Source organism: Saccopteryx bilineata, chromosome 3 (assembly GCF_036850765.1).
Source record: "Saccopteryx bilineata isolate mSacBil1 chromosome 3, mSacBil1_pri_phased_curated, whole genome shotgun sequence".
In the NCBI taxonomy this organism is placed as follows: Eukaryota; Metazoa; Chordata; class Mammalia; order Chiroptera; family Emballonuridae; genus Saccopteryx; species Saccopteryx bilineata.
Window position 1 is genome coordinate 187,206,398 of NC_089492.1, and position 144,179 is coordinate 187,350,576.

The window sequence follows — 144,179 nt, forward strand, 5'->3', positions numbered from 1 at the left end:
CCTCCAGGACAGTGGGAACAGATAATACAATGAACTGTATATACAATTGGTAATACTTTTGAAAAGATATAGTATAGGGATGAGAATCTAGAGGTAGAAACAGAACTCTGAAATCCCAACACACGATTAAGTCATAAATATATGGTAGAACTATATATTTATATATATCTTTTTAACATATTTCTGAAAAAAAACTTTTTCCTTTAAAAGAAGTTGTCCAAGTTATTATACTTGAACCTGATTGTTAGAGAAATTCTTCATGAAGAAACAATATAATTAATGACTATATAAATAAATGCTACAATGTGAGTGGGGAATCCACTAAGATCAATAATTACCCAAAGATTAATTTAGTGCTCCATATTAATATGAAATATAGAAAAGAAAGGCCCTTAGCATGAATAACTCTTAGCAGAACTTACTTTCTCTAAAACAAAGAAACCTTTAGCAGAACTTACTTTTTCTAAAGACTCCCTATTCCTGGCCTTGAGGCTGGTCTCCTGGACTGTGGCCTTGGGCTAGCTTTGCAAGGTTGCAGGTGTTCTCAGAATGTTTCTCCCTGAATTAACCTTATAGATAAACATTGTAAGAGAGCTTGTTTCACTGCTTTGTTTTACTGCTATGCTTCCTCTCCTCCCCAATCCTCAATCAGTACATAATTTTGTCTTTAAAAGCTAGCCCCAAACTGTTTTCACTGCCACGATTTGAAAGGTTTCAGTCTCCATGCAGTCACAGCCAGCTTTAATTAAAGACTCCTTAATTTGGCTTCTTGATTGTGTGGCAGGACGTCTGTTTCTCCCTGTTCCAATACAACAAATAGAATTCATGGGGGGAAAATGCTTAACATTTTAACGCTTTTGGGAATTAGCCAACAAGGTACCTATTTTGCAAGAATATTTGTACAATAACTTTATTCTCTGAAAATCAAGCTATATAAGAAACCCATATATTCTGAGCTCAAATTTGCAGGACAAACCCAGCCTCAGTTGATTACAAGAATGAAAGTGATGGTCACCCTGTTTCAGGTTCCAGAGTATGGAGAACGATAGTTTTTATTTTTTTGAGGGGGGGGGGGATAGTTCTACGTGATCCTGAAAGCTCTCCAAGAGTCAGTAAATGTTTTCTCATACAGTATTTCGTTTAGTCCCATTATTGTGGTCTATTATTACAGAAACACATAAATCACATCATCTTACTAAAAATATGACTTAAAAATTCAATTTACAGAACCAGCAAACCTAATGACTCCTGAATCGTTTCCCCTGGTTTTAACAAAAAATTGAAACAAAGTTCAAGTTTCAAGTAAATGTATTAATAATGGTTACATATTAAAATACATTTACGTTCTAAGTGCAGCTCTACCTTTCCAATATTCGCAATATGCCTTTCCACAAACTTTCCCTCTGCTTTCAATGCAGCCCAGAAGCAAAATCATCCTGTTTGCCCTCGCTTGAGAACTCAGCTTTTGAGCCGCGCGGTGAAACCAGTTTTCGGAACCGCACACAGAATATTGATACCCCACTCCTTTAGCATCCCTTCCCAGCAGGTCCAAAGACGTGAATGTTTTGTTCCAACATAACTAGAGCGCAAGTCTAAATATCTTTGCCCTAACCCTCGGCAGGCACCGCCTACTGCACCTCACGTCTCTCCGTCCCGGGAAGTTGCGTCATCACGCTCGTTCGCTCTGTCCCCGGACGCACTTTTATATCCTGATTCTTACAGCGGACTCAGCTCCACGGTACCCTTCGTGGTTAGCACATGCGCGGCCGCACTGCTCCCTCTTCCTCCACTTCCACTAGCCTCCACCGTCCGGGCAGCCGCCGCCGCCGCCGCCGCCGCCACCGAGGAGTCAGGAAGTTCAAGATGGCCGCCGCGGAGGCTCCGTCTCTGCGGGAACAGCCCGAGTAAGTACTCTCTCTGAGTGGTACGAAAGGCCGGAGCCCTGGGGACTGCCGAGTGGCAAACGGTGGAGACTTGCACGGCCGGGCGGGAAAGTTCAGGCCTAAACGGCGAGAGTCAAACTTTATCTTTCCCGGCTCCATACGTTGTGGGGCGGGAGGCGTGGGGCGCGGGCGGGCGGCCTGCGAGCTTCTTATTCTCCCCGAGGCCGCGTCTGTTGGGTCGGAGGCGGCAGCGGCCTGCGGCTCGTCATTGCCCTGGGAGGCATCGGCGCGAGCGGCCTCTACAGGTCCTGTGCGCTAGGCGGCTGTCGCGACAGTGCGGTCGCGCCTTCCTCTTCCTTCCCCTCCCTGATCGAGCGGATCTCGCCGGCCTGGCGCTGCGCAGCATCGGTGTGAGGTATCCAAGGAGCAGTGCGGCACCGGGGCAAGCCCTAAGACTTTTCTTCCTTCCGCGTGCTACCGGTACCCCCGTACTCCTGCCGCTGTTGTCCGCTTTAGAACTGGAGAGCGGAGAGGAGAAGGGGTGCTGGGGTCACCTCTTTGACCATCCCAGAATTGTAGTTTATGCACTTTATCTCCCCACCCTTGTACTCTGTTCTACCATCCGCCCTATGTCCGTCCGCCGTCATCGTCCCCCCCTTCCCCAGCGTATGGGCAGTACAGTGTGTCCGTAAAGTCATGGTGCACTTTTGACGGGACACAGGAAAGCAACAAAAGACGATAGAAATGTGAAATCTGTACCAAATAAAAGGAAAACTCTCCCAGTTTCATACTATTCAGTGCGGTTTGATGTGGGCTCACGCACATATTTTAGGGCTCCTTAGGTAGCTATCCCGTATAGCCTCTACAGACTTGTCACTGACTGATGGCCTACCAGAACGGGTTTCTCCACCAAACTTCCGGTTTCCTTCAACTGCTTATCCCACCAAGTAATGTTATTCCTATGTGGTGGTGCTTCGTTATAAACGCGCCGATATTCATGTTGCACTTTGGTCATGGATTCGAATTTAGCGAGCCACAGAACACACTGAACTTTCCTCTGTACGGTCCACATCTCGACTGGCATGGCCGTGGGCTGCTCTGCTGTATACACGGTGTTACGTCATCATCTGTGCATGCACACATGCTGCCACATCATCCTACAGAAACTGGGAAGGTTTTCCTTTTATTTGGTGCAGATTTCACATTTCTATCATCTTTTGTTACTTTCCTGTGACCGATCAAAAGTGCACCATGACTTTACGGACACACTGTATATTTGCCAACTTGTAAACGTGTGACAAAGTAAGACCAAGTCCTGGATTTTGAGGCCTGGCATTTTTGGCCTGAGTTTATAACGCCCCTTTCAGATTACCAGTGGAAGAAGTAGTGGAAATTGTTAGCTCCTTCCAAACCTGAGGACTTTGTTTATAATTCAGCTAATATAGGAACCGATGCGGCCAGGTGAGAACATACTTGTATTTGTTGCAGAGGCTAACCATTGCTTAACTGAAATCAGTATTTTGCTTTTTGTGTTTATGCTAGGAAAACTCAAACAAGAACATGGATTTTTAGACAGTATTCGTACGTCAACTGTTTTTTGCATCAGCATTATCTGATTTGTTTCCAGACATTTTAGGAAAAAGGTTAGATGTCTCCCAGCAATTTGGGATTGAGCGATAGGGAAACCCTTTGCCAACAGATGGCCCAACACTTCATTGCTCTTCAACCAATTGGACTCCTCAATCATTTGCTTTATTCAGCTAGTGAAGTTTTTCAGTAAGGACTTTTGAAAGCTGCTTTGTTATCTTCATAATTTCACTTATAAGAGAGCAAATGGATTCTAAAATCTTAACTACACTCTGCTTCTATTTGTTTTTCCTCGACTTCACAGTGTAACACCATATTTATGACAGTATAATACAAATCTTAGACTAATCATCTGATTATTCTAGTAATGTTTAAAGTCTTGTAGTATTATGTACATTCATAATTCTGTGTGATTTCAGGGACAGTTTAGATTTATTTTGAGGAGTGTTTTGTGTACATATTCAAATACTAGATTTAATAACAATAAATTATTTAGGTCTCTGTAATATGAGTGACACTGAGATAGGCTTTAACTCTACCTTCCCTCCCCTACAGAACACCCGGTATAAATGGAATATTTGGTCTGTATGTGTTCCATTTTCAATAATTTGAAAATAACAGTTTGTTATGGAAGCAAGCACTATGTATGCTGCTCATAACGAATGCTGGATATACTTTAGTGTCTAAACGGTTCTTTAGTGGACAGTGAATAGTTTATATAGAACTTATTCAAAGTAAAACATTTAGAAAAATAAATATAAAAGGCGAATTTAAGTTTTCTGAAGGCTTTTTAGTGGCTTTTACATTTCATGGTCTCATTAGCTAGCTCAGCCTTTTGAATGATTTTAAACATTTACATTTCTTATACACATTGACTCATTTGTACTCACCAGGTACTACTGCTCAAAGCACTGAAGAGATATTAACTCATTTAATCTTTTATAACAACCCTATGGCAGTAGATACTGTTACTGCCTGTGTTTTAGGGATGATGATACTGAGGCACAGAAAAATTAAGTTAACTTGCTTAAGGTCATACTAAATGACAGACCCAAGATTTAAACCCAGGCAGTCAGTCTGGTTCTAGTACCCAGCTTCTATCTATTGTGTGGTTGGTCTACTGCTATACATTGTGGCTCCTTTTAAAAATAGGCTTTAAGGTTTGAAGTCATTTTTACTTATTACCAGTGTCCCAAAAAGATAAAATTTTTTGATGTGAGAGTTCTAATTCTTTGAAACATAATTCCAAACCTGATTTGGAAAAGTTGTGGGTCAAGGAGTTCTTTTTAAGAGTAGTTGGTCTTTGGCCCTAGTTGTTAGGCTCCATGGTAGAGCATCGGCCAGGCGTGTGGATGTCCCAGGTTCAATTCCCAGTCGGGGAACACAGGAGAAGTGGCCTCTGCTTCTCCACCCTTCTCCCCCTTGCTTCTCTCTGGCTTCTCTCTTTCTTTTCTTCCCTCCTGCAGCCACAGCTCAATTAGAGCGAGTTGGCTGGGGGATGCTGAGGGTGGCTTCATGGCCTCCGCCTCTGGTGCTAAAATGACTCAGGTTGCAATAGAGCAAGGGCGCCAGAAGGGCAGAGCATCGCCCCCTATTTGGCTTGCAGGGTGGATCCCAAGTGGATCTTGGTCAGGGTGCATGCTGGAGTCTCTCTGTCTCCCCTCTTCTCACTAAAATAAAATAAAAAAAAAGAGAGAGTAATTGGTCTTTTGGATTTTTGGATTCATTCTCACTTTTTTAATCTCCATTAGTTCTGTATAAAAGTAGTTTAACTTGTTAGAAAATGGGCTTAATTACTTCCCTCATAAAGAAGCAATAGCATTCACTTTGCTCTCCATTCTATCTCCAAAGCATAAATTGCCCCCCCATGTCAAAAAAGAATATTCTTTACAAAAAAAAATAAGTGAAAGAGGAAGTTAAAGTAACAATCGGGTTGGCATCTGGTCATTTTATTTTAAAATTGTTCTTGGTTATTTTCATTGTGCCAGAAGCTCCAGGACCTGTGTTGTTTGAAAGGTGAAACTACTACATTGCATTTGACAAAAGATATGAATAAATACTGTAAAACACTTCCCATATTGCCTGCACTTTTACCTCAACTTTGTTTCCAAATAATGTGATTTGAGGAATAGTAATCAGTTCTCAATCAGTATTTATTGACAAAGCTGTTGTAGACCAGGTTGGTATAGACATACATCTGCTAAATGTGTAGTCACCCTTTTTTACAGGGAATACATTCCAAGACCCCCAGTGGATTCCTGAAACCGTGAATAGTTCCAAATTCTATATATACAGACGTCCCTTACTTAATTGTACTTCACAGATACTGCATTTTCCAAGTTGAAGGTTTGTAGTAACTGCCTCGAGCAAGTCTATTAGTGCCCCTTTTCCAACAGTATTTGCTCATTTTGTGTCTGTGTCACATTTTGGTAATTTTCACACACTTTCAAACTTTAGTGTTGTTATCTTATGGTGATCTATGATCAGTGATCTTTGATGTTACTATTGTAAAAGTTCATTTGATGGTTAGCATTTTTAGCAATACAGTATGTATTTTTTAATTGAGGAATTTACTTTTTTAGACAGTGCTATTGCACAATTAATAGACTAAAATATAGTGTAAACATAACTTTTATATGCACTGGGAAACCAAAATATTTTTGTGGCTTGCTTTATTGTAATATTCACTTTATTTCAGTCATGTGGAACCAAACCTGCAATATTTCCAAGGTATACCTGTACTGTTTTTTCTTGTATATACATATTTATGATAAAATTGAGATTGACAATTATAACTAATAATAAAGTAGAACAATTACAACAATATACTGTAATAAAAGTGTGGTCTCTATCTCTCAGAATATCTTACTTACTGTACTCTTCCTTCTTGTGATGATTCTATCGTGTTTAACAAGAAACATCTTTAGAGCTTCAGAAGAAAGTTGACAATGTTGAACCTAAATTAGCTGCCTTAGCAAGTTCATTACATGTAATATGTTAGGCCGTTGACTCGCTGAGTTCAAGTTTTCCTGATTTATCTAGTCAGACTTCAGTTGTTTATGAAATTTGCCTTAAAGATCCAACTGAAGAGGGAAGTCTGTTTGTTCTATGCCTGAATCCAGTGTGGCAGACCTTGAGGATTATTGAGGTTAACCTTGCTGACCTTAAGGTGTTTTAGCATTTTTATCAATAACCTAGTCATTTCTTGAGGTAGCATTCCTTAAATTATAGTAGAAACTGGGGTCATTCATGGGAATGACTCTGAAATAACAATTATGATGTAGATCCTGATTCTCAGAAGCTTTAGGAGGTAGATAATCTTTTGGTAAATTCTTAAGAATTTGGAATGAAACTTCTTAGAAGGTTGTAAATTATAGAAAGCCTTAGAAAAGTGTTCTAAGAGCAGCCTTTTCCTTGGGGAGGGAGGTGATTAAATCATTTGTAGTATTACATTCAAGAAATGGGTGTGTGCACTGTGTGGTACACTGGAGATACAGCTGCGCAGAAAAGCAGTTTCCTGTCAAGACGTGAGAGTGTCTAGTTCAGCCAGTATAAACCCTCTGTGCTGTAGTTAATACAGGTTTTATGTTAATCTATATAAATCATTTAATTGTAGAACAAATACTTACTGAGTTCCTACTATAGGTTAGGTCTGTGGTCGGCAAACTCATTAGTCAACAGAGCCAAATATCCACAGGACAATGATTGAAATTTCTTTTGAGAGCCAAATTTTTTAAACTTAAACTATATATATAGGTAAGTACATTGTTATTAACTTAATTAGGGTACTCCTAAACTGGCCTTTGCTAAAAACGTCCTCAATCTAAAGCCGCATGTGGCTCAGGAGCTGTGGTTTGCCAGCCACTGGTTTAGGTAATCTTCTAGGTGTTAGGGATAGAGCAGCGAACTAATTCTGCTCCTAGGGTTCATGTTATAGGGAGCAACAGATGAGAATTATATCAGGTGGTGGCAGTTATTTTGGAGGAAAATTAAGAGATGGAATATGTGTTTATTAGGGTGGGGGTTGCAATTAAAATGAATTGGTTAAGAAAAATTGACCGAGAAGGTATAATTTGCACACAAAGAATTGAGGTTGGCAAAGAAACCAATGATGTATACAAATGGGGAAAGCATTCCAGACAGAGGAAGCAGTAAGTACAAGTACTGAGACCCTGAAGTTTGCCTGTTCAAGGGGAGCAGTGTAGCTGAAGTGGGATGAGTGTGAGAGGAAAGTAGTAGGTTCAGAATGTCAAGATTAGGCATATTGGTAAGAGGCCTTGTAAAGGATTTTGGTTTTCATTAAAGGAGATAGGAAGCAATAATCAAGTGTCATGTGGAGTAGTAATAAGTTCTGTCACTTTAAAAACATCTTGCTCAAATGAAAGAGCTCTTGACCAGTTTGGAATGTAATATTGGCCTTCTCGCTAGCTGGGTTATATGTGTGACCTTAGGCAAGTTCCTTAAACCCTCTTGAATCTTAACTGTCTTGTCTGTCATAGAGACATAGAGAAACAGTATTTCTGGAGCACTTTATGTGAACTCATTGATGGGACAAACCTCTGACTTATCAACACTATTATTAACCCAGTTTTTACAATTGAGGGAACTGAGCCACAGAACTTGCCTCAGGTTGCTTGCCTAAGGTTATGCTAGGTGTGCCATGTTGGAGGCAGCATTTTCATAAGGCAGTTTGACTATCTATAATACATAATCTTTTATAGTATTCCTTAAAATAACATTCTTAGCATCAGCCCTACCAGCTCCACTGTCATGATGAGTAATTATATTTATCCAGTGTCTGAACAATAATAGCAGTTTACTTTTTGGGCACTTGGTTTGTGTTAAGCATTGTTGTAAGCCTTAGTAACATCTATTGCCCTGTGCAAGCCTCACAATGTGCTTTGATGTAGATGCTATTATTTTTATATTTTTTCCACTTTTATACGTGAGGTACCTACAGATCAAAGATATCTTAAACTTGCTTAAGGCCACACAACTAGTAAGTTGAACCCAGGATTTGCACCCAAGTAGTCTGGCTCTGGAGACTGCTTAACCACCCAACTGTTCTTTTTCTTAAGGTTACTTAGAGAGTCTTCCTGACCTGAATTTTTTAGAGGGGGGCAGAGAGAAAGAGAGAGAGAGAGAGGGAGGGAGGGAGGGAGAAATTGGAGAGGAAAAGTGGGAAGCATCAACCCTTAGTTGCTTCTCGTTATGTGCCTTGACTGGGCAAGCCTGCGATTTTGAACCAGTAACCCCAGTGCTCCAGGTGATGCTTTATCCACTGTGCCACCACAGAACAGGCCATTCTCAACCTTTAAAAAGGTTCTCCATACCTACCTCCATTTCTCCCTGTGAGTAAAGATTCATACACTTCATTCACCTTCTGGATTGTAGGACAGGATATTTCTGGGGAAGAGTTTCCTATATAAGGGTGTAGCCTGTCTTCGACTTAAATCTGTGATTTTTCTCTTTTCACAATTGAGCCATGTTGTATTTGTTTGTTTTTTAACACAAAGATATTATACTTTTTTTGTGTGTGTGACAGAGACAGAGAGAGTCAGATAGAGGGATAGATAGGGACAGAGACAGGAAGGGAGAGAGATGAGAAGCGTCAATTCTTCATTGCGGCACCTTAGTTGTTCATTGATTAGCTTTCTCATATGTGCCTTGACTGGGGGTTAGCATACTGAGTGACCCCTTGCTCAAGCCAGCAACCTTAAGCTCAAGCTGGTGAGCCTTGCTCAAACCAGATAAGCCCACGCTCAAGCTGGTGACCTCAGGGTCTTGAATCTGGGTCCTCCACATCCCAGTCCGACACTCTATTCACTGTCACGGCCTGGTCAGGCAATATTATACTTTCTTTTCCCAAGTCTTTTGAGAACATTTGATGGTCCAGAGAACACTACTATATTTATCCTGTCTTTCAACCCTTGAGAAAGAAGAAGGCTTAAATTAAAACCTGACTCACCAGAAGACACAGCTTCCTCAGCAGCTCTCTTTTAATACTTTTTTCTTCCCACAGTCTATAGTACCAGAAATGGAGATTGGCAATTTGACACCTAAAAAAATCAAAGTTCTTGCCATGTGGTAGTTAGGTTCTACATATTCTGTACACCCCTCATTGTCAACTAAAACCTTCTCAAACATACCTTCAGTGTGTCTTTTATTGAACACAGACTGGCTGGAGGGCCAGGCTCTTTTCCAACCCCTGCCATATGGCGGTGTCATTACAAACAACCCATCCAACAACTCTACCTTGCAGTTCCTGGGCTTATGACTCCAGTGGGCCTGTAACTCCTGAACCCCTCATTCCCAAAATCTCATACTATATATATCACCTGGAACTGGCCCACTAAGATCTTAACCTTCATTAGACCCCTTTCTTCCACAAATGTGATGCCCTGGCAACACTGTCTGCTTACAGCTTGCTATATATAACTATAACTTTTGTTGCTGTATTCCTGGTAAAATACCTCTTTTCCATTCTGGTTAATGTTTTACTCATTCTCTAGGACAGTGTTACAGTATTACTTTCACTTCATGTACCTTCCCTATAAACATTTCTTATTTCCACCCAAAGTTTCTGCTTAACAAATAGCTTGGATTTTTCTGTATTCTCTTACAAGATACTTCCCTTGACCATTTTCAAAATAATTTTGGGTGATCCTTCAGTGTTCCCATAATGTCCTTATTCATATCATTATCATTACACTTTCTTTTCCACTGAACTATAATTTTCTTGTGGAAGGCAGGTATTGGTCTTGTACATCTTTGTTTTTAATGTCTACATTTAGTAGGTGATTGTAAAAAATGTTAAGAGAGATTGCATTAATAGAATTATTCTTGCAAGGAACTGTTTTGTAGTATATGGCGTAAATAATAGACTTAATAAAAGGACAGGAGTGTTCGATGGGTTTTGACAAAATAATTCATATTTTCCTCCAAAAATAGTGTGATGGCCAGAATTCAGGTAAATTAAAGTCTGGTTTTAGTCTCATTCTAGGAAGTGAGGATTTAGCGTGAAATAGCTTTTAAGGGTAAAATTAAATATTGGTGTTGTGGCCTATGTTTAATCTAGCAATACTGAATAGCAAGGATTTAGGAGGATAATTTAGAATCATAAACTCTTTAACTCAGCATAGCCCAAACAGTAAAGCACAAAAGCCACCTATTAATATGAATGTATTTTTTTTTTTTTGAAACTGATCTCTCATTTGAAACTTAGACTAAATAGCTCACTGAACAAATACTGGGTTGGACCATGTAAAATGACTGATTTTGGATTATTGTTGACCTGTAAAAGACCCTTTGGTGTGCTTCAACTACAGGATTGCTCAGTAGCTGCTGCAGGCCAAGAGTCCTTTCTTCTGGTTAGTTTACTTTAAAGTTTTAACCCTTGCAAATGTTTTTCTACTATCAGTATCAGCCACCAGTGCACATGATGGAGTGCTTATTTGGGGTGTGGCTCAATATTGGCCCTAGAGAGTTAAAAAAAAAAGTGTGCTTCTGAAGTTCAAGTGGAGAAAGAGGTTAGTCTTCCAGTATATATCCATGTGTTTCAGAGAGAATGGGGAATTCCTTTGGTGTTAAGTCTGTGTGGGGAATGCTGGTTTGAAATTCAAGTTACTGAGTGACTGTTTAAATCAATACTAATAATATTTTACCTGGCTTGGATTTCTTTTTTCTGTTAAGTGTAACTGTTTTAACCTCATCACTATGTATTTCCTCTAATACTTTTGGCATTTAAGTTCAACCAATTGAAACAGTAAAGTTGTCACTATTTCAACTCAATTCTTACCATATACTGTTGAAATAAATGTCTGAAGCTGTTATACAAATATCTTATGTATTACATTGAGATATATTTTATCATTTTTATTTTGTTATGATACTGAATGCTTGATAAATGATATGGTTTTAAAATATATTTGATATATTTATAGGATGGAAGATGCAGATAATTCTGAAAAGAGTGTAAATGAAGAAAATGGAGAAGTATCAGAAGACCAATCTCAAAATAAGCACAGTCGTCACAAAAAAAAGAAACATAAACACAGAAGTAAACATAAGAAACATAAACATTCCTCCGAAGAAGACAAGGATAAAAAACATAAACATAAGCATAAACATAAGAAACACAAAAGAAAAGAGGTTGTTGATGCTTCTGACAAAGAAGGTGTGTCTCCAGCAAAAAGAACTAAACTTGATGATTTAGCTTTGCTGGAAGACTTGGAAAAACAGAGAGCCTTGATTAAAGCTGAACTTGATAATGAGTTAATGGAAGGAAAGGTCCAGTCGGGGATGGGGCTTATATTACAAGGTTATGAATCTGGCTCTGAAGAAGAAGGGGAAATTCATGAAAAGGCAAGAAATGGAAATAGGTCTAGTACTAGATCTGCAACGATAAAGGGGAAACTTGAACTTACGGACAATAAAAATAGTACAAAAAAGCGAAGTAAAAGCAGATCCAAAGAACGGACTAGACATAGGTCTGATAAAAAGAAAAGTAAGGGAGGTGTTGAAATAGTTAAAGAGAAAACAACTAGGAGCAAATCAAAGGAGAGGAAAAAGTCTAAAAGCCCATCCAAAAGAAGCAAGTCTCAAGATCAAGCAAGAAAATCAAAATCGCCTACCCTAAGAAGGCGATCTCAAGAGAAAATTGGGAAGGCCAGATCTCCTACTGATGAAAAGGTTAAAATTGAAGATAAAAGTAAGTCAAAAGATAGGAAAAAATCCCCAATTATAAATGAAAGTAGAAGTCGTGATCGAGGCAAAAAATCCAGATCCCCAGTGGACTTAGGAAAATCCAAAGACAGAAGGTCTCGGTCCAAAGAGAGAAAATCAAAACGGTCTGAAACTGATAAAGAAAAGAAGCCAATTAAATCTCCCTCTAAAGATGCTTCTTCTGGGAAAGAAAATAGGTCACCCAGTAGAAGGCCTGGTCGTAGCCCTAAAAGAAGAAGTTTGTCTCCAAAACAACGTGATAAATCAAGAAGAAGTAGATCTCCACTTTTAAATGAAAGAAGATCTAAGCAGAGCAAATCTCCTTCTCGAACTCTGTCTCCTGGTAGAAGAGCCAAGAGTCGGTCCTTGGAAAGGAAACGGAGAGAACCAGAAAGGAGACGACTCTCTTCACCAAGGTAACTCATTTTCAAAATGTTTGTGCTTTTTACAGTGCACCAGATTCTATTTATTTATTTTAATTTTTTTTACAGGGACAGAGAGAGAGTTAGATAGAGGGATAGATAGAGACAGACAGACAGGAACGGAGAGAGATGAGAAGCATCAATTATCAGTTTTTCGTTGCGACACCGTAGTTGTTCATTGATTGCTTTCTCATATGTGCCATGACCATGGGCCTTCAGCAGACTGAGTAACCCCCTGCTCGAGCCAGTAACCTTGGGTCCATGCTAGTGAGCTTTTTGCTCAAGCCAGATGAGCCCATGCTCAAGCTGGCAACCCTGGGGTCTCGAACCTGGGTCCTTCCGCATCCCAGTTCGACGCTCTATCCACTGCACCACCGCCTGGTCAGGCTACAGTGCACCAGATTTTAAAGGAAAAACTAGAACTAGCAGACATGAGAGATGAGGTGGTAATGAGTTTTATAGTTTTAAGTATATTCCATTCCACTAAGTATATTAATACTTGTAATTTTGTCAATGCATATTTTGATAATGGGTGATTTACACATACTGAGCTTGGTGAAAGAAACAGCTTTGTTTTCATGTTTTAATTCAGTATCTAATTTGCAGACTCATTCCTTTAAATCCAAGTATTTTGCCCTGGCCAGTTGGCTCAGCGGTAGAGCGTCAGCCTGGTGTGTGGGGGACCCGGGTTCGATTTCCGGCCAGGGCACATAGGAGAAGCGCTCATTTGCTTCTCCACCCCCCCCCCCTTCCTCTCTGTCTCTCTCTTCCCCTCCCGCAGCCAAGGCTCCATTGGAGCAAAGATGGCCTGGGTGCTGGGGATGGCTCCTTGGCCTCTGCCCCAGGCGCTAGAGTGGCTCTGGTAGCGGCAGAGCAACGCCCCGGAGGGGCAGAGCATCGCCCCCTGGTGGGCAGAGCCTCGCGTGCCGGGTGGATCCCAGTCGGGCATGCGGGAGTCTGTCTGACTGTCTCTCCCCATTTCCAGCTTCAGAAGAATACAAAAAAAAAAAAAAAAAATCCAAGTATTTTGGCAGCTAGAGCTCTAAATACCCCTTTATGGGGGGGAGGGTTACCACTTCATTGAGAAGTGTAGGCTGAAATTTTTAACTTTAAAGAAGGCATCAATTTTAAGGATTGTGATCTTTTGAATTGACATGATTTTGAATTCTAACAACGTAAATTGGAACTATAATTTCTTTTTGCCCCAAATACAATGAAATTGAAAACAGAAACATTTTTTGTTAGTAATTCATTTACTTATAATCTACTTGTTGCAAAAACCTCTGAAGTTTAGGACAAATATTACAAGAAATGATTTTATTTTTTACCAATAACAAGAAAATTCTTATTTGTATAATATATTTGGTCAGTTCTTTTCTCATAAAGTCTTGTGATTCTCTCATGAGGTAGAGTGACTATCAGGCTTAATTTATAAAAAAAATTAGATTGGTTCTATTTATTAGGATCATGGAAGTAATAAGTAGTTTAAGGCACAAAAGGCATTTTGGTAGAATGGGATGGGAGTTGTTTAGTCTAAACAACTTTAGAAACAGATTTTTAAATATTTTTAGTCAGTAATTAAGCATGTAAAATTTTTGGCCAAATTTCACTTAAAAGAATGTTGGCTTAGACTGTGTAAGGATATGCATTCTTGGCCCATTTATTTTTGCATATTAACATTTACTGTGTATGCTTATAAACTAGAATTTGTTATATTTTTCAAGAAATTTCAAGAATACTTTTTTTTTTTCTTGCGAGGTAGAAAGGGAGAGGATACATAGGGCAGGGTCAGGCAGAGAGGAAGGGAGAGATGAGAAGCATCAACTTGTAGTTGCGGCACCTTTAGTTGTTCATTGATTGCTTTCTCATCTGTGCCTTGACCAGGGGCTCCAGCTGAGCCAGTGACCCCTTACTCAAGTCAGCAACCTTGGGTTTCAAGCCATCAACCATGGGGTCATGTCTGATCCCACGCTCAAACTAGGGACGCTCAAGCTGGTGAGCCTGCACTAAAGCCAGCAACCTTGGAGTTTTGAGCCTGGGTCCTCAGTGTCCCAGGTTGACGCTCTATCCACCTGGTCAGGCAAGACTGCTCTTTTCTTTTCTTTTTTTTTTTTTCCAGATAGAGTCAGAGAGAGGGATAGATAGGGACAGACAGACAGGAACGGAGAGAGATGAGAAGCATCAATCATCAGTGTTTTTTTTTGTTGCAACACCTTAGTTGTTCATTGATTGCTCTCTCATATGTGCCTTGACCGTGGGGCTACAGCAGACCCAATAACCCCTTGCTCGAGCCAGCGACCGTGGGTCCAAGCTGGTGAGCTTTGCTCTAGCCAGATGAGCCTGCACTCAAGCTGGCGACCTTAGGGTCTATAACCCGGGTCCTCTGCATAGCAGTCCGACGCTCTATCCACTGTGCCACTGCCTGGTCAGGCAAGACTGCTCTTTTTAAAGAGCTCTATTTTAAGACATACTCTTGAATCTAAGTTACACTGTAATGAAATGGCCTGCTCCTTTAACACTCCTGCATTGAGGCTGTTGTTAGTGTTACTGTTTATGTTATGGAAAGTATTTCTTAATGATCCTAGTCTTTAAATTATTTTAATTACAGAAGAAATAGTAATTAGAAGTTCAAATAATGCAGAAGAATGTAAATTCTCTCCCTCTCTACTCTTCCACTACCTCTGCTATAACAGCAACATTTCATAATGTAGATGTGCCGTAATATATCTAGTCATTTCTGTTGTTGAAACTGATGAAAATTCGGGTTGATTCCAGTTTTTCATGATTGTATGCCAAAAACCCCGTGTATTATATGTGAGGTTTCTTTGTAAAATAGATTCACAGAAGTGAAATTGCAGAGTCTTAAGGTTACATGCATTTACATTTTAGAAAGTTACTGTCAAATTTCCTCTGTTCTAAAGTTAACATTGATTGTAAGATGCTGTTATATGTAATTGATAATATTAAAAATAAGACTTGCAAAGATGTCAAGATTTAGAAATAAAACAGTATTTAAATTTAGGAAATGGAATGTGATCATTCTGGTTGAAGTTTTGAGTTGTTTACCTGGAATTATAATCAGTGGCTTTAACCATAAGAATTATGGTTATAGTAATTATGGTTGTAATAATTCAAACTCTGAGACCAGAGTAAATAGGCTTTTTTTGTGTGTGTGTGACGGCTATGACACTAAAATGTGATTGTAATCGTTTCAATTTGTTTCATTACAAAACGTGTTAATTTGTGTTTACTGTCTTTAGTTTAGCATTCCCTTTTTTTTTTAACATTGTAAACATATTTTTATTTATTTAAATATGGAGCGCTTCATACATTTGCATGTCATCCTTGTGCTGGAGCCATGTTAATCTTCTCTGTAGCATTCCGATTTTAGTATATGTGCTGCTGAAACAAGCAATGTGAACATTTATTTTTAAAGTTATTTTTCTTCTAACAAACATTTTGGAAAGAGAACTTTTTCTCCCATAACATTTTTGCATTATTCCAAAAGTTATAAACATTAATGATAGAAAATTAGAGTAAGACCTAAAAGCACAAAAAAGGATTTTTAAAAATCACTGTAATCGCACGTCTTTTCTTAAGATGTTCAGCACATGTAGAAGGGATTCATTTATTTTGATTTATTTTATTTTTCTATTACTTTGTATTTGGTCCCCTTAAGAACACGACCTCGGGATGATATCCTCAGTAGACGTGAGAGATCAAAAGATGCCAGCCCGATCAGTAGGTGGTCTCCAGCCCGGAGAAGAGCAAGCAGATCTCCTGTTAGGAGAAGGTCTCGCTCCCCGCTCAGGCGCAGCAGGTCTCCCAGAAGGAGGAGCAGGTCTCCTCGGAGAAGGTAAAGATATGTTACCCTTTTGTCATTAAACTCTGAATGTTTTGTTTTCCTTCATATTTAAATAAATGAGTGTTCATTAAAAATTCAGTCTTTTATTTTTATTTTATTTTATTTATTTTTGTTGGTGGGTGACATCAACTCATTGCTCCACTCTAGTTGTGCATCTCTTGATTGCTTCTCATACGTGCCTTGATCAGGGATTGAACTAGCAACCTCTGGCTTGAGCCAGCAACCTCCAGGATTTGAATGGGCAAGTTTGGTGCTTTGGGTCAAGGCTTTATCAAAACCTCAATAATTTTTTTTTTTTTTTTTTTGACAGAGATAGAAGGATAGACAGAAAGGGAGAGAGAGAGAGATGAGAAGCATCAATTCTTTGTTGTGGCTCCTTAGTTGTTCATTGATTGCTTTCTCATATGTGCCTTGACCATGGGGCTACAGCAGACCGAGTGACCCCTTGCTCAAGCCAGCAACCTTGGGCTTAAGCCAGTGAGCTTTGCTCAAACCAGATGAGCCCGCGCTCAAGCTAGAGACCTCAGGGTTTTGAACCTGGGTCCTCTGCGTCCCAGTCCAACACTCTGTCCACTGCGCCACTGCCTGGTCAGGCAAAACCTCAATTTTTAAAAGTAGGGCATCATTTCTCTTATTTGATAGATAAATACTAGAGCTAGGCTTAGGATTTTTTTTTTTAATATAACTGGCAGACTAGATCATAGGGTAATAAATAAGTAGCCCAGCTTCCTGCCTGTCTTAACAGTTCAGTAGTTCTTTTTCTGTGAACTTGTGTTTGGTCCCTTTAAGAATACAGCCTCAAATGGTATCTTCAGTAGGCGTGAGAGACTGTTTGAGCAAAGATCTATTTAATTCACAGGAGTTCAACCATTTTATGTGAAGCACATCTTGTCAGTAGTTTGTTGTTAATCAAAAAAAAGTTGGCTTTTAAACCAGGGATTCAATTTAAAGTAACATATATTAAATATTTTAACCTAAAACATAAATGGATGTTCATTTGCCAATCTTTTAACATTTTTAACTGAACTAATACAGGAACATAGTTTAAATAGACAGTACACCAAAAGCTTATATTACAACCACTGGCTCTATCTTTACATACCTCTATTTTGTATCCTAGATTTCTAAAGTAGAATTGCTTTGTCTAAGCATGTGTATGCTTAAATTTTTTCAAGTTATTGCCATATTATCTTTGATTTTCTACTTTGGACAATTAGTTTTTTAATGTTACCCCTCATTTATTTTCTCTTTTGCCTGATTTCATCAACTTTCTGTATGCTTCCAGACATAATCATTATTGTGATCGTAGGCATGTTGTTTCTTTCCGAGCAAATAGTGGGGGAAGTGGGGAAGAGAAGTCCTTCATTCTAATGCTTCTAGCCTTCTTGCTCCAAACTGACTGATAGGCCTGCTTATATACTTATCATTGTAGAATTTGTTTTTCCGTTTACTTGGTATTCCTGTTTTCCTTTTTGTTGTGATTCCATTTCCTGTGTCCAGTGTCTACTCATGTTTTATATCCTTGCTTTGGTAATGACTCTCCATAGCTTTCTGAGAAAAGTGCATGGAAAGGGGCCTTACACTTTGGGGTCTATGTCTCTAAAAAATGCCTTTTATTTTCATTGCAGATGTCTCAATGAACAGAATTCTAGGTTGACATTTTTTTAAAGAATCTTGCAATGTCATTTATTATCCTGAAAAAGAATTTTGAAATTGTTAGTACACTGTTTTCTAGTTTCCTTTAATGCTTTTGAGAAATCCTATTCTGATACTAGTTTTTCTAGTACAGTGGTACCTTGAGATACGAGTTTAATTCATTCTGTTACTAAGCTCATAAGTCATTCAACTCATATATCAAACAAATTTCTCCCATTTAAAATAACTGAAATGGATTTAACTCATTCCAGCCCTGTGAAACATCCCCAAACCATCCTAAATTATGAAAAAAGACATGATTTTAATTAAGAAACACACATGTATACTTTACCAATGCATACCAAAATATATAAAATAAAAGAAAAAAGTGTTATTTAGTACTGTATTCTTACCTTGGAGACAGACGAGTGTGGCTAATGGAGGTGAAGGGCGGAGCAGGAGGGAGGGAGGAAGGGATACAGGCACTGTAGACACGTAAACTAAAACTGCACTTTCTTAACACTAAATGTAAACTAAAACATTTTCTTTACTTTAAACAAAACTAAAACTGTACTTTCTTTACTGAAAATGAAAGCACAAAAACTTAATTGTGAAAAAATGCACTTTCTTAACTTTAAACCTAACCTAAGCTTAACATACTTATTTTTCATTTAATCATCACCTGTTTTTGCCTTGGTGGCTGTACTTTCGGCACTTTCACTTGCAGGACATTGAATAAAAATCTTATCCAAAGAGGTTTGCTTTTTCCTGCCTTTTAAAATGTTACAGAAATGTGACAAACAAATGTCATTAAAAAGTGCTGAAGCAAGAGCAGTTGGAACTTTTTCTGGGTGTTTCTTTTCAATGAAACTTGAAAGCTTCTCCCACATTGCCATGTCTTTAATTTCACTTGTAGAAATCACTTCCTCCGACTCTACCTCCTCCTCACTACTCATCTCTTGCAGAAGCTCCGTATGTTGCATCATCTGTAGCTCCTTCAACTCCTCAGTTGAGAATTCCTCCTCATGTTCCTTGACAAGCTCGTTTATGTCACCCTCATCTACCTCCAGACCCATCGACTTTCTGAGGGACACAATCTCCTCCAACGCTTCTACCACGGTCTCGGTCTCTGGTTCGAATCCTTCGAAGTCCCTGTCTGCAGCAACATCAGGCCATAACATTTTCCATGCCAAGTTGAAGGTTCTTCTTGTAATCTCTTGCCATGCCGAGTCAATAACGCGTAAACATATCATGATGTTATAGTGATCTTTCCAAAACTCTTGAAGGATTAGATTCTTGGTCACCTCAAAGCAGCAGTGGAACAAGTGCTTTGTGTAAAGCTTTTTAAAGTTGGAAATGACCTGATCCATAGGTTGCAAGGTTGAAGTCATGTTGGGTGGGAGGTAGAGGACTTTCATGAATTTGAACTCATCGAGAATGTCATCTTCAAGACCATGTGGGTGGGTGGGTGCATTTTCAAGGATTAGTAATGCTTTCATCGGGAGTTTATTTTCTTTTCTTTTTTTTTTTCATCTTTCTGAAGCTGGAAACAGGGAGAGACAGCCAGACAGACTCCCGCATGTGCCCGACCGGGATCCACCCGGCACGCCCACCATGGGGCGACGCTCTGCCCACCAGGGGGCGATGCTCTGCCCATCGTGGCGTCGCCATGTTGCGACCAGAGCCACTCCAGCGCCTGAGGCAGAGGCCACAGAGCCATCCCCAGCGCCTGGGCCACCTCCGCTCCAGTGGAGCCCTGGCTGTGGGAGGGGAAGAGAGAGACAGAGAGGAAGGAGGGGGGGGTGGAGAAGCAAATGGGCGCCTTTCCTGTGTGCCCTGGCCAGGAATCGAACCCGGGTCCTCCGCACGCTAGGCCGACGCTCTACCACTGAGCCAACCGGCCAGGGCCGGGAGTTTATTTTCTTGAAGATATTTTTTCACTGCAAGACCAAAGACAAGATTTACCCATTCAATAAAAACCGCGTAACCGGCCCTGGCCGGTTGGCTCAGCGGTAGAGCGTCGGCCTAGCGTGCGGAGGACCCGGGTTCGATTCCCGGCCAGGGCACACAGGAGAAGTGCCCATTTGCTTCTCCACCCCTCCACCGCGCTTTCCTCTCTGTCTCTCTCTTCCCCTCCCGCAGCCAAGGCTCCATTGGAGCAAAGATGGCCCGGGCGCTGGGGATGGCTCTGTGGCCTCTGCCTCAGGCGCTAGAGTGGCTCTCGTCGCAACATGGCGACGCCCAGGATGGGCAGAGCATCGCCCCCTGGTGGGCAGAGCGTCGCCCCTGGTGGGCGTGCCGGGTGGATCCCGGTCGGGCGCATGCGGGAGTCTGTCTGACTGTCTCTCCCTGTTTCCAGCTTCAGAAAAATGAAAAAAAAAAAAAAACCGCGTAACCCATGCCCTATAATTGGTGCACCACATAACCTGCAGTTTGTCTTTAAGAATCTTGTGAGTCTTAAAGGCTTGAGGATTTTCAGAATGATACACTAGCATTGGCTTTATCTTACAGTCACTGCTAGCATTTGCACACAATGCAAGGGTCAGATGGTCTTTCATGGGTTTTTGGCCTGGCAGCTTCTTCTCCTCTGCAGTGATGATAGTCCTCCGGGACATTTTTTTCCAAAACAATCCTTTTTCGTCACAGTTGAACACTTGTTGGGGGATGTTGCCTTCCTTTGCAATAAGCGCAGCAAAACGTGCAATATACTCTTCAGCTGCCTTAACGTCATCACTCGCAGCTTCACCATGCCTCACCAGAGTGGATGCCAGATCTCTTGAAATTTTCAAACCAGCCGTGACTTGCCTTAAACGTATCTTCTGCTGTCTCTTTTGATGTTGATGGTTCTTTCTTCTTCAAGTTGCCATAAATAGTACATGCCTTTTCGCATATTAGTCTCCATCACTGTATCTTCTGCCAGCTCTTTCTCTTTCATCCACACCACCAGAAGCTTCTCCATTTCTTCATGGATATTTGTCTTTAATTGGGACAGAATCGTAGTTCCTTTCGCTGAATTTGCACTTTTGATGGCATCCTTTTGTTTAAGGATGATACAAGTTATAGATGTATTGCAGTCGTACAGCCTTGCCAGTTCAATCACTCGTACACCACGCTCATGTTTTTCTATTCTTGCTTCTATCAACATTATTCTCTTCTTCTACTCAGCACTGTCCTTTACACTCACTTTCTTTAGCCCCATGATAGCTCACAAAAAAAGTTAATAAAAAAATGCAAAAATGATGCAAGAACGAGTGCAGTGAATGAGATCCGACTTGATTCTGCGGGTAACATGTGAGAAAGAACAAGATGCTGGTGTTGTGCTGCCAATACTGGACCCGTGTGCTAACACATCAACTAGAAGCAGCATACCGAATCGTGACTTGTATCTTAGAATTTCACTTGGATCTCAAAAATACGGACGGAGTCGCAGCTTGTATCTTAAAAAATTTGTATGTTGGTCTGCTCGTATGTCAAGGTACCACTGTATTTTGTATTTCTGTTGTGTCAATTGTTATCTCTCCACTCTCATTTCTAATTTTAGTTATTTGAGTCCTCTCTCTCTTTTTCTTGGTGAGTTTGGTTAAAGGTTCATCAATCTTGTTTACCTTTTCAAAAAACCAGCTCCTAGTTTCATTGATCCTCTGTATTGTTTCTTTAGTCTTTATGTCATTTATTTCTGCTCTGATCTTTATTATTTCCTTTCTTCTACTACATTTAGGCTTTACTTGCTGTTCTTTTCTAGTTCTTTTAGATGCAGGGTTAAGTTGTTTAATTGAGCTTTTTCTAGCTTCTTAAAGTGTACCTGTAGTGCTATGAACTTTCCTCTCAGTACTGCTTTTGCTATGTCCCATAAATTTTGAGTTGTTGTATGCTCATTGTCATTCGTTTCTAGGAATTTTTTTATTTCTTCTTTGATCTCATTGTTAATCCATTTGTTATTTAATATGCTATTTAGTTTCCATGTGTTTGAGTATTTTTCAGTTTTTCTGTTGTGGTTGATTTCTAGTTTGATGCCATTGTGATCAGAGAAAGTGCTTGATATGATTTTAGTTTTCTTAAATTTGAGACTTGTTTTGTGTCCTAACATGTGGTTTATCCTAGAGAATGTACCTTGAGCACTTGAAAAGAGTGTATATCCTGCTGGTTTAGGGTGAAAGGTTCTGAAGGTATCTATTAAATCCAGTTGATTTAGTGTGTCATTTAAGGCTGCTGTTTCTTTGTTAATTTTTTTTCTTGAGTATCTATCTAGTGATGTTAGTGGAATATTGAAATCCCCTACTATTACTTCGTATAGTATTGCTGCTGATCTCGCCCTTTATATCCAACAATGTCTGCTTTATATATTTAGGTGCTTCTATATTAGGTGTGTAGATATTTGTAATGGTTATATCTTCTTGTTGGATTGCTCCCTTTATCATTATGTAGTGGCCTTCTTTATTTCTTACTATAGCCTTTGTTTTAAAGTCCATTTTGTCTGATAAAAGTATTGCTACCCCAGCTTTTTTTTTTATTTCCATTTGCATGAAATATTTTTTTCTATCCTTTTACTTTCAGTCTATGTGTATCTTTTGTTTTGAGGTGTCTCTTGTAGACAGCATATGTATGGGTCCTGTTTTCTTATCCATGCAGCTACCCTATATCTTTTGATTGGATCATTTAGTCACAGCTTGTATCTTAAAAAATTCTTATATTGGTCTGCTTGTATCTCAAGGTACCACTGTACTTGTCTCCCCCTTCTCCCCTTCTCTTTTTACAATAAGTGTTCCATATTCTGAAATTTCACTATAATATGCCTTAGGTTGTGGCTTTTTCTTTCCATATATTTTGCTGGGCACTAGATAGACCCTTTTAAGTAGGATGATTATGGTTGCCTATTCTGGGAAATCTTCTCTTTATTTTTGTTTGCTTTCTTTCCCATTGTTTTCTGTTTTTTCCCCATTGGATCTTCTATATTATTCCACTGATTTTTTTTGGTGTTGTTTTTCTTACTGATCTTTTATGTTTGTCCTTTTGTTCTACTTTCCGTCTAGATTTTCTTATTCTACCTTCTTACCCTTCCATTGCATTTTTTCCCTAAGCTCATATATATAAATATGTATGTGTATGTATGTACGTGTGTATGTATATACACATATGTATGTGTATATATCAGGTCTACCAGAAAGTTCTGTCTGTTTCTATCACAAGTTTTGACACATAAGCACATGTTTATTTGGCGCATGTGTGCCTCTCCAATTTTATCACTTAATGTATATATACTGATGTAGCAAATTAACTAAAACAAAGTTGATTCACATTAGTTTTATGTGTGAAGCGATAGTGTACCCATGGCTACTGAAAAAGTTCATTTACGCCACTGTAATTTTTACGAATTTCAACAAGGAAGAAATGCTACAGAAGCATGTAGAAATTTATTGAAAGGGTTTGCTGAAGGTATAGTTTCTGATAGGACATGCAGAAGATGGTTCGAAAAATTCGAAACAGGTGATTTCAACCTTTCTGATAAGCCACGTTCTGGGTGACCATCTTTAATTGATGACGACGTTGTTAAAACCATGTTGGAGCAAGATCCTTTTCTGACAACATCGGAGATCACAGAAAGGCTAATTCAGCTCAGCAAACCATTTCGGACCATATTTGGAAGATAGGATTGGTGTGGAAATATTCAAGATGGGTGCCACATGAATTAAGTCAGAAGAATTTGGATGATCGAGTCGTCATATGCATATCTCTGCTTGCTTGGAACAAAATCGAACCCTTCTTGAACCGGATGATAACTGGGGATGAAAAGTGGATTACCTACGAAAACATCGTAAGGAAAAGGGCATATTGTGAACCCGGAAAACCTAGCCCTTCCACCTCTAAACCAGATTTGACTCTGAATAAGAGAATGTTGTGTATATGGTGGGACATTCGAGGACCAATACATTATGAACTTTTAAAACCGAACGAAAAGCTCAATTCAGAGAAGTATTGTCAGCAACTGGATAATTTAAAGACAGCAGTCCAAGAAAAGAGGCTGGCGATGTTCAATAGGAAGAATATCATACTGCATCATGATAATGCCAGGCCACATGCTGCTTTGGGGACTCATCAAAAAATTGCAGAACTAGGCTGGGAAATTCTGTCGCATCCATCATATTCCCCGGACTTAGCACCCTCCGACTATCACTTGCTTTTGTCCTTACAAAATTTTTTGAAGGGCAAAAAATTCAAAAATGAAGAAGATATCAAACAAGCACTGGTTCAATTTTTCACATCAAAAGGTAAAACATTTTTCAAAACTGGGATATACAAATTGCCCTCACGCTGGCAAGAAATCATTAATAATAATGGCAATTATATTATTTAATAAAGTTTATTGACGGTAAGAAAAATTTGTATTTTGTTTTATTCCAAAAATGGACAGAACTTTCCAGTAGACCATATATATATATTCTCAAGACATTGTTGGTCATTTATTTTTTTATAATATTTTACTTTGTTTTATGGAACTAGCACCTGTTATGTCAAAGATATGAGTTCTGTGAAGTGTTTTTCTTTCTAGATTTGATCTGTAACTACTCTTTGATTTGCATAGTTCAGGATTTTGTTGGCATCTTGGCTATGTCTCCTCACATTATCTTTGAAGATTTTCTTTTTAATTGTTCCTTTTACTGTTCTTTTAATAAGGTTTCAGAAGAAATCTGAGATAAAACATGGTGGTCAGTTGTAACAGAATTTGCCAATCTTTTGTAGACTCACAGCCTGTATATTTGGAGTTCCTCATCTTTCTAACATAAACTTCACCCTTAATGCTTAAATTATAATAATAGTTTCTGTTTGTTTAACATGAGGCATTTATAAAAATGTCTGAGGACCATATTAATTAACTTAGGTTTTTTTGTCACATTTGTCTTTCCCATACCTTATCAGTAGCAATCTTTTTATAAGTCCAATTTATTAAAAAATCATTTATATAAAATAAAACTTGCCCTTTTGGGTATAGAGTTATATGAGTTTTGACAAACAACTGTATAACACACAATGAAGGTAGAGAACATTTACATCACCCCCATTGTTCTCTGGGCTCTTTTGTAGTCAGTAAGTAGGGTAGCTATGTTTTAGTTATTTTCAGTTAAGCTGATAATTTCAATCATTCTGGTACTGTTATTTTTGAAAAGTATAAGCTCTGGCCAGCTGGCTGAGTGGATCGACTGTTGGCTTTGTATGAGGATGTCTCAGGTTCAGTCCCGGTCAGGGCACACAAGAGAAGCAACTGTCTGTTTCTCTTCCTCTCCCTCTCCCTCTTTTTTTCCTCTTACCCTCCTGCAACCAGTGGCTCAAGACTCAGTTGGTTTGAGTGTGTCTTCCTCATGTGCTAAAAATAACTCAGTTGCGAGCATCAGCCCTACCAGGTGGATACCAGTTGTGCCACTTGCAGGAGTGTCTCACTATCTCTCCTGTCACTTAAAAAAAATAAAGAGCCTGACCAGATGTTGGTGTGGTGGATAAAGTGTCGAACGGGGGTGTGGAGGACCCAGGTTCGAAACCTCGAGGTCACTGACTTGAGCACAGGATCACCAGCTTGAGCGCAGGGCCCTGTCTTGAGTGTTGGATAATAGACATGACCCCATGGTCTCTGGCTTGAGCCCAAAGATTGCTGACTTGAAGCCCAATGTCACTGGCTTGAGCAATGGGTCACTAGCTCTGCTGTAGCCACTCAGTCAAGGCACATATGAGAAAGCAATCAATGAACAACTAAAATGGTGCAACAAAGAATTGATGTTTCTCATTTCTCTCCCTTCCGGTCTGTCCCTATCTGTCCCTCTCTGACTCTCTATCTCTGTCAAAATAAATAGAAGAAAAGTACAGAAAGTTTCCATATACACTGCTCCCTATATAACACAGCCTCCCCAACTTTAACCTTAAAATATATATATTTTTTAATCTTTTCTCAAATAGGGACAGAGGTCGGAGGAGCAGATCACGTATGAGGAGGCGGTCTCGATCACGGGGTGGTCGTAGACGGAGGAGCAGAAGCAAAGTAAAGGAAGATAAATTTAAAGGAAGTCTTTCTGAAGGAATGAAAGTTGAACAAGAATCATCATCTGAGGATAAGTAAGGGAAATTTTTCCATAATGTTGTTTTTCCAGTTTAGAGAAACACTGACTTAAGTCTTTATTTTCCACCTGAGTATTGTAAGTGAGCCCATTTGTTTGGTTCTGGATTTAAACGTTAATGTTTCATGCAGATTTTACAGGTTTTATGGCAGAGCTCATGGCTTTCTGGATTTAGATGTTTTGGTTTTGGCTAGAGTGAATGGTATTCATTACTTTATCATGAGTTTTCCCTTCCTTATTTTTATTAGGAACAACAGATATATTAGATAGTCTTGCCAATCTTAATTACCAATTTTTTGGAGGAAATTTTTATACTAATTTTAGACTTTTTTGTTTGTAAAATGATAGATACTTCGCAACTGAGGCTATCTGGTGGCAGGTATTTATGTTAAAATATGGAAAATACAGAAACATTTCAGTGTCTTAGTAGCATAGCAGGGACATTTTTTTAAATGTGAGTTGTCTAAATAAAACATCTCAAAAATAAATAAGACTAATTCAGAGCATTGGTTCTCAACTGGAGATGATTTGCCTCCCCATTGGTCAATATCTGAAGACATATTAGGCTATCAGTGGTTAGAGACCAGGAAGACTGTTCAACATTCTTCAGTGCGCAAGGCAGTCCCCATAATAAACTGTCAAAATCTCAATAGTGCTGAGGTCAAGAAACTGATTAGACCTAGGTAAAGAGAAAATTGAACTGGGGAAAAATGTTATACATAAATTCTAACATCTTCAGAGTACAACAGTTTGCTTACTCTTCTGCAGTGGACATTCAGTGGACCATAGAGAAGGCTGCCCTGGGAGGGATCGTAAATATTGTGGAGGTGTTCTTTAGTGGACAGCTGGGACTAGTCTGGGTTAGATTGTATGCAGATGTTTAACATGTGCATTTTTGATGGGGAAAGATCTACAGCTTTCAAAGGGTTCTGTGACCCAGAAAAGTTACCCATTTACTTATTTGTCCTAGCCCTCTTGTTTTATAGGTGTGAAAACTGAGGTTAGAGGGATGAAATGACTTTTAATAATGCTAAGGTTGTGGCAGAGCCAGGGATGACATTTTTTTAAAATAAGGGTCTTTTCTTTTTTTTCCAATTTTGATGCCATGAAACATGAGAAAAATGAGACACAAAAAGTTAAATTACTTGATAGGATTTCAAACCAGACACTGTGAAACAGTTTAGAAACAAAGGTAAAAAGAGTAAGATTGCTTAAGATTTCTGCTCAAACTTATTGATGTGATGCCCAACATTTCCTAGCTTTTATTTTTAAAACATATAAATTATGGTTTTGGAATCTCTAAGAATGTTTAAAATTAATTATATATATGTGTGTATGTTTTTAAGTCTTGAAGATTTTGATGTAGAGGAAGAAGATGAAGAGGCCCTAATAGAACAGAGAAGAATACAAAGGCAAGCAATTGTTCAGGTACATGATTTTAGTAAATTTTTTATCAGTCCTTCTTAAGTAATCAACACTTTAGTAAAGTAAGTTTTTTACTTTAACAAAAAAGTGATAATAGTAGCAGTTCGATAATAGGTCTTGGAAAAAATTATAGTTTCTTAATAAAATTGAAATGGTTACCCTTTTTGTTTTACATAAAATTCTGATATAAACCTCTTTTGTAAGACAAAAACATTCGAAGTTTATTTTTTTAAGTTAAAATTTTCATAAATTGGAGGAATTTCATTTGAAAAAAAATGATGCTTGTTAACTATTTGAAAGAAAAACTTTAATGTCTAATAAAATGGCAGATTTTCTAATGCAAATGTGATTGTTTAAATGGAGCATGTCAAAAATAGTTTTTTTGGTTGTTTTTTGTTTGATGAATTTTATTGGGGTGACACTGGTTAACATTATATAGGTTTTAGGTTTTAGATTCTACAACACATCTCTACTCAATGATATTAAGACTTGATGTAGTTTTTTAATGATAAGGTGAGGTTCCTTGGAAGATTGTCAGTTCTTCCTTGGCCATTCTGAGAAAAAGGCATGGCCACTAGATCTTTTGTGGATGGCTATTCCTGTAAAGTGCCTTCTGTCATCATTATTAGCAGAACTTTCTTCTAATGATAGGAAGATAAATGATGGAGTTGAGAAGAACAATTCTGAAAGACATGAAAAATGTTGAGATACTGTAAAGCAACAGTGATAGCAAGCAAAAGGAAAGGACAGTCATGGCAGCTCACCTAAACACACATAGCGAACCATAAATCAGGGACTGATATGTCAGTGACAGAAAAAACTTAAATCACTTGAGACTATAGGGCAAAACAAAAATTCGAGAGGAAACTTAACTTTTTGGTCACTGATTAAATGATTGTTGAAATTTCTTTTGTTCTTGCCCAGCTCCACAATCCCTTACCTCCTGCCCTTGGGGCCAGATATGCTTCAGTACTCCGAAATATTTGAATTTTAGGAAGCTAATATGTTGCGTTTGTGTATTTAGCCCCATCAGTGGGGTCTAGAAGAGCACCCCATCATTAAATACAGTGGTATTTCTACAGTGCGGCATATTATGTTCACTCTGGGAAAGATAAATAAGACTATAAATAGTGTTACATCTGTTTCAGTCAGCTTTGCCACCTAATGAATGTGTACCATACATAGAAAAAATGTTTTAGAGTTTTGTGGATGTTGAAATTGTAAGGGATTGCAGCTCTGCTTCAGTTAAGGCATCATCAATACCTTTTGAAGGGCTTTAACATTATTTGACTCTTTTTTATATAGCACTTCTTAGCAGATATATTTAGATAGCATCAGACTCTATGAAAATAATGCATTGTATTGTTATTACAGAAATATAAATATCTTGCTGAAGATAGCAATATGTCTGTGCCATCTGAGCCCAGCAGCCCCCAGAGCAGTACTCGCACACGGTCACCTTCTCCAGACGACATTCTGGAGAGGGTAGCTGCTGATGTTAAAGAGTATGAACGGGAAAATGTTGATACATTTGAGGCCTCAGTAAAAGCCAAGCATAATCTAATGACAGTTGAACAAAATAATGGTGAGTAAACTGGATTTTTGTTTTGACCATGGTTTTCTCTGAATGTTTAGTTCTGTAACTTCATGAGAGAGATTGATTTGGGATGGGGAAAGTGGAATGGATTAGGAATGTCATTCCTCTAAACTTAAGTAATGCAATTTTAAATGTATCCCAGTGAATGTTCTCTATAAATGTGTTTTATTATATAGTTTACATAACCAGAACAGTATATTAAATTCCCACATAGTCATCTTGCTAAAGTATTTTAAAGCAATTCCTAACCATGATTTCATTTCATCTGTAAATATTTCAGTTTGTATCTTTGTTAAAGACTTAATGGTTGGTTTGAATCAAAGTTCAAATAACATGCACATGTTATATTTAGGATACTAGAAAGCCCGGAGGTCATACAAAATGACCGCTGTTCTAGATATTATAAATTGTAATTAAAATGATTTATGCAAAGGTGTCTGCTAATTCAAACTGAATTACCCAGGGCAGGCGGCGAGGACGCCCCTTTGCTTACTGCCCCACGGGGTTTCCCCCTTCTACTTGCTTAATTGCTTAAAGTAGAGTGCAATGAAGGAAACCACTGGTGGTACATTTCACTAGCTCAATAAATAAAGGTGATTTAAATAATAAAATGTTAATTCACATGTCAAAGATCTTTTTGTACACAACATTTCTTGTGTAGATCTTTCCATCATTTTTAAGCTCGCCTTGCAGAAGACCATCAATTATTTTTAATTTTACGTCTGTTCTTTCACGGACTCTTGAACAGGCAACATAAAGTTGACCGTGTCCAAATGCAGGCTCAGGTAAAAAAAATGCCAACACGCTTAAGCATTTGGCCCTGAGACTTATTGATGGTCATAGCAAAGGCAAGTTTTACAGGAAATTGTCTACGTCTCAATTGAAACGGCAACCCTGTTTGAGATGGAGCCAAATCAATTCTTGGAATGACATGTATTTCACCTTTAGAGGAGCCAGTCAAAGACTTAGCTATTATGACATTATTTTTCAATTGGAGAACCTCTAGTCTTGTACCATTGCAAAGACCCCTTCTGGTGTTAAGATTTCTTAACAGCATAATAATTGCTCCAATCTTTAACCTCAATTTGTGAGGTGGCATGCCAGAAGGCGGGACTATATGAATGCCGTGGCAACTTCACCCCATTGGCTAGTACAGTTACACAAGCATCCAATAAGCTATCGGCGACAAACAGACACTTAAGCCGCATATAATAAAGATATACCAGTAAGTTGGTTTCTATTGTTTTAAGTCTTAGTCTTAATAGTTTTTTCCTCCATTCCCCTCTCTTGCCTTCCTGCCATTTACTTTGAAGATACCAGGACCATGTATGCTTTAACTTTTCCATTCTGATTTTTTCTGGCTACATTATTGTGTCTATTATCTGATTTCTTCTGTCCTCAGTATTTCTTGTAAACTAGTAATTAGAGTTAGAGACAAATGGATTTAGGTTTCAGGTTTTTATTTTTTTTATTTTGGCAAAAATAGTACTTCATAAGTGGTGGTGTGTACTTGCATCATCCCATTGGGTAGCAGGTGGTGTGTGGTTGTCCTAAGTTTTCCATTTGTTGGTTATTCAAAATGTAGTTTGTACAGGAAGGCAGTGTGAATGCTTGATTATTTTCCTTATTGACCAGTTTTTAGCATAGAAGAGAGTTGGTGCTCTAACAGCCTCCCTAGATGACTCGTGAGGTTTGTTGGGGGTTAGTATCATTTTGTACTTGTGTTTCAATCCATTGCTGTCACTTTTCTTTTTGAGGCTAAGATTGTTCTCTCTTCAACTGAGGTGGAGCCCTTTTAAGTTGGTTTCTAATGTCTTCTGACCCAAATCCTGCAGTATTTATTTAATACAGCTATTTTACTTTCTAGATTCAGGGTCAGCAAGCTTCCTGTAAAAGTTCTGAAATGTACCATTTTAATGAAAAGTGGATGGTATATATATATTTTAAATGTAATAAAGTGATTTCAATTGTGTTTTGTGTGTGTGTGTGTGTGTGTGTGTGACAGAGACAGAGTCAGAGAGAGGGACAGATAGGGACAGACAGACAGGAAGGGAGGGAGATGAGAAGCATCAATTCTTTGTTGCAGTTCCTTAGTTGTTCATTGATTGATTTCTCATATGTGCCTTGACCAGGGGGCTACAGCAGACCGAGTGATCCCTTGCTCGAGCCAGTGACCTTGGGCTCAAGCTGGTGAGCTTTGCTCAAACCAGGTGAGCCTGTGCTCAAGCTGGCGACCTCGGGGTCTTGAACCTGGGTCCTCCACATCCCAGTTTGATGCTCTATCCACTGCGCCACCACCTAGTCAGGCTCAATTGGTTATTAACAAAAAACTAATGTACAAGAGGAAAAAATGTTTGAATTGCTATTATTTGTACTTTAATTTGAATCTATTCATTTTTCAAGTGTTAATGCTAATTTCTATTAAGGGTCATCTCAGAAGAAGCTGTTGGCACCTGATATGTTTACAGAATCTGATGATATGTTTGCTGCATATTTTGATGTAAGTAACTTTAGGTTACAAAAATACAATTATTAAACCAAAAAATATAGGTAACAAATATGTATTTGTGTGTGTGGTATGTACAGAGAGAGAGAGAAAGCAAATTAAGAAACATTGACATTTGGACAACTGAGTGAAGGGTATCTGGAAATTGCTAGTTTTGCATCTTTTCTCTAAGTCTGAAATTAAGTCAGAATTCGAAAACAAGTACAGCAGAACAGTTTGAGAGCTTTATACATGTTAAATACCAAGTGACTTAAAGGTGTAGTTACTTTTTTGAAACAACTTTTTTCTTAATTTACAAACTGTTTGTAGTGGGGGTGAGACAAGATGATGTCACTAAGTTCCAAACATTATTAAAACAAGAGTTCACTATATTGTAAGGTGATGGAGAAGTGAGGATTTGGAGCCTATAGAAATCATTGAAGAGTTGGATATAAGGAGTAGGTTAACCATTTTTATCAGTGCCTTTTCTTGAAAATGTTTTAAAACTAATATTCAAAAGTAAGGTAACATGAGAAATAGGAAGTTTTGGTAAGAAGAGGTGGGAAGGATAAATGTATAATGGACATTAAAAATGAGTAGGATAAGCAGCCAGTGCTCAGAACCCAGCAGATACTGATAATTGGTTTAAGTGATATATTACATACATATTTTGCAACAGCAACACCAAAAAATGGATTAAGAGAGGATGAAATGATTATTGAGCCATTATTTCTCTGGATGATACTAAGGATCCTTTGGATATCATAGAGAGTGATATGAGATAAAGCCTCTTCAGAAGTACCAGATACTTCTAAGTTCCCTCGCAGGCTCACTAGTGCAGCCAGGCACATCTCATATGTCTGGGAGGAGATCAAGGGCTGTTACATGGACAAGGCAGTGAGAGAAATGTGACAGTTGGTAGAAGAGTTGTACACTGATTATTAACTGAATGCCCATCTGTAATTTTTGTCCTCTGTCAGTAGCTATAGAACATCAGATCTGGTTTGAGTTTTTATTTTTATTTATAATGTCCTAGTTGTATTCCAAAAAAACTTTAGGCCCTGGCCGGTTTGCTCAGTGGTAGAGCGTCGGCCTGGCATGCAGGAGTCCCAGGTTCGATTCCCAGCCAGGGCACGCAGGAGAAGCGCCCATCTGCTTCTCTACCCCTCCCCCTCTCCTTTCTCTCTCTCTCTTCGCCTCCCACAGCCAAGGCTCCATTGGAGCAAAGATGGCTCGGGCACTGAGGATGGCTCTGTGGCCCTCTGCCTCAGGTGCTAGGATGGCTCTGGATGCAACAGAGCGACACCCCAGAGGGGCAGAGCATTGCCCCCTGGTGGGCGTGCCAGGTGGAACCCAGTCGGGCGCATGCGGGAGTCTGTCTGACTGCCTCCCCGTTTCCAGCTTCGGAAAAATGCAAAAAACAAAACAAAACAAAACTTTAAAAGATGCTGTGTTCATTTTTTTTCCTGTGATGCAAGGGACTCTGGTAATCACATTCCACCTATCCCATTTACATGATTTGGCATAAAGTGTTTTATTAAATTACAGCTGGTTTCACCCATTTTTATTTTAAAGAAAGTGCTTTAAATGTCTGCCTGACTACTGGGTAAATAGATCATGTTGCCTCAATTTCAGAGTGCTCGTCTTAGGGCTGCTGGCATTGGAAAAGATTTTAAAGAGAATCCTAATCTCAGGGATAACTGGACTGATGCAGAAGGCTATTATCGTAAGTTACAATTGTTACTGATTTTATAGTTCATTGTAACATTTTGTAAAAGTATGTGGCTTGACACAGTCACACATTGAAGAGCTCTAAAAGTCACATCATAGTGCGGTACCTAAAAAGTGTGGCTTATCTAGCAACTGCTGAAGCCGTGTTGTATTTCAGTAAGCAGTACAGAAGCATCACAGGCTGAAGTGAGGTTAAAGACTGGATGTGGAGCCTAATTCTATTAACCAGTTATTTTCAGTTGTGAGGTAATCCTTCAGGAGGAAGGAGTGCATCACTTGCTTGTCTCGATCTGATACCAAGACAGACAACATATAAGGAACTGAGGTTCAAGACTGGATGTGCAGCTTAATTCTATTCACCAGTTATTTTCAGTTGTGAGGTAATCCTTCAGGAGGAAGGGGTGCATCACTTGCTTGTCTTGATCTGAAACCAAGACAGACAACATACAAGAAACTTGGGATACCTGTCATGCAGTATTTGTTGTGTAGGAATACAGTTGGAAACAGTTCAGCCACTTCCCTACTCAAGTGTTAAAACATCAGCCTTTGATAGGACGCAGAAACTTTCCTTGTAAGGATTGGAAGTGAGTATTCAATTTTAATCACATTATGAAAGAGAGTGACCAGTGTTGTCTAGGAAACCAAGCACACAACAGTAGAATTTGACACTTGTTTTAAGTGACTGCACTGTGTTTTCTACTTTTTAATTTATTCCATGCATCTCATAGTTTTGTTTGGTAGTCTCTTTGGTCAAAATTCTTATTTTTTAATTCACTCTTTTAGGTGTGAACATAGGTGAAGTACTAGATAAGCGCTACAATGTGTATGGCTACACTGGTCAAGGTGTATTCAGTAATGTTGTACGAGCCAGGGATAATGCAAGAGCCAACCAAGAAGTGGCCGTAAAGATCATCAGAAACAACGAGCTCATGTAAGTTCAGAAAAATATGTGATGGAACCTTTAATAATACAGGTATTCCAATAATGAAAATATTTTTAAACACCATTTAAAAAAAGTAACAGTTTTTATAACTGCAATTGTAAAATGACAGAAGCCATTCTTTTTGACTGGATTTTTTATTTATATTAAGGTTTTATATATGAAGTAATAGAACTCTAGACTGATTTGTATTTAATTCATTTCCATGTATTTTAGTATGATGCATTTCAGTACCTACTCTGCACTAATATCAACTTAGACTTCTACTGCTTGTCTATGGTCATCTTTTGCTGTGAATATCTTAAATTTAAGATCAGAGGGAGAAATAAAAGGGTTATATTAATTAGTTGCCACTGATTGGCATGTGGTAGCCTGCAAAAAGGGAACGCTGGTTCATCAGATAGTTCTGGGAATTATTTGTATCTTTTATCTGTTGCCTTTTTTCTTTAATAGAATAGAGTGACATACACCAGCTTGAGCGTGGGCTCATGTGGTTTGAGCAAAGCTTACCAGCTTGAGCCCAAGGTCGCTGGCTTGAGCAAGGGTTTACACACTCTGCTATAACCCCCGGTCAAGGCACATGTGAGAAAGCAATCAACGTACAACTAAGGTGCCGCAATGAAGAATTGATGCTTCTCATCTCTCTCCCTTCCTGTTTGTCTGTCCCTCTCTCTCTGACTCTGTCTCTGTCACACACACAAAAAAGAATAGAGTGATGTGATCACCACACACATCTTTTTATTATTTAGTGAGGGGAAGGGAAGGGAGGCAGAGAGACAGACTCCCACATGTACCCCAACTGGGATCCACCTGGCAAGCCCACTAGAGGGCGACGCTTTGTCCATTTGGGGTTGTTGCTCCTTTGTTCAGCAATGGAGCCATCTTTTTAGTGCTTGAGGCAGAGGCTATGGAGCCATCCTCAGTGCCCAAGGCCAACTTGCTGGAACCAGTTGAGCCAGGGCTGCGGGAGGGGAAGAGGAAAGAAGGGGAGGGGTGGAGAAGCAGATGGGCGCTTCTCCTGTATGCCCTAGACAGGAATCGAACCTGGGACATCCACACCCTGGGCCAACGCTCTACCACTAAGCCAACTGGCCAGGGCCACCACACACACATCTTAACACTTAATCTGTACCACACGCTGAGCTAGTGTTGAAGTCAACTTACTATCTGTTTTGAAACAGTAGAAAGAAAAAAAAACACTAAAAAAATGTAGCTTTATAATAGAGTTTTGAGTTACTCTAGGCTTAGAAAGTTCTTTGTTTGCTTTGTTTTGATGATTATCCCAAACCCCTGTATTATAGACACTAACATTTTAAAATATAACTTATTGACAAACTATAGCTAGAACTTCATAGGATAACTAAATATTTATATTAATATTTAGACATTTCTTTAATTAAACTCTTAAGGAATCAAGACTGTATGCAGTGTGTGGTTCCACTTTTGTTAAACAATATTTACATCAGGACTTGAAAACAAAATTGCAAGATTGATTTCCCTCCAAGCAAAGTGGGTTTATTTTTCCAATGCTTCTGTTTTGTTGATTGGTTATTTTGCAGATTAGCTTCATGAAAACAGTATTTGACTAAGTATAAAGCATTATATAAATAATACAGAGGCTTGTCATTCCTTAACAGATTTATTATTAATTAAAAAAAAACAAAATAAACTAACACATCACCTATGGTACATGAGACTGGAACTAGTAAATATATAGTATTTAGTTTTCTGAAATTCTGGATGTATTTTATTTTGACCTAATTTTCTTTTTTAATTTCAGGCAAAAAACTGGTTTAAAAGAACTGGAATTCTTGAAAAAACTTAATGATGCTGATCCTGATGACAAATTTCATTGTTTGCGCCTCTTCAGACACTTTTATCACAAACAGCATCTCTGTCTCGTATTTGAGCCTCTCAGGTAGTGTTAAAACCTGTACACTAGACTGAAAATGTAGTGTCTTCATCTCAGCCAACTTCACTGTAGATTAAGGCTGTGACAGATTTTCTGGCTAGTTGATATTTGTTGTTGTTAGCTCTGCTTTTTATTTTTTTAACTTTTGGTTAAGAGCTGGCTTCTTGACAGTCATTCATGTATAAACATTGATTGACTGCATATATGTGCCAGTTACTAATTGCTTTTAGCCTTCAGTTCAAAAGAGAATTTCAGAGAAATTCTCTGAAAATTAAATACTTCAAGGAAGGATTAAGCCAGAATGAAAAGAAATGAGAATAGTGGAATTAGAAATACTATTTTAGCCTGACCTGTGGTGGCGCAGTGGATAAAGTGTCGACCTGGAATGCTGAGGTTGCCGGTTCAAAACCCTGGGCTTGCCTGGTCAAGGCACATATGGGAGTTGATGCTTCCTGCTCCTCCCCCTGTTCTCTATCTGTGTTTCTCTCTCTCTCTCTCTCTCTCTCTCTCTCTCTCTCTCCCCCCCTCTCTAATAAAAATGAATAAATCTAAAAAAAAAGTATATTAAAAAAAAAAAGAGTTGGTGCCCTCATTTAAAAAAAAAAAAGAAATACTATTTTGATCTTCAAAGGTATGTCTCATTGTTAGGCTTACTACATATGTAAACCTATTCTACAGTCAGTACAAATGTCACCATTGCATGTGTTCTGTTTATTTTGAAAATTGAGTTTTATTGAAAAATTGTGTTATACACACACCATTTTATATACTCTCTCAGTGTAGAGTAATTTATCAAATATTTTGTGGTGGGGTTTTTGAACAGAATAAATTTGTTGTAGTTTGTATTTTGGGCATGATGTTATTTTATGCTTAAATGTTTTTGTTTTTGTTTTATTTCCATTTTGCATCTTAACCCCTTTTATTTTCTCTCCTAAAAGTATGAATTTACGAGAGGTGTTAAAAAAATATGGTAAGGATGTTGGTCTTCATATTAAAGCTGTAAGATCCTACAGTCAGCAGTTGTTCTTGGCATTGAAACTCCTTAAAAGATGCAATATTCTACATGCAGATATCAAGCCAGACAATATCCTGGTAAGTCAAACAGGCTGTCTTCTACATCCATATGTCTTCTTACTAGTAACGTGAAATTACCACTGTATTACTCTAGAAATAATATCTTGGAAGAATAATTTTACTATATTTATTACCCATTACAAATGACTTTACCAATTTTTACTTTTTTGGGAATTGAGCAATGAAAATTTAAAGTGTAAAGAAAGAGGAGAGAGGCCACTGTCCCAATATTCCTTTTGATTGTGGATTTAGAACACACACAGATCCCAAGAGTGTTTTAATATAGTAGTGATGGGTTTCTTCCAATATCGAAAAGAGGTGCTGCACACATGGCTGTTTTGAAATAAGGTGTGTTCACACTTCTTTGTTCTTTAATTTTATATACAGATGGAGTAAAGGACATTTAAGGGAATTTTATAGACTGATGGGGTTTGGGACAGTTAAGAAAATTGCCTTTTTCTCAGCAGATATTTGGAGTCGAGTATAAAGGTGCCCAGGAGTAATTCTTCTTTCCTTTATTCTTTATTGCTTTAGAAGCGGTGCCTTCTGGGAGCCCAAACACAGTAAAGTTCAGCTGTGGTTAGTTATTATGTTGAAAGGCATCTTTCATGATCTTGACTTCTTTTAACTAATGACTTCTGATGTGGTTGCATGCAGAATCATAGCACTTTTGGCATTTAGAAATACATTTCATCATAGTGGAGTGATTAATACACACACACACCCCTTCCAGCGTGGTCCTATTTCTTCAGCGTGATCTAAGGTTTTCAGAGTTGGGACATATGCACCACGTGGGTTATTCCTAGTTCATCTTTTAGTCACATGTTCAACACTGTAGAAAGCTTACGATCTGATTAAAATATAGATAGTTCCTTTCACACTACCATAATAATGAGGCATTCCATTTAGATGTGTTTGGTCTGAGTTTATAATGTATTGTATATCTAATATAACTTGATTAGAGGAGCTAATAATTACAGTGAAATGGTAGGTACATTGAGAATGAATTGTAGACTTGCCTACTCAACTTCACTCAGTTTTTTTCTTTCTCTATTTTAAATTGTGAAATATAGCATCCATATCAAAGAATGGGTCAAATATGTGCAATTTAAAGATAATTATACAGTGAACATCTGTGTGACCACCATGGAGGTTAAAGAATAAGACATTTGCTCTTGTTTTTAAAACTTTATTTTTCTTAGAGTTAAGGCTAAACTGCTTAGGTTTTCATGTGGATTCTGATACTGAATATTTTCCCTTCTTCCTGAAGGAGGGAAAAATAGATATCATAGACCACATGGAGCTTTAAATGAAAATCCAAAACTTTTAGCTGACGACTTGAGCCATCAGTGTTGTAGAAGTACCACATTCCTCATGTGGGAGAAGTTGTGTAGCCATACTAAAGTGCACATAAGTGTGAATACTCTGCTATTATATAAGGCATTTTATCCAGCCCAAGAGTTCCACTGGTAGATTTTAATTTTAAAATGGTCCTGGGGTTTTTCTGTGTGTTGCAACTGCAATATTAAGTCGCTGAATGCAGTTTGTACTTTAAAAAGCTCTGAAAGTACTTTACATTGAAAGTACCTATTTTCCAGATCCCCCAGATACAGAGAATGTTTAATTGATGTGGCAGTTAAAAATAATCATCCCCTGAATCAACATCTGTGATGGACCATTCTGTAACAATGACCAGCCTTTATGACAGCCCAGTAGAGTGGCTAGGTTTATTTATTTAAAGTGTTTTATTTCTTTTGGGTGGGAACAATAGGCCAAGTTCAAGTCCCAACTCGGAATTTGTGTGTGTCTCTTTTGAAGGGGGGAAGGGACTCTGGAATATGAATTATCTGCACTTGTTAATCCTGAACATGCTTCTGACTCATGAGTGGCAGCAGTCATGGGAGCAGCTCCAGCCTTTCTCAGCAGATGTCACTGTTACTGTGTATGTTGAAGTATTTACAAAGGACCAAGAAACAAATGACTAATAGAGTTCATGTCTATCAGTTTTGCCAAGTATATTTAACATTTTCTTGACTAATACTATTTTTATATTTAAGAGATGTAATGATTTTTAGACTTGAAGTGATTGCTAAATTTGGGATGGTCTAGCAGCTTCCGATGAACGTTTTTATTCCATTTTTTTCCAGATTTAATCTGGATCATTTTGCTTTTGTTGCCATCATAATTCTCTGGCAGCTGAGAGTTCAAGTCAACTGAAAGTTAATCTAAATCTGTTCCCTTATTAATGAATGTCTTTGTGTTCCTTTCAGTAGTAACTTGACTTGATTCAGGTGTTCAGGGGATTTTTAGAAGATGCTTTGTGTCAGTGAGTTTTTTCTCTTACTATCCCATCCTTTTCTCAATATCGTTGCTTAAAATTAATTTTACTTGCTATTTTTTCATATTTCTTCACTGAAAAAAGTTCTTTTACTAATTATAATCAAATATTTGGTAGCTCTTAATTTTTCATAATTAGGAAATTGAGTTATAAAAATTTTTAAAGAGGAATTATAAAATGAGTGACTTTGTTCTCAATATTGGAAGATAACTTCTCAAAGCCAATTTTGATCTGATTTTTTGTCTTAATTATTCTTCCATGAATTAAACTTCCATGGTGAAATGTTTTGCAGGTTAATGAATCAAAAACTATTTTAAAGCTCTGTGATTTTGGGTCGGCTTCACATGTTGCGGATAATGACATAACTCCTTATCTTGTCAGTAGATTTTATCGTGCTCCTGAAATCAGTAAGTTTCTTCAAATGTTCTTTGACCAGGGCCACCATATGCTGTGGAAACAGCATATGTGATGTCTAAGTTCTAAGTATTGTTTTCATAACACTTCAACAGCTGTATGAGGTCATTCATGAGGAAAGAAACCATAGCAAGTTAGGTTCATCCTCCTCAGGTGGAATGATGGTAGTTACAGGAGTCTTGATCGTGTCTGGCAAGAGTAGCAAAAACAGTTGTGGAAAATCCTTGACTTTAGAAGATTGTTTTGAGTACTCAAGGTCTGATTATCAAATTTATGAATTGTGTGGGACCTTTGTTATTTCTCTTCTTGCTGCCTTGGTTAAGGTCAATTAGTACTGCCACCAAAGGTGAAATGAAAAAAGAGAAAAAAATACACATTTTCTATGCTTTAATTTCTTCCCACTCCCTCATTTTTAAGGTTTTAAGTGTGGATTTCTGTTAGGAACTAATGGGAAAGAACATGAAACTCATGCCAAGCGAGGTATTAAGATTGTGGTTATATAATTCAGGCTAAATTAATACCCTGTTAATGGAAATAAATAGTAGTTGATTTTTTTATCATTATATATTTAAATTTCCATTTTGTTTCCAGTTATAGGTAAAAGCTATGACTATGGTATCGATATGTGGTCTGTAGGTTGCACCTTATATGAACTCTATACTGGAAAGATTTTATTTCCTGGCAAAACCAATAACCATATGTTGAAGCTTGCCATGGATCTCAAAGGAAAGATGCCAAATAAGGTAGGACATGAATGTAAGCTCATATTTTTTCAAGGTCTTAGCAGTAGTTTCCTATAGATCAGGGGTAGTCAACCTTTTTATACCTACCGCCCACTTTTGTATCTCTGTTAGTAGTAAAATTTTCTAACCACCCACAGGTTCCACAGTAATGGTGATTTATATAAAGTAGGGAAGTAACTTTATAAAATTTATAAAGCAGAGTTACAGCAAGTTAAAGCATATAAAAATAATTACCAAGTACTTTATGTCGGATTTTTGCTAAGTTTGGCAGAATAAATCTTTATAAAACAACTTAGTATAGTTAAATCTATCTTTTTATTTATACTTTGGTTGCTCCGCTACCACCCACCATGAAAGCTGGAACGCCCACTAGTGGGTGATAGGGACCAGGTTGACTACTACTGCTATAGATTGATAGGTTGTTGACACTTAACTCATCACTAATGGCTATAAAACAATCCCAGAGAGGCAGGTATGTGGCTACTATTTCTTTAGCTCTTTCTCACTTTGGGTGTTTAAATTAGTGGTTCTAATTAGCCAAGAGCTATCAAAAGAGAATAAAACTGTTTTCCTCTGATGACAGTCTTTGTGGTTTTATTTACTCTGTTGAATTAAGCAGACAGTAGGGACCTAAAATTAGGGGTAGAATTGGAATTAAGAGAGAATTGGTGAACATAAATTTGTTAAGCACCATATGTACATGAATGATCGTTTTATGTGTCTTTTCTTCCAAGAGCAGCAATGTTCTTGGGAGCACATCCTTATTGGTAACAGCGTAAACATACTTGAGAGCTGAAATGAAAAAAAGATTCAGGTCTGGTAGGTTAGATGTTAGGAAGGGGTTGGTAACTGGAGAAGGAATGGATGAACATTAAAAGAGGAACTTGGTGGCAAATATGTTTTTTAAAGATTAGAAGTAATTTGGGGAGGGAAGGTATCAAGAAAATTCACTTGAAATGACCTCTTTCTAACATAAAACTCATCCTTAATGCTTTAGCTGCATGTAAATTTGTTTCGTTAACTCAAAGCAAGAACATTAGGGAGTTATAAATATGTCCAAGAGCCATATCTTAGACTTTTATGATTTCACCTTATGTTATGTTGGACTTGTTTAGAATAAATTACACAGAAATTATCTGTTAGTATATATTTTAACAAGGTCTCTTTAGGGCTATTCAAGTATAATTTGTACAATGTCATTAGGTTTCTTAACTGCCAAGAGAAAAGGCCTCAGTTGTGTAATAGTTTTCCTATCTAAGAAGAAATGATTTTAAGTCTTTGTTTAATCCTCAATTTGCAATAGTGAAAGAATAACTTGATATAATAATTGGTGTATGTCACTGCCTGGGGAAATACAATTTCATGTTATTGTTTTAGGTACAGCATTTGTATTAGCTTTTTAAAAGATGTTGAACTCTTGAGAGCAAGAAATCTTATATCATTTTTGAATGAGAAAACAAACCCAAAGAGACTAAATATTTGACTTGTTATGTATTAAATTGTTAGTAAGACATACTGTTTCATAGTAGTTCAAAAACTAAGTTTTTCATTTTATTTCCAGATGATTCGGAAAGGCGTATTCAAAGACCAACATTTTGATCAAAACCTCAACTTCATGTACATAGAAGTTGACAAAGTAACAGAGAGGGTAAGTCTCTTTTAAGTGGGCAAGATTAAATGATTATCTTATTGTTAAAAATGCACTGAGTCATATTAGGAGCTATGACTGTTTTAGAACATTAAAAATAACTTCTTTTGGGTATTGGCTGATTCCTAAATAAAATACATTGTTATGAAAAAGTTGAAGAGATTAAAAATGTTTGTGTAGTATAAGTTTATTTCTTTATAGGTCATTTTTAGGCCCTCCTCTTCCTTTGGATCACTTTCTTGGTCTGGCCTCCCATCTACCTTCTGTACTGCTGTCATATTGATCTTTTTGAAAACAAATCTGATCATGTTACCCTTAGAAGAAAATATATTTAAATTTCTCAGAATTTCAATGGAAGTCCTTTATGATACAAACACTGCCATCTTCAACATTTCCCCTCTTCACTGGACTCTAAACCCTGCCACTCCACACTTCGCAAATAGCTAAAGGGCTTGCTCTTTCAGACCGCTCCACCTTTATTCACAGACCACCTTGACCTAATCAGCTTCCTGTACCTCCTCATCCGCTAAAAAAATAGGTATTCAACTTCAAGCCTCAGGTGCAGTACTCTGCATGAGCCTTTCTAAAACCTCCAGGTTGAAGTAAGGACTTCTTTATTTTGGCCTCATGGTGTCATGTGCCCCTAAGTTTGTGAGAGCACTTACCAGTTCATGGGGTCAACTCATTGACGTGCCTGGCTGTTCCCACTTCAGGGTAGGAAAAGTATAGTTCAAACGGCAAGAATTTACTGTTATTTTTAATTACTTAACAATATTTTTGAATTCTCAAATGTTAATTACTTCACTAAGTTTTGGAGTTCCTTTGTTATTATTTTTACAAAATTATGTTACAGAATGATTAAAGAAAACAACTCATAGCTAACTTATAGTTAACTATTTCCATTTAAGTTTTCTTACTGCTTCTTGAAAAGACATAGCAGATAGAGGAAGCCGTGTAAAAGTTCCAAATGAGTCGATGATTATATTTTTGATAGACAAAACAGTCTGATGTGTTATGCTTTTAGTAACTTTATTTAGAGATACACATTTTAAAAATTATTTTTAGGAGAAAGTTACTGTCATGAGCACCATTAATCCAACTAAGGACCTGTTGGCTGACTTGATTGGGTGCCAGCGACTTCCTGAAGACCAACGTAAAAAAGTACATCAGCTAAAGGACTTGTTGGACCAGATCCTAATGTTGGACCCAGCTAAACGAATTAGCATCAACCAGGCCCTACAGCATGCCTTTATCCAGGAAAAAATTTAAATGAGATGAAGAAACTCCAATGGTTTGAGTAATTAAATACAAAGACTGAAGAAATTTCACAGCAGTTTATTAATGTATATAAACTTATAAATATTTCTCCAGCAAATTTGAGGAAGCATGATATATTTGAATTAACACCAAGGGTGATATTTCTTTTAGAAATGTTAGTTAATCTGTTTTGTGTCTTATGTGAAATTTCACTGTAGAACTGTTTTAACTGCCAAGACTGCACATAATTACAGTGCTAATGTATATGGTTGCAGTTCACATAAAAGACAAAAGCATCTGTTATAAAATAAGTAGTAATACTGGGTGGTTGAATTATTTTTAGCAGACTTGGCTTCATTTTGGTCTTCAGGTGAAATGGCCAGCATAAATGCTGTTTATATTCACATTTTCCTAGGTGTGTGTGTGCAGGCCACAGCAGCATGCCCTTGGTGTAGTCATTGCCGAAAGGGGTCTATTCCTTCTTGAGCCTGCCTGCAGGGATGGTCTCCTCTTTTAAAGCAGGTTGTGTACAACATTCAGTACACTGAAGGTAAGCTAAACCATCAACATCACTGGTGTTTTAAGATGTTATTTTATTGGAACAATTGACAAATGAGGGATATTAGCTTTGTGGCAGAATTCCCTGCATGTGTGATAACTGATCTTGTTTTATTTTTTGGCATTGCAACTGTGGCATAGTTACAATTTCTGTTCTGTTCATCACATTTACAATTTGAAGAGTATGCGCTTGATGGATAGGGCGCCTTCAGTGTACTGTTTCTTACTTTCATTTTTTAAAATCAACTTGCTATAGACTTTATATACATTTTGTTAAATACAGTTCCAAGTGACATAGAGACGATGCGTAGTTTTCATTTACTGAATTACAAATGTTGAGGCATAATTCTGAAAGTCCTCATATTTAAAAGTTAGATAGACAACATAATGAAATTTTTAACTATTTGTATGTCATTTTGAAAGTGTACTGCTTTATGGTAAAAGTGTTTTTCATTTGTTCATTGTTTTCATTATTTTGTGATCATGTTGTCTTTCAATACAGGCATAACCTTCCACTCTTGAACAAAGCAGCTGCTTTTTAAAAGCGGTAATTGCTTCTTTACCTTTTATTTCTTTTGTAAATGAAGCTTTTCTTTAAGAATGTGACTTTAAAGTGTTGTCTATTGCATAAAACAGTTGACACTCACTTATTGTAAAGTGAAGATTGTTCTACTGCATGTGAAGTGGACCATGCAGATTTCTGTATGTTCTCAGTATGCATCACTAGATAATAAAGTCTTTTGTGAACAAGGCATTTGTAGCCATTTTTAAAAATTTTTGTCTTCAGTGCTGGTAAGTCAGGTAAACCGTAAATAATTAAAGGCAACCTTTTATTTCTTCCTGAAAGTCTTTAACAGCATTATTTGCTGAAGATGTAAACCTAGCCAAAAATTTATTATTTTATTACTAATTAGGATCCTAATTATTTCATCCAAAAAAATCTACCTATAGTGTCAGCTTTCAGTGTAGTGAGATAATTCCTATAGGTTATAGGGTATAAATCAGGATTTAACTAATGTTTCTGCTATTTTCTCACTTTTCCTTTTGATGGTGCGGAAAGAAAAGGAAAACGGGGCACAGGCCATTCAACGCCTTCTCCAAGGGTCTGATTTGCTGAGACACCAGCTTCACCTTCTTAACAAGGTTATTTCTGACAGCATGTGTAGATAAACATTTAGCAACAGTTTAAAACAAAAATCATGTAAATTAGCTTGGTTTTGCAACACAGAGGAATTTGTATGCTTAACATGGTGGAAGAGAATTTTCAGAAATTTATGTAATCTTTTCCATTTGGGTGGTAAGATTAATTCTTGTCTCCCTGAAGAAAATGGAAAGCAATCAGATTTTAGGGGTTTAAGTAATATTTTTACATTGTAAATGGGATTTTTTTATTCACCCAGGCACTAATTACAACAAGCATGCACATTTTGGTGCATTCAAGAATGGAAAATCAGAATAGCAGCATTCTTCTGGTGGGTTTTGCTCCATTTAAAGACATGAACTACAGCCAGGAAGGTGATAGATGATATAATAAGCCAACTTTGAATCTACACCCATCTCTTCACGGTTTAGACTTACTAAAATAAATACAGGTGGTGTTTGTTCATCTGCAGGTAGAGTGAAGCCTTGTAAATGAGGCATCACAGGTGCAGCTTTCTACCTTAATGGAGTGGGTAGAGATTTTCCCACCATTGTGTACTTTATACTTTATTTTGGTGATAATATGCTGCATATTCAAAGTCTTTGTAGTTATTTCACTCAAAATAGTTAACATTTTGATGCTTCTGGTGATTTTCATGGCTTCATTTATATAATTATTTGAATAAGTTAACTTCCACTAGAAACAGTTCATCTTATGCCTTCAAAACTGTTCTTTAAAAAACAAAGTTGCTTGTTACTTGTTCTTTGTGTTTTAGGTGCAGCTCAGTGGAAGATGATGACAACCAGAAGACATGAGCTAAGGTTTCTGTTCTATAAAAGATTTAAAAAAAAAGAATCCTCCATTTAATTTTTGTCTAATTTTTTAGTTTTCAGCATTATGATTTGGGTTTCATTAATGTTTGATACTTAGAATAGTGGTGCTGTTGTGTTCATTTGTAAAGTGATTGTTTTATCACGCTTCTGCCTCTCCCCCATCTTCCCTTCCCTAAAATAAAAATAATGGTCAAATTTAGTGATAAAAAAAGACTTCTGAATGGTGAGATTCCTTATTTAACACATTGTTTTCAAATTTGGTTCCTGTGGATTATTAGGAAAACAACAAATCAGAATAGAATACATCAAAACACAGTCCTTGCCCTGGCCGGTTGGCTCAGTGGTAGAGCGTCGGCCTGGCGTGCAGGAGTCCCGGGTCCAATTCCCGGCCAGGGCACACAGGAGAAGCGCTCATCTGCTTCTCTACCACTCCCCCTCTCCTTCCTCTCTGTCTCCCTCTTCCCCTCCGCAGCCAAGGCTCCATTGGAGCAAAGATGGCCTGGGCGCTGATGATGGCTCTGTGGCCTCTGCCTCAGGTGCTAGGATGGCTCTGGATGCAACAGAGCGACGCCCCAGAGGGGCAGAGCATCGCCCCCTGTTGGGCATGCCGGGTGGATCCCAGTCGGGCGCATGTGGGAGTCTGTCTGACTGCCTCCCCATTTCCAGCTTCGGGAAAATTTCAAAAAAACCCCAAAAAACACAGTCCTTAGTGTTAGGTATTTTATCTCCTTTGCAAATGCAAAGAATAGAAACTGGACTTTAATAACACTGTTCAACTCCTTTAATACCTTTAATACTCTGTTCTCCACCTAGCCCATTAGTCATTTTGTTTTTAACAAGCACTCCAGTCATGGTCTTAAAGTAGACGAAATATTTAGAGTCATTGTTAATTTTTCTTCTTACGGGAAATGAAAGGTAATATGCTATGGATCTTTTGTATTCCCAAATTAAGCATTCTTAAATTAATCTGACAGGAACCCTGTAAAAAGTCTTTACATTCATAATGTTATTAGAATTCATAATTTTACTGAAGCAGAAATCTAGAACTCTGCAAGACCTCTGTTAGACTGAGGTCATTTAGTGAATAATCCATTAGACTGAAGTCATTTAGTGAATAATCATGTTTTAAAGTAACTATAGTTTTCATGTACAGTTATCTCATGAAGTTTTTGCTTTATTAAACTTCATGGCAAAAATGATACCATATGTATATCAAGTGATTGTCAGACTTCAGAGTTTGTAAGTCTTAGGACGTAGCTCTCAAAAATGTAATAGTTCTTTTTATAGGTGGCAGAATAGTTGAGATCTTAGAAAGCATATACATTTTAGACACCATTCTCTAGGTAGACCTTATTCTTGAAAGTTATCAGAAATTAGGTTGGAATTTTGAGGCTTGGAAGGGATGGAGCCTCTTGTCATAAATATGAAGACCATCCCAGTACTTGAGTTCAGCCCTAAATCCTTATTGACAGTGTCATGTTTCTTTATTCCCCAGTACTGGTGACACTTCACTCTACTTTTTCCCAAAGGAATTTTGTGTTTTAAAAGAATTTGTCATTTTTGCCATTATAATTATCACTCTGTACCCTAACTAAAATACTCAGGATATTCTTACAATAGGAAAAATTTATGTTTTACAATTATATGGTTGAGGCAGTGAAATGTAATTGGTTCTGTTTCTGAGAACAAATACTTTACTATACTTGGACTTAGTCTATCGTCATATTGTAGCAGAACTCTATTCTAACTGGCTAAGTAGAAATAAAATCTTTGAAATGAAACAAAGGAATCCTATATCTGAAAATTTTGGTCACATAGTTAAGGAATGCCCTTTTAAATGTTGGAGGTATAAAGAAGCCAGATAGTCAAGTCTGTAACTTTCTTCCTTCAGTTATAATGGTATCATTAGAAATTGGGCTCCATAAAGTATTTGTTTCTTCATAGTATCTTAGTCAAACATATTCAACATGAATTTTATCATTCTTATAGATGAAATGTCCTCCTTATAGAAATGTTCAATACAAATTCATCTGTGTTTTTTACATGTCAATAATATACACAAAATTGAGTTTTAAAATATTTTCCAGTTATTTTGATAGATACCATCATGGCATCTTTAATTGTTCTTTTCCTTCTACATGTAGGGTAAGGGACTGTTCTTCTGAAGAATCTTTCCATTTAATGATCAAGATATGGAAGCTGAAATCTGAAAATACTCAATATGTATTCTAATTGTGATATCATTTGAATTGTAACTTGCATTTTAGCAGCAAAGTTCCCAATCAACTTAGTGGGAAAATGCAATAAAATATGCCACTTGTTACTGTATTGTCTCCTGATTTTCTTTTTGCTTGTTTATATTGAGATATAAAGATACCATATCTTACCTGAAGGTTCTTCAATGCTGTTTCACTGATGTTCACAGATGTGCTTCAAAAAGTATTCTCTGCTAAAGTCTGATTGGGAAGGGTTGGGTTAAATTAAAGTTAAATATTTACTATAAAAGTTCTCAGAAGACATCTGATGTGCTCTCTGCATCTCAGTGCAGAGGAAAGGTGTGGAGGGAAGAAAGCTCACAAACTCCTCTGCAGAATCTGCCCTTTCACAGAACCTGCAGCTTGGAAACAGCCACATTAGTACGATTATTCAAACAGCAAAATATTTTCTAAGCAACTAAGTACAGAACATACACCAAAGGATACTGTATTCATGTGTTTTACATGTATTTCTGACTTGGTTTTCCTAGTGATAGAAGCATACATAGTGAGCAATGAGATGATTTCCTGTCTGTAATGACTTAAGGAAGTTGCTTAATTGCACACGGGGAAACCTGACACTAATTCTCAGTCTACCCACTCTTCATTCTTTTCTAAGAAAAGGTCTTCAGCTTTTAAAAAGTGTATAAAATACTTAGGAGGTCCTGTGAATATTGAGCATGTGCAAAGCAGGATTGGAGGCTAGAGGGCCAGCCAGTATTTGGCTTTGTAGAATTTGACCAGCTGGAGCTACCTGCAACGCGGAGGCCAGGAGTCAGTTTGGTCTAATCCTGCATTTTATAAGAAACGGGTTGAATGGCAGTGGCTCTGGATAGCTTTGTAGAATCCCCGATTGTAGTTTCCTACTTGGGCTGGCAGAGGATTAGGAGCTATGGAATCATCTAATCAAAGTGGCTGACAGGGTCATGTGATCCTGGTTTAATTGGGGAAAACAGTATGCAGAGGGTTGGATTGGGGAGGGCATTGCTACAAACTTGCAAGAAGAAAACGTATTTGTGCTTTCTCATACTGAGGAGAAAGCCAGACTTCACCTAGTTAAGATCTTAGAAAGCTAAGAAAAAGTTGTTACTGGAGAGTTAAAACATGGGACTTTTTAAGCAAGCCAAATTTAAAATTTCTTGAATGTATTTTTATTTATGTTATAAAGTTTGCCAAATGTATCTTCAAAAATAATGGTGGAAATTTGTTTTCAGCAGGTCTAATAGACAAATCTTTTGAATTTGTTTATAAGTACAGCCTCCCACCCCCATTGCCCATGGTGCGTTTCTCCACCAAACTCATACTTACCACCTATTTTAACCAAGTTTTTGCCCCCGTCATTCTACACAACGAACTCGAGATGGCTACACCTACTTCTATACACCACTTGTTGGCCTCATTTTAAAGCTCAGTTTAAACAGGAGAAAGATTCCCAACAACTATATTTTTACTAAGTGATCGTGACATTAAAAGTTATTAGTCCAAGATTGAAATGAGCAGTGCTGCTAATAAAATTTTTACGTTATGTTTAGAGCAATTTTGGACTAATTAATGATCTGGTAGGTGTTGCAGTAGCTCCTTTTTGTGCCAGTTTAGTGGCATCCTAAATAAAGTAGCCTGGTTGTTCCCAGGAAGAAAATTGCCCTTGCCTCTCAGTACCTGCATACCCACGCACATCATGCTCAACCAAAGCCATCATTTAATGCAGGATCGACTCACCCCTCACAGACTTTATTATGATCCTTTATTATGGCTACCTCTAAACTGCTCCTCCCCACTTTCTGTTTCTCATTTCCCAAGCTTATTACCACCCTGGTCTTCCTGAATCCCAGGGTTTATGCCTTTGTTACTACATGCCATCCCTGGTGCCTATCTTGTACCTTGCAAGGAGTAGGACATATGAGTTGTTGCTCGTGTGACAGTTAATTCAGTGCTGAGACAGCTCATTCCATTCTTTCCTGTGTCATTCCTATTTTCCCTAATCTATTTTTTATTTGCCAGACACTACTCAATCCTCACATGATTATATGAGACTAAACAATATTTGCCCACTATGAATGAGGAAAGTGAAGAACAGGATGACTCCTGTCTGAGGTGCTAGAGCTGTTAAGCAGTAGAGCCTGAGTTTGAATTCGGCAGTCTGGCTGTGGAGCCAGCACTAGTAATTGCTGTCATGCATAACAATTTTCAGTGATTGCTAAGGCCCATTCCTTAATCAGACACTTTGGAGGGTATCTACTACATGCCAGGCAATGATTGATTGGGATACAGTGGTGAGCAGAAGAGTCATGCCATTCCTGAAAGTTTTACAAATAAAAATTACATCATTATAGTCCTAAAATGAGAAGTACCATGAGAAAGGATACAAAGGCCTATTAAATAAGGTTCAGAATTCAAGTTATTGCTGTGAGAATGAGTAAAATTAGTTGATAGGGGAAAGAAGACGGGTGCCAATTGCAACTGGTGAAAATATAAGTTCATATTTGTATTATAATCCTATGAAAGGGATGTTATACCACTTTGGATAATGGCACTAATTGTATAGGATTTAGGTAAAATACTATTATAGGGTATGGGATCCTGAACAGTTATGTTTACTTTCTACTGCTGTGTTGATATGGGTCCAAAAAAAATTCTTTAAAATTAACATAAACACTAAGCACATTTTCTTCAACCCCAGTCTCTAAACTGAGCCTTACTCTTTTACTTTAGATAGGATAGAGGACTATAGTTGCTCTCCTCAATGTTTATTTGAATTATCCTTTAATTCATCTCATTCATCCCTAACACAAATATTCCATCTTATTTAAGAGGATGGTACACACTAAATCCCTGCCTGCCTTTCTGTGGGCAGTTGGGGAATGAGGAGGGGCCTTTTTCATTTTTACCTTTGGGTAGTGTTTGAAACTTCAATCATGTGGCTTTATTTTAATGTATGAGAAAAACTAAATTTCCAACCATGCACTAAAACTAAAGCATACTACCTAGCCCCCAAAATATCCAAACTCTGATCTAAGCATGTTACATCAAGTTTTTGCTTTACAGTGTGTTTTAAAGTGTGATCTGAGAACCACCTGCATTAAAATTAGCTGGGATGTCTGTTTATATTCTAAGTCCCCAGGCCTCACTCCCAAAGATTCTGTTTCTGTAAGCCTGCAATAGAATCCTGGACTCTGCGTTCTTGTTTCCCTGATGCTTAGGTGTAATAGGGTTGATCAGTAGTTTCCCTTTCCAGCAGTTAGAGTTAGTTTTAGCTTAGTTTGAGTTTCAAGTAACCAGCGTTAAGGTTTCCAGCAACAACGTTCTTTTGGGGGAAAAATTCCATTAACATGAGAGTGGCTGTTCTATGGACAGTGGCTTTCAACCATTTTTCCTTGGACATTTAAAAACAATTGGATTTGAGTGGAAGAGGGATGTTTCATGTCTAAATCTACAGTTAGGCCCCAAAGAGAATTGATCTTATTTTCGAAAGACAAAGGGCCTGGGAAATGGAAAGTTACTAAGAATTCATAGGAGAGCCTTGAGGATGTTGTGTATTAATTTAACAAAACAGCAACTTCTTTAGCTTTTAATGGCCAAATAGCCAAAAGACAGGTCCAAATAATAGACAAAAGATATTGTGAAAATGGTAAGGGAAAGAAAAAAAGTAACAAAGTAGGAAGAATTTTTAAAAATCACAGATAGAAGTAACTAACTCTTATGTGTATAATAGAACACAAGAAAAGAATATAGCAGCAATAAGTCAATTATACCATTTATTGATGATGGAATTATACTGGGAAACAATCACAACAAAAGAACAATCTTTTGAGCAAGTAGTTTACTAAGTGAAACATTTTGAAACATAACATGCAAAAGACTGTCAAATACTTCACCTTGGATTAATACACAGACTGATCTTAGCAGTGATTTACACAAGTTCCACTCCATATCACAGCAAGTAAATTGTGTGTGTGCATGTGTGTATATTTAATACCCGTATCTCAAAATGATGAACCATGTTTTAGCTGGGTTTCCTGGTATAGATATGCTCACATTGAGATGTATGGGGGAAAATGTTATTTTTGCTCAATGGGAGAGCACTTACCCTTAGCTATAAATGAAGGTGATAAACAATTTAGAGTCTGAATATAAAATGGTCTGTTCAATGCTATGTGTTTTCGGTAAAGTTTCTTTCTGGTCCTTGGAGCCTTAATTTCTTTCCTCTGGTTTTCAGGAAAAGACAGAGGTATGGGTGAAATGGGCATTAGAGATCTCGATGGCACACAAGGTCTTGTTGAGACCACTTGAATCAGTAATTGAGGTATTTGGGCAGTAGTAGGGTTGGTTGAGAGTTCTTGGGATGGATTTAAAATGGAGCTTTTGGGATTCTTAAAGTCATCATAAGTTGCCATCAATTGTTTTGTTGTGGATGAACCCTTTAGAGATGGTGGTCTAGAACTCCATTTATGTTTGTCAGCACTGCTCCAATTCAATTTTGAAGCACTTTGTTCAAGCTTGCAAGAACCAGAATTACTTTTCCTTTTTTCTCTAGTTTTATCCACACAAGTTGTCTGAAGACTTACAGAGTCAGAAAGTTTTGGCTGTCTCATTTTGGGTATAGTTTTAGAGGAAGAGGGCCGTTCAGTAACTGCTGGAGTACAGAAGGTAGTTTGTAATCTTGGCCTCTCTTTTTGTATAGTTGTATGTTGTAAACGTTCCATTTCAAATAAACGAGTTATCAAATGTTCAGTACAGCTTTCCACAGAGTCCACTACTGCTTTCCAATTTTCAGATTTCGACAGGGCAAATTTGTGTAAGTCCAGAGTATTGAAGGGAAAAGGGAGAAAATCAGGGTATGGAAATACTTCACTTGGTTCCTCTGTGAAAGATTCTTCAACATTCTCTATTGTTTCTGGCTTTAAGTTCAGGTCCATCTTTTTAAAGTAGCTGAGTAAAGTATCATTTGCCTTTTCATTTTCTGATAAATCACTTTCATCTGTTAAATTTTCTTCTACACTACTGTTTCCATATTTCAAATTCCAATTTGGAGCAGATAAAGTTTCATCATTGTTGTTTTCTATAGTTGAACGTAAATTAATATGAGTCTCATTTCTGTCCTTAAAAAAGTCTCCATCAGCATAGGGCCAGCAGAGACCTAATGGCGTCAGCAGTTTCGAGTAAGAACCAACTTGCTTATCAACTGGAGCACTTGTTAGTGAATGGTTCAGAGTGAAGTGCCTTATGGGATTGTTGGTTGTATTAAAGCCAATTTCCATTGTAGGTATTTTGAAATTCCTTAAAAATGATTTAATTAATGAATGACTTGTTGCTAAAATTAAAATGCTATTAAGTGATAATGATACCTTAACAAAGACTGGTTAATGTTTAGCTCCCAATAGCATATGTGTATCTATCTTAACAAAAATGTTAATTTCCAAATATGCTCTAATTATACACAACAATATACATTTTTAATTGAATTTTATTGGGGTGACACTGGTTAACAATTATACAGGTTTCAGGTGCCCAGTTCTACAACACATCTCTGGATACCTATTGTGTGTTTAACCCCTCCCCCCACACACAACTATATACATTTTTAAAGTACTGATTAAAATATTAACTGGGCATCCCCTCATGCATACATAGGTAATGAAATCATTATAACTACAAATGCCTAACTGTGGCTGTGAATGGCCACTAGGTTAAAAGTGGCTAATTATACCTATTCACCTATGAATATATTATACATGCAATGATGCTGTCTGAAAAGAAGACTATCCAACTCAAACTGAAATTATAGTGAAATGTTTACTGATCTGGAATTAAATAAAAGGAAACTCTTAAACAACATAGGTTACTTAATAAAGGAATCTACCATGGTGGTTTTTAAAAATTATTCTAACAAAAAAGGAAGCAAAACAATGTCTATCAAACAAAAATTATCCCAGATATAGTACACAATAATTTTCATCTGATGATGCTCTTTCACTTTAGGAGTAAATACTTCTGGGTATAATGAAAACTGCTAAGATGCCAGGCCATAGTATACTTTATAGTATAGTGTATAGTTAGTTTTTTTTAAAGCTTACTAGAAATACTGACATTGAATGATTTGACCCATTAATTCACATTTATATAGTTTCATTATCTTCTTGCTTTTTTAGAAGCCAGTTTACATTAAAGATAAAGTAATCTTGAAAGATTTTAAACATATTTATTTCTACAGAAAATGGTAAATATTTATTTCGTTGAACATTAGGTATACTAACTTGCCTTTGAAAAACCACAGGAAAATTACTTTAAATCTACAATTGGTAATAGACTCAATCCATGCAGTGTAGTAGTGTAGTAAAAACAGCACGCAGTGTAGTAGTGTAGTAAAAACAGCACGGAATCTGGAGACAGAAGGCCTAAGTTTGAACCCCTTTGCCACCAGTGAGCATATAGAAATGAGAATGCCTGTCTTGATAAGTGAGATAAGCCAGTCAGAGAAAGACCAGTACCATATAATTTCACTTCTATGTGAAATCTAATGAACAAAATGAACTAACAAAATAGAAAAAGTCCAATAGACACTGAGCAGAATGACAAGGGATGGGGGTTTGGGAGGTTGGGTGAAAAGGGTGAAAGGATTAAGCAAAGAAAAAACTTGTAGGCACAGACAAAAGTGTGGGGACTGCAGGAGGGAAAGGGGGTAGGGTAGGTGGAAGAGGGTACAGGGAATATAGATGGTGATGCAAGGAGACTTGACTTGGAGTGGTGAGCACACAATGCAATTTACAGATGATGTGTTGTAGAACTGTGTGCCTGAAACCTGTATAGTTTTATTAAATAATGTCACCTCAACAGATTCAATAAAAAATAAAAATAAGTAGAAAAAATAACCACATAGTTCTAAAAAAAAGAAAAAAGAATGCCTACCTTGGAGGTGGTCTCAGCAATAAGATGATTATATGAACATACTTTGCAAAAACATTAAACATTGAATTCAAGTTTCCATTACTTTTATTCTGTTTACTTGTTGATGGTATACTAAGGAGAAAAATCTCCATAATGAAATATTTCATTGATACCAACTTTCCAACTCTGTAATTTTATTAGGCCTTCCCAGTATTAAGAGCAAATGCCTATCAAACATATTATTTTGTTTAGTCTTGACAATAACACCATGAAGTTGGCACTTTTATTTTCTACCTTATGGGTAAGGAAACTGAGGCAATGCTAATTAAGGTCACACATCTAGTAAGTGGTGGAGCTGGGTCTTAAACCCATGTAGTGGGATCTCATGTCTATGATCCTAGCTGGTACTCCACTGTTTGCTCTTCTGTTAGTATGACAGAATTCATTTCACTTGACCTCTTACCTCGAAATCCTTGTTTCCAGATGAGCTCTAACTAGTAAAAGTAGCCTTTCCTAGCCCAATCAGCACCAACATTCTCTGAGGACATTAATCAGTACAATCCCTTAAGCACTTCTTGGTTTCCCCCATCAAAGATTAGCAGTAGGTGAGTTTATCCTGAGCCTCACAGAGGTAAAACTCTCAGAGTAGGAGGCAGATGCTATTCAGTGAACCACCCTATTGTCAAAACTGGGTACAAAAGAGTAATAGAATTTAAGCACTCCTTTAAATAATACGCTATATGTAAAAGTGACACAAAACAATGTTCAATAAATGTTAATTTCCAAAGAATAGTAACTTGCATTTTTAAGAAGCATTATAGCTGATTCTAATGCACACTAAAGTTTAAGGACCAAAAAACAAAAATTCAAATTCAAGTAAGGTCTGAGAAGCAACATACTAAAGTGGTTATGAGCATGAATCAAGCTACCTTTACATTCTGGTTCTACCATTCACTGATTGTATGACTTTGGGCAAGTTACTTGTCATCCTCACTCAATGTCCTCATCTGTAAAACAAGAATGATGATAACAGTGCCTTCTTGATAGGATCGTTCATTGTGAGGATTAAATGAGTCAATACATATAAGAAATTAAAATTGTTCCTAGCACAGGCACTATTACAATTCCTTTTCCTTCAATGAGAAGTCCAAATTGTATCCATCTAAACCTTCATGTAGCACATAGTAAACTCCCAATGAACCAAGCACTGATTATCTCTGTGGTGCCTACCAGTCACTTTCCATTTAGAGTAACTTTCTAAAATTTCCCATTATTTGCACATAATACTTTTCCTTTTTGTTTTTTGTCCTAGTATTTCAGATAAGTAGTTGACTGATCTGTATTTAAATTTATTTCACTAATTTAGGAGTTTACAAAAATATTATCTCACCTGTTGTCCATGGTACTTCCTTCTTTGAGAGAATAATCCCATAACCGAAATACCCCTTGGTTAGTATTCTAATAAAGAAAAGCCATGGACAACATTTCAGTAACTGTATGCATTTTTTTAAAAATAATACTTTAGGAAAGGAGTATGATGACTAAAATTCCATCTGTGTTCTTTTGTGAGCATTCTCTGACAAATTAGGTTTTAGCATCAGTTGCTCTACTGGAAATTTCCAAATGGTTCTACAAAGTAGCAGAAGACATTTAAACACGATATATCTGTGCTCCCTATTCTTGTTCTAAAACAAGTTAGAGTTGTGGTAACTAAGGAATATATAGTTCCAACCAAGAAATACACAGTAAAATCCTATAATACTCCCTTCTATATATATAGATATTATTTGTTTTTCTGACTTCAACAGTAGTATAATCTTATATATACTAAACAGTGTTAACTAATTAGCCTTGAATATTATTAAGATTATCTGTATTTTACTAACAGTGTAGGTGTTTCATATTTTGATCAAAAAAGATAAATGAAAGATTAATTTTCTCACTACTTCAAAACAAAATATTAACCATTTTACCTGCGTTACAGTATGTTAAGTTCTGAGACCATTTCCCTTTTGGCAATGACTTGAAAACACTATATTCACTAGACAATTAATTTCCATTTATAGTATTGTTTATTGAAAAAAATGTAACATAATAAAATATTAATTTAGTGACCAATTTGCAGCCCTGTAAAAAAGTAATGGCTTTGACTTGATTGACATACTCTAGAGAAATGAAAGATAAAGTTTAACTTTGAGGAAATATTTTTTTAAAGAACATACTTATAATTTTAAAATAATGTTTTGTGAATTATTTAAAACCAAACATTTATCCTTACCTTGTTAATGTTGCCTGAAAGAATGTGTATAGAAAATAACAATTAATAGTTATATAAAACTGGCTGTACTAAAAACAAACCCCCTTTAATTTGAGTAGTTATTCACACTATACATATGAATATAAATTTTCATATATTATAAGTATAAATATACACATTTAGAATTTCTTACCACCTGTTGCACTATCCTTTCCAGGTGGGAGGTTTTTATTTTCAGGAACAGGTACTTCTGAATCCAAATTCCAGTGAGATAAATTCTAAAATAATATATTTTTTAAGATAAACTTAATGTTAAAAAATTTTTTTAAAGCTCAAGTACATAATTTTACATGTTTGGGGTTGAGTGTGACAAAAGGCACAAAGCGTCATAACCCCTATCCCTCCTGTAAGGGTACTGTCTGCATACTTGAGGAGTGTGTAATGTTCTCTTATCAAGCTACTATCAGCTTGGTAACACTTATTAGTCAGGTAATGGAAAGACTTTTACAATACTTTATGCTTTTCACTCTCATCTTATTAAAAATAATGGTACATGTGTTTTCAAAAAATTGAGTTTAAAAATATAATAAAATGTTCACTTTATTGTGTCTCTGATACACAATAGCAAATTCACAAACTCTTCTGTATCTGAGTACCAGATCTGAAAGCCTAGAAAATCATTACATCAACCAAAGCAAATTCTCTACTCCTCACATTATACTCAACACTGATCAGCCCACTACTCATTCTGGACTCCAGATGTTGAAAAACACTCAGGAAATTGGAAAAAAAAACCCAACATGAGTAAAAAAATGTACTAATATCAGCTGAGCATTTATGCTCCAGACATTGTGCAGAGTACTAAAGGGAAAATATGTGGGATGTGGAGGAGAGGACTGTAACAATTTATCCTGGAAAAGGGAACATGAACAGGTGATTAGTAGTTGTTATTTTAAGTAATTTTTTGGAATGAACTTAGTTGTTTTCTATCTCCAATAACGAAATCCTTTTTTGTAAATTAAACTCTAAGCAATATACAAATAAAGTGTTAGGTAGTATGAGGTGCCGTCTCCACACTGAGGAGGACCAGGGAGAATATACTGAGGATTAACTGGGCCCCAAGGATCATCTCCTGACAGGAAGGAAAGTGAACCTTGGCAGATCACCTGGAGATCCTCTTTCTCAGATGGTATGTGAAAAATAAAATCAGTAAATTATTTTCTATTCTCTGAAATAATACGTTTTAGGTCTAGTCTCTATGTGAGAATTACGTGGGGAACTTTTTAAAACTGATGGTTGAAAAAAAAAACACTACAAATTCAAATTCAGTAGGACGAAGATATGACCCAGTTATCTGCATTTTTAAAACATTCCTGACAGATTCTCAAGCTTCTCTCAGCTGTGTCTGTAACCATGGTACACTAATGTACAAAATAACATATGAGAGAAACAGCCTTAAATTAACATGATGAACTGTGTTGTTGAGATCATACAATTAAATTAATGTAACCAAGTCTGTCAACTGGCAAAGCAGGTCATCAACCACACATGAAGCCAAGTAGGTTGCAGACTCCTCACAGGCTGGGAATTTGTTATTCATTTTGAGATCTGCTTTACCAATATTTTTCACAAAATATGTGTGAGAAAATAAAACGAATTGGAAATATTTTGTGATTTGGAGAGAAGCGGGTTAACTTTTCCTTTGTTAAAAGAAATAAAAAATTTCCATTTAATATTCCATATGTGCCAAGAGGAAAACCTCAGGACAAACTGCTTATGAAGAGACAGCAGCCAGGAGTCTCAGCAGTAAGATTAGATGGGAGTTAAATCTTACAATGGGAGCCACTGCCCAGACGCTCGCGGTCAGTAGCTTCTGCCATACCTCATGAGAGATGTTTGACACACGCAGGTTGGTACCACGGTTCTCACCATTTCTTTTCCCCATTTTGCTCCTCTGTTTCTTTAAAATCCTACACAGGTTGTGGAAACAGGCACACATAGGGGTAAGGTACAACACTGATTTAAAGAAAGCATGAACTTTGGCTCCCATCTAAAAGAGGTTAAGAACATATTTAGAAAGCAGAAAAAAAGGGACTATGAGGGCAGGGCGGAGGGTAAAATCAACCAGCAACAAGGAGCAAGCCAGACCACAAAGTAGGGGGCATAGACAAAAGCAAAATGTAAGATCTAAATGACAGAAGAGTAGGAAATTAAGGTCTGAGGTGACAAAGAAGATATCAAATAGGAAAATAAAATACAAGTTAGAAGAAAAGTGTGATGAATTATCCTGAATTTACAAAGCAGGGTCATGAACTGTTTTAATCACCCAAAACAGATGCTCCATTTGAAGTCAGGATTAACCTCATAAGCAGGCAGAGCAAGCACCCCATGCACGTTTCAGACAAAAAAAAGGTCCACAGGACCAGCCACACATTGTTTTCCACACCAAACTACCATGATTTGAGAACTTCACTACTGTTTAATGGGAAGGTATTAGTGAACAAGTAAAGCAGTCACTGGATTAAGGCATGGCTATTTGGAAAAACTTCCCCCATTAATTAAAGCCACTGTACTACTAATCAGTGTATTTGCTAATTGTTTACATTTTGTCTCCTAGAGGGGAAAGTGTATTCTGAAGGAATGGAAAACACAGTTCAGGTACTGTATTTCTTCATGTGTAAGATGCACCTTTTCTCAAAAAATCTGGGGTCTAAAAACTGGGTGCATCTTACACAGTGGTTGTAGAAGTGTGGAATTTCAAATGCCATAGATGGAACTGAGGACAAGGCAATATACGAAGACAATGATTTGTCATCAGACACAGATGAGGACAAGCTAATGAATAGGAGTTTTGACAGTGATGAGTTATATGAATTTTATGATGAATAAAACTTGAGTTCAATAACTTTATGTAATACTTTTATTTTTCAAAAAAAAAGTAAGATGTGTCTTATACATGGAAGCTTCTTATATAAGGGGAAATACGATACGTTTTGAATCAATGATTATTGATCCACGCGCTCTACACCAGGCACTGGGATGGAGGAATGAAGGTGGAAGGAGGTTGCTGCCTGGCCAACCAGGTGTGTGCCTCGGAGACGGGCGCCCTGGAGGAGGGGCCCAGAAACCAGGAGGCCTTTGTGACCGGAAGTCCGAAACAGGTACTTTAGGGGTTGGGGGCGGGGGCAAAGCCCAGGTGTGAGCCCTTCCCTCCCCGGCTGTGGATGGCCCCCTGGGGAGCGCAAGCCCAGGACCGGCAGGGGGCCCGGCCTCTTACCCTATGGCGTCGCAGGCCCACGTGTCGTCCCCGGCGTCGTCTTCCAACGCGCTGCCGCCACGGTAGCCCGGCCCCTCGGCGTGCGGGGCGGACGGCGGAACGGGTACTCTTTCTGGCTGAACCTTCCTGCAGCTGGAGGATAGAGCGGGCTGCGGCTGTGCGCGCGCCCCCGCGGCCGGGTCGCCCGGCAACCGCCATCGAGTGTGGTCGCCTACGACGGCCCCGCGTTCCACTTGGCCCCGGGTATTCCTGGGTCACTGGGCGACGTCGCCTCGGCTCCCTCCCACGCGCTCCTCTGGGCCTCCTTGGGGCCGTCCGAGGCCGTCGTGGGCTCGTGGCCGCTGGGAGGAATCCGCACTCCCAGCGCCCCGCACCCAGGGCGGGCCTTCTCCTTCGGACCCTGAGCCCCGCCCCCCCCACACCCGCAAGCCTCCTCCCGCCCCGTAGGGGGTTCACATACAGCCAGCAGCTCTGCCCTGTGCTAAGCTGGACAAGGCTAATCTATGCACATGCGTGAGTATATGCAAAGTTCTGTCTATGCTTATAATATGTAGTATCAGAGATACTTAAGTAGAAGGACATATTCCTGCAGAGAGCAAGCCTGCCTGCTTCTGGTCAGTTCTAACTCAGTCATTGGTATTAAAACAGGAAGAACAAAAGTTTATATATTTTTTAAATTTAGATTGCGGGAGGCCGATTTTACTCTCCGTCTTTGCCCTTCATATCTCTTACTTCAGTTCCATGAAATAAGTGTGTGGAGTGGGGGAGGAGAGGAAAGAAAACGTATATAGACACATATAGACTAGGGGTATTCATTATACACTGCTCACAAAAATTAGTGAATCGGAACATGCAGATACTCCAGTACTTTCAGCCTTTTGTATAGTGCATTTTTCACAGTGAAATAAAAGTTGGTTTTGCAGCTCATTTGCATAATTAAACAACTTTCTTTGATTTGTTTGCTTTTCTGATGTTCTTGTTTAATTAAAAAAACATGCTTTTTTATCACTTCATATTCATTTTGAAATATAACCTAATTTTTGTGAGCAGTATGTATTCATAGGTTATATAAACATGTAAGTGAATATTTACACATTTGTGACAGCCATATATTTATATATGCAAGTCAGTAAGTACTAAAATTGTCAGATGTAGATATAATAAAGCATTGACATTTTTTTTTTTTTTTTTTTTTTGCATTTTCTTTTGCATTTTTCTGAAGCTGGAAACAGGGAGAGACAGTCAGACTCCCGCATGCGCCGACCGGGATCCACCCGGCATGCCCACCATGGGGCGATGCTCTGCCCACCAGGGGGCGATGCTCTGCCCATCCTGGGCGTTGCCATGTTGCGACGAGAGCCACTCTAGCGCCTGAGGCAGAGGCCACAGAGCCATCCCCAGCGCCCGGGCCATTTTTGCTCCAATGGAGCCTTGGCTGCGGGAGGGGAAGAGAGAGACAGAGAGGAAGGTGCGGCGGAGGGGTGGAGAAGCAAATGGGCGCTTCTCCTGTGTGCCCTGGCCAGGAATCGAACCCGGGTCCTCCGCATGCTAGGCCGACGCTCTACCGCTGAGCCAACCGGCCAGGGCCTAAAGCATTGACATTTGAGGAAGATTATTTTGCAATCCTTGGCTAATGGGAACTATTGCATTCTGTGAATACCCAGCTCTAGATTCACCCCCCAAAATGTTTTGTTAGACCTCTAAATGCACTAGTTTAACATTTGGGGGGAAGGGATTCCATGCTCCTTTGAGTATCTTCCCCGGAAAATGCACATAGAGTGTATGCCAAATACTGAACATAATTTCAAGGGTTTCTCAGGTCTCTGACCCCCCACTTCTACCCCCAAGTCCCAAGTTGTCTGTCACCTTCTTTGCCTTTCCATTTTCCTCTCAGAGAGGCCTTCCCTGACTTAACTTTAAAAAAACCCTTTCCTCTGACATTACTCCATTTCATAACACCCTGTTTTTTTCTTCTCTGTATTCCTCATGATCTTGTTAGTTCTTCTTGCTTTTTCAATTGTCCGACTCTTCCCAGTAGACTATAACACTCTCTGAGAGCAGGGGCCTTGCCAGTCTAGCTCATTATCGAATCCCCATCACTTGAAACTGTGCTGAGCATATAGTGGAAACACAATAAATATAGGAGAATAACTATAAGTTTAGCCTATGCTTCTCTGGATATCTCTCAAGCACTCACTCTCCCTCTTCAGACTATTTTCCATGCTGCTGATGGAAACCATGTGCCCTCCTAATGCCTAAAGAATGAAGTCCAAACCCTGTAGCCAGGCTTTAAGCATCTGCTCATCACCTTTTCAGTGCCTGCAACATAACAAACACATCAGACATTTTTCAGCCTCCTTCAGGGTACACATTATGTTCATTTTTCTATAATCACTCCCCCCCCTTTTAAAATCTCCTCTCTTTTATCTGCCTAAGTCCTATTTATATAGATCTAGCTCACAAATTATTTCCCTGATCCCTCAGGAAGAATGAATTGCTACCTCTTTCAAGCGCCCTATTTTGGGTTATATTATAATGATTTGTTTACAAGCCCTTACTCAACGTTATATTATAATTCATTTACAATATCTAACTAATTTCAATGCCTAGAAGGCAAAACCAGGCCTTATTCTATCTAGCAGTGTGCTGGCATATAGTAGGCACACTGTATGTGTGTACTATATACAAATATTTGAATTAATTTACTCCAAAAATAACATTCAGTAGAGTGTATGACATGGTTAATATTTGTCAGGCATGATGCTGAACATTTTATAGAGCTTAACTGATTTAAAACTCTTCACAATGAAGTTGGTACTACTAGTTATTCCTATTTTATAAATGAGTAAATTGAGACTTAAAAGTGTTAACTTTTCCCAACATACAATTACTTGAAAAAATGGTGAACTGGGTAAACATTAGGGTCCATGAATTTCTGGTGAATACTTTCTACAAATATATTGAGATGAGAATTTTTTTCTTGTTCTCTGGATAGGAGACAAGAAGTGTGTGTGTGTGTGTGTGTGTGTGTGTATCTGCATTTCACACATCTAGCTCACATACCTCCCATCTTTCTTGCTTTATGTTTCTGTTTCCACTTTTTTCTTTTGTTTCATAACTTGAGCTGATTCTTTTTTTTTTAATTTCTATTTATTCATTTTAGAGAAGAGAGAGAAAGAAGGGGGGGAGGAGCAGGAAGCATCAATTCCCATATGTGCCTTGACCAGGCAAGCCCAGGGTTTTGAACCGGCGACCTCAGCGTTCCAGGTCGACGATTGATCCACTGTGCCACCACAAGTCAGGCTTGAGCTGATTCTTGATCCCTTAAGGTCTCTCTGAGATTGTTATCCATTAATACACCCTCTAAAATTTTTTTTTTTTACTTGACAGATATATTCCTAAAACTTTCTTTTCATGTTATCTTCTCTTGACTCCTCCTCCTTTCTCTGGAGACCTTTTGAATGCTTTGACATTGGCATCAAAATCATGCAAACCCCCACCCCCATTTGTTGAACTGATAAAATTTTTAGCATTACATGTTTAGAACTATAGTGACAGGATAGTCCCTGTACAGTATTAACAGGGGAACACCCATTCACAGTGGTGAGGAGACAAAGCAAAGAGAGAGAGGGACCAAATGTGAAATGTGGTAGTGTGAAATATAAAGGCAACAACTTAGAGACTGATACCCTCTCCAAACCCTCGAGCTGGTTTGGCTCGAGTCCAGCCTTGAGAGCAAGGGGATTCATTGGACAGTGGGCTATTTTCCATAGTTGGCCTGGTCAGGCTTTAGTATCAGTCTTTGGCCCAAAAGAAGGACCGTCCTTCTAGGCATCCCAACAAGGCACTATGAATTCAGTTGTCAGTGGTAACCTCAGGCTTGCCTTAGTTTAATCTCATACCTCTAGCTAATCCAATGAAGCAGGGTAAGGTCGGTGTTCTCTGTCTCATGTCAATTAACAAACTCTTGCATTAATTACAATGAAAGTGGTCTGAATTGGTGGAAAAGGATAGTCTTGGGCCAATCACTTAGTAGGTAAGCATGCTTTGCTGCCCACTTCTGTTTATCCTACTATGACAAAGGTGACATATCCACCACCAGATAACTATTTTGGAAAGCACTTTGATATACGTTATCTTCATAGTCCAGGGTTATGTAAAATGAAAAAAAGTAACAACATTGTTTAGTTTCTATTTACTCTGCACTGAAAAGGTTTCTGTCTCAGCCTACCTCTCTCAATACCTCTCATATTTTTATACTGCCCATGCAATTGCCTCCACCTCCCATTGTTTTTTTCCTACATTGTTGCCAAAGTCATGGCTGGTCATATACTACACTAGAATCTTGTTCAGTGTAATTATGTAAATATTTTCAGAAAGTCAAGACAATATTTTCCAACTAATAATATGCATTTTTGTTCTCAAATAGATGCTGAGTAGGGAACATTTCAATTCAGACATAAATAGTTTATATTTAATGGCTGGTTTAGTGAACATGTCTTTTATGCCCCTTTCTGCTTTGCCTTCCAGTAATGGCCAATTATATTTGTCCCTGATTCAGGACTCCATTTCTGTGAGCATTTACCTTACTTTCTTGTGTTTGTGTAATTTCTTTTTAAGAAATATATGTACAAATATTTAGTTAAAAGTTGTCTTTTTGAGGCCCTGACCGGTTGGCTCAGTGGTAGAGCATCAGCCTGGCGTGCAGGAGTCCCGGGTTCGATTCCCAGCCAGGGCACACAGGAGAAGCACCCATCTGCTTCTCCACCCCTCCCCCTCTCCTTCCTCTCTGTCTCTCTCTTCCCCTCCCTCAGCCAGGGCTCCATTGGAGCAGTTGGCCCAGGCACTGAGGATGGCTCTGTAGCCTCTGCCTCAGGCACTAGAATGGCTCTGGTTGCAATGGAGCAATGCCCCAGATGGGCAGAGCATCACCCCCTGGTGGGCATGCCAGGTGGATCCTGGTCCGGCGCATGCGGGAGTCTGACTGCCTCCCAGTTTCCAACTTCAGAAAAATACAAAAAAAAAAAAAAAAAAAAAAGGAAGAAAACACAGTTACAGAGTACAGGCATCTGAAGGACAGGAAGACTTCTCAAGCAATTCAAACTATAGAAGTCTTGGAGAAAATCTAAATAAAGGTGGAAATATAATTGAGAATTTATTTAAAAGTACTAATTGCAACATATGCAGATATAAAATTTACTGATGTATGTGTTTATTTCACTTTTGGAAATATATTCATATAAATCACTATCACATTCATTCTAGGAATAAATAAATTTTAAACAAGATTTTTTTATAGTTTTGCAACAGAATGGTGGCCTCCCAGAGAAGGGAACAAAATATTAAAGATTAATTTTTCAAACAAAAAGACAACTTTTTTTTTCTTTGTATTTTTTTTTTTCTGAAGTTGGAAACGGGGAGGCAGTCAGACAGATTCCCACATGTGCCAACCGGTCAGGGCTGTAACTGTTTTCTTAGACTTGTGTTATGAATTTACTCTGAATTTCAATTTGAGTTTCAGATCAGAACTTACTTCCAGGTGCCAGGAAAGCTGTAGCCTGGCTCCTCTTTTTGGTTGTTGGGACCCACCCACCTCATTTGCTTTGAGCGGAATACTCTCTTTAGGACACTTTCTTTAAGAAACTTGGAGATGATCTTTTCTCTTTGAACATTACTGAATACTTTGCCTTCTGGAAGCCAGCTGATCTTGTCAGATCCACCTTGGCAGAAGGGAAGCAGAAGGTGTTCGGGGGATGCAACAGCCCTCTTTGGAACAAAAGAAGAAAGAGAAATTGCTGTTTACCTAAAAGTCATGAATAAGAGATCAGCCTAACCAGAAAAACAAACCAGAGCCCAGCAGCTTCTATGCTGAGGAATCAATCTAAGTGGTTCCACTGGCCGTTTATAGCAATTCATGTCACAATAAGAAGTGCTGCTTAGGAGGATTCTTTCTAATCTTTTCTTGTGATAAAATAATAGCAATATTACAAATGTGACTGTGAAAAGGTAAATATATTGGGCATTGAAGAATAGAATTAGAATAAGCAGACTACAAAGCAAGATACAAATGGTTTGTCTTTATCAAAGAGCATTAGTAGCATAGTCTGACTGTCTATGTCAAGATCATATAACTCAGCAGCAGCAGGGTGTTGCCAGACTCCACTCTTGCTTGATAACTGCCATCCTGATTTAGTGTTCTTGCCACCACACCATTACTAGAGAAAATGAATATTGATTCCTCAAAAAAGCCTTACCCATTGCAAAAAACATTTATCTATCAGAGACTTTATTTTCAAATAAAATGTAATCATTGTGGCCTACATCTGAATTCAGCCAAGGCCAATAAACTTCAGGTAGCTAGAAACATTCTATCATTTTCTATTCAGAGCAATTATTAAGAATAATGAAGGCCATATATAACAAACCTACATCCAAAATCATACTCAGTGGACAAAACTAAAAGCCTTTCCCTTAAGATCAGAAACAAGGCAGGGATGTCCACTTTCCCCACTGTTATTCAGCATAGTACTGAAGTCCTAGCTATAGCAATCAGACAAGAAGAAATAAAAGGCATGCAAACTGGAAAGGAGGAAGTAAAACTTTCGTTATTCACTGATGACATGATACTGTCCATAAAAACCCTAAAATAACTAGATTTAATAAGTGAATTTGTGAGCAAGATATAAAATTAATATGCAGAAATGAGTGGTATTTTTATACACCAATGATGAACTATCAGGAAGAAAAGTTAAGGAAACAATTACATTTACTATTGCAACAAAATAAAAATAAGGTACCTAAAAATAAATTTAACCAAGGAGGCAAATTGGAACCATTGGAAAATTACAGTATATTGAAGAAAGAAATTGAGGATGATACAAATAAGTGGAGGCATATACCATGTTCATGGGTTGGAAGAATTAACATCATTAAAATGTCCATATTACCCAAAGCAATCTACAGATTCAATGCAATTCCTATTAAAATGTCAATGACATACTTCACCAATCTAGGACAAACATTCCAAAAACTTATATGGAACCAAAGAAGACTGAATAGCCTCAGCTATCTTCAGAAAGAAGAATAAAACTGGAGGTATCACATTACCTGATATCAGACTATACTACAAGGCCACTGTAATCAAAACAGCCTGGTAGTGGCATAAAAAGAGGCGTATAGACCAGTGGAACATAACAGAGAACCCAGAAATAAACTCATGCCTTCATAGTCAATTAAATATCTGACAAAGCAGGCAAGAGCATACAATGGAGTAAAGACAGTCTCTTCAATAAATGGTGTTGGGGAAATTAGACAGGTACATGCAAAAAAATGAAACTAGACCACCAATTCACATCATACACAAGAATAAACTTAAAATGGATAAAAGACTTAAATGTAACTTGCAAAACTATAAAAATACTCAAAGAAAACATAGGCAGCAACATCTCAGATATCTCTTGTAGTGTATTTTTGCCAATATATCTTCTCAGGCAAGGAAAACAAAGAAAAACATAAACAAACAGGACTCATCAAACAAAAGCTTTTGCACAGCAATGGAAACCATCAACAAAATGAAAAGACAACCCATTGAATGGGAGAACATATTTGCCAATACATCTGATAAGGGGTGAATAACTAAAATTTATAAAGAACTTATAAAAACTCAACACCAAGAAGATAAACAATACAGTTAAAAAAAAGTGGGGGATAAAAAACCTGAATAGACACTTCTCCAAAGAGGACATGCAGATGGCCAATAGTCATATGAAAAAATGCTCAATGTCACTAATCACCAGAGAGATGCAAATTAAAACCACAATGAAATAACACCTCACACCTGCCAGAATGGCTACCATCAATAAATCAACAAGTGCTGGCAAGGGTGTGGAGAAAAGGAAATCCTTGTGCACTGTTGGTGGGAATGCCACTGTGGAAAAACAGTATGGAGTTACCTCAAAAAATTAAAAATGAACCTGCCTTTTGACCCAACAATCCCACTTCTAGAAATATATCATAAGAATCCTGAAACACTAATTTGAAAGAATATATGCACTTCCATGTTCATTGCAATGTTATTTACAATAGCCAAGATCTGGAAATAGCCCAAGTGTCTGTCAGTGGGAGAATGGATAAATATCTGTAGTACATTTACACAATGAATACTATACTGCTCACAAAAATTAGGGGATACTTTATCACTTCATATTCATTTAAAAATATCCCCTAATTTTTGTGAGTAGTATACTTGGCTATAAAAAGGAAGGAAATCTTACCTTTTGTGACCACATGGATGGACCTGGAGAGTATTATTATTATTATTTTTTTTTTTTTTTTTCTTAGGCTGGAAACAGGGAGAGACAGTCAGACAGACTCCCGCATGCGCCCGACCGGGATCCACCCAGCACGCCCACCATGGGGCGACGCTCCGCCCACCAGGGGGCGATGCTCTGCCCATCCTGGGCGTCGCCATGCTGCGACCAGAGCCACTCAAGCGCCTAGGGCAGAGGCCAAGGAGCCATCCCCAGCGCCCGGGCCATCCCTGCTCCAATGGAGCCCCGGCTGCGGGAGGGGAAGAGAGAGACAGAGAGGAAGGTGCGGCGGAGGGGTGGAGAAGCAAATGGGCGCCTCTCCCGTGTGCCCCGGCCGGGAATCGAACCCGGGTCCTCCGCACGCCAGGCCGATGCTCTACCGCTGAGCCAACCGGCCAGGGCCTGGAGAGTATTATTAAGTGAAATAAGTCAATAAGAGAAAGACAAATACCATGTGATCTCACTTATATGTGGAATCTAATAAACATAATAAACTACTGAACAAAATAGAAACAGAGGCATGGACACATGGAGCAGATGGACAGCTGTCAGAGGTGAGAGCATGAGGGAACTGGATGAAAGAAGGTGAAGGTATTAGCCAAAAAACATAAATGCACAGCACATAGATACAGACAACCGTGTGGTAATAGCCAGAGGAAAGGGGGTAAGGCAAGGTGGAGGTTGATAAAGGGGGAGATGGGGTTGGAAAAGACTTTGCTTGTGGTGAAGTGTGCATGATGTAGTGGGCAGATGGTATTATATTGAGTTGTACACTTGAAACCTGTATGGTTTTGTGAACCAATGTCATCCCGATAAATTCAATTAATTAAAAAAATAATATAAGTCCATTTTCATGGGGTATATTCAGTTTTAATAGATCACTTCCTTGGCCTGTTGAATGGCTTAAAACATGGTTTGTTCTTTTCTATTTATGTAAATTAGGATTTAGAGTAATACACTCAAATTTGCTTGGAAGAAAGAAGCCTCTGGCTATCAAAATATTCTAACCACCAATTCCCTCCTCTCTCCAAAAATACCCATGAAATTATGAGGAACACATTATATTCAAGTGATTCTGTTTTTTTCTATAACATATTTTAAACATGTTTGTATTTAAAGTACACCTTTTGTTTATTTTTTAAAGTTTGCCTTTTAAGTTTAAACTTAAAAATTAAACAGTGAAATTGTATATCCCTGCTCTGGGCACTAATGATATGATGTAATCATGATGTTTTTATAGTCTTGACCAAAAGTTTTTAAGTTTAGTAAAAAGACGCATGCTTGGCTCCTGTGGCTTCCTGTTTCTCACCATTTTGCATTGTGATTACCCAGTCAGTTCACAGAGTAGAGCAATTACGGTAAACCTGGTTCAGTTGATGGAACATGCTAGGATTAAGGAGCAGCTATAAAAAACCTTATTATTTGTATATTTGCTCCAAATCTGGATGTTCTTGGCAGCCAATATATATTGCTTGACATTGTGCTATCAAGTGTGATGATTTAAGATTATTTAGTACTTCTAATATCCTGTTTTTTGGTTCACAATGAAGAATGCCTTGAGCATTTTTGTTTGTTTACTTTGTTTCCTCAATGTTGATTTGGTTAAGGGAATAAAAAGCAGTTTGGTGGTTTACCTGTGTTAATCTGGACATTCTCTCAGTTTTGTGGGGTGAAGCTACTTCCTCAGTTCTGCTCAAGAACTATGCTGGTATAACCACTCCTCTCAGCGCTGTGGAGTCTTGATTGTGCACACACAGTGTGCAAGGCCTCTACTGAGTGCCAAACAGAAAAATAAGCCTGTGTGTGTACATACCTGTTTCCCTCTTCCTTTTAGGGAAGCACACTGCTTTCCTCAGATACTGTCCATGTTCAGACAGAAAACTGAGGTTTCTGCCTAAAATCCCCATAAGACTTGTCAATATATTTTTGATGGGCTGATTTCCTCAGATGTAAAGAGGAAGCACTCAGCACTCACTCACAATGGTAATGATCTGGGCCATTGTGACTCTCAGAATGCTCAGCAGTCAGAGACCAGAAAAGAGATTCCATAATCTCTTCTCAGAGATGGAGAAAAGCTTGGAGAAAGAACAATTGAAAGGGGCTTCACTCTTCTAATTCTCAGCTTATTCTTCTTTGTAATCCAGTGGTCATCATGGGAACAGCCAAAAACAATACAGTTGTGTTGAAACTTCCACTTCCTGGCAAATGTGTAACACCTAAAAACTACGGCCATCCTGAAGTTCTGCGTCACACCTTTGAGACTCTATCTAACCTTCACAAGCTGCTTCCAAATCGTCTGATGGAGGTGCTTTATTCCTACAAGAGTGAACAGTACAAACAAAAGCATTTGTTGGTAGAAGGTAAGTGTGAACTCTTTTTAGGAAGTTTTAGTATCTTTGTACCAGCTGCCTCTTATTCTTGACATAGCTGTGTGCTCAGTCCTCGAGACCCATGGCCCCGTCCATACTGATCATACTTAGAGTCCCATATTCTCAGAGCTTACTGTGGAGTTCACTCATGCACTGACTTCACCATCACTTTATCACATTCCTTTCATGAATCAAGATAAGTCTGTCACTCTTCTTTAGAAAAAGCATACCCGTGGGAAGATGGAAAGGTTGACTAAGTGGGAAATACCACTAGATTTACAGTTTCAGCTTTAGATTTGATTTTAAGGTTAATGATTTCAAACTTTGTTCTATTTCCTACTAGTACTTCCTCCTATTGCTAGGAGCACCTTAGAGAAAAACTGGGTATTTCCCCTGAGGATTAGAAGCAACTTTACCTTGTAGCAGTTTGGAGTGGCCCACCACTCCTGAAATTCCATCAGGTCAGATAACTGAACCTAAATCTCTCCAAGGTTCAACTTCTGTTCCTGCATTAGGTTTCTGACAGCTTTTTTATTTTATAATACACCTAAATAAATTGCTGAGATATTCATAGTGTAGCCTGGAAACTGGCTTTAGTTCTCAAACTGATAACTGCTTCTTTTCTTCTCCTCCCTCCCTCCCTCCCTCCCTCCCTTCCTCCCTCCCTCCCTCCCTCCCTCCCTCCCTCCCTCCCTCTCTCCCTTCCTTCCCTCCTTTCTTCCTTCCTTTCTTCTTCTCTTTCCTCTCCCTCCTGTACTTCCCTCTCTTTCTCCTTCCTTTCCTTTCTTCCTTCCCTTTTTTTTTTGTAGCAAGACTGTTTTGATGAAGAAAGCATTGTATTGAATTACATTCTGGCAAAGCTTCTTATCTCATTGCAGATGAGCAATTTGGTTAGAGGCCAACTGAGGTCAATATGAAGTAGTGGATGGATGTTATGTAAATGCAGAATGTCATTAATATCTCTAAAAATAAAAATAATTTATGGTAACTTGCCATTAGTTTGAGAATCCTGCATGAATTGTACAAATAATCTTCAGTATTTCTGATGTTTGTAAAAAAAAATCTGTTCATTCATTCATTTATTCATTTGTAGTGTATTTATTAGATGTCTGGGATTAAGCTAAGGTATAGATGTTGCTCAGTAATATTTTTGCAGTGATGGAGTAGAAGAACTAAATAGCAATTATTAAATGGCATAGTCTTTCTTAAACTAATGGCATGTTACTTTTGCTATGCAAAAATGGAGAGGAACACTGAATTGCATGCAGTAATTCTTATTCTATTACCAGATGAGATTTCTGAACCCTCTGGTTTAGAAAGAATCTTAGCAAGACATCAGTTTCCAAAAGAGATTAATCTGACCCCAAAACCAAGCCATGTGCCCCTGTGGAAAAGAAAAGCCATCAACAATGCAAGTCCTGGGTGGAAGAAATGCCACTTGAACAAAAACATAAAAGGTCCTCCAATGTCAACTGTAGTTGTCAGGTAGGTGTCTAATTTTTGTCCTATACAGACACATTTAGAGATATACAGGGTAATAACAAACTCTCTTTACACTTTAGCTAAAAAATGACTTAATATGGTCTTTGAGGTATTTGATGAGAATAAAAACAAGCATTGCTCTCTCTAAAAGCACATGGACCCCATTTTCAAACACCCCAAGCATCTAGAGGAGCCCCTATTGAAAGAAAACTCATGGAGATAGGGACAGGTGTGTGGATCCCCTATGGAGCATTGCATTCTTTTTTTTTTTTGCATTTTTCTGAAGCTGGAAACAGGGAGAGACAGTCAGACAGACTCCCGCATGCGCCCGACCGGGATCCACCCGGCACGCCCACCAGGGGCGACGCTCTGCCCACCAGGGGGCGATGCTCTGCCCATCCTGGGCATCACCATGTTGCAACCAGAGCCACTCTAGCGCCTGAGGCAGAGGCCACAGAGCCATCCCCAGCGCCCGGGCCATCTTTGCTCCAATGGAGCCTTGGCTGCGGGAGGGGAAGAGAGAGAGAGGAAGGCACAGTGGAGGGGTGGAGAAGCAAATGGGCGCTTCTCCTGTGTGCCCTGGCCAGAAATCGAACCCGGGTCCTCCGCACGCTAGGCTGACGCTCTACCGCTGAGCCAACTGGCCAGGGCTTTTTTTTTTTTTTGCATTCTTGATTATTGAGGAGAGATCTAGTAGAGCTGAAGTGGAATTCTTTTTCTTTTTTCATTTTATTCAGTGAGAGGAGGGGAGGCAGAGACAGATTTCTGCCCCAACCAGAATCCACCGGCAAGCCCGGTAGGGGTCGATGCTCAGCCCATTTGGGGTGTTGCTCCATTGCTCAGCAACTGAGCTCTTCTTAGTGCCTGAGGTGGAGGCCATGGATCCATCCTCAGCACCTGGAGCCAACTCACTCCAATTGAGCCATGGCTGCAGGAGGGGAAGAGAGAGAGAGAGAAAGACAGAGAGAGAGAGAGAGAGAAGTGAGAGGGGGAGGGGTGGAGAAGCAGATGGGTGCTTCTCCTGTGTGCCCTGACCAAGAATCGAACCCAGGACATCCACATGCCAAGCTGACACTCTACCACTGAACCAACTGGCCAGGGCCTGGAGTCAAATTCTTAAAGGAGGATCCAACCCCTGAACTGTGGAGCTTTTATGCTATATGAGTTAGGAAGCACTGGTGCATCCCTAGCATAACTAACCAGGGACCTAAGATACAATAGTATGAATAGTAGACCTTGGCTTTATCCCTAGTCTGCCACATTTTACACTGACAGCAATGGGAGATTATTGCAGGGTCTTAAAAAGAGGGGTGACACAATCTGACTCAATTCCCTGGTCTCTAGGGAATTAAGGGTAGAAGCAGGATAGGGTTGCTGGGTTTCAGAACAGGTTGTAACAATGGGGATGTGGAATTGTTGGATTCTGGTACTCAGAGTTAAACTTTGGTTCCTTGGTAAATGGTCTTTGTTGGTATACTTCCTCCTATGGTTATGCCAGACAGATGGTGTTTTCTATATTTGTTTCTTTAGTACTGCTGCACAGTACATAATAAATGATTTCTACATTTTGACATAGTACATATTCAAAAAATGTTGCTGCCAGCCTGACAGGAGAAATGTATAATTTGTTATAAAGACAGAATCCTCTCTGCTGTGAAGGTACTGTTATACAGGGGGAAAAGGCCAACTCATGAATTTGCTTATACTGCAACCTCCCATTGGGATCATTGCCCTAATAAAATGATTTCCTTGTCTAATTTTATTTTTCAGTATCCTCAGTGGCATAACTTGACAATTTGATTTAAAAGTTCATATTCAGCCTGACATGGCTGTGGCACAGTGGAGAGCATCAGACTAGGACACGGAGGATCAGGTTCGACCAGGAGCCCAAGGTCACTGGCTTGAGCAAGGGGTCACTCGGTTTGCTGTAGCCCCCTGGTTAAGGTGCATATGAGAAAGCAATCAGTGAACAACTAGGGTGCTGCAGTGAAGAATTGATGCTTCTCGTCTTCTTTCCTGTCTGTCTGTCCCTATCTGTCCCTCTCTCTCTGTCACACACACACACACAAAAGTTCATATTCAAATAAGGCAAAGACATGTTATAAAAGAATTAGAGCCATGATATCTTCTCAGACAATGCAAGGCATTGAATTTTTGTCCAAATTAAGGGTAGAAGTTACATAATGATACTGATTACTTAAGATCATTTGATCACAGTTTAAAGGCCTATAAAAAAAGAAAACATGATTAAGATTTCACAACCATAGGAAGTTTATATACTTTAATATCAGGCCATAATGTCTTCATGTGAACTAGTATATCTTACTTAACTGTAGGTAGAGTGCAGAGCGCATTCCTAGAAGCTGTGGCTGATGCAATGCTGTGAGAATACTCCAGCACCTGAAACCCTCCTAAGCACATCCAGGAGGGAGCTCGCCCACTATAAGGAAGTGACTCAGCGCCAACCAGGCAGTTCCCTGATCTTTTTAGCCGTTGGCTGTGAGGGACACGCTGTAACACCCTATAGGCTGAACCTGTGTATATAAGCTAGCTTACTTCCTGCATAAAGTGGGTCTGCGTCACTAAATCTGGTCCCCATAGTTGGGTCTCTGCATCTCCGTCGTCCTCACCCCTGGTGGGCCTTGTCCACACTTAACATCCTAGTTTGGTTTCTGAAAATATTGTTAGTTTGTTGGAACATAGGAAATGACATATTTATTCATATTTCCTTCTAAAAATATTAATTTGCTTTCCTTAAAACTTGGGATTGATTAAAGTAGGCATCCTTGATTTGTTCTTAGTTTCAGGGAGTAATAATTCAGTATTATGTTGGCCATAGGTTTTTGTAGATTATCTTTATATGTTTGAAGAAATTCACTACTATCGCTAGTTTGCTTAGTTATTTTTAATCATGAATGAATATTAAATTTTTCAAATGCTTTCTTTGTAGCCATTGAGTTGATTATCTTTTCTATTGATATGATGAACTTTTGCTTTTTAAAAATATTTTTATTATGGTAAAATGTATATAACATAGAAGTTCCCATTTTTTATTTCTTTTTGTATTTTTCTGAAGTGAGAAGTGGGAAAGCAGAGAGACAGACTCCCGCATGAGCCCGACTGGGATCCACCCGTCATGCCCACTAGTGGACAATGCATCTGGGGAGTTGCTCCATTGCAACTGGAGCCATTCTAGCACCTGAGGCAGAGGCCATGGAGCCATCCTCAGTGCCCAGGCCAAATTTGCTCCAATGGAACCTTGGCTGTGGGAGGGGAGGAGAGAGATAGAAAGGAGAGGGGGAAGGGTAGAGAAGCAGATGGGCGCTTCTCCTGTGTGCCCTGGCCAGAAATCAAACCTGGGACTTCCACACACTGGGCAATGCTCTACCACTGAGCCAAACGGCCAGGGCCAGAAGTTTCCATTTTTTAAGTGTATAGTTCAGTAGCATTAAGTACATTCACAACATTCTACAAACCATCACCACCATCCAGCTCCAGAAACTTTTCATCACCTCACACTAAAACTTGTACTCATTAAACAGTAACTCTCCATTCCCTCATCCACCAGCACTTGACAATCACTATTCTAATTTCTGTCACTATAAATGTGCCTATTCTAGGTACCTCAAATAAGTAAAATAATACCATACCTTTGGTGTCTGCCTTATTTCATTTAGCATACTGTCTTCAAGGTTAATCCATGTTGTAGCATGATACTTTTTAAGGCTGAATAATATTCCACTCCATATAACATTTAGTTATATCTATTCATCTATGGACTTTGGGATGCTTTCACTATGGGCAATTGTGAATAATGCTGATATGAACATGGGTGTACAAATATCTGTTTGAGTGTTACGTTCAATTCTTTTGGGTATATACCCAGGAGTGGAACTTCCAAATCATATGATAATTCTATGTTTAATTTTTTTTTTTTTTTTTTAGTAACTGTTACGTATGGTGGCTGCACATTTTATATCCCCACCAGCAATAATGTTCCAATTTTTCAGTTCCTTGACAACACATGTTATTTTTGGGGTTTTTACTTTTTTATAATTGTTATTCTAATGGGTTTGAAATAGTATCTAATTGCTTTGATTTGAATTTCTCTAATGATTAATGGTGTTGATATTTTTTTATGTATTTGTTGGTCATTTCCATATCTTCTTTGGAGATATGTGGTATTTAGGTCTTATGCCTATTTTAAAATTAGGTTCTTTATTTTTGATCTTGAGCTGCAGGCATTTTTATATATTCTAGATTTTAATCTTTTATCAGATATATAATTTGCAAAAATTTTCTCCCATTCTGTGGGTTTTCACTTTGTTGATAGTTTTAGTTAATGAACACTGCTTTTAATTTTAATGAATTCCAATTTATATTTATTTTCTCTTGTTGCTTCTGGTTCTGGTGTCATATCCAAGAAATTATTTCCAAATGCAATGTCATAAAGTTCTTTTCTGGTGTTTTCTGCTAAGAATTTTATGCTTCTAGCTCTTAAGTTTAGGTCTTTGATCCATTTAAGTTAATTTTTGTACATGGTGTAAAAGAAGAGTCTAACTTTATTCCTTTGCATGTGGAGAGCCAATTTTCCTAGAACTATTTATGGAGAAGACCATTCTTTCCCTATTAAATGGTCTCGGTACCTTTGTTGAAATTATTTGATCATACATGCAAAGGTTTATTCTGAGTTCTCTATTCTATTTCATGGGTTTTTAGCTGTGTCCTTATGCCTGTTTTGATCACTGTAGCTTTGCAATAAGTTTTGAAATTAGGAAGTATGTCTAACAGCTTTTTAAAGTTGATTTTTAAAGAAAAAGAAAGAGCAAGAGTGAGAGAAAGAAGCATTGACTTGTTGTTCTACTTATTCATGCATTCATTGGTTGATTCTTGTATGTGTCTTGACTGAGGATTGAACCCATGTTCTTGGCCTATTGGGATGATGCTTTAACTGACTGAGCTACCTGGCCAAAGCCCAACCTTCCCCCCCACCCCAGCCCCAATATTCTGGCTATTCACAATTCCTTGAAGTTCTATATGAATTTTGGATGGCTTCTATTTCTGCAAAAAGAAAACACCATTGGAATTTTTATTGAAATTGCATTGTATCTATAGATCACTATGGATGGTATTAGTATCTCAACACTATTGAGTTTTTCAACCCATGTACATGGAATATCTTTCCATTTATTTAGGTCTAATTTAATTCCTTTCAGCAATGTTTTCTAGTTTTCATTGTACAAGTCTTTTGCCTCCTTGGCTAAATTTATTCTTAAGTATATTCTTTTTGATGCTATTGTAAATGAAATATTTTCTCTCAATTCACTTTTTTTTGTTAGTATATAGAAATGCAACTGACTTTTGTATAGATTTTTGCATCCTACAATTTTGAAAAATTGTTTTATCAGTTCTGTCATTTTTGTTTGAAATCTTTAGGATTTTCTATGTACAAGATTATGTTGCCTGCAAACAGAGATAATTTTACCTTTTTCTTTCTAATTTGAGTGCTTTTTATTGCTCCTTTCTTGCCTAATTACTCTGGTTAGAACTTTTAGTATGCTGTTGAATAGATGTGGTGAATGCAAGCATCCTTGTCTTCTGATTTTAGAAGGAAATGTTTCAATCTTGGAAATACGTCATCTCGTTAGAGTGCGTATTTCTAGTGTTTAATGATTGTGATGGTGAGAAATGCACTCACAGAAACCTTTCAATAGATACATTTAAAGCTCCAGGGGTGGTATGACCCAAAGGTCATGCATGACATGGTTGGCCTTGGAATAGCTAGCTATTGACTTCCTCCTCTGACTACCTTTCTAGAATTAAAATTGTCCACTGATAAATGTTCTGTATCAAATTTTTAAAAATTAAGTGTTAAAAAGTAGGTTTTTAATATATGGGTTGGTTTTTTTTGTTTTTCTGAAGTTGGAAACGAGGAGGCAGTCAGACTCCTGCATGCGCCCGACCAGGATCCACCCGGCATGCCCACCAGGGGGCGATGTTCTGCCCATCTGGGGCGTTGCTCTGTTGCGATCAGAGCCATTCTAGCGCCTGAGGCAGAGGCCATGGAACCATCCTCAGGGTCCGGGCCAACTTTGCTCCAATGGAGCCCTGGCTGCGGGAGGGGAAGAGAGAGACAGAGAGGAAGAAGAGGGGGAGGGGTGGAGAAGCAGATGGGCGCTTCTCCTGTGTGCCCTGGCTGGCAATTGAACCCGGGACTCCTGCACGCCAGGCTGATGCTCTACCACTGAGCCAATCGGCCAGGGCCAATTAATATATGTTGAGGTAGTTTCTTTCTATCCCTAATTTGTTCAGTGAGTTTATCATGAAATTATTTTGAATGTTTTTTTCTGTATCAATGAAATTATGTGTTTTTTCCCCTTCTGTTAATGTGGCATATTACATTGATTGATATTCATATGTTGAACCATCCTTATATTAAGTAATAATAGCTTTTACTTGATCATAGTATACAATCCTTTTACTATGCTGTTGTATTTATTTTGTTGAGAAATTTGCATCAATGTTAATAAGGGATATTAGTCTGTAGGGTTTTTTTTTTTTGTAGTGTGTTTGGCTTTGGTATCAAAATAATGCTAGCTTCATAGAATGAGTTAGGGATTGCTTCCTCTTCTTCAATTTTTTGGTAGAGTTTGAGAAGAATTAGTGTTAATTCTCTTTAAATGTTTTGTAGAATTCATCAGTGAAGCCATCTGACCTTGAGCTTTTCTTTGGAAGGTTTTTAATTGCTTACTTAATCTCCTTACTAGTTACAGGTCTATTCAGAGTTTATATTTCTTCATGATTCAATCTTAGTAGGTTGTATGTCTAGAAATTTGTCCATTTCATCAATGTTATCCAATTTGTTGGCATATAGTTGTTCATAATAACCTTTTATATTTCTATAAACCTGGTAGTATTGTTCCCTCTTTCATTTGATTTTAATTTTTGAGTCCTCACTCTTTCTGAGTCAGTTTTCTCTAATGTTTTTCTATTCTCTGTTTTACCTTTGTTCTATTGCTTTTTTTTTTTTTTTTTTTTGCTTTTTTTTTGTATTTTTCTGAAGCTGGAAATGAGGAGGCAGTCAGACAGACTCCCGCATGTGCCCGACTGGGATCCACCCGGCACGCCCAGCAGGGGGTGATGCTCTGCCCATCCGGGGCGTTGCTCTGTGCGACCAGAGCCACTCTAGCACCTGGGGCAGAGGCCAAGGAGCCATCCCCAGCACCCGGGCCATCTTTTGCTCCAATGGAGCCCTGGCTGCGGGAAGGGAAGAGAGAGACAGAGAGGAAGGAGAGGGGTAGAGAAGCAGATGGGCGCCTCTCCTGTGTGCCCTGGCCGGGAATCGAACCCGGGACCTCCGCACGCCAGGCCAACGCTCTACCACTGAGCCAATTGGCCAGGGCCCTCTATTGCTTTTTTTTTTTCTTTCTTCAGCTAGCTTTGGATTTAATTTGTTATTGTCTTTCTAGTTTTTTTGGGTGTAAAGCAGGGTTATTAATCTGAGATTTTTTTTAAAAAAATGTGAGCATAGACAGCTATAACTTAGACTCACTATAGCATTTCATTTTCTTCTTTTTTGTGACAGAGACAGTGAGAGGGACAGGAAGAGGGGCAGACAGGGACACATAGGCAAGAAGAGAGAGAGATGAGAAGGATCAATGATTTGTTGCATTTCCTTAGTTGTTCATTGATTGCTTTCTCATATGTGCCTTGACCAGGGGGCTATAGCAGAGCAAGTGACCCCTTGCTCAAGCCAGAGACCTTGGGCTTCAAGCCAGAGACCAAGGGGTCATGTCTATGGTCCCATGCTTAAGCCGGCAACCCTGTGCTCAAGCTGGTGAGCCTGCAACTCAAGCCGGATGAGCCTGTGCTCAAGCTGGCAACCTTGGGGTTTTGAACCTGGGCCCTCTGTGTCCCAGTCGGACTCTCTAACCTCTGCACCATCGCCTGGTCAGGCTCACTATAGCATTTCTTGTAGAGCTGTTCTAGTGGTAATGAACTCCCTCAGATTTTGTATAGGAATGTCTTAAATTTCTACCTCATTTTTGACGGACAGTTTTTTCCAGATGTAGAGTTGACAATTGTTTTATTCTTTCAGCACTTTAAATCCCACAGCCTTTTAGCCTGTAATGGTTCTGCTAAGAAATTTGTTGATAATCTTACTGATAACTTCTTATATGTGGTGAGTTGCTTTTCTCTTGATTCTTTAAAATTCACTCTTTGTCTTTGACTGGTTTTGATTGTGTGTCTCGGTGTAGATCTGTTTGTGTTTATCCTGGTTATAGGTCATTGAGCTTCTTGGATTTATATATCCATGTATTTCTTCAAATTTGGTTGTTTCCATCCATTATTTTTTTGAATAACTGTTCCTTTCTCTCTTCTTCCTCCTCCTGGGACTCCCATTGTGTATATATTGGTCTGCCTGATGGTGTCCCATCAGTTCCTTGGGCTCTATTCACTTTTCTTTATTCTTTTTTGCTTTATATTATTTTCTCCTCAAATTTAATAATTTAAAATGATCTCTAAGTTTGATAATTCTTTCTTCTATCTGTTCAAGTCTTCTGTTGAACCCTTCCAGTGAATGCTTCAATTTAGTTACTGTAGCTCCAAAATTTGTTGTTTAATCATTTCCATCTCTTTGCTGATATTGTTTTGTCTCTATATGGTTTTCCTGATTCCCTTTAGTTCTTTGTTCATGTTTTCCTTTAGCTCTTTTGAGCATATCTGACAATTGTTTTAAAGTCATTGCTAGGAAGACTGATGTCTGTGTTACTCCAAGAACTGTTTCTGAAGATTTATTTTACTTTGAGTGGGCCATAGTTTCCTGCCGTGGACCAGCGCAGCTCCAAATAACGGTGCAGAATTGAGGAAACACACTTGTCAAAACAAAACCGATGGGACTGGGAGGACTCTTCAAATGGCCTGGCAGTATCTGAGTGCCTCACAGCCCCAGTTTGCTTTATTATATAGGCCTATGCAAATCAAGGACCCTGATACAAAGTTGCACATCAAAGGCTAAGACAGGAACTCTCCCAAGGCAAAAACAGGATACATTAGTGAAATTTACAAACATCTGAAACAAACAAAGAGTCAGAGGAAGGGCATGTGTATTGCTTCCTGCAACCCAAGGAAGGAAGTGGAGTGGGTGCAAACACTCAGCATCAAAGCCAAATATGGAGATGGAGGGGGTAGAACTTAGCCCCCTGCCAAGCCTCGAATCTATAATGGCTTTTTGCCATTAACGGTCCACAACATATCCCCCTTTTCTTTTTAATGTGTGTGCTGAGATTTGCACTCATCTGATTTTCTAATTTTGGAGGCAGACGGAAAAAATACAGAACAAACACAAAATTAGTATAGCCAATGCTAACAGATACCCAAAACAAGTATACTAATACATCACAGTGATTAAAGCCTTTAAGCAAACTCTTTAAGCTAATAATACAACAAGAATCTATAAAAGAGTAATATCCTTAAAGTGTTCACCAAGTCCAAGTTGGCACCAACACCATTCCAAATCTCTGCAAATGCAACCCAACCCCAGTTCAGTCCATCAAAAATTGTCACAGGAGCAGGAGTCCAGGAAAAGTCCACTTTCAGGAGAAGTCCTCATGGCACTGGAATTGCCATCACACTTCCACACTCTGCAGTTAGCATCAAAGTCCCAATGACTGCTGCTCCCAGCTGGCAATGACCCAGGTAGACTGGAAAAGCCATCTGCAGCACGCATGAAGACGGAGCTTCCGTTTTCCTCAAACTGGAAAGATGAACCCAGGGGTCCTATACTGGAGTTTTACAGCCATGGAGTGGTGAGGAGAACCTTGGGATACACTAAGCTGGGTGGCAGAGGTAAATTTGTAAGTTGGCAAAAAAGGAAAAAAGGAGCTCCGAATTAGGAGTAGGTCCTAGCCTAAACTATGAGTGGGGCATTGAGGCAGGAGGAATAAAGGAAAGACTATATATTAATCAAAGCAGCAGAAAACAGGACTATCAATACCCACAACAGAGATCTTTGAGGGAAGAATAAAAAACCTGAATATTCAGGCAAGACCTAGTTAAATGGCCCTTGTGTAAATGAGACCAGTCTACAGGCTACTTGGAAGAAATACCCCAGGCTCATCCACAGTGTCGTAGAAGGGGCCGATGGCCCTGAGCACCTTTTAGCCTTCAGTGGCAAATCCCAGTATTCTGGGCAAGGTTAGGTCACAGGTGGCTGGAGCAGGGCTGGAAGAGACTGAACCCTCCCTTAGAGTGAGGGGGAAGCCTACCTTCCAGTGTGTCCCTTCTTCCTCACAGCAAAGGCATGTAAGCCTGGCAGGCTTTGGCTCAAATAACCATCCTTTCCACTATTGAAGCAGGGCCCTGATGAAGTTCCAGTTGGAGCGTTGGAGCCTCTGAGGGTATATGCCAAGAGCTAGTATTTTACCTGATCTCCTTTGGGCTTTTTTGGCCTCTTGGTACCTTAAAAGCGATGCTCAGAAGATCTCGCTGAGGGGCTTGAGAGTCCCTATCTGCCTATATATCTGGAGCTATTCAGAAAAGAACAAAACAGTGTTATTAGCTGGAATCAAATAAAAATAAAAAAGGGGTAGTAGTTTGCAGGACAAAAATTTTGGCATCTCTTGTACATCAGCATTCAAGATAAACTGTTTGAAGTAAAAAGCGTAACAGGGTAGACCTGCAGGAGCTCCAGGACATGACTCCCCCCCCCCTTTCTTATTATTTACAATTGAATCACGCTTTACAATATTTTTACTTCAAATATTGCAAGAAATTCTTGACTTTGTTAACTTTTAACAAAAATAGAGTAAAAGCACCTTCAAACAACATTCCCACACTTATCAAAACACCCCCTTAACATTAATTAACAGGCACTTTAGAGAGTACATATCGGCCCTGGCTGGTTGGCTCAGCGATAGAGCATCAGCCTGGCATGCAGAGGACCCGGGTTCGATTCCCGGCCGGGGCACATAGGAGAAGCGCCCATTTGCTTCTCCACCCCCACCCCCTCCTTCCTCTCTGTCTCTCTCTTCCCCTCCCGCAGCCAAGGCTCCATTGGAGCAAAGATGGCCCGGGTGCTGGGGATGGTTCCTTGGCCTCTGCCCCAAGCGCTAGAGTGGCTCTGGTCATGGCAGAGCGACTGCCCCAGAGGGGCAGAGCATCGCCCCCTGGTGGGCAGAGCGTCGCCCCCTGGTGGGCGTGCCGGGTGGATCCCGGTCGGACGCATGCGGGAGTCTATCTCCCCGTTTCCAGCTTCAGAAGAAAAAAAAATCACAAAGAGAGAGTACATATCAAAACTGAAAAATCCCATTGTGATCTTCATTCCTCTTCTACAGCAAAAAAAATCTTTACACCTTTATTATGTAAATCTATGCTGCTTCAAGCCTTTCACTTGCGGCCTGGAGCAGCCTGGCCAAACCAGCAAGTCTTTTGGATCCAAAATGAATGCGCTCTACTTATTCCAAACAAAATTATATTTATATAGGGAAATGAAATTATTCCCATTTTGTTTTCAATACTACAGCCAGCACTTCCAAAACTATTATCATCATTACTTTTCATGTAAAGACTTAATTCAGGCCTTATAAACAAAAACACTTAGACATTAAACAAAGACTTCACATACAATCACACAAATCAAGAGTGAAACCTGGGGTTTTAGAGATTAAACTATGGCCTGCTTGATCTTAAGTAGGGCTACCTTAATAGGAACGTAATAAGGATATATACTAAACAGAGATCTCTCTTGAAAAATCTCAAGACAGCCGTATGAGATTTCTATTCAGCAATACCCAAATCAGGCCCCCCTTTCGCCCTCTTTTCAAGCAATGGAGCAGGAAAATAAAATGATCTAAAACATTTAAAAATTAGATAATAATTGAGAAAGGGAAGAGAGCATAGTAAGTCTTATGCAATTGCTCTTGTAAAGTGAGTTTCTCATCTAGAATCATGGTGTCTCACCAGTCATTCAGGGATCCACCGAGGAGCTTCAGCAGACCTAGGAAAAACACACACATATCCTCGGCCCCATAAGAGAACAGGGTCTGGCCCTTGCCAGATTCCCGTGAGTGGGTCCCTCCATCGCACTTCAGGGAAGGCTTTCCTTGCAGGGTTCCAGAGTCTCTCTGCTGCTGAATGATCCTGTACATCAGTATTCAAAAAATTTAAAGTGAAAAGAACATGACAAGATTTGCAGGAGTTTGAGGGTATAATTCCCCTTTTTCAATTTTTTCCAATTGGTTTTTAAGTGTTTGATGTGCACGCTCTACAATGCCTTGACCCTGGGGATTGTAAGGAATTCCCATCCTTAGGTCAAGTCCAAAAGTCTGACAAAATGTAGTAAATGCTTTTCCTACATATGCAGGAGTGTTGTCAGTTTTAATCAGTTTAGGAAGTCCAATAATAGAAAATGCATACAAGCAATGAGCTATAACATGTTTAGCAGCCTCTCCTGTTCTGGCAGAGGCTACTATAAATCCAGAATAAGTATCTACTGTAACGTGGACAAAGGATTGTTTGCCAAATGAAGGTATATGAGTAACATCCATTTGCCAAAGTTGTCCCAGTAGGAGTCCTCGAGGGTTAATGCCAAACGAAGGGACAGATTGTAATATAGGGCACCTTGGACAAGAATTAACAATCTGCCGTGCTGCTTCCTGAGAAAGTTGAAACTGTTTACGCAGGGCTGCAGCGTTCTGGTGATGGATAGTATGAGACTGAATTGCTTGATCTGTCATGGTTGCTCCAATAATTTTCTTTTGGGTAGCTTGATCAACAAGGGCATTCCCTTGCACTAAAGCTCCAGGGAGCATGGAGTGAGCTCGAATATGTCCTATAAAACACGGAGCTGTATGTTGACGTACAAGTCTTTGAAGAAGGAGGAACTGCTGAAATAGTTCCTCATCAGCAGTTGTCCCTCAGATAGCAGTCTCTATAATGGAAACAACCATAAGTAAATATCTGCTGTCTGTATATAAATTAAAGGAGGAGTATGGCAAATGCTGAAAAACCATGATAATGGCATGTAATTCTACTCTTTGGGCTGATTTTAAGGTGACTGTTTCAGTATAAAGCTGTCCATTGATTATTAAGCCTGCTATTCCTGAGCTGGATCTGTCAGTAAAGATTGTAGGTGCTTCAGGAATGGGCTCATTAACAATTGTCTTAGGAAATATAAAGGTAGTAATTAATGAAAATTGAACTATTTTATCAGCTGGGTAGTGAGAATCAATTTGGCCTGTAAAATTTGCAAAAGCGATTTGCCATTTTGTGGAAGTTTCCCAGAGCCATTGTTGTTGATCCTTTGAAAAAGGAACAACAACAGTCTGTGGCTCAAAACCTATAAGCTGCAAGAGTCGCCTACGCCCCTTGATAATCAAGGAGGCAACAAGATCAAAATATGGAGATAAAACTTTCTTAGGAGTAACAGCTAAATGAATCCATTCAATAGGACCTGAAGCTTGCCACAACAGTCCTGTTGGAGTGTAACTTGAGGGACATATTAGTAAGGCAATTGATTCCTCAGGATTTATGAATTTTAGTTGTGCTTGCTGCAAGGCCTTTTCTACAAGCTTTAAAGCTGTTGTCCCGCAGGTGTAAGTAGCCTAGGAGAAGCTGGTTCAGCTGAGTCTCTAAGAATATCAAAAAGTGGCTTCAGTTCTCCAGTAGTTAATTTCAAGGAAGGTCTAAGCCAATTAATGTCTCCTAACAGTTTCTGGAAATCGTTTAAAGTTTGCAAATGATCTGTCCTGATTTCTATTTTCTGTGGGCGAATTTGTTGTCCCTCAATAATTTGTCCTAAATAAGAAAAAGGTAAAGATTGCTGTACCTTTTCAGGAGCTATATAAAGTCCTGATTTTTTTCAGAGAATATTCTAGTTGTTGCAAAATGGTCAACACAGTGTCTTTATCTGGATGAGCAATAAGAATATCATCCATATAATGAATTATGTATGCCTTAGGGTGTTGCCTTCGTACTGGAGAGATGGCTTGAGCAACATATTTTTGGCACAAAGTAGGACTATTAGCCATACCTTGAGGCAAAACTCTCCACTGGTATCGCTCCATGGGAGCCTGAAAATTAAGTGAAGGAACACTGAATGCAAAACGCTTGCAATCATGAGAGCTTAAAGGAATAGTAAAAAAAGCAATCCTTCAAATCAACAACTACAAGGTGATAGTTCCATGGAATGGCAGTAGGAGAAGGAAGTCCTAGCTGGAGAGGACCCATAATTTCCATAGTCTTATTTATTGCTCTCAAATCTTGTAATAGCCTCCAGTTTCCTGATTTCTTTTTAATGACAAATGTAGGCGTATTCCATGGACTATTAGATGGTTCAATGTGCCCAAGCTGTAGCTGTTCCTGTACCAATTGAGCAGCTGCCCTAAGTTTCTCCTGAGAAAGGGGCCATTGGTCTACCCATACATGATTATCTGATTTCCAAGTAATTGGGTCTGCACAATGCATTATTGGGGTAGCAGGAGCTACCAAGGCCCCTATGCTAAATTTTGATATCCTAATCCATGCCTTCTGGTATTGGGTGCCACTTCTATGGGGGTGAGAATTCCTCGCTGTTCTTTCCCTAGACCCTTAGTGGGCAAAAATCCCTGATCAAGCAGTTGAGTGCTAACTAAACTATTAGGACTGACAAGCAATGCCCCATATTTTTCAAAACATCTCTACCCCACAAATTAACTGGCAATCCAGGGAGCACATAAGGCTGAAAAAAATCCAGAATGACCTTCTTTATCTTCCCATTGTAAAAAACTAGAACTTTGTTGAGGGGATTTACTCTGCCCTATACCTTGTATTTCTGTGGCTGCTGCATAAGTGGGCCAGGAAGGAGACCAATGTAGCTTAGCAATAACAGATACATCAGCCCCAGTATCTAAAAGCCCTTTAAATTTATGCCCTTGTATTGTTAGTTCCATTTCAGGGCGTTCCTGACCTATTTTTTGAATCCAATAGGCAGTATCAGTGGAACCAAATCTTTGATTCTCTCGGGGTCCCTTTAGCGGGGTTTGGCCTTGTCTTAAAAGAGGTAAAAGGATTAATTGAGCAATTTTCATATCAGGGGAGATAGTGACTATATTCCTCAAAGTGTGAACCATTACTTTAATTTCCCCTGCATAATCAGAGTCTATCACTCCAGGAAGAACAAAGAATTCCCTCATAGTTAAACTACTTTTGCCTAACAAGATTCCTACTGTGTTACTGGGAAGTGGCCCAAAAATTCCAGTGGGTATGGCTTGAGGTCCCATCTCTGGAGTCAATACGAATTGGGAGGTGGGACTGAGGTCCAGTCCTGTACTGCCTGTTGTTGCCTGGGATAGTTGGGCAATGTTTGGCCTGTTGGAATCTGAATTTGCTGAGGAAACACTGACATTGCCCCTATTGTTTGATGGGGCCAGGGAGGGCCCCATTGTCCATTTCCCTGCCCTCCGGTAGTACATTTAGGCCTCCCCTTATTCTTCCAATGTTTCCCTTGTCTACAAAGTGGGCAGAGTCCTGGAGCCTTAAGGGCTGGCTGTCCTTGAGGGAGAGGCCGAGACCAATATCCGGGGAAAGCAGGGCAGTTTTTAGCAAAATGCCCCGAACCCCCACATTGAAAACAGTTTCCATGGGCAAAAGTACTTCCCTGACCTTCCTTCCTTCGCTTGTTCTGTCCTTTATCAAAGTTTTGTCCTGGAAATCTTGCCTTATTACCTGTGGTAAAGGCCAAGACCTTGCATGTATGAAGGCCCAACATCAGTGCATATTCTAATATAGTCCTCTATATCTCCCTTCTTGTGGTGAGGCTGAGGTGCAGCCTGACAAACAGAATTAGCATTTTCATAGGCTAGTTGTTTTATTAAAACCTTTCCCACATTTTTATCCCCTACTATTCTTTCAACTGCTTGAATTAGCCATAAGACAAAGTCTTGAAATTGCTCGTCTGCACCCTGCCTAATTTTACCAAATTCTTCTGGTTTGGTCCCTGGAATAGGCAGGCATTTCCATGCTTGTGTGGCTAGTTGATTAATTATATCATAAATAGCTGGTCGATACTCTAATTGAGTTGCCGTATGGGCATATTGTCCTTCTCCAGTTAACATATCTACAGTAACAGCAACCTCCTCTTGCTGATTTTTCTCATCCAGCTCTATAGCCTTTTCATGAAAGTCTGACTTCCACAACAAATAATCACCCCCGGAGAGACAAGCACGAGCAATCGCCTTCCAGTCATTTGGGGGAAGAGCCTTTGCACTAATAGTATCTAATAAACCAAGTGTAAAAGGGGCAGTAGGCCCATACTGAGCACAAGCAAGTTTAAGCTCTTTCAGAGTTTTAAAAGGTACAGGTTCATGTTCTCACACTAGTCTCCCCATATCATCCTGTCTTTCCACAATAGGAAAACAGGCAAAACCATCTATTGTTTCCCCTATATTTCGAGCCTGGTCTATAGATTGTTGGAGAGGAGATTTCCCAGATTTTGAGCTATTGACTATGGAATCAGCCCGATAAGGGAACGGAGGAGCAGAGGGTTGAATGTAGGAAGGAGCTGAAGGCAGCGGAGGCCCCGCGGCTAAGGTAGCCATAGCCACGGATTTTTCATCCCCCCTGTCATCCTCAGACTTCAAGTTATCCTCATATTCACATCCCTCTGTTTCCGGCTTACCCTGATACTCTTCAGACAACGATTTGTCTTCATATGGAAACATTTTTACAAAAAGGTCCCTTATTTTTTACCCTATCTGTCCCATATTCTTTTACTCCCAACTACACTTTCCCCAAAAACTTTCTTTACTCACTGTGCGCACTTCACTTTGGGGAGTTCCGTCACCTTACTTCAGTTTTAGTTTCCTCGTACTCATACTCAAGTCCCTGTTCGGGCGCCACTTGCCGCGGACCAGCGCAGCTCCAAATAACGGTGCGGAATTGAGGAAACACACTTGTCAAAACAAAACCGATGGGACCGGGAGGACTCTTCAAACTGCCTGGCAGTATCTGAGTGCCTCACAGCCCCAGTTCGCTTTATTATACAGACCTATGCAAATCAAGGACCCTGATACAAAGTTGCACATCAAAGGCTAAGACAGGAACTCTCCCAAGGCAAAAACAGGATACATTAGTGAAATTTACAAACATCTGAAACAAAGAGTCAGAGGAGGGTATGTATATTGCTTCCTGCATCCCAAGGAAGGAAGTGGAGTGGGTGCAAACACAGAGCATCAAAGCCAAATATGGAGATGGAGGGGGTAAAACTTAGCCCCCTGCCAAGCCTCGAATCTATAATGGCTTTTTGCCATTAACGGTCCACAATAGTTTCCTGTTTCTTTGAATGTCTCATAAATGTTTGTTGAAAATTGGGCATTTAGAAAAGAAAAAAAAAAGCCAGTTGTCCCAGTGTTTGTATATGAGTATATATCATCTTTTATATTTAGTGAGCTCATGAATTGAGAACAGTCCAGGTCTTCTCAGCTCTTTTCTGGGCACTTTCTGTCTGAGCCTGTGTCTGTATTTTATTTTGGGTTTTTAGAAGTATTTCCCATGGCTGCTATTAAATTCTTGATTTCCTACAGAGTCTCATTCTAGCTTTTTCTAGGGGCCTAAAATGTTCTATTGTATTCCTTTATGTGTTATGTTGCTTGTTTGTTTTTTCTGAATTCACAGGTCTGCCATTAGCTTCTACTTTGTATGAGTTTCACTGCTTGTCACTGCCTCCATGGCTTCTACCATAAGATCCAAAATATGCTAATGCTTCCCATCTGAGCATTGAGTCAGGCAAGATAGCAACCAATCCCTCAAGTATCTCATGGACAGGCCAGAATCTTACAAACAAGTTCTACCCCAAGGGAGGGAGCTACTAATTAGGCTAACTCCTTTCAAGCACACCATGCAGGGGAGTGGTTGGGCCGATGGCGAAAAAATGCCAAAAATTTCCTATTATCTTTAATGTGGTATTTTACTTTTTTAAATTAAATTTATTGGGGTGATATGGTCAGTAAGGTCATGTACGTTTAAAGTGCACATTTCTATGATACATGATCTGTGTATTGCATTGCGTGCCCACCACCCAAAGTCAAATCATTTGTCACTATATACTTGGCTCTCTTTATGCTTTACTATCTTCAATCCCTTTCCCTGATAGCTAACATACCATTGTCTGAGTTTCAGTTTTATATCCCACATATGAGTGAAATCATATGGTTCTTAGATTTTTCTGACTTATTTCACTTAGTCCATCCATGTTGTCATAAATGACAGTACTTCATCTTGTCTTTTTGCTGAATATTCCAGTGTATACATGTACCATATCTTCTTTAGCCAATCCTCTCTTGAAGGACATTTTGGTTGTCTCCATGTCTTGGCCACCACAAATAATGCTGCAATGAACATAGGGTTGCATATATCTCCGTGAATATGTTTTTGAGATTTTGGGTAGATAACCAAGATGAACTGATGGGTCATATGGCAACTCTGTTCTTAATATTTTGAGGAACTACTATACTGTTTTCTATAATGGCTGTACCAGTTTACATTCCCACCAGCAGTGAATGAGGGTTCTTTTTCTCTACAACCTCTCCAACATTTATTACTTGTCTTGTTGATAATTGCCATTCTAACAGGTGTGAGTTAGTAACTCATTGTAGTTTTTATTTGCATTTCCCTAATAGCTAGTGAAATCGAACATCTTTTCATATCTGTTGGCTGTTTGTGTGTCCTCTTGGAGAGGTCTGTTTGGTTCCTTTGCTCATTTTTTAATTGGATTGTTTGGTGTTGAGTTGTATGAGTTTTTTATATATATTTTGTATATTAACCCCTTGTTGGGTTTTTAAAAAAATATTTATGTTTATTCATTTTAGAAAAGAGAGAGAAGGCGGGAGGAGCAGGAAGCATCAACTCCCATTTGTGCCTTGACCAGGCAAGCCTAGGGTTTTGAACCGGCGACCTCAATGTTCCAGGTCAACGCTTGATCCACTGCCACCACAGGCCACGCATTAATGCATTCTTTATCTCATTTACTACATTCTTCAGCTCCAGAATTTGGTAATTTTTTATAGTTTCAATCTCTTTGGTAAAGTCTTCCTTTGGTTCATTAATTTTCTTCCAGATTTCATTGAATTGCCTTTTTGAGTTTATTTTGTATCTCATTGAGTTTCCTCAAATTGCTATCTTGAAATCTCTGTCATTTAAACCACAGTTTTTAATGACTTTGAGTTTGGTTTCTGGAGACATCATTTTCTTTCTGGGTTACCTTATTTTTTTTTTTATGTATTATTCCTCTGCTAGCACATTTGAAGTACTGAGCTCTTGTTTAGTTACTGTTTTGATCCTAACAATTCAGCAGGTTGATATAGATTTTCTTTTGTTTTCCAGTAGATAATACGATAGTGCAAATTCTTGTTTTCTTTTATCTCTGTTACTTATGCTTTCAGGGTCTTGATGAGAGAAATGTTGCTTTTGTTGTGAAAATTGACTATTGGGTGATGGGGTGGTGGATTTCTCCACTGTGTCCAGGTTAGCTTGGTCTCAGGACACCACATCCATGGTGGGTGGTGAGGGAGGGGAGAGCCAGGCTCACAAGCCTGCAGCACTGCGTACTTGTTACAAATGGCTCTCAGTGCCTCTGTGTTCGGTTCCTCCCCAGTGCTGCTACTGTGCTCTCATAATGGTGGTGGTGGGGGGTGTGGCTTCTTGGGTACTAATGTTGCTTCTGTCCCTCTTACCCTCCACTGGGCCATAATGTGTGGGCTGCATTGTGGGAGCCACACACTGAGTACACTGCTATGCAGCAGTTGCCAAACTACCTCTGTGGACACCATCTTTATTCTGCCTCCCCTACACATTCCAATACACCCACCTGCAAATGTACTTATGTGTGGATCTCTCAGGTGTGTTTGTGTTGAGATGAGTCTTTGTTAGATTGTAGATGTCCTACTCACTATAAATTAAGGGGAGATACAAAGGAGTCTTCTCACTCTGCCATGATGCTTACATCTCTTTCTTTCAGTGTATTTTTCTGTATGTGGAGCACACTTTTAAGAATTGCTTTAAAGCCTTCATGTAATAATTCCAACATTTAGGTCATATCAGCCTTTTTGTCACTTGAGAGTGTCCACATTATTATGGTCTTCTGCATGTCAAATAACTTTGGATTTTGTCGTGGACATTATAAATATTATGTTGTATGGCCAGTGTCCTGTTGAAATTATCTGGATAGTGTTGATGTTTTTGTTTCCAACCTAGTTAGGGCCAGACTACAAGCTCTCTCTTGATCTTGTGTGGGTGGTGGTTAAAATCATTTAGTTTTGAAAGCTTTTGATATGTTGGTTTGAGTCTGCCCCACTCAGAAACCTGATGCTTCTGTGGGCTCCCACACAGAATTAGGGGAATGTCTCTTTCTCTGCTCTGGGAGTTTCTACTCACTCTCACTCTTTTGCCCCTAAGGGATCTTTCTTAGGATATTTTACTTAACCTCAATTTTATTTAGCCAGCCATATCATGGCCACTATTGTACTACTCCACAATGGAGGTTTGCTTTTGGAACAGGTCACATATGCAGGAAAGAGATCTCAGAAAGATTTTCCTTACTCCCCACAGTCTGATTCTTCCCTGAGCTGATGCTTGTCCATACTGATGCCCCAACACAATCCATCTATTTTCAATGTCTGCATCCTCAACTTTTTTCTGTATTTTTCTCAAGAGATTTTAGTTGAAACTAGTGGGAGGAATAATCAGTCATTGTGGACATAGTGGAACTGGAACTCTGCAAATTTCCTGGGTGTTTGACCCTAGAAAAGCTACTTAAATCTCTATGCCTCTGCATCCCTACTTGTAAAATGGTGGCTGCAACAGTACCTACCTCAGTTTTAATTTTTAGCATTGTTTTTTTGAGAATACAATGTGATTATGGGCATTATGCACTATAAGTGCTCAATAAACATGAATAGTTACTACTATTCATGTATGTTCTCAAAATGTAAACATTTTGGATTAGGATTACTGGAATAAAAAAAATTAAGAACTAAAAAGTTATAGGTTTGTTGGGTTGGCCACCTGGATGCTGATGCTTGAAGGTTAAAAAGGAAAAAGGGTATTTAGAAGAGCAAGATATTTTGTGCCAATTTTGCAGCCACTGGAATCGTACCCTCATTCTTTTCAATTGATATATTATGGCAGGAATCAAAACAGCATCTCAAGGACAGTTAGGTAACTTGCAGGTATGCCTTTTATAAAATCTGAGTTAAATAAGAATGAAGACAATACAGGGTGGGGCAAAAGTAGGTTTACAATTGCTCCTATGGAAAATAAAGCAATAGTTAATAAATAATACAAGAATAAACTTGTGCATACTCACAACTGTAAACTTACTTTTGCCGCACCCCTAAAATACTGATACAGAACACTGCTTACAGTGAAATAACCCAATTTTCCTTTTATGCCTTTTTATTAAATTACTGGATGGCCCTGGCTGGTTGGCTCAGCAGTAGAGCATTGGCCTGGCATGTGGAAATCCCAGGTTCAATTCCTGGTCAGGGTACACAGGAGAAGCAACCATCTACTTCTCCACCTCTTCACCTCTTCCTTCGCACTCTCTCCTCCTTCCCCTCCCACAGCCATGGCTCGAATGGTTTTAGCAAAGTTAGCCCTGGGCACTGAGGATGGTTCCCTGATTTCACCTAAGGTGCTGGAATAGCTCGGTTACCAAACAACGGAGCAGTAGTCCCAGATGGGCAGAGCATCGCACAGGTAGAAGGCTTGCCGGCTTGCCGGGTGGATCCTGGTTGGGGTACAGGCGGGAGTCTCTCTCTGCCTCCCCACCTCTCACTTAATAATAATAAATTACAGGAAAAAAATAAAAACTAAGGTTCTTATTTATTTACTGGTAATAATATTTCTTCCATTTGTTTCCTTGCTAGATGGGTGAAAAAGAATATGCAGCCCAATGAAGACCTTCAGTCAATAATCCAGAGGCTGTCCGTGTTTGGGCCAATTAAGTCAGTCAACCTTTGTGGACGGCAGACTGCTATCGTGGTGTTTGAGAACATGACTTCAGCTTGTAAGACTGTGAATGCTTTTCAAAGCAGGACTCCTGGCATAATGTTGCATTGTTCCTGGCAACAAGGATTCATGTTGGAAGATGTAAGACTCCCTGTTATCAAATAGAACCTATGTAATTTTTTTTTTACTGTCAAAATGTTTATGGTGAAATGTAGTCTTAAAACAAAGGAACAGAAAAAAAACAAAGGAACACAAAGCAAAGATCACACCTAAATGTGATGTATGACACCAGCTTGGACTTCTGAATACAGTGTGGACTGTGTTGCAATACCAAATTCCAACGGTGAAGCCAATAACTGAGTAGTCTTACCATGCAAGAGTAAAATTTAACCTTCCATACAAACGTTATGTAAGATTTTCATATAGGATTTGCTCAGAATAGCACTGCAATAGGATAATTGAGAAAGGAAAATTTTGTTAACAGTTGTGAGAATGCCATCTATGTAAAGCTCACATTCAAAGAACATATTTTCTGTTTAGTTCACAAATGTTAAAATAGTGCAACAGAATTTCAGTATATTTTATGACATTAAAAATTATTCTGCACGTGAAGTAAAATAATTAACGTAGGTGCTCAAAATTTTAGTTTGAAGTAAATGATCACATGCTCGAAAGCTTCAGAGGCAAGAGTGCAGGCTGCATGCTAGAGTTGCGGAAACATAGCAAGCCCTCCAGATTTCCTGGTAGACAAGCATTTTTCATTACAGAAATGCTGTATCTAGAGCTGTTAGGCTATGCTATAGTCAAAAGAACAGGACAGATTCTTCTTTCTGGCAATGGCTAAAATCTAAGCAGGAAAACAGTCTTACTCAAAAGCAACAAAAGGTACCATACCTGACAATGGAAGAATTATGCTCTATTATATATAAGGTATGGTGAGACTGCTAATTTCAAAAGGCCACAAAAAGTCTAGCCTATTTTTTAAAAGTTATCAATGTTTAACTCCGAGTAAATTTTAATATGATCTTTCACAAAATACCACGCCAGTGGAGTCTATCTATATCAGTGTTTTTCAACTGCCATTCCGCAGAATACTGCCAGTCCACAGAAATTTCATGGCACAGTTCACAAAAACATTACCATCCTGATGTATGAACATTATAGACCCAATGATCTTAGTCGAATTCACTTATGTTCAGGGTGATTTCTGCCTTAGTGGTCTCTGAAATAATTCTATTTTCATGGGTCCCCAAGTGTAAAAGATTGAAAACCACTGATCTACATCATAGTGCTATAGAAGTCATTTTGGATCTCTCCCACCTCCCAGCCCCCAATTCCTTGGTATTTGTGGGGTCCTTTGAATCCCTCAGCTGGTGTTCAAGTGTAACAAATCTACTGCATGCTAAAAACCACTGGCTACAAAACAGCTCTGCACAGTTCCAGAGTAGCCAACACAAAAATGCTCTGTGCCTCCAAACTCTTCCCATTTGGTCTTTAGATAAAATTCTAACTTGTGATTTTGCTAAAAACAAGATTGTCAAGAAAAAGGCACTTTTTGAATTAATGTGGCTGCTGTGCAGAATTGTAGCTACCTCAAAGATTTTCTTTTTATTGTGGCATCAGTTTAGCAGGAGAGTAACTGTAGTTGCTTCACAAAGTTTCCACCAGCATTCTTATGGGGGAAGAAGCCATTTCCACAGTGCGGATTTAAGAGAAATGCCACAAACCTATAAAGTTCAGATTGTGTAGTAGTGGTAATTCTGAAAATGCATTTTTTTAAAATTTTTTTTATTAATTTTAATGGGGTGATATTGATCAATCAGGGTACATAGGTTTAGAGAAAATATCTCCAGGTTATTCTGACATTTGATTATGTTGCATACCCACCACCCAAAGTCAAATTGTTTTCCGTCACCTTCTATATGGTTTTCTTTGTGCCCCCCCCAACCACCACATTCTTGTCCATGTCTCTGAGTCTCATTTTTATGTCCCACCTATGTATGGAATCATATAGTTCTTAGCTTTTTCTGATTTACTTATTTCATTTAGTATAATGCTATCAAGGTCCATACATGTTATTGTAAATGATCCGATGTCATCATTTCTTATGGCTGAGTAGTATTCCATAGTATATATCACCACATCTTCTTTATCCATTCATCTATTGAAGGGCTTTTTGGTTGTTTCCATGTCTTGGCCACAGTGAACAATGGGGCTGCATGTGTCTTTACGTACCAGTGTTTTTGAGTCTTGGATCATTTTGTTTGGGGAATAAGAAGTGGAACTTAAAACTGCCAGATTTAATAAGTTTCACAATGAAAGGATAACATGGTGGGTGTTTTGGATGAAATTTTTTACTGAGTGAGACTGTCCCTGGCATGCAAGATGTTGCTCTTTTTGGCACTGGGCACTAAATACACCCCCAGTCACCATGACAACCAAAAATATGCCTCAGTGCTCTTCAACACCATTAGGTGACGGCAACCCTGGTTGAGAGCCACTAGTAAAGTGTCATCAAATTTTGTATGATCAACGGGCTCCTGGGCAGGGTGGGAGCAGCAGCCAAGGCTGAGCACCCCCACATGGAGGAGGCCTGGTGGCCACCTGCGATTGAGGGAGTACAGCCCCACATGGGGCTCCCATGCTCCCACCAAAGTCAGGAATTGAATATCAAACCCATGTACATTCCTTTCTTTTTTTTTTAACAGAGACAGAGAGAGGGACAGACAGACAGGAACAGAGAGAGATGAGAAGCATCAATCATTAGTTTTTGGTTGCGCATTGCAACACCTTAATTGTTCATTGATTGCTTTCTCATACGTGCCTTGACCATAGGCCTTCAGCAGACCGAGTAACCCCTTGTTTGAGCCAGCGACCTTGGACTCAAGCTGGTGAGCTTTTGCTCAAACCAGATGAGCCCTCGCTCAAGCTGGCCACCTCGGGGTCTTGAACCTCGGTCTTCCGCATTCCAGTCCGATGCTCTATCCACTGCGTCACCACCTGGTCAGGCTCATGTACATTCTTAAAGCTTAAAAAACAAATTATGTAAAACATCAGGGCTCTAGTGAAATATACCCCTTGTAAATGATATTTATCACTGAAAAAAGGCACAGTGAAGTTAATTCAAGTATTGCAAGTCAGAAATCATGGCACATCCCTCCCTCTGAAATGCTTAACTTTGCTGTAGTCGTCATCACAGTTTTGCTTTTTTGGATAAGAAGTCCATGACTGCATTTATGCATTCGTCTGACAGCCATCTTCCCTGGAGGACACTACACTCTTCAGCATTAACGGCATGTAGCTTTTCTTTCTCCAGATTTCTGATGATTTGTTTTGAAATTCTCATGGCCTAAAAAAAAACCAAGAACCAACAATATGGGTAAGAGGTATTCTAATAGAGTGGGATTATTCCAAAATTTTGGTTCTTGTTTCTCTACTGTTCATTAAGATACAGGCCTGACCAGGTGGTGGCAGTGGATAGAGTGTTGGACTGGGATGTGGAGGACCCAGGTTCAAAACCCCGAGGTTGCTGGCTTGAGAGTGGGATCATAGACATGACCCCATGGTTACTGGTTTGAGCAAGAGGTCGCTCACTCTGCTATAGCCTCTTGGTCAAGGCACATGTAAGAAAGCAATCAATGAACAACTAAGGTGTTACAATGAAGAACTGATGCTTCTCATCTCTCTCCCTTCCTATCTATCTGTCCCTATCTATCCCTCTCTGTGATTCTGTCAAAAAGAAATGTGTAATACAAGACAGTGCTTCTCAAACTTTAAAGTGCATACATTTCACCTCAAAGAGATACTAAAACTTCTGGTTCCAGAACTGCATTTTGAGTAGCAAAAATGGAAGAGCAAGCAGTCACTAGCTATCACATATGAAAACAAAAGTGCTACATGAAGAATCTCCTAAGTCAACCTACCTTCTCTGGTTTCTCACTTGAAGACTAAAAGTATTCAGCAAATAGTGCTTATCATTCTCCTCAAAATTATCCCCCCGAAGAATTGCCCCTCTGCTTTCATATCATTGAAATAGAATGCTTATTTGAGAGGTTTTATAAAAATCAGTATTGCTAACATTATTATGGTTATTTTTAATCTTAAATACAGATGTACTTATGCCCTGGCCAGTTGGTTCAGTGGTAGAGCACTGGCCCAGTGAGTGGATGTCCTGGGTTCGATTCCTGGTCAGGGCACACAGGAGAAGCACCCATCTGTTTTTCCACCCCTCCCCCTCTTGGTTCTCTGTCTTTCTTCCCCTCCTGCAGCCATGGCTCATATAGTGTGAGTTAGCCCCAGGCGCTGAGATGTCTCCATGGCTTCTGCCTCAGGTGCTCAGCAACCAAGCAACAGCCCCAGATGGCCAGAGCATTGCCCTTTAGTGGGCTTGCTGGGTGGATCCCAGTCAGGAGTCTGTCTCTGCCTCCCCACCTCTCACTGAATTAAAAAAAAAATTCAGATATACATAAAACCAACCAAGATATGTCTTGTTTTTATGAATGCTTATTCTCGTAAGGTAAATAAATCAATTCCATGGTTCATATAATTAAAAAAAAAAGGAATACTAACGTTTGGAGGTAACTTTGAATATGCCTTCAGCCTCGTCCAAATTTCTTTCTGAAAAGTACTATCAGGAAAAACTTCAGTAACAAGTCCTTGAGCACATGCTTCTCTTGCTGTTAACTTCTTTCCAAAAACAAGCATCTCTGTTGCCTGAAATAAAAAGCAAGGCAAAGAAATTAACCTATTGAAACAAGGCTCAGTTAACTTCAGAATTGCTTTCAGTAGACATAAGAAATTTTACTTATGGTCTTTTGAGGTTGACAGTATCTCTCCAAGGAAGAAACGGATGACCTCAATAGACAATGGTTTGCAAACTATGTCCTGAGACCACATTGGCTCTGCAGCAGGTCTGTAGGGCTACTGCTGTGTGTGTGTGTCAGAGGCAAGAGGCAGAGATGCCCCAAGCCTGGGGCAGAAATGACCTGAAGCAGATGCTGACTTCATAGCCCATGGATACTAGGATTTTCTGTCTTATAAAATACTATTTAAAAAAAATCTTGGACATAGGAAATGTCAATCAACCTTCAGAAACTTTATCTTTCAAAATTTCCTTCCCTGGAAATTCTACCCAGTGGTCAAGCTCTTGATGGTGTTCTTTTACCTGCATAGATACTCAAATTAGTTAGACTTGACTGAAGGAAAATGAATAAGACTAATACTCAGTTTCTAACTAAACTGAGGTCACTAAGTTATATCCTCTACACTTGCAATTTCTTTCCCAGAAAAGTAAGACTATTTATCACAGCCAAATGCTCTAAACCTTAGGGTTAGTTCTGCCCAACATTTCAGTTAAAATACTTTTTTAAAAACCCAGGGTATGTAACAGAATAGATTTTAAAAATATGTATTTATGACAAAACCCTAATATCAATGAAAATAGCTCAATTTCTACTCCCCTTTCAGATTCTGAAGAATGTCCGCTAAGCCTTTCCCTATTCGCCTCACTGGTCTTGTCATGATTCCTTCGGAGCCACGACACATGGGCAATTATGTGTCCATGAAACTCAGTGACAGATCTAAGCAGCCACTTAACTCCTCTAGGAGCCTTATTACCCTGGTCACACCGACTAATGAGAAGGGCTCTTATTACCGGAAGGGGCAAACCCCCATGGGGCTCACGTCTGCATTTCACATGATTGTCAAAGTAAAGATGTCATTGTATCACTTTTAGTGGATGATGCTCATCCATGAAGAATTTAAGGGGAGGGACCAGCCTGGCAGACCCACGGAGGATGGCACAGCCCCGGTCCTTCACCTGAAGAATGCCGCCCACTGTGGAGGATGAGGCCACATGCCATCTCACTGCAGCTGGTACTCAGCCACCTGCTGAGTACTCCCAGATCTGGGGAGCTACAGAGAGTTTTTCATTTTCTCCCAAACCAGACATTTCCCATAATCTGGTGGGTCTATATTTAGTCCTTTGAGTAGTGAGTTTTTTTCATGCTTGCTGACCCCCGGGAGTGAGTTTTTTCAAAAAATGAAATAGTTACAGTTTTATTAACTTAAAATTATGTTTGTTTGATAACCAATTTATGGAAACAAGAAAAACATATATTTGGCTTTTTTTAATGTTGCCTTACACATTTTTAAAATAAATCGATCACTGGATGGTCAGGAGGCACACGGACGTACATGAACGTTTGTATTACTCAAAGGGTTAAAACTCTTAAGAGTTGAGGGGCAGATAATTTGCTTCTCTTTTGTCTGTATTACTGAGAAAAAAAAGAGGGATTACTTTTGGAACAGAGATGAGTCATTCATTTATTTTTAAGATTTCCAAATGTTACCTTAGCTGTGCCCATTATCTTCGGGAAAGTATAAGAGGAGCATCCTTCTGGACTTTGGCCTAGGTGACTAAAAGGAGTATGAAATGTTGCCTATTTGGAGAAGAAAGTTAAAAAGAAAATAAATTTTGTGTGTGATTTAAAATAATCATTATCTATATCCTCATAATACTTAAGAAACCTTTTTCTTTTTTTTTTTATAATTTTATTTTTTTAATGGGGTGACATCAATAAATCAGAAGAAACCTTTTTTAATTGAATTATTGTGGTATCATATACACACAAAATTTACTCTCTTAATGAATGCAATTTGATGAGTTTTAACAAATGTATAGTTACGTAGTCACCACTGTAATCAAGATACAGAATATTTCCCTCACCCCCAAAAGTTTCTGCAGTCATCCATTCCTCAGCCCCAAACAACCTCCGATCTGTTTCCTGTCTCTAAAATTTTGACTTTTCTAGAAAGTTATATATATGGAATCATACACTGCATAGCCCTTTGTCCTTTTGTAGGCTTCCGTCCTTAGTGTAAGGCTTCTGAGAGTCACTGTGCTGTTGTATGTATTACAAGTTTGTACCTTGTTATTTCAAGTAGTCCATTCTATGTGTGTGTCATAATTTGTTTATCCTTCCTGGTGTTATTTTTAGTATTTTGGCTATTATAAATAAGGTTGTTATGAACATTTGTGTATAGGTCTCTGCAGGAACATGCTTTCAATTCTCATAAATACCTAGGAGTGGAACTGCTTGGTTGTGTGGTAAATGTATGGTTTAACTATGGAAGAAGCTGCTAAACTGTTTTCCAGAGTGCTGTAGCATTTAACATTACCACCAGAACTGTATGAGTTCCAGAAGGCTCCACAGCCTAGCTAAACCTTGTTATTACCAGTCTTTTTAACTTTAACCATCCTAATAGGTATGTTGTGGTATATTGATATGGCTTCAATTTACATTTCTCTAATGATTAATAGTGTTGTGCATCTTTTCATGTACTTTCTAGTCCTTTATATACCTTCTTTGGAAAGTAACTCTTAGAAGTACTTTGCCCACTCTTTTTAAGTTAGATTGTTTATCTTTTTATTATTGAATTATTTATATATTCTGGTTACAAGTAATTTTCTCAGTGGGGTCTTTCTCTCTTTTTTTTTTTTTTTTGTGTATATTTCTGAAGCTGGAAACGGGGAGGCAGCCAGACAGACTCCCGCATGCGCCCGACCGGGATCCACCCGGCACGCCCACCAGGGGGCGATGCTCTGCCCATCTGGGGCGTTGCTCTGTTGCAACCAGAGCCATTCTAGCACCTGAGGCAGAAGTCACAGAACCATCCTCAGTGCCCAGGCCAACTTTTGCTCCAATGGAGCCTTGGCTGCGGTAGGGGAAGAGACAGAGAAAAAGGAGAGAGGGAGGGGTGGAGAAGCAGATGGGCGCTTCTCCTGTGTGCCCTGGCCGGGAATCGAACCCAGGACTCCTGCATGCCAGGCCGATGCTCTACCACTGAGCCAACCTGCCAGGGCTCTCATATGTTTTTAAGAGCCATATTTATACTTTCTTTTCTATGGGCTATTTATGTCTATTTCCCATTTTTGTATTAAGCTGTTGACCTATCAGTTTTTAGGTGTATTTAAAATATATAGAGATTAGCCTTCATTATATGAGCTAAAAAACTCCTCAATCTGTCATTTGTCTAAATTTTGCCTCAGAGGTTTTCTGATTGGCTTTACATTACTAGAAACTATTTCACTATTGGTAATTTAAAATATGATATATTTATTTTTAGTTGTTTTATATTACAGAAATATTTCTGTTTCTTGATAAATATTGACAATATGTAAACAGAATATTTACACTTCATTTCCCATAATTAGATATGGTGTTTTTATTTTAATGAATATTGTTAAAGATGTAAACATGTAATGTATGCAGCATATCAATCAAAATAATAAAAATATAAAGTAAAAAGTTATTCATGTCTTTTCTCCGTATCTTTTCTCCCCTCTCCCACAAAAGAAGTTTATTCAGGACAACATAGTAAGAAGTCACAGCCTAAAGAACATAGTGGAAAACTAAAACAAACCAACTAACCAACCAACAACCAGAACTAAGGGGCCACAAACAGGTACATACAAAGTTGACAATAGGCAGTACTTAACTTATTTATAAACATTATTATAACTAAGCCTTTAGCTTATCTGTATTAATGGAGCGGTAGATGTACTTAAGGGCTTAGTCTGATGCTCTGGTTTCAGTGGCTCTGGGAGTTTCTTAACCAACTTGTGCCATAGTTTCCTATGAAATGGGGATGAGCACCTATCTCACAGGACTGCTGTGTTCATTAAGTGAATATTACAATGTGCATCAACAGAGTATCTAGTACATAGTGAGTACTCAAACATTTATTGTTCTTATGATTTCAACCTTTTTATTAACTCAAGAGAAAATGTACCATTCGCTGACACAGAAACTAATAGAAATTAACTATTATTTACAATAAAGAATAACTTGGATCCTGGCCAGTTGGCTCAGCAGTAGAGCATCGACCTGGCATAGCACTGGCCTGGTGCATAGAAGTTCTGAGTTTGACTCCTGGTCAGGGCACACATTAGAAGCAACCTTCTCTACCCCTCCTTCTTCTTTCTCTATCTATCTTCCCCTCCCATGGCCATGGCTCAAACGGTTTCAGCAAAGTTAGCACTAGGTGCTGAGGGTGGCTCCATGGCCTTGTCTTAGGCACTAAAATAGCTTAGTTGCTGAGCAACAGAGGAGCAGCACCCCAGACAGGAGGAGCATGGTTGGGGGCTTGGTGGGTGGATCCTGGTCAGGGCACATGCAGGAGTCTGTTTCTGCCTCCCTGCCACTCACTTAATAAAAATAAATAAAAAAGAATAATTTGATTATATGGATTAAATGTTAACCCACATTTAATGTTATTTATTCATAAAGCTAATAATGATAAATTCTATAAAAAGAATTCCTCTCTACTTATTCTTTCTTCTGTGACTTTACTTAATTTACAATTAAAACCTGTTTTAATTCAGTTGGGTGAACTCTTGTAGTCATTTGTTAAATATTTTACTTTAGGCCTAACCAGGCAGTGGCGCAGTAGATAGAATGTCGGACAAGGACGCGGAGGACCCAGGTTCAAAACCCCAAGGTCGCCAGCTTGAGCTCATCTGGTTTGAGCCAGGCTCACCAGTTTGGGCCCAAGGTCACTGGCTTGAGCAAGGGGTCACTCAGTCTGTGTAGCCCCTGGTCAAGGCACATATGAGAAAGCAATCAATGAACAATTAAGGTGCTACAACAAAGAATTGATGCTTCTTATCCCTGTCCCTTCCTGTCTGTCTGTCCCTATCTATCCCTCTCTCTGTCTCTGTCACAAAAAAAAAAAATTTACTTTGGACCAAATCTCTGAGCATTAAAAAACATGTTTATATTTATATTTAATATAAATTATATATTAAATTTATATTTATATATGTTCTCTAATTTCAATTCCAATTTATATCATAAAATTTAAGTCCTAGAAATCTTTAAAAGGATAATGTATATGGTAGTCATTTTAATCAAAACAAGATTAAAATATGATATCTGTCCTTAGAAATGAAAACTGAGAACCCCAAACTCAGGCCAAGAACTCCTCATGTCACTCTTATTCAAAGCAGGTCAATTAACTGTTCATTTAACACAAAGAACCTGACCAAAGACTATTGACTCTTGCTTTTCAACAAAAACTTCCACCTACAAAGGTTAGGGAGTATAACTCCTAGAATTTCATTTGTCCCCATCATGGAAAATTATTAATGAGCATTAGATCTGCCAACATGCCCAATCTGGTTAAATGGAGTCCAATAAAAGATAAACCAAAAAGTTAAGGAACCTATTATACAGTGCTGTCTCTTACTGGGGAAAATATCTCCAAACACAACTAGGAATCTCATCAGCGGTAAAAAAAAGTTTTCTACCAGGTTGTATATCAGCAAATCTTACCATCACATAAGCAAGCGTCACTCTAGAAATCAGATAACCCTGGAAGCGGTTATTAGTTTCACAGTAGAAGCTCTAGGGTAAAAGTTTTAAGATAAACGTTCATCAGATCTTTCCTTTTAATGACAAAAATTATAAACAGTCAAGGGTTCTAGCAGTCAGAATCTGGTTAAATTCCTAAGTTAAATAACTCAAATGTAAGCACTAGTTATTTCTGAATGGTAAGATAAATGACTTTTAACTTTTTTCTTTGTACTTCCTTCTTTTTTTTCTGAAGTGAGATGGGGAGGCAGAGAGACAGACTCCTGCATAAGCCTGACCAGGATCCACCCAGCACGCCCACTAGGGGGCAATGCTCTGCCCATCTGGGGAACTGCTCTGTTGCAACCGGAGCCGTCCTCAGCACCTGGGCCAACTTTGCTCCAGTGGAGCCTTGGCTGCGGGAGAGGAGGAGAGTGATAGAGAGAAAGGAGAAGGGGAGGGGTGGAGAAGCAGCTGGGCACTTCTCCTGTGTGCCCTGGCTAGGAATTGAACCTAGGACATCCATCCGCTGGGCTGACACTACCACTGAGCCAACTGGCCAGGGCCTGTACTTTTCAAAACTTTATTTTCTACTGTGACATATATTGCTACTAAAGTAAGAGTAGAAATTAAAATCTATACAATTCAATGGTGAACACAAGACTGAACTGTGTCTTGGGCAAGTAACTTAGCTTCAGTTTTCTTATCTGCAAAGGAGGGAGTGAAGAGCAGATACTGCTTAAAAACCACCTTTGTATTCTAAAATTCTAAATTCCAGAATTCGTTTACTTAAACAAAAATAGTATCAAATAATCCACTTGCATAACCTGCAAAGATGTTACTCCCCCTTCTTCCCCCCCAAGCTTTCAAGGTCCTTGGACTGTTTTATAGTAATAGGAAAATTGAATCACTGTTGTGTAATTTGATTAAAATATAGAGCCAACAGAGTTCAGACAATGTTCACAATAATGGTGTTTATAAAAATTCAAAATAAAATGAGTCAAATTAGATTAATTCTTTGGGAAAAGTTGAAATTTAGTTCATTCAACCACAAACTATATGTAATCTGTTTACTACTAGCAACAATACAGGAGAATTCAAAGGATCTCATTTTTACTTGCTTTCTTCATACATTTCTGGGAGTGAACTTACCCTGTCAGAAGCATACACAGCATCAAATAGCCCGAGGGTGGTGACGGAGATGCCCACAGCCGGACCATTTACCACTGCAATCAGAGGCTTAGGAAAATCGATAAAACTGCCTACAAAATCCCTATGGAAACAGAAATATAAAATCATGTTTAAATGTTCTAAGACAGCCCCACCAAAATATAGGCAAGACAGCAGGACTCTGAAGTAACAAACTGCTGGCCAGCCTGGTGTTTCCATGTCACCCACGGTGTCTCCCTGTGCTGCCGCACCAGATTCATCCAGGAAACCCATCTGAATGACACCTGATGGAAACTCAGAGTAAGCCCTATAATTTGACCTTGGTTCAAATCTTGTATTCTGGCCAGTTAGGTCAGAACAGTAACCAGGTGTAGGCTTAGAGATTAGGATGGCTGACTGAGTATATGTTGCAATATTACAGCTCTCAGGGCGTTAGAGACTCAGCAGGGATAAGCAAGATAAGAAGAGAGAAGCCTCACATCCTTTGTGTTTTCTGAGACTACTTCAAAATCTATTACCAGCAAACATGGAAGGCGTGTAACCCTCTGGCTAGATGACAATTTGCCAAATTCCTCTGCCTCAATATGAGAGAATTTTATTTACTTTATTTGCTATAGTTTACTTTTACACTTTCCAATCAAGTATCACAGAGAATAGCAGGATGAACAGGAAACAGAAATTAAAGTGATAGAATGAATGCCTACCTATTGATAGACACAGTTTGGAGAAATACGCCTGTTTAAAGTCACTATTGCGCTGACACAAGAAGTGTTTATTTTAATTTTACTTAGCTAAATACCACTTTGACGGATACAAATGAGCTCTCTGGGATGAGACAAATGGCACTCTTACCTCAACATCATAGCACCAACTTTAGCTTTCTCCTCCACTCCACCAGGGGGAATATCAGTGAAGTTAGTCAGATCATTCCCACTGCAGTAATAGTCACCATTTCCTGTAAACAAAACCAAAAACCTCACCATCTATAATTATTGAGTATCTACTATGCCAAGCACCAGAAACACACTACTGAGCCAGCTCTGGTTCTAGCCCTAATTTACAGATTAGTAAATACAATGAACACTAATTTTAAAACATTGTAAGTGTAAGCAATGCAACGATAATACAAAGAAGAGGTACATGATGATGATACAGGTTTGGTCTAATCTGGGAGCTTACAGGAGGGACTTAGACTAAGGAAGGAACAACGTAACTGAGATCTGAAGGACAGGCAAGGTTAGCAGGAAGAAAAGTGGTGGGAAGAATATTCATGGACAGGGAACAGCACATGCTAAGGCTCTGTGGAGGGGTAACCTCAGTGTTCATGAAGTGTTCAAAGAACTGCTTTTGTGCCAGACCAGAAAAAACCAGAGCGAAGAAGCTGGAGTAGGATGAGTATAGGCAGGACATAGCACATGAGGCTTTGTAGATCTGCTCATTTGAAGAGCCACTGAAGGTGTTTTCTTTTTATTTGTTTTAAAGTATAATTTACATATAATAAAATGATCAGTTTCAAAGACTCAGTTCAATGATTTCTGACAGCTATAAATACCTGTGTGATCACAATCCGAAACAAGATATAGAACATTTCTATCATCCAAGAAAAAGTTCTCTTAAGCTCCTTTCCTGACACAGTGCCACCCAACCCTGTCCCAAGGGTCTCTGGCTTCAATCACCATAGTTTTGTCCACTTTAGAACTTCATCTAGATCTGTGGTTCTCAACCTTTCTAATGCCGTGACCCCGCAATACAGTTCCTCATGTTGCGGTGACCCCAAACCAAAAAATAATTTTGGTGGCTACTTCATAACTGTAATTTTGCTAGTTATGATTCGGAATGTAAATACCTGATATGCATTATGTATTTTCCGATGGCTTTAGGCGACCCTGCTGGGGTCACGACCCACAGGTTGAGAACCGCTGATCTAGATGGAATTATACAATATGTACTTTTTTGTGTCTGCCTTCTTTTACTCAACCATGTTTTAAAGATTCACCATGGTCTTGTGTGTCAGATATCCGTTTCATTTTATGGCTGAGTAGCATTCCCTGTATAAATAGCTGACTTGGTCATCTACCCACCCATTGATGGACATTTTGTTGTTTTCAGTTTTTGGCTACTGTGAAGTAGGCTACCAACATTGTTCTTGTACAAGTTGTTTTTTATAAACATATCCTTAAATTATCTTGAGTAACTGCACAGGTGTGGATTGCTGTGTCACCGAGCTGATGTGTAATTCTGCAATAGGTTGCCAATGAATACTCCAAAGTGTTCTCTTATCAGAAACGTCTAAGGATTCCAGTTGCTCCACACAACATTTAGTATTATCTGGTTTTTTTTTTTTGGACTTTAGCCATTCTAGAGAGTGACATCCTTCATTGTAGTTTTAATTTGCATTTCTTTGATGATTAATCATATTGAGCACCTTTTCACATCTTTTATGAAGTGTCCAAGTCTTTATCCAATTTTTAAATCTGGTGGGTCATCTTATTAATTCGTAGGAATTCTTTACGAATTCTGAGTATTAGTGCTTAATCAGATTTATATATAGCAAATATTTCTTCTCCAGCTTGTAGCTTTATATTCATCTTCTTACTATTGTTTTTTGCTAAGCAGACATTTTAAATTTTGATAGTCTAATTTGTAAATTGTTTCTTTCATGGTTAGTGCTTTTTCTGTCCTGTCTAAAAAAATCTCTGCCTACCCTAAGGTCACAGAGATATAGTTTTGTCCTAGAAGTTTTTTTTGTTTTTTTGTTTTTTTTTGTATTTTTCTGAAGCTGGAAACGGGGAGAGACAGTCAGACAGACTCCCGCATGCGCCCGACTGGGATCCACCCGGCACGCCCACCAGGGGCTATGCTCTGCCCACCAGGGGGTGATGCTCTGCCCCTCCCGGGCGTCGCTCTGTTGCGACCAGAGCCACTCTAGCGCCTGGGGCAGAGGCCAAGGAGCCATCCCCAACGCCCAGGCCATCTTTGCTCCAATGGAGCCTCGGCTGCGGGAGAGGAAGAGAGAGACAGAGAGGAAGGAGAGGGGGAGGGGTGGAGAAGCAGATGGGTGCTTCTCCTGTGTGCCCTGGCCGGGAATCGAACCCGGATCCCCCGCACGCCAGGCCGACGCTCTACTGCTGAGCCAACCGGCCAGGGCCTGTCCTAGAAGTTTTATGTTTCTGAGTTTTATGCTTAGATAACTTTTAATTTTTGGGTAGGGTGTAAGAAGTCCATTTTCCCCATATGGAGATTTAGTTGCTCTGGCACTGTTCATTAAAAGATTTTTCTTTCTCCATTGAATTGCCTCATTGCCACTAAACAGTTTTAATTGAGGGGATAGATTATTATTTGAAACTATGCTTTCTTCCCTGTTTTGTTTTAAAAAAGTGAAGGGAAACACATACATGTTCGTACATACATAGACACCTTCTGGAAGGTATCAAGGGAAATAGAATTTTTCTAGGGAGCAGGATTGGGATTCCAAGAAGAATGAGACTTAGTTATGCACCCTTCACATTGTTTTGTTTTGTTTTAAACCATGTGCCTTTATTACATTTTATTTAAGAAGTTAATTTTAAAAATATACATTCTTTTCCTGTATCAAAACATTCTTCTCCTATATCAAACCAATACCACTGCTAGACTACCGTTTTTCTTATCTCCATTCTCCTAAATTACCTGGGCATACCCATGAAATATGAGGGCTATCTTCAACTCTTCCTTTTGACTCATCCCCTAGAATCAGCTATTAGATTTCTCACTCTTTTCCTCTATTTTTTTTTACTAAAAGCTACTTGGTATCTCTAGATAACATTTACTTTATAAATTTTAATGAAAAATAAATAAAATAACTCCTGCTCTGCCATGCCATGAACAGTAACAGCTACTTCTAACAAGTGTCTGCTGGTGTGCCATGCCCCTTACCTGCATTATCTCATGTCATCATTGCAACCATTCATTGGGGTTGGTAAAACACTGCCTTCTCCATTCAGAAGCAGAGGTCACCCACAGGTAGTAAGGGGTGAAGCTATTTAACTTCATGTCAATCTGAGTCCCCACTATGCATGGTGTCCCTTCCAAATCCAACAACTTTCATTTTCCATGTTCTCCTCAGTCCAGGTCAATGGGCATCCATCAGATTTTCCAGTTATAATCACAGACTGATATCATTTTTAATGTATTTTACTATATCTTAAACATTTTCTATATTGTTGGTCTTTACAGTTATACTTTTTAATGCTTATACAATATCCAGTCTAGTGGATGTTCTATAATTTGTTTTATTATTCTATTATGGCAACATATTTAGAATGTTTCACATTTCCTAAGTAATGCTACAAAAATTCTCTCTCTTGCATAGGACTTTTCTCTTTGTTAACCCAATTTTAGTACCAATAATACTTTTATTACCAATTGGGTATCTACTTTATATAGGTATCAATTTTGGGTCTACTAAATTATTCCTATATTTGAGAATTAGAGTATCTTAGTACTAGAAAAGATTTTAGAGCTTATATGCTAAATTTCTTATCTAGTAGAAAATCTTCCAAATAGAAATTTAATTTAAAAATCTAAGAAAGGTTCTGCTCTTCCTCAACTACTTGTAAATTGCCCTTCTGAAATCTAATACCACATTACCCCCTTTTTACCTTTGTCCAAAATGTCTTATATACTCCATGTTGCCTCACTGTCTTGGGCATTTTCATGGGTTTATCATGTGTATGTGAATTCCCCATGTACATGTATTAAACTTTGATTTTCTCTTAAAAAAAAGGAAATCTGAGAAAATGTCTTACCTGTCATAACAATTATGGTTGAGTCATCCTTGCTTGCAGCTTTAAGTGCAAGAATGATTTCCTGATACATCTATATGAAAGGGGAGAGGTGAGAAAAAGGAACCCTAAATATGATAGCCATCACTCAGTGGATTCCCCAAACGTTAGTATGCAAGCCTACTTCCTGCAAAGTATCAAACATTTATGTTAGTTGTATTTAAATAATTAAAAAGCCATCCCAATACACTTAAAGGATTTCTATTCCTTTTATAATTACTTGTATTACGTACCAAGTGCTATAGTAAATGCTGGAGGATATATCCACTTTTTTGTCCAAAAGTAAACAAATAAGACACAATCCTTGAGCTTTTGGAATAGAGGGAAGAGCTCTAAAATGGGTGGAAAGCACAAAGAAGGCACTGATCCTTCTCTAGGGTGGGCAAGATAGGAGGTGGCCAGAGAAAAATATCCTCAAAGCTATTTTCAACTGCTAGCTCAAGAAAGAGCACAGTGTTCCAGACAGTCTGGGAAGTGTAACTGAGAGTTAAAAGGCTGGGGTTTCCAAAACACTGTAAGGATATTGGAGGGTAATAGGTCCAATATTTTAAATCAGCAACATCTGAAAAATTGGGATGTGTAGTTGTTATAGCCTTGAATGCATTTACCGCAGGCATAGTTTCTACCTTAGATGAGACATCAGTGTGGAATGGAATGATGAAGGCTGACATTTACAGACACTGAGAAAAAAAATGCAAGAACTTTGCAAAATATATTAATAAAAGTGAAATTACTTCCACTGAGGGAGGGAACGAGCAAGTCCTTCCATCGTTAACGATAATATATAGCACAGCAGGGTAACTGGCAAGAGCCAGTATTAGGAGATGGATATTTCGGGGTTTCACATCAGGTTTTCCTGCATATTAGTTATGTAGATTTAAACAAGTTACCACTTAACCTAATCATTTTATTGTTAAATAATAACAGTAGGCTCCTAGTGGGAATTAAATCTCTGTGTGGAAAGAGCTGCCACATATTAGGGTCTGTATTGCCTGACCAGTCAGTGGCACAGTGGATAGAGCACCAGACTGGGATGCAGAGGACCCAGGTTTGAAACCCTGAGGTTGCTGGCTTGAGCGCCAGCTCACCAGCTTGAGCGTAGGGTCACTGGCCTGAGTATGGGATCACAGACATGACCCATGGCTGCTGGCTTGAAGCCCAAGGTCACTGGCTTGCACCCCAGGTCAATGGCTTGAGCAAGGGGTCACTCGCTCTACTGTAGCCCCTGGTCAAGGCACATATGAAAAAGCAATCAATAAACAACTAATGTACTGCAATGAAGAACTGATACTTCTCATCTCTCTCCCTTCCTGTCTGTCCACACACACACACACACACACACACACACACACACACACAAAGGGCCCTGGCCGGTTGGCTCAGTGGTAGAGTGTCGGCCTGGCGTGCAGGAGTCCCGGGTTGGATTCCCGGCCAGGGCACACAGGAGAAGCGCCTATCTGCTTCTCCACCCCTCCCCCTCTCCTTCCCCTACCGCAGCCAAGGCTCCATTGGAGCAAAGTTGGCCCAGGCACTGGGGATGGCTCTGTGGCCTCTGCCTCAGGCGCTAGAATGGCTCTGGTTGCAACAGAGCGACGCCCCAGAAGGGCAGAGCATCACCCCCTGGTGGGCGTGCCAGGTGGATCCTGGTCGGGCGCATGCGGGAGTCTGTCTGACTGCCTTCCCATTTCCAACTTCAGAAATATACAAAAGAAAAAGAAAGAGTAGCTAGTATTGTTATTATAACCATGACAATATAGAAATAAGTCAGGATAAAAGGAAAAACAGTTTTGAGAATCAAATGTTTTATTAATGAACAGCACATATCCAGCTTCATGAAACTCTTATTTAGGATATTTGTTAGTATGTATGCTCTTTTGACGATGATGTATAAACTCAATGAAAGGGGTTAGAACATTCCCAATTTGACTCCCAGTTCAGCATGAAGCATCCAGTTAACTCCCATAATTTTTTTTCAAGTGCTTATTTTTATGCTTGTTCAATGCCAGATTCCAAGACTAAAGTTGCTTTCGTCAAACAGCAAATTTCAAGCAGAGGTGGGTTATGACCTATTTAAGATGAAGTCCTTTTCTCCTTTCTCTCTCTACTCATACAAAATACAGCTCCATGCAGAAGGAACTGTACTTATTTCCAAGTGAAAGTGGCATGAAGATACTTCCGGGGGGACGGTTTATTTTGATTTTTTTGTATTTTTCTGAAGTTGGAAACGGGGAGGTAGTCAGACAGACTCCCGCATGCACCCGACCAGGATCCACCCAGCATGCCCACCAGGGGGCGATGCTCTGCCCATCTGGGGCGTTGCTCTGTTGCAACCAGAGCCATTCCAGCGCCTGAGGCAGAGACCACAGAGCCACCCTCAGCGCCTGGGCCAACTTTGCTCCAATGGAGCCTTGGCTGCGGGAGAGGAAGAGAGAGACAGAGAGGAAGGAGAGCGGGAGGGGTGGAGAAGCAGATGGGCGCTTCTCCTGTGTGCCCTGGCCAGGAATCCAACCCGGGACTCCTGCACGCCAGGCCGACGCTCTACCACTAAGCCAACCAGCCAGGGCCTGGGAAGACGGTTTATATCAACCTTAGAAAACCTCTATGCACATTCTCTTATATTAATGTATGTTTCATTTATATTAATCAGTGCTCCCATTATCGGGACAGCTGTAGTTCCTTTTGAGCAGGGAAAATCTACCTGAAGCTCACAGATTCTAAATAATGAAGGACTAGCCCTGCTGTATGAAGAAGTAGCTATAATAACTAATCTCCCTGCACAAATCAAATGAGATCTCACAAAAATAGTTATGATGCTGAAACATAGTGGTTTATTTTTTAGTGTAACTAACAGAGAAAGAAAATAATGGAGAAAGAACTCCTAGGGAAGGTAATGTCACCTGAGTGTTGATTGCATTCTTTTTGGTGGGCCGGTTCAACACGATCTTTGTGATGCCATCTTCAGAGGTCACCACCAGGGTTTCATATTTTTGTTCCCCCTCTGCTCCAGGATTCACTTGGCTAGAGGACTCAGATGAAGAACTCAAACTGGACACCAAATCCACATAGTTCTGCCGGGCAGTTTCCTAAAGAGATTACAAACAATGGAAGCCCAGTGTCAACATTTTGAGAAACTTACTGGGTTAACAAATAACACCTTGCAAAAGACGAAGAACAGAGGTTCTGGTTCACTAGAATTACATGAAGACATTGAAGGTGCAAACTATATATAATGGATTGATAATGGAAAACACTCAACTTCCTTTAGGAGTACTGCAAGTAAAATAAAAGTAACAAATAAATTTACCTTGGGCAGACTGCCAAGGGCATTCCATGCATCCCATTTGGCCTTATTAATGAAGTCGAATACACCTGGTTTGGGAACATTACAAGGTCCTTCAGTGGCCTGTGAAAAGGTGAGGAGGGCAATTATTAGTCAAATATCCATGCAAATTGGAGACCTACATCTTAAAATACATGAAATGCACAACTAGGATGAATGTGCCTTCCCTCCCAAATACTTCCGCAGAGTACACAAACTGATCTGAACTTTTCTTGCCTTCTCATTGATGCTGTTGCTAAAAATGGACAAACAGAGCCTGACCAGGCGGTGGCGCGGTGGATAGAGCATCGGACTGGGATGCAGAGGACCCAGGTTCGAGACCCCAAGGTCGCCAGCTTGAGTGTTGGCTCATCTGGTTTGAGCAAGAGCCCACCAGCTTGAACCCAATGTCACTGGCTCCAGCAACCAGTTGCTCAGTCTGCTGGAGGTCCACGGTCAAGGCACATATGAGAGAGCAATCAATGAACAGCTAAGGTGTTGCAATGCGCAATGAAAAGCTAATGATTGATGCTTCTCATCTCTCTCCATTCCTGTCTGTCTGTCCCTGTCTATCCCTCTCTCTGACTCACTCTCTGTCTCTGTAAAAAATAAAAATAAATAAAAATAAATGGACAAACAGAAAAAAGACTGCAGAGACAAAATGGGCCATTGGCTATGAGTTCCTAAAATAAGTTATAACTGTCTACATTTGAAAATAATTGCAAGAGAAAGATAGTGAGAAAGCACTTTTCAAAGATTCTAATAGTTCATTAGTTTTAAGGTGACGATCACATTTTCACATACAATTAAAGTATTCAAGCAAACGATCTTCAAAGGTCATCAACCAACAAACATTTAGAAACCTACAGTATATTCTGAAAGCCCATTCAAAAGTACAAAAACTACCACTAATTCAGTGGTAGATTTCTGGTAACCTGAGCAACAAAGCTGTAGATGAGGGAACAGGGTGTGTTGTCAAGAGCACTGGTCCTTAGGAAACTGAGCCAGGGCCTTGGAAGCCAAAAGCAACTAGACTTTTAAGAGGTGGAGTGAGTATTTTCAGATGAATAAAATATCTGAATTATCTAGTTTTCAGAAATAGCAACTTAAAATGTTACTTAAAACCATATAATATTTTTAAATTTTGTAATATAATTAGCTAAAAGAACTTTGAAAAAGAAAGGCTGTACACAAAGCTAAGACTTTCCAAAGACAAAGAGACAAAAGTGACTCTGCAAGAGCTAGCTAGCCACCTGAGAAATTAGAGGCAACGCGGTCCACAAGACTTTCCCTACTTCTAATGCCAAGTACAAGGTTGGGGGGCGCCTGGTATCAACCTCAGGTTTAGTGATCTGCTAGAATGACTCCAGAACTCATTGAAAGCTGTTCTACTCATGATTATAGTTTACTGCCAGGAGAGAACACAGATTAACATCAGCAAGGGAAGAGATAAAGGGAAGGGTGAAGTCTGGGGAAGTACACCTTTCACCCCCACTGTGGAATCCGGGCAGGGCATCTCTCCCAGAGCTGATGTGTGACAGCACACATGGGCTATCACCACCAGGCAAGTTCACTGATGCCTCATTGTTCAGTTTTTGTTTGAAGCTCTGTTAAGACTGAATATGTAACTGCAGCCCCTCTAAATCACACTGTTATATCGTGTGGCCAAGTCCCCTTTAAATCACACTGTTAGCCTGTGCAGGCCTATCAGGCATGGCGTTTCAAAGGTTTATCAAGTGCCCCCAAACTAGGCCCATGCGGCCCCCTGAGGCCATTTATCCGGCCCCCGCTGCACTTCTGAAAGGGGCACTTCTTTCATTGGTGGTCAATGAGAGGAGCCCTGTATGTGGCAGCCCTCCAACGGTCTGAGGGATAGTGAACTGGCCCCTTGTGTAAAAAGTTTGGGTACCCCTGGTAGGTAACCTAAGGCAATCCTGCCCAGAAGTCAAAGGTAAAGGCCAGATCTCTTCTGGGGCAAAGTTAACCCTTAGAGTAGTACGAATGAACGTTCATGTATGTCCTCGTGATTCCTGACCATCCAGAGTACAATTGATTTATTTTAAACTGTGTAAGGCAACATTAAAAAAAGACAAATGTATGTTCTTGTTTTCATAAATTGGTTATCAAACAAACGATTTTAAGTTAATAAAACTGGAACTGGAACTAATTTCATTTTTTGAAAAAAACCTTCACTCCTGGGGGTCAGCGAGAATGAAAATAACTCACTACTCAAAGGGTTCAATTCTTTCTTATTCACCCTATATGACAACAGGAGAGGTTCCTGTCAATCACAGGAAGAAAAACAGTAATACACAGGAGCACAGAAAGGCTAACTTCCAAGGGTAGTGTTTAGACTTTGCAACTTAAAACCTTACATTTTAAAATTCTGTTAAAAAATTTTTCAAACGTACTGAAAAATATTATAATGAACTCCTAATACTCATCACCCAAATTCAACAAATATCATTTTTGGCACACTTGCTTCCTTCATCCTTTTCTTTCTTTTTTGCTTTATTTTAGTGAATCCCAAACACCATATATTTCACTCCTACATTCTTCGTATGCATTCCTAAAACAATCAACATTTTCTTATATAACCATGATACTTATTGACAACAGTTCTTAGGTATCACCTAGTACTTAGTTCATATTCAAATTCCCCCAATTCTCTTCATATAACTTTTTCACGGCTTTTGGTTGTTGCACATTGGGTTGTTATATCCTACAAGTCTTTTTTACTGTGGAGTGATCATGAGGGGTTGTTTTTTGCCTTAATAGGGTTTGAAAGTATAATACAGAAACACATATATATCCCTGTGAGAAGCTGATGTAAGTGGAGCTACTTTAAGAGAGCCAAATCAGCCATTTCCAGAGAAAACTGCTTGTACACCTTGGTCCTTGAACCTTTGGAATATTTGATCTGGCAAAATAACCTTGGACGGGGCCAAACCAATTATTTGTACATTACTATATGAAAGTAGACATCCTGACCACAAGAAAGTCAATGTGGACACACTTTCTGAACACAGAGTCAATAACTCAGCTTGTCAACACCAATAGACATTTCTCTATCCATGTAATCATTTCCCTTCCTTTTCTCCTAAAACCCCCCTGCCTTCACCTTGTAATTGCACACAGTGGGAATGTCTGCCTGAATCTGTATCCTGAATTGCAATTCTGTGATCACAAATAAATACCTGTTGCCTTTCACTTTTGCATTTTATCTTTAGGTTAACACACTCTTTAAAGCAGGGGTCCCCAAACTTTTTACACAGGGGGCCAGTTCACTGTCCCTCAGACCGTTGGAGGGCTGGACTATAAAAAAAACTAAGAACAAATCCCTATGCACACTGCACATATCTTACTTTAAAGTAAAAAACCAAAACGGGAACAAATACAATATTTAAAATAAAGAACAAGTAAATTTAAATCAACAAACTGACCAGTATTTCAATGGGAACTACGGGACTGCTTTTGGCTAATGAGATGGTCAATGTGCTCCTCTCACTGACCACCAATGAAAGAGGTGCCCCTTCCGGAAGTGCGGTGGGGGCCGCATGTGGCCCACTGGCCGTAGTTTGGGGATCCCTGCTTTAAAGGAAAGGCAGAAAAACCCTTAAAGTATTAAAAGTGAACTTCAGTAACACTTATAGCATACCTATTTGAGGAGCCATCTGCTCAAAATGTCTCTAAATTATATCAGACCTTAGGCATTTACCTGCTTATACAGTGCATAGAGTTTGAGCTTCACTTCATTTCCTGGATCCTTCTTCAACAGTTTTACCTGATTCATTGCATTTTTAAAGTCTTCCTGACTGGCTCTCATTGCTGTTCCATTCACGTGCAAATGAAGTGATGGGAAACTAATGACCTGCAGAGGACTGCAAACAGGCAGACTGATATCTAATTGTACCCAACCTCACATATTAAAATGCTACGTTTCTCTATAAATATTTTCCCTATACGTGCTCCAGCAAACTGGCTGCAAATGGTTAGTGGTTTCCAAAATGATTCCTAGATAAAAAATCATTACAGAAGCCAACTATAGTAATATAAAAATAAAGGTAAAAGGAACCTGCTATACAGCACATTATTTGTAGCAACTTAAACACAGGCATTCCTCAGAGATACTGCAGATTTGGTTCCAACATACAATAAAGTGAGTTTAGCAATAGAGCAAGTTGTAATCTTTTTGCTGGTGGAGAGGCTTGCCTTCAATCTTAATAAGATGCAGTACCTGTGAAGTGCAATCACGTGCAAAAAAATGAGGTATGCTTGAGCCCAAATGGCCATGTAAATTTTGCCAAAGGCAAGAAGGTAATGAAAGGCATACAAGATAGAAGAGAGCAGAAAACTGAGAACAAGGAGGGAGGGGTGAGTAAAGTGCACAGAAAGTATTTAGCTTGTGTCCTAAGGCCCAGAAATTTGCACTCACTGATTTAACAATGAAGGCCAGCTGAGCTGACAAAGACTTACTCCTAACCATACGATGATTGCCAGCCAGGAGCAGAAATAGCAAGCACAGCCAGGTAAGTCAAGATTTTAAGCACACAGTTAGCAGAGGGAAGAGGAAAATTCAGTGCACAATATTGAGGCCACAAGCAAAAAGTATATGTTCATAATGCTGACCTTGAATAATAAAATTAATGACATCAAAGGTGATTAAAATAGTTACAAATATTTCAAATAGTATGATTAAATCTATGTTCAAGTTTTGAACTATTACTATGCAATTTAATAAAATTTGTCTTCAATATACTAAATATTTGAATTGGTTTTTTTGTTCCCTACGGATAGATTCGTTTCTGGTTTCTACATGGAGTTTATATGCCACCATTTAGCATTACAGTTTAAGCCCACACTGATGATAATGGCTTTACGTTTCTATAGCGTACGGCAAAGAAGCAATGCGTGCTTGGATGTTTTACCTAAGTACGTCTGCAACCTAGAAGCAGCCAGAGTGGCGGCGTGCGGCCCGGGTGACACGCGGAGGGAGACCCGCAGCTTGAAGCTCCGGATGCGTCCCTCCCGACGCGTCCCTCCCGACCGCGCAGCATGGAGCGCGTTTCAGCAGGGCACTCGATGCCACTCTGTCCTTGGAACACCGTAAAAGTATAACCCTGATGCAACGGACACAAGAAACAGAGAAGGCGGCTCCCGCGGACGGCGTCCCAAGGCGACCTTAGGCCTACCACTTACCTCTGGGCTTGGTTCTGACACCAACGGCGAGCCAGCCTCCCGGCCACTCCAGCCATAGCGATTCCTGGGTCGTGGCGGAACTCGGCAGGCGGGGGTGGGGCTTGAGGCCCTAAGAAACGCGATAGGTTCGGGGAGGCTCGGCCCAGCGTGGGCGGAGCTGGGGCTGTGTAATGTAAGGGAGTGCTGCGCCAAGGCGGGCCCAGGGAGGGGCGGAGCTAGGGGGGAAGTGCAGTGCAGGGCAGGGCCGAGGGCGGGGAGGAGCGGGGCTGTGGGGAGGAGAGCCCGGTCGCGATAAGTCAGGATGAGGCTGGGGCGGGGCTAGAGTGCAGGGGCGGGCTCTGAGGGAGAGGATTATCAGGGCCACGATAGGTCATTGCCTTGTATTGCTTGTGTGGAATTGAAGTTCAGAAAGATTAGTTAGGTGACTTTCCCAAGGACCCGAGACCTGCAAGTGGTCAGAGTACTGATTCAACTTAGTTCTCAGAGTCCAAGTGATTTTATTATTCTCTGCTGATGGCCCAACGTTATTTGTGCTTTAACAGGCAGATCTGGGTATAGTGTAGGGGTAAGATGGAAAGCCAAGTAGGACAATTTGGACTTAATCTAATTTTTTCCCCCCCAGATAATAGAAGGTGATGGTTGGTAGGCTGAGCTGAGTCTCTCAAAGATCCTGGCCCCTCTCCCGGGCTGAGTTAGGTTACCTTAGGACCGTGATGGCGAACCTTTTAATAAAAACCGCCCACTTTTGCAGTGCTGGTCAACCTGTTCCCTCCCGCCCACTAGTGGGCGTTCCAGCTTCCATGGTGGGCGGTAGCAGAGCAACCAGACGGCGCCGCGATTGGCCCACCGTGAAAGCTGGGCGGGAGGGAACAGGTTGACTTGTTAGATGGCAGTGTTAGAGTGAGAGGAGATGGTTGAGAAGATAGACAATCCTGTCAGAGAATTCATTTTGGGTCCACCTTGGCCTATTAAACTGTTACCAAAAGTCCAGGCCATACCATTTAAATGTGGTTACTACAGTTTTGTGTGTAAAGAGACCAGTTTTCAGTAAAAAGGAACTATTGTTAGTAGGTTAGATGTTTTACCTGAGCATGAAGATCATTGTATCCATGCTAAGGATTATTTTGGACTCTGTGTTGAGAGCAGTAGAGAGCCATTGAAGGTGTAAGTGATGTGTGTGGTTATCCAGTTCTTAGTGCAATCATGTACTCCTACTATATCCTCAAAGTCTAATGCTTTCAGATAAGAGTAAGAAATGCAGTAAAGATCTCATCCAAAGGTTTAATCCCCACCTTGTTATGTGAACAGCTTCCCTGGTGCTAATGAAGGCCTTGGGAGGGGATATCCTATTCAGTTAGATCCTATCTTAGAGTATGGAGTGCCAGGAAGGGTCTGCCTAGAATGGGAGTAAATGCTGTTGTCTATACAGAGAATCTCAGACCCCCTGAGTGGTACAGGTACCCAAGAGGAGCTGTCTCCTGCTGTAATGACTCTTAGGGGCCAGGACATCTACTTTCACAGTGTTATGCTCAGTGGTAGGACTAAATGTTTACTTTTTTTTTTAAATCACAGTAGAATTTACCATATGTAACACTCCTGTCAGTCATAATGCTTATTTTTATTTTCAATATTTAAATGCTATCATATACTGTTATTACAACATATAAAGTCTGTCACATTCAGTCACAAGGAACTATTTTGGCACCATTGTCCAATTGACAGTTCAAGCTAGGAACCTGGAAGCATCCTGGGCTCCTTCTGCCTCACTGATACCTCACTTCTACCAGTTTCCAAGTCCTGGTGATTCTGTCTCCTAATTATGTCTTTATTTATTTTTCTTGTTTTTCTCTACCACTTTTCTAATCCAGGCCCTCATCATGTTTGGATTACTTTTACTGAAATTGGTTTTACTTAAGTTGCAAAACAGCTACTTACCAGTTTTTCTGACTTCAGCTGCACATCTGTAGTATATTCTCTACCTGCTTCCTGACTGGTCCTCCTAAATTGTAAACCTGAAAGTACATTCATAATTCTTGTCTCATGACTGAAAATCTCGTAGTGGACCCCTTTGCCTTCCAAACAAACCTGAACTTCTTAGCCTGACCTATCACGCTGTCAGAATCCCTTGTTATCAAACTGTCTTAATGCTTTGAAAAGAACAAAAACAATTGCTACAGTAAAAATTAGCTGAGGAGAGCCACAGAAGAATCATAAGCTATGTGTTCAGTACAATGTTATATAATGTACATTGATTACAGGCTGAGAAAAAATGTCAGAGAATGGCATCTGTGGGTAGTGCAACAGGTGGTACCCTTGTTGACCAGCAAAGGTGACCCAGCCTCTTTTTTTTTGTGCAAAAAGGAAGTAAATTAAAAGTTTTCTTCATAAGTCATCAAATTAAGACATTAAAGAGATATAGTTGATACTCATTATTTTCAGAATCCGTATTGAGAATTCACCTGCTTGCTAAAATGTGCTTGTAACCTCAAAATTGATGCTACTGGGCTTTTGGTAGTTATTCGCAGACAAGCACAGAGATTGGAAAAGTTTGAGCCTTTAAATGCATGTTCCCAGCTGAGGTCAACAAGGCGATGCTCTGCTTTCTTGTTCTGGCTCATACTGTAAACAAATTTCCTTTTCATGGTCTATTTAATATAAGGTTTTCCACATTCTGTGTTTCTTGTTATTTCACTGCCTCTAAGCATAGTGTTGATGTAGTGCCTAGCATACCTATATGCAAGAAGGCTGTGACATGCCTCATGAAGAAACACATGTGTTTAATAAGCTTCTGTCAGGCCTCAGTGCTGCTGGCCATGAATTTAATCTTATTGAATCTATATATGTATTCATTATATATTAAATTGATGTCTTTCAACAGAAACATGAATAAAGCAAGATTATGTAGTGATCAATACATGAAAATGTGACCAGAGACTCATAGGAACCTAACCCTATATTTTCCCTAGGAACAATGGTTTGGTACTCATTAACTTAGTGTTCACTGCAACTTTAGAGAATCTCACTTTCACCAGTAATGAGAATTAACCATCTCTGCAGCTGTCTTAGCCTGAGTTTTTCCAGAAGCAAACCCCAATAAAGTAGTTTCTTTGGGAAATGATCCCAGGATATATTAGTGTGGATGTAAGAAAGTAAGACAAGAAAGCAACGGCAGCCAATGAAGGGTGATTTATCAAGCAAATTACCTCTATGGGCAATTAAAGCTCAACCAAGGGAACTCTGGAAGCCAGTGAAGAACATGTGCCTTAGAGTTTAGTTCCATTATAATACAGGAACATACTATGTATAAATTCAATTGTTTTAAATTTGTTCAAATTTGTTTGATGGCCCAGAATATGGTCTTTTTTGGTGAATGTTTCCTGTGCCTTGGTAAAGAGAATGTATTCTATCATTGTCAGATGGATATTCTTTTCTTTAAATGCCCCTTACTTATATTGTCTGATTATTCTGTGGATTACTAAATGTTTTGTTCCCAAATGTAATCGTGAATTTGTCTATTTCCCATTTAGTTCAATAAATTTTTTTGCTTTATGCTTTGTTGTGTGGTACATATAAATTAATGATTTGTATGTCTTGTTGATTTATTTACCATTATGTGTTGTCCCATTTTGTCCCTGGTAAGTTCTTTAAGAACTACATAGATGGTAGAGAGCTCTAAAGTTATGTGTCTACATTATAACACTGGGAAACAATTTTTTTTTCATTTTCTATTGCATGAGGTTTTAGAACTGTTTCTATATATTTCTGCATTGCTGATTCCAAATCTGAAATCTGTTTTTTGGGGCATGCTCTAGTTTTTATGCAATTTTCATTTATTTTGTTATAGTTAATGGCATGCATTGGCTTTTAAATTGGAGTTAAAGGGCAATGACTCTTGGATTGAACATAACCACAAGGCAATTAATGTTTTACAAACATCACTTTTACATAATTATAGTTGTTTTTAAATGTAAAAAATTATTATCTGAATAAAACACCCTCTTATTTTTTTTATTTACTTTTTTTAATAATTTTTTTTTGTATTTTTCTGAAGTTGGAAACGGGGAGGCAGTCAGACAGACTCCTACATGTGCCCAACAGGGATCCACCCGGCACGCCCACCAGGGAGCAATGCTCTGCCCATCTCGGGCATCGCTCTGTTGCAACCAGAGCCATTCTAGCGCCTGAGGCAGATGCCATGAAACCATCCTCAGGGCCCGGGCCAACTTTGCTCCAATGGAGCCTTAGCTGTGGGAGGGGAAGAGAGAGACAGAGAGGAAGGAGAGGGGGAGTGGTGGAGAAGCAGATGGACGCTTCTCCTGTGTGCCCTGGCTGGGAATCGAACCCGGGACTCCTGCACACCAGGCCAACGTTCTACCACTGAGCCAACCGGCCAGGGCCCAAACACCCTCTTATTTTGTTTTAAGATTGAATCGTGGCTTCTTTGAGTAGGCATAAATGTAAGAATAGTCCTGAAAACATCTGTTATATATGTGGCTGTTACACATTTTAACGTCAAAGGTACAATATTTCATCATTTGTGACATGTGCATATATTGCCTATTTTCAAGTTCCTCTTGGCGATTAAGACAAAAATTGGGCTCCTCATATTGTGTATCATAATTGTGAGAAAATGCTTTGTGATTGGACAAAAGAAAAACACAAAGAAATGCTTTTTGATATTGAACCTAGGGACCACAGCAGTGACTGTTATTTCTGTCTGATCCATACAAATGGCATTGGCAAGAAAAGATGGCATATGATCACATAGCCTAATATTCCTTCAGCAATATGACCTACCCCACACTCTGAGACACTCCCGGTTCCAGTTTTCAATAGTTTTATTTCTTCTAAGGACAAAGAAACATGGTGATCAAATGTATTTTGATAAGATGCATGAGGAAATGGTTGTAGAATCTGAAGGGTCTTCTTCTGATGCCAAGCACTCATTAACCCCTCAGCAGTTTAGCCAACCTAAAGTAAATGACTTAGTAAGAGATTTGGGCCTAACAAAGAAAGCAGCTGAATTATTAGCCTCCAGGCTTCAAGAAAAGAATATACCTTACCAGTCAGCAAAAGTATCCCATTTCAGAAAGCGTGAACAAATTTTTGTGGACTTTTTTTCCAAAGACAAACACTTTGTTTACTGTCATGATATCAGTAGTCTTCTCAACCAGCTAGGTATTACCACTTACAGTCCAACAGAATGGTGGCTATTTCTTGACAGCTCTAAACGGAGTCTGAAATATGTTCTCCTACACAATGGTAATGTTTATGCAGCAGTTCCAATTGGTTATTCAACTCATCTGCGAGAAGATTATAATGACATAAAAATTGTCCTCAAGTTTCTGAAGTATGAGGAGCATAACTGGATCATTTGTGTGGATCTTAAAATGGTAAATTTCCTGCCAGGACAACAGAGAGGTTTCACAAAGTATCCTTGCTTTCTGTGTTTGTGGGACAGCTGAGCTTGGAAGAAACACTGGACACAGAAGGAGTGGCCGAAATGTGAAGCTCTAAAAGGAGGGATGCAAAATATTGTGAATGAACCTGTAGTTAATCAAGACAGGATCATTTTCCCCCCACTTCACATCAAACTTGGCTTAATGAAGCAGTTTTTTTAGGCTTTGAATAGAGAAAGTGACTGCTCTCAACATATTATTTCTGCTTTTCCTGCCTTGTCTTTTGAGAAGATAAAAGCAGGTGTATTCGATGGACCTCAAATTTGAATCCTCATACATGACGAAGAATTTGGCAGGAAGATGAATAAGGAGGAGAAAGCAGCATGACAGTCTTTTATGGCAGTTACAAAGAACTTCCTTGACAACAAAAAAGCAGAAAACTATGAACTTCTGGTTCAAAGGATGCTGTTGGCTTTCCGCGACGTTGGACGTAACATGAGCGTTAAGATTCACTTCTTGAACTGTCACCTTGATAAGTTTCCCAAAAATCTTGGAGCTGTTAGTGATGAGCAGACTACTGCTGGCGCATCAAATGAGATTGTCCTCAACAAGTACACAAACGCAAGAGCTACAAACGCAAATTTTTGCCTGAATAGAATTTAAATAAGTTTTGTGCAAATTTTATGATTAAAATAAGTGTTTTAATATGTTCTATTTTGAAATTGTAGACAAATTCTGATGCAATCATATCTTTTAGTGTATTTACTGCATTATATAAATTATTATGTTTTCACAAAGATGATGCCCAAGAAGACATTCTACTTCATTATGTTAAACTAAATGTTGAACATTTTACAATAAGATGAAAACCTAAAATCTTGAATTGCAAAAAAACTGTAGGTTACAGAGAAAAACTAATGTCAGATTTGAGATCAGCACACTCAAATTAGGTAAGAACAAGTATTTTTGTGGATGCAACAAAATTTTTTTCCCCAGTGATAGTCAAGGGATTAAGGACTCAGTAGAAGGGTATATTTCTAAAGAGAAATAGTAGATAAAACTTGAGATGATTTGTGAGCTGTTTCAGCTTTTCTGTCACTGGCCCTGCGAATGTCGAGGCAATAAATTTTTCTTAATTCAAAGTAATAAAAGATACACCAAAAACCATATATCTAATGTTGCTGAGGTTAATTTGCTTACTTGTGTATTTCTAGGCAATTATTACTTAAGTTTTGTGAATACTCAGTTTTTTAATTGTAAGTCAGAATCAACTTTATCACTGCTATTCTTTTTTTAAATTTCATATGAAGTACTAATTGCTGGTCACAAGCTTGTTAAATAAATACACATTATATTCTAGATAACTTTATTTGTTTTTATTGAAATTTCCCCAGAAATAAACCTTTTATTATTTTATTTTACTAAATTATAGATATTGAAGATTGTAGGTCATTCCCTTATTTCTTCAAGAGGTCTAATTGAGCAGTGCCTATGTGCCAGTCCTGTCCCAGGCACCAGAGAGATAGCTGTAATCTAGACAGGGTCTTGCTCTCATGACGCTCACATTCTAATGGAGGGATACAAAAAAATAATAGTAAAATAATTTCAGATATTAAGTATTGTGTGGAAGATAAAACAAAGTACTGGTTTTAAAAGGCACTGGAAGGGAGTTTGTCAAGAAGGACTTGGCAGAAAAATTCAGATTTAAGTTGAAACCTGAATGATGACAAAAAGCTACAGATGTAAATATCTGAAAAAGATTGTTCCAAGCAAAGGAAACAAGTGCCAAGGCCCTAAGGCAGGAAAAAGCTTGGTAAATTCAAGGAACAGAAGAATCTAGCAGGTGATAAGAAGAATGGAGAAAGCCAAGGAGGAAGACTAAGAAATGACCAAATAATTTTGGACCTTGTAGATTATGGTTCAGTGTTTGGATTTTATTCTAAGATTAAAGTGAAAACATTGGAAAACTTTAAGTAGGAAGATATCTTGATAAGATCATTCTGGTTTCCATGTTGGAAAATGGATCAAGAAGGAAAAGAGTTGCTGAGGTGGAGGGGGGGAGGGTCAGTGTAGTTTGTATGGATGAGAGATGAGCTTGAACCAAGGTGGAGCAGTGAAGATAGAGAGAAGTCAGTTGGTTTGGCAGGTGCGAGGAAAGCCTAAATGGCCTTACAATGAATGGAAGGATATATATGGAATATGAAGGAAAGATAAAAATTAAATGTAACTTCTAGGTGTTTGACTTGAAAGATGTAGTATGATTTAAATAAAACTAACGACTAGGAGAACAATTGAGTGGAGTGGGAATGAATAATCCATTTTGACATGTTAAGTATAAGGTGCTGTATGGTCAGTCATGGCCATCATGGCCATTCACATACAGGTTCACATTAGATTCAGACGGATGGTAAAGAAACAGTGGAGCCAAAACATGGTGGGCCATTCCTTTATTAAAGTCTCACACCGGCTGATGAGCAAGCCCACAGGAAAACACTTCCCTCTTCATTCAGAGCTCACGAAGCTACTGACACATTATCCGGTTCCACAACCAGGAGAATCTTCTCTGGTTTCTCCTAAAATCAAAGGCCCCACCACTCTTAGCAGAGCTCACAAAAGCCCCTCACCTCTGGTTCCCCATCTGCACACCTTCTCTTTCCCTGCCAAAACTTAGGCTTTTTCCTCAGCACTCTGCATTCTCTCTACTCTCACTCTGCAAAACATGGCTTCTCTCTGCCTCTCCTTCTTCTCCCTCTTTTCAAAACTTTCTGGCAGAAAACCTTTCCTCCAGCAAACAGCAAAACAATGGCCCTTCCCAAGCAGAAAGGTAATTTGCAATTTCACAGACCACTATATCTGACACTGCCCAGCCTCAATGCAAACTATAAGTGAGCAAAAATAAAAATCACATTTTATAAACTTATTTGACCAACAGGTGCATATTGGAATAATATAATGTAACACTTATATAATATTATAATATGATACAACTGTTATAAAAATGCAAATTAGATTTCCAAATGGTGGTGTTAAGTCACAGTTAAGACTATTAAATTCACAGTTCTTGAGCACCTAATTGTACTTGGTACTAAGAGAGACTAAAGTGAACAAAGACAGCATCACTGTCCTCAGTAGCTTCCCACATACTGTGAGATTGAGAAAAATAGGTAAGTTCAATTGTTGGTAGTTAGAGATTTAACAATGAGTTAGCAGGCCTGAGAGCCCTGTGGCTTGTGTAAATGTGCTGGTGAATTGAGCACCTCCCTCTGAGGACTGCTGTGAGTGCCAGCCTTCAGCTTACTAGCGGCCACAGGGTCTGCCAGGCTGGGCTGCAGCAGAGTCAGTTTTATTGACTTTGCCAAGGAGCTGGCTGCTTCGAATTTCACCTGCATCCTGACAGTGTTTCTGGCTTTAAGGTTTCCAATGAGCTCGGATAAATTTCTATCTAAAGTCCAGGCAGTTATTTTGTGTTATCATCAAGGTACAATCAAAGGGATGTGAGGAAGAGACAGCGGGAATTTTCTCCTAACTGATGATGTGTTCCTAGATCTGTGAGATGAGATATGAGGAGGGCACCAGAGGATGGGCAGGACCTCTACAGGTGAGATGGGTAAGGAGAAGTCGTGGCAGAGATAAATGCCTAACAGAACTGCCAGCTATTAGAGACAGTAGGGTATATTTCATTGATGGTGCAATTCTAGTGTTGTAAAGTACCTTACCCCAGATGCTTTAAAGTACTGTACTTCAGTTTCATGGGTTTATGTAGAGACATCAAGTCCAGGTGAATTTTAAAGAGTTTTATTAAAAGAGGAGATTTTATCAATATGCCGGCTGCATACGGCTGGCACGGGGCATTTGCAGACCCAAATTGTGTATGCCAAATACATTTTAGAGGCTGGTTATATACCCTTGATCACACAGTTTGGGGGGGTGGGGAGGAGCATGACATCATGACACAATTATTAGCAAGCTTACAACATTTGTTTAGGGAATCCATAGAGACATTAAAACTTTCAAGGTAATACAATCAAAGATATTTACAAATCTTTTAGTATCTATCTCCCCTCCTTTGCCTAGAGGTATGTTACTCTCAGGATTCCAGGGAGGGAGGAAGAACCACAATCATGTAGGGTGGTATGTAAATTCTGTCTCTTATTGAAAAAGAAGAGAAGTTCCTCAGTTAACCCTTATTTTAGATTTAAAACTAAATGACCCATTGTCCTTGCAAGCCAGAATCGTCTACATTCTTCTCCCTTCCCTCCCCAAAGGAAGGACGGGACAGGAAAGCCTGACCTTCCCTCCTAGAATATCAATATTAATTTTGCAGCTTTTTGGTACCTTACTACATTCCCTACTGGTTTTATATCCTAAGTAAAATCTTTGACTTAATTTAACGATAGAGCATGAGGCTGTTGAGTAGGAATATTAGCTTATAACATGTAGCAGATATTTAACGGACAGCATTAATAGCAATACAGTTCATTAAAGAAACAAATGTTACTGATTAATTATAAACTGTACAAAACTTTTGCAACTTATTAAAATTAACTGGTTTTTATAACAATTTACTTTTAGTCAGAACTTTTAATTTTAAAATCTTTAACCTTCAGTGACAATTAAAATAGCTTTCTTTTCCCCCTACTTTCCCTTTTTCCCCAAAGTCTGATTAAAAGGGAGTCCTTAGTGAGTTTCTTTATGCGTTAGTCGTGCGTGCGTAGACCAACCAGCGTCTGGCTTGTGGTTGGAGTAGGGCATGCCGTCCTTCTCAGGGTTAACTTACAAGGATCGGTGGGGTCAGTCTCTGCTGTCCATGAGGGTGTCTTTGCTGGAACTGCTGGGACAAAGACTTTGGTGGACCCAGGCAGGCATGCCTTCTACCTTGGCAGTAGTAGGAATGGTCAGGATACCTGTCTACATGGGAGTCGGTCGTTGGGTGATGTACTTCTTTACCCAGACTGAGTTCCCAGGCTGAAAGGATATACTGATCTGGCAGTGCTGAAAGGGTCTTTCAGACAGTCTTTTGAACAGTCTACTGAGTAACCTGCAGACCCTGCAAGTACTTAAGGAAAGAGTGGTTACTTAACTCAGCTTTTATCTCTTCTCTGAGTTTTGGTAGTAGTAAGGGGGGATCTTTCAAACATTGTTTCAAAAGGCATAAATCAAAAAGTGTATAGGGGGTACACCTTTCCCTAAGGAGGGCTAGTGGGAGTAAGGTTGGCCAGTTTTCACCGGTTTCAAAAACAATTTAGTTAGAGTTTCTTTTAAGATCTGATTCATACTCTCTACCTTCCCTGAAACTTTGGGGCTTGTGGGCGCAATGTAACTTCAAATTAGTTTCTAATTCATATTGGGTTACTTTCCTACGAGCCATGAGACTCTGGACACAAATGCGGGCCTAACACTAGGATGAGCAAGCTAAACTTGGAAAGAATTCAACACAGCAACTTCCTAACAACTGTCAATGTGGCCCTACTTCCAGTAGGAAAAGCTTTTATCTATTTGTCAATCATTTTATTAAAGTCTATTTCTAAATGTTTACCTGGGAAAGCTTCTTTCTCCCTGTTTCTTTTTATAATTTCCTTATTGTGCTTAGTATTCACTTGGACACAAACTAAATACTCAGATATTATGCCTCTGTAATAGATTTTAATTCCAGATTCTCTAATTATCCCTTTCCTGTTGGCAAAATCTTTTTCTAATTGGTTTTGAATAAAGCTTTAGTAACAAGGGTTTTAGTGAAGTTCCTAAAAAACCTACTTGTTTTGGGTAGCATTTTCCTACTCACTTGAATTCTGAATTCCTATGTTCTGATTTTGAGGCAGACTGGAAAAATATAAAACAAACAACAAAATTAAAACAGCTAATGCTAACAGATACTATAACAAGTGTCCCAGTATAATGAAGTGATCAAAGCATAGCAGATTATTAAGCAAAGTCTTAACTAATACAACAGGATTTAAAATAAAATTCTTACAGTCTTAAATGTCCTTAACATGTTAATGTAATTTCCCTAAGTCCATGTTGACACTATCACTGCTTCATATTATTTGAAAATGTAACCTAATCCCACTTCAGTCTGAGAACTGTCCCAAGCAGCAGGAGTCACACATATTCAGGAAAAGTCCACAAGGCACTGGAGTTGTGGTCATATTTCCACACTTTGCAGCTAGAGTCCAAATCCCAATGACCATTGCTTCTAGCTGGCAATGATTCAGGTAGATTGGAAAAGCTGTGTGCAGTATATATGGAGACAGAGCTTTTGTTTTCTTTAAACTGGAGAGATAAACCTAGGATGGCTTTCCCTGGTGCTCTGCAACCGTGGCCTGGTGAAGAGAACCCTGAGATACACTATGCTGGGTGGCAGAGGTAGATTTGTCTAAATTAGGAGCAGGTCCCAGCCTAAAATAGGCATGGGGCATTGAGACAGGAGGAATAAAGGAGACACTATACATTAAACAAAACAGCAGAAAATAGGACTATCCATACCCACGATAGAGATCTTCAAAGTATAAATAAAACCTGAATACTCAGGCAAGGCATAGTAAGTGGCCCTTGTGTTTATAGGAAATGAGATCAGTTTATCTGCTACTTGGAAGAAATACCCTAGGCTCATCTATGGTGATGTAAGATGGGGCCAACAGCCCTGGGCACCTTTAGCCTTTAGTGGCAAGTCCCAGCAGGCTAGGCAAGTTCAGATCACAGGTGGCTGGAGCAGGACTGGAAGAGACTGAACCCTCCCTTAAAGGAGCAAGGGGACAGTTTACCTTCCAGTGTTCCTTTTTTCCACAGAAAAGGCATGTCCCTGGTGGGGGGCCGAGAAGCCTGGTAGGCTTTAGCTCAATGACCTTCTTTTCCAGTCTTGAAGCAGGGTCCTGATGGAATGCTATGAAGCCCCTTTGGGGCGCTGGAGCTTTTAAGGGCATATACCAAGAGCTGATATTTTGCCTAATCTCTTTTGGGCTCTATTTGCCTTTTCTGTTTCTCTCTTGGTCATTATAGACCTTAAAAGCCATCCTCAGAAGGTCTTGCTGAGGGGCTTGAGGGTCCATATCTTTCTATATAAACTTTTGGAAAAAGACAAAAACAGCGTTATTAGCTGGATAAAATAAAAGAGGGTAGAAGTTTGCAAGAGAAACAGGTTTGTCATCTCCTTAGGATTCCAGAGTCTCTCTGCTGCTAAATAACTCTGTACATTAGCATTCAAAAGACATTTTTAAGTAAAGGGCATGATAAAAAATAGATTTGCAGGAGTTTTAGGATAAGACTCCTTTTCTTTATATTATTTACAATTGACCTTTAAGCATTTGTTGAGCATAGTTTGTTTATGCTGTAATTATAGTTAGGCTAATTAATAGTAATATCTATTTTCTGGGTTTTGGTGACCTAGCATTGAATGATACTGTTTCAAAATGATAATGTCTCGGTCTTGAAGGGTCCACTGTGAGAGTGTGACTGTGTCCAGTCCTCTATGCAGTACATCCAGACAGACCGATTAGTCCCAAATCAGTAAAGCAGAAGATTGGCCCTACCTACACATCTCTGGAGTCCCAAATCAGTGAGGCAGAAGATTCATCCCACCTACATGTCTCTGGAGTCCCAAATTAGTAAAGCAAAAGATTTGCTTTACCTATATATCTCCAGAGTCACAAATCAGCAAAACAGAAGATCTACCTCACCTACATATCTCCAGAGTCACAAATCAGCAAAGCCAAAGATCTGCCCTACCTACATCCTAGTCCCAAACAGATTGATCAGTACTAGTCCCAAGCAGAATTCAGTAAAGCAAAATAGTTGCTTTACATACCTCCTTGATTTCTCTGCCGAATTATCCAAATCATCAAATTTGGGAACCAAGGGGTGTCTGCCAAAGAAATGTCTGAACCCTACAGGAAGACGAGGAGCCCTGAAAACGTATCAGGTGGTGCACCTCTCCTTGAGATTCCAGTGGGGACAGGCTGGAAAGACCAGCTGATTCGGGGTGTCTCTACCCAGTGACTTGAAACACCAGATCCCAGATGAGCCCCCATATGTTGTAAAGTACCATACCCCAGATGCTGTAAAGTACCGTACCTCACTTTCACGGATTTATGTAGAGACACTAAGTCCAGGTGAATTTTGAGGGGTTTTATTAAAGGAGGAGATTTATTCAATATGCTGGCCGCATATGGCTGATATGAGGCATTTGCAGACCCAAATTGTGTATGCCAAATACATTTCAGAGGCTGGTTATATACCCTTGATCACACAGTTTGGGGGGGTGGGGAGGAGCATGACATCATGACACAATTATTAGCAAGCTTACAACATTTGTTTAGGGAATCCATAGAGACATTAAAACTTTCAAGGTAATACAATCAAAGATATTTACAAATCTTTTAGTATCTATCTCCCCTCCTTTGCCTAGAGGTATGTTACTCTCAGAATTCCAGGGAGGGAGGAAGAACCACAATCATGTAGGGTGGTATGTAAATTCTGGCTCTTATTGAAAGAGAAGAAGTTCCTCAGTTAACCCTTATTTTAGATTTAAAACTAAACCCATTGTCCTTGCAAGCCAGAAACATCTACATTCTTCTCCCTCCCCTCCCCAAAGGAAGGACAGGACAAGAAAGCCTGACCTTTCTTCTTAGAATATCAATATTAATTTTTCAGCTTTTTGGTACCCTACTACACTAGTTAAATTAGGGGAAAATATTACTACTGCAAATATAATTTCAGGGCAAAACTGTTGGTCTTCAAAAATCCACACTTGAATCAGCTCTTTGAAAATATTAAAGTGCCAGTTTTAATTATTATATCAGAGAATTGGTGTAGGCCTGACCTAATCAAGATGATGATCCTCAGAAAAAACATTGCATAAGGTTTTTGGAAAACCCAGAAACAACTAAAGTTGTTTGTTTGTTTTCAAATCCTCTGATCATATTGCTCAAGGACAGATCATGCGTACTGTTTACTATTTCCTAATGAATCAATGTAGATAGAAAATATAAAGTGTGATTTACTGTTTGCAGAATGCAGTTGTCTTCTGTCCTGTCTCTCTTTTCTTCTATTTTTGCTTTGGTCCCTTGACCACAATCTCTATATCTGTGACTGTGTGACTGTGTTTCTTTGATATGAGCTATATGTCTTTAAGTTTTTCCTTGGCACCTGTCATGTCCTTAGGGTTTCAGCACACTGGGATGGATGTACACAGGTGTTGATTATTGGATCTACCGGGTACGAGAACAAACGTTGGAGACTTTCAGGAGCTTAGATCGTACTTTATTGGCCAAGTTTAACCTGCGCAGGGGTGAACTCCCCAGATGTCCTGAGACACCATACTCACAAGAAGATGCAAATGGGAGTTGCCCTGGCGCTTACAGCCAGGTTCTTATATATCCTAAGTAAGCAAGCATTATACAGAAGCAGATGTGGCAGTTACCTATTCGCTAAGGGGTCCGCATGCAGCATAGCAACAGGGGCTGGGTTTAGCTTAGTGGTGAATTTCAAACATAAACTTCTGATAAGAGTCTCTGACCAATGGAATGTGAAGGTTTTTCCTCCTTTGTGCTGATCTTCTTTGTTCTCAGCCTCACAGGGGCTCTATCAGCACCTCCCTGTTCTGGCTCCTTCAATAATTACACTCTGGCAGTCTCAGCACACCTTCCTGAATCTAACATTCCCCCATCTCTTTTGGGCATAAATCAAACCCTTGATTCTTCATCAGTGGGAAGAATGGTATAAGGTAGGGACCAAACCATTAACTTTACTACATCTATTCTTTCTTTAACATAACTGAGTAGCTTGTTGAACAAAATGGGCCCTAAAGCTTAGTTTATTTATTTATTCATTTTTATTCATTTTAGAGAGGAGAGGGAGAGACAGAGAGAGAGACAGGAGAGACAGAGAGAAGGGGGAGGAGCTGGAAGCATCAACTCCCATATGTGCCTTGACCAGGCAAACCCAGGGTTTCGAACCGGCAACCTCAGCATTTCTAGGTCAACGCTTTATCCACTGCGCCACCACAGGTCAGGCCTGGGCCCTAAAGACAATAGGCACAAGAAACCAATACACGGACCTAGCAAAGGGAGAAGGTAAGGCAAAGCACCGTTGAGGCTACTCCACAGGGGGCTTTCAAAGAGCTCTCTTCTTCTCTTTACTAGATCTTCTTGTAACCTTTTGATTTTGTCTCGCACTAAACCAGATTTGTTGACATAGAAGCAGCAACGTTCCTGTAAAGCCAAACAGATGCCTCCCTGCTCTGCTGTAAGTAAGTCTAAGCCCCTTCTATTTTGCAGGACTATTTCTGCTAGAGAATCTAACTGATCTTGAATATCCTGGATAGTACTGGATATAGCTTGAATATCATCTATTAGCTTGTTAGAAAGCTTAGTATAGGAATGAACGGCCACCCCTAGTCCAGCAGTACCAGTAGCTACAGCCCCGGTAATACCCAGGCCTACTAACAATGGAATGAGTGTAACAGCTCTCTTAGAGCGACCTGCAATATAGTCTAAAGTAGGGACGGGGACAGGCTCATCCCCAGGTATAATGTCTATATCTGGCAATAGAGTGGCTAGCACACAGACCCCGGTCTAGTTGGTGGGCAAATAAGAGAAAGCTAGATTACCTCCACATAACAACACTTGTCCCCTGCCAGGGCAGAGGGAGGAGCTGGAGTTAATGAATTTGCTACAATTAGCAAAATCCACAAACCCAATGTCTATATCAGAACTGTTATTTTGTGGATGACTTAGGATGCAAGAAACATTGAGGAAGTCTATGGGATGAACTCTAAAAGGAGTGTTAGCACTGCAATTAGGATATTGGGTAAGCATAGACTCATTGAATACTGCTGGGAGAGCGATTGGCATGGGTGTGCCTAGGGTCATACAAAACCAGCAATCAGCAGCTAGAGTAGGATTCGAGGCATTAAGTGCCCGATGGGTAGCTAGGAGTATATCAGAGGACTGAGTGTCTAAGTCGACACCTCGTGCTTTTGGCAAAGCCAAAGGATGATAATTAATTTTTGGGTACATAAGGTTAATAATTTGTTCAATTCTTTCTTGCACTATAGATTCTCTGATAGTATCTTGCGGTCTTCCTCCATCTGAAACATGTAGAGGGGATTTCTTAGACCAACATACGGGCTTGCCACACATCCCTTTACACGAAGCCTGCATGTGGCCATGTGATCCTATCTCCAGGCTAGCGCCCGCTCAAGTTCTCTGAAGGATGGCAGTGAAGTAGGTAGTATCATAACTAGTGCATTCCTGAAATTCCTCGTAACAGGAGGAGTGCATTTGATCATAGAAACTAGTGCACTCAGCAGGACAGGGTCCTGGCTTGCCTTGAATAGGGAGAATTATGCGGGGTTTGTTACTGCAGACCCACTCTTGTGTGATACCACCCCTTATACCTGGTGTCATGGCGAGGTACGCTATTTTGTTATTACAATCAACCTGCCTTGTGTATTTCTCCGGTCTAGTGGTAGTGGTTCCTCCTCTGCAATCACAAGGGGAGCCATACAGTGTCCTGAGTAGCTCTTCTGCATTTGGTGCCAGCCCCAATCCTCCCTCTGTAAAATTTAATAGACACAGTAGTCCTCCTAGGATGTGGACGAGAACAGCAACCTTAAGGGGTCCTTGGGATTTGCGTGGACTCTCCATTTTCTCAGGTCCAAGTCCTGGGCCCCTGTTACCTCGTCAAGCTGGGCTGGTTTTATGTGGGAGAGGTGGAGCCAGTAAGGTTTTTCAGCTACCTTGATAGCTGTGGGTGTACTCAGGATCACCTAGAATGGTCCATTCCAACGCGGCTCAAGGTTGCCCCGTCTGTGGTTGAGAATCCATACCCACTGTCCAGGCTCCGGTCCTGACTTCCCAGGGGTCATCTCTGTGAAATCTATTTCCCACAGTTCTCCTGGAGCTTTCCCCCGATACCTCACAAAGGGGGGTAGCTTCTTATTCTGCACATTTACTCTGGCACAGATACTGCACCTCAAGACAATGGAGTGGACAATATACCTGATGTTGGGCCCTACATAATACTTCCTGATAAGTTGTTCTAGCTTATTCTGCCCTAGGTGAGTGCTAGTATGAATATCTCCTACTATTTCTCTTACTATTCCCTGGGGTAAATAGAGCCGGGAGTCAGGAAGCTCTATCCATCCCTGCTGGTTTCTCTTTCCCTTTAATTGTATTCCTTCCTGCTCTTCTTCTGGGGAATATCTAGGATCCGGAGGTAATGTTGGCTTAGGCAATAATGGTAAAAGCTTTCTTGTGGCCCAGTGGCTGCCTCTCTTGCAGCTGAGTCTGCTAGGTTGTTACCCTTTACAACAGGAGAGTCCCCTCTTTGGTGCCCTTTGCAGTGGATGATGGCAACTTTGGTAGGTAGCCAAATGGCATTTAGGAGGGCAAGAATTTCACTGCGGTTCTTAATGTCCCTTCCCCTTGCTGTCAGGAGGCCTCTCTCCTTATGTATGATCCCGTGAACATGGGCAATGGCGAATGCATAATGGCTGTCAGTGTAGATGTTGGCAACTTTTCCCTCCGCTATCTGTAAGGCCCTGGTTAGTCCTATTAGTTCTGCCCTCTGTGCAGATGTCCCTGCGGGCAAGGCTTTCTGCCATAGGACCTTATCTCCCGTGGTCACTGCTGCCCCTGCATACCGCTGTCCATCCTTGATAAAACTGCTCCCATCAGTAAAGAGAGTCAGGTCTGCCTCCTCGTATGCCTGATCCCTTAAGTCCGGGTGGGAGCCAGTCACTGTGTCAAGGATTTGCTTGCAACTGTGGGCCAAAGTGGAGCCTGGTATTGGCAACAGAGTCGCTGGGTTCAGGGCCCCAGTTTTGAGGAACTGAACAGAGGGAGGATTCAGCAGCTGAGCCTGATACTGCGTTAGCCACGCATTAGATAGCCATCTGTCAGGAGGTGCTCATAGCACTTGCTCTATGTAGTGTTCCCCAATAATGTCCTGCCCTAAAGTCAATTTACTAGCCTCCTTGACTAGTATGGAGGTGGCAGCAAGTGCCCTCAGACATGTTGGCCATCCTGAGGCTACAGGATCAAGTTTCTTGGAAAGATAGGCTACGGGCCTCTTCCACGGCCCAAGTTCCTGGCGCAGTACCCCTAAAGCTACCCCTCCCTTTTCTGCTATAAATAGCTGAAAGGGTTTGGCCAGATCTGGCAGGGCCAAAGCTGGGGCAGCCGCCAGGGCCTCTTTAAGCGCTTGGAATGCTTGCTTCTCCTTATCTCTCCATGTGAACTGCTCTTCCTTACCCCTGGTTAGTTCATGCAGGAGTTTAGCTAGTTCTGCAAAGCTTAATATCCACAGTCAGCAGTATCCTACTGCACCCAGGAATTCTCATACCTGCCTCTTGCTAGTAGGCTCGGGGATCTGCAAGACCGTCTGGATTCGCTGGCTGGACAATGTCCTTTGCCCTCCCTGCAAGTTATACCCCAAGTAACTTACAGTTTGCGTCACAATCTGGGCCTTCTTGGTGGAGACTCGATACCCATTCACCCGAGATCCTGAAGCAGGTCTGAGGTAACTTCCTCACACTCTCCTTCGTCCTTGGCAGCTATGAGAATGTCATCTACATACTAGAGCAGTACGATCGACGAATGGGAGGAGCAGAAAGCCTGCAAATCTTTGCTGAGGGCTTCATTTAAAATGGTGGGGAAATTCTTAAACCCTTGTGGTAGTCTAGTCCAAGTAAACTGCCCCACCAGTCCATTATCTGGGTCATTCCATTCAAAGGCAAAGATCTCTTGGCTTTGAGGCGCCAGGGGAATACAAAAGAAGGCATCCTTTAAATCCAGGACAGAATAATAGATATGAGTTGGGGGCAATGAGCTCAGTAAGGTATACAGGTTGGGCACCATGGGATAAATAGTCTTTACCTGCGCATTTACTTCCCGCAAGTCCTGGACCCGATGATAGTCTTGGCTCCCTGGTTTCTGGACAGGAAGCAGTGGAGTGTTCCAGGATGATTGACACCTTTGGAGGATGCCTGCCTCCAGCAGGTGTTGCAAGTGCCGGGCAATTCCCTGTCTAGCTCGGGCTGGGACCGGGTACTGCCTGATTCTAACCAGCCTAGCAGTGCTAAGCAGTTGCACCAGGACAGGCGGTTGGTGAGCGGCCAAACCTGGGGGGTTGGTTTCCGCCCAAACCTCAGGTACCCGGGCACACAGGGCATCTGGAACCCCTTCCTCGGCCTCCTTACCTTCCAAGACGGGGCAAGTAAGTGTTCTTCAGACAGTGGGACATTTACTTCCATGCTGACCTCTGCCTCTTTGCTCCCCATAGGGCTTTCCTCCCGTCGGAAGGTTATAGTGGTCTGAAGTTTCTGCAATAAGTCCCTTCCAAGCAGTGGGTAAGGGCAGTCTGGAATGACTAGAAAAGAGTGGGTGATGGTGCCTCGACCTAAGTCAGTAATTCTTGCGGTGGCCCATGGGTAGGCTTCTGCTTTGCCCGTTGCCCCTATTATCTTAGTAGTTGCTTTCTGCATCTGACCCTGTGGTTTCTTTAGTACTGAGTAGGTGGCTCCCGTGTCGACTAGGAAGTCTATTGGCTTTCCTTCAACTGTTAAGGTGACCATGGGCTCCTGCGAGCCGACAGGAATGGAGCCCTGACCCCGTTAGTCTAAGGTTTGGATCAAGACCTCTGGGGCTTGTTTTGGCCTCTGGCTGTCGGCCCTCAACTTTGGGTACTCTCTCTTCCAGTGTCCTTTCTCCTTGCAATAGGCGCATTGATCCTTGTCTATTCGCTGTCCTTGCCCCTTCCTCTGTCCCCCTTTTCCTTTGGGGGGAGGTTTCTGAGCAGCGATCAGGATCTTGGCTACCTCCTTTGCTCTGCCAACCTCCAGATCATCCCTGTTGATATATACTTTCTGGGCTATTTCTAATAGCTTACTCCTATTATCTCCCTCGAACCCCTCAATCTTCTGAAGCTTTTTTCTTATATCAGAAGCGGCTTGAGTCACAAAGGCTATGTTTATTAGCCTCTTGTTTTCTTCCACTTCTGGGTCTAAGGGGGTGTACACTCTATATGCCTCCATGAGTCTCTCTAAGAAGGCTGCCGGGGATTCTTCCCTCCCCTGGATGACCTCACTTACCTTGCTAAAGTTGGTTGGCTTCCTAGCTGCTGCCTTGAGCCCCCTCAACAGAGCCTGGCGATACCGGAGGAGCGCGTCCCTTCCCCCAGCGGTATTAGGGTCCCAGGTAGAAGGTTGAGATGGGAGAATGTCTTCTACCTCCCTTCTTCCCTCCCGAGTTTCCCTTTCCTCCCCCAATACCGCCTTAGCAGCTTCTCTTATTATTCTATCCCTTTCTTCAGAAGTGAAGAGGGTTTGTAAAATCTGCTTACAGTCGTCCCACGTAGGCTGATGGGTCCTAAAAATGGTCTCAAGGAGAGATATTAATCCCTGAGGTTTCTCAGAAAATGGGGGATTCTGATGCTTCCAATTGTATAAATCACTGGTGGAAAAAGGCACATAAATGAGGCGAGGAGGTGCCCATGGACCAGCATCTGGTGCCGGCGGCGTCTCCCAGAGGGGCAAGATGGCTGCCCCTCCCACTGAAGGAGGCATAGCCGCACCTCCTGCTGAAGGAGGGAAAGTGGCCGCGCCTCCTGCCGAAGGAGGAAAGATGGCCATGCCCTCTGCCGAAGGAGGAACTGCCACGCCACCCACCCCATAGACCACCCCTCCTTGGGTGTGGGGCGGACTTGAGAGCCCGCTCATATCCTCCCACGAGGGATCTGGTTCCTCCTGCCGCTGATAGGGTGGAGGGGAATTCACCGGGTCTAGGTGGTCCTCCGGCGGTCCAGGCAAAACAGGGTAAAGTCTGGACGGTTCACCAGGCTGTGTCGGGGAATGGGCTTCTCCCTTTTTCTTTTCTTTGACCCTCCCAACTTTCTTATCCCCCGTAGTGAGACAAACCACTTGCCTGCCTCGCTGGTTGTCCTTCAGACACTTTCTGATGTACCCAGGCTGCTCGGTGGCTATATCTACCCACACATCTATATACAGGTATTGGTCTGGGTGGGGTGCTCTATAGACAGTGGCTCTAACAGCAAATAAAGTTGGAAGGTGAAAGTGCCCTCTGTGGGCCATCCCACATTAAACACAGACCAATCCAGCTGGCTCAAGGTTTGGAGGAAACCTGGACTCGGCGGCAGACCTCCGTACCCCTGAGCCCTCTTCTGGAAATCAGAAAAATTCTTCAACAGGCACTCGAGCAGGGATCCTGGCACAGACTCCTGTTGTCCCATCCTGGATGACTCAGGAATAATGAGAAAGGGCAGGATACAGGCAACACACACTATTAACACAGGGAACACACTTGTTTCTCTCACACTCAACTCAGTCATTCAAGCTCAGACAAAATGCAGCACAGTGCAGTGCAAAAAGGATTCCTAATGTGACCGGTCACTCCTAGAGTTAACAAATCCAAATATCCAAATTTCAGAGGGTGGTGTCCCACCTCTGAAAGCCCTGGGTGGGTTACCGGCAGCGTCCCACCTACCACCTCAGAATATGCGCTCTAGAGCTCAAAAGCCAACCCAAATGAGGATCCTTGGTGAATACTTACTTGGCTCGAGCTGTTACTCCGGTCTCCGACCCAAAACTCCGCCAAGGGAGAATCCTGGACGAGCCCCCAAAATATTGGATCCACCGGGTACGAGAACAAACGTTGGAGACTTTCAGGAGCTTAGATCGTACTTTATTGGCCAAGTTTAACCTGCACAGGGGCGAGCCCCCCAGATATCCTGAGACACCATACTCACAGGGAGATGCAAATGGGAGTCGCCCCTGGCACTTACAGCCAGGTCCTTATATATCCTAAGTAAGCAAGCATTATACAGAAGCAGATGTGGCAGTTACCTATTCGCTAAGGGGTCCGCATGCAGCATAACAACAGGGGCTGGGTTTAGCTTAGTGGTGAATTTCAAACATAAACTTCTGATAAGAGTCTCTGACCAGCCTGACCTGTGGTGGCGCAGTGGATAAAGCGTCGACCTAGAAATGCTGAGGTCGCCGGTTCGAAACCCTGGGCTTGCCTGGTCAAGGCACATATGGGAGTTGATGCTTCCTGCTCCTCCCCCCTTCTCTCTCTCTCTCTCCTTTCTAAAATGAATAAAAAAAAAAAAAAAGAGTCTCTGACCAATGGAATGCGAAGGTTTTTCCTCCTTTGTGCTGATATTCTTTGTTCTCAGCCTCACAGGGGCTCTATCAGCACCTCCCTGTTCTGGCTCCTTCAATAATTACACTCTGGCAGCCTCAGCACCCCTTCCGAAACCTAACATTGATGTGTAAGTACTCTGGCCTGATGAGAGGTGTATGATGGCAAGAATAGCCTCAGTCCTTCAGATATTCTAGAAAGTATCCCAAATAAGATTGGGCTTCTCTTTCTTTTTAATTATAAAACTTCCTGTATCTTTATTCACTTAATGATATACTTCACATATTATAAAGATCACTGATGCAGAAGGTGGATTTGAGAGATTGGATATGTAAAGGTAGAGAGCCAATGGCGTGACTGACTGGGTGTCCATAGAAATGGAGGAAAATGGCCAGTGAAACAGTGAACAGGAGATAAGGGGGCATATTTGGGGTGTATTTGAGGAGTAGAACAGATGAGGCTTCCTCATTGATGTTTGGGGGAAGGGAAGGAAGTATTCAAAGGTGAAGATTATCATAACAAGTATTATCAAATTATTAAAAAAAAATTTTGTACTATTCTTGCAACTTTTTATCTTTGATATTGTTTCAAAATTTAAAAATAATAAACTAAAAGTTTTCAGCTTATGTACTTGGACTTTCTAGTGCATTAGTTTAATCATTTTTTGATACAAGTAATACAAACAGAACTTGAGTCTAGCATAAACAAAAGGGAAGTTTATTATAAGGATTTAAGAATGAAGCAAGAACAAGCATCTCAGGAATGAACTGGAACCAGGCACTGAATGTGACTATGTCTTCACTTATTCTCAGCATATCCTCCTTTAAAAAATTAAAAAAAAATTGTTTTTCAATTCTAGTTGACATTCAATATTATTTTATATTGTTGTAAAGTACCCAGTGCACAATTCTGTGGGTGTTTGTAGAGACACCAAGTCCAAATGAGTTTTTGAAGAGTTTTATTAAAGGAGGAAATTTATGAAATATGCCAGCACATATAGCTTACACGGGGCAGTCCCAAATCGTGTGTCTCTATAATATTCTAGGGGCTGGTTATATATTCTTAATTATACATGGGTGGGGGAAAAGGCTGACATCACAGCATAAGTTTATAACCTTTGTTTTCAGGTTTGGGAAAAGGATGAAGGAGGGGGATGGGACACAATTCATTAGCAAGTTTATAACATCTGTCTATAGGATTCATAAAAAGATGTTTCTTCACATTAAAACTTACAAGGTAACACAATGGTAAAAATGTCACTTTACATATTAAAAGATATTCTTATATTTTCTAGTGTTCATTTGCTATTCCTTTGTCCAGAAATACACACATCAACCACATGCTTTCAGGAGGGGAGAAATAGTTTCCATGGGGACAAATACCTGTAAATGGTCCATTAATATAAGAAAAGGTTTAATTTAATCTTTCTTTGCCTGTACCTGGCTAGCTATTCACCCATTTCCCCTTGCACACTGTTGGTGAGATCGCAAATTATTGCAGCCACTATGAAAAACAATATGGAGGTTTTTCAAAAGATTAAAAATAGAACTACCATATGACCCAGTGACTCCACTTCTGGCTATTTATCCAAAGAAGCCTAAAACTAATTTGAAAAGATACATGCATCCC

The 144,179-nt window shown here is 39.6% G+C and overlaps 4 protein-coding genes and 1 non-coding gene across 15 annotated transcripts; 2 read left to right on the forward strand and 3 right to left on the reverse strand.

The window, feature by feature from the left end:
- Positions 1-1,353: 1,353 nt before the first annotated feature.
- On the forward strand, positions 1,354-48,642 carry PRP4K (pre-mRNA processing factor kinase PRP4K). Of its 8 annotated transcripts, XR_010730399.1 has the most exons (18): positions 1,354-1,904; positions 11,414-12,610; positions 16,296-16,472; positions 26,061-26,216; positions 27,565-27,646; positions 29,018-29,228; positions 31,667-31,740; positions 33,361-33,451; positions 34,240-34,387; positions 36,177-36,314; positions 37,247-37,400; positions 40,013-40,127; positions 40,726-40,877; positions 42,439-42,525; positions 43,591-45,483; positions 45,741-45,812; positions 46,257-46,302; positions 48,459-48,642. XR_010730399.1 is itself a non-coding variant. In XM_066268390.1 (15 exons), the coding sequence occupies exons 1-15, from the start codon at positions 1,759-1,761 to the stop codon at positions 43,792-43,794; spliced, it is 3,132 nt and encodes a 1,043-aa protein (XP_066124487.1). In that variant the 5' UTR covers positions 1,354-1,758; the 3' UTR covers positions 43,795-48,642. The 8 variants fall into 8 exon arrangements, 1 of the variants encoding a protein (XP_066124487.1); XR_010730397.1 differs by having other exon boundaries at positions 43,591-45,812; XR_010730398.1 differs by having other exon boundaries at positions 45,741-46,302.
- On the reverse strand, positions 15,925-16,031 carry LOC136332707 (U6 spliceosomal RNA). Its single transcript, XR_010730868.1, has one exon. It is a non-coding gene; the product is annotated as a U6 spliceosomal RNA (small nuclear RNA).
- A 3,693-nt stretch (positions 48,643-52,335) lies between the features above and the next one.
- On the reverse strand, positions 52,336-61,239 carry FAM217A (family with sequence similarity 217 member A). Of its 3 annotated transcripts, none has more exons than XM_066268394.1 (6): positions 60,989-61,239; positions 59,594-59,681; positions 57,908-57,989; positions 57,733-57,746; positions 56,845-56,912; positions 52,336-53,846 (listed from the first exon to the last, which is right to left on the reverse strand). In XM_066268394.1, exons 2-6 carry the CDS (start codon positions 59,654-59,656, stop codon positions 52,628-52,630), a joined length of 1,446 nt encoding a protein of 481 aa, XP_066124491.1. In that variant the 5' UTR covers positions 59,657-59,681; positions 60,989-61,239; the 3' UTR covers positions 52,336-52,627. The 3 variants fall into 3 exon arrangements, with proteins under 3 accessions (XP_066124491.1, XP_066124490.1, XP_066124489.1); XM_066268393.1 differs by having other exon boundaries at positions 52,336-53,628; positions 60,989-61,119; XM_066268392.1 differs by lacking the exon at positions 57,733-57,746 and having other exon boundaries at positions 57,905-57,989; positions 60,989-61,119.
- On the forward strand, positions 60,684-97,834 carry LOC136330875 (testis expressed protein 56-like). 2 transcript variants are annotated; one of them, XM_066268397.1, is made up of 4 exons: positions 60,684-60,872; positions 71,442-71,657; positions 72,956-73,151; positions 95,051-97,834. In XM_066268397.1, exons 1-4 carry the CDS (start codon positions 60,713-60,715, stop codon positions 95,295-95,297), a joined length of 819 nt encoding a protein of 272 aa, XP_066124494.1. In that variant the 5' UTR covers positions 60,684-60,712; the 3' UTR covers positions 95,298-97,834. The 2 variants fall into 2 exon arrangements, with proteins under 2 accessions (XP_066124494.1, XP_066124495.1); XM_066268398.1 differs by lacking the exon at positions 60,684-60,872 and adding an exon at positions 61,186-61,501.
- Positions 97,822-120,103, reverse strand: ECI2 (enoyl-CoA delta isomerase 2). The gene is made up of 10 exons (XM_066268395.1): positions 119,996-120,103; positions 118,515-118,677; positions 114,782-114,880; positions 114,375-114,560; positions 111,442-111,511; positions 107,507-107,609; positions 106,637-106,757; positions 101,483-101,572; positions 99,702-99,845; positions 97,822-98,481 (listed from the first exon to the last, which is right to left on the reverse strand). Exons 1-10 carry the CDS (start codon positions 120,049-120,051, stop codon positions 98,326-98,328), a joined length of 1,188 nt encoding a protein of 395 aa, XP_066124492.1. The 5' UTR covers positions 120,052-120,103; the 3' UTR covers positions 97,822-98,325.
- Between the last annotated feature and the right edge of the window lie 24,076 nt (positions 120,104-144,179).

Excerpts from the sequence above, each read along its gene's own strand:
- PRP4K (XM_066268390.1), top strand. The coding sequence starts at position 1,759 with ATGCGCGGCCGCACTGCTCCCTCTTCCTCCACTTCCACTAGCCTCCAC. Across the intron at positions 29,229-31,666 it reads GACAGTTGAACAAAATAATG|GGTCATCTCAGAAGAAGCTG; the intron begins GTGAGTAAACTG and ends ATTTCTATTAAG. Across the intron at positions 40,878-42,438 it reads AAGGAAAGATGCCAAATAAG|ATGATTCGGAAAGGCGTATT; the intron begins GTAGGACATGAA and ends TTTTATTTCCAG.
- FAM217A (XM_066268394.1), bottom strand. The coding sequence starts at position 59,656 with ATGGGGAAAAGAAATGGTGAGAACCGTGGTACCAACCTGCGTGTGTCA. Across the intron at positions 57,990-59,593 it reads TGTCAAACATCTCTCATGAG|AATTTATCTCACTGGAATTT; the intron begins GTATGGCAGAAG and ends ATATTATTTTAG. Across the intron at positions 53,847-56,844 it reads GGAAGTACCATGGACAACAG|GAATTTCAAAATACCTACAA; the intron begins GTGAGATAATAT and ends ATCATTTTTAAG.
- LOC136330875 (XM_066268397.1), top strand. The coding sequence starts at position 60,713 with ATGATTATTGATCCACGCGCTCTACACCAGGCACTGGGATGGAGGAAT. Across the intron at positions 71,658-72,955 it reads AAAGCATTTGTTGGTAGAAG|ATGAGATTTCTGAACCCTCT; the intron begins GTAAGTGTGAAC and ends TTCTATTACCAG. Across the intron at positions 73,152-95,050 it reads ATGTCAACTGTAGTTGTCAG|ATGGGTGAAAAAGAATATGC; the intron begins GTAGGTGTCTAA and ends TTTCCTTGCTAG.
- ECI2 (XM_066268395.1), bottom strand. The coding sequence starts at position 120,051 with ATGGCTGGAGTGGCCGGGAGGCTGGCTCGCCGTTGGTGTCAGAACCAA. Across the intron at positions 118,678-119,995 it reads TGTCAGAACCAAGCCCAGAG|TCCTCTGCAGGTCATTAGTT; the intron begins GTAAGTGGTAGG and ends GCCTGTTTGCAG. Across the intron at positions 98,482-99,701 it reads ATTCAAAGTTACCTCCAAAC|GCCATGAGAATTTCAAAACA; the intron begins GTTAGTATTCCT and ends GTTTTTTTTTAG.